Source organism: Schistocerca americana, chromosome 5 (genome assembly GCF_021461395.2).
Source record: "Schistocerca americana isolate TAMUIC-IGC-003095 chromosome 5, iqSchAmer2.1, whole genome shotgun sequence".
Classification (NCBI taxonomy): Eukaryota; Metazoa; Arthropoda; class Insecta; order Orthoptera; family Acrididae; genus Schistocerca; species Schistocerca americana.
This window is the reverse complement of record NC_060123.1, coordinates 333,392,468-333,536,646: the sequence shown is the minus strand read 5'-3', so window position 1 is coordinate 333,536,646 and position 144,179 is coordinate 333,392,468. Positions and strand designations below refer to the sequence as shown.

Below are 144,179 nucleotides of genomic sequence, written 5' to 3'. Positions count from 1 at the left end.
TCACTGTGGGGGCTGTGAATCTAGACGTGAGATAACGGTGGATAGAATTTTTGAAGCAGGTTCGTAAGTTCGCTGACTGCGAACAACAAAAACACAGCTTCCAGTCTTGGTCCGTTACACATTTTTGTTCATCCCATAAGGTGCCTAAAAGCCCGACTGTCTGCACTAGGATATTAACTGAGTCTTGCAGCAATAGTTCATGTAGGAACTCTCTTTCCCTGCAGTTCGTCCATATGCACGTAATCAGTAGCCCAAGTGTCTGTCACGTGAGGGGAGGATCTTAGTTTGACTGCGGTACTGCTACGAATTTTTCCTTGATAGGTCCTTGTGAGATGGGTATACAGTCAACCTCATATAGACATGAGCTCCTTGAACAAGAAGTATTGGCTCCGATTTGGAACAGCCGACATCATTGGCCGAGAGAGTGATGTGTTAGCCATTGCTTCTTCGTACTGACGTTTACTAACATCATATACAGAGGACGACACAGCAACAAGTGGGGATTGTAATCGCAAAAATGCATTAGTTAGCATTTTTATGTGTTATAAAAAAGAGAAGATTATCTTCAAATATCTGCCTACGGACTTTAACAAATTACCAAAGAATATAACTTGCAAATTACAGTACCTAAAACTACAGTAACGGCGTTTCAGGGATAACACCCAGTCTGTTCAAAGGTAATTATCAACAGAAAACCCATAGAACTAATCTCTCGTTTCTGCTATCTAGGAGCAGACATATACTACAATAAAAAGTTAGATATACGAGGAGACACTAAGGTTCAGCGTTTTGAACCGATATGTGGTACTGTAAACATAACGTCGAATAACAAGACAATAAATGACATCGAATCAAAATTTATAATGTAATGCAACACCAGTCTTAACGTACAGGGACGAGTCTCGGGTACCTACACAGAAATACATGGAACAGATCCAAACAGCATAAATGAGATTTCTAAGCAAGGGTAAATGACGCTAAAGATTAGACAGAAGTAATGACCTGGCGTAGCTTTCGCATAACTAACAGTCACTATCTAGGCTGCTGGGCGACTTGTCCGGCGTAGCGGCAATAAACTATACATACAAGCCTTCCTTGTGTATCAGTCTACCTGTTAGTGAAAACAGTCTCGAAATCACAGCAGTAATTCTTGAAATTAGCCATGACAGACAAACAAAATAATGCAGAGGGAACTTGATACACACTGAAGTGACAGAAGTCATGGTATAGCGACGCGCACATATACAGATGGCGGTAGTATCGCGTAAACAAAGTATAAAAGGGCAATGAACAGGCGGAGCTATCATTTGTGCTCAGGTGATTCATGTGAAAAGGTTTCCGAAGTGAGTATGACCGCACAATGGGAATTAACAGATTTTGAACGCGGAATGGTAGTTGGAGTTAGACGCATGGGACATTCCTTTTCGGAAGTCGTTAGGTAATTCAGTATTCCGAGATCCACTGTGTCAAGAGTGTGCCGAGAGTATAAAATTTCAGGCATTACCTCTCAACACGCACAACTCCGTGGCCGACGGCCTTCATTTAACGACACAGAGCAGCGGCGTTCGCGTAAAGTTATCAGTGCTAACAGACATGCAACACTGACTGAAATAACCGCAGAAATCAATGTGGGGCGTACGACGCGCGGCGAAATTTGGTGTTAATGGGCTTTGGCAGCAGACGACGGAAGCGAGTGCCTTTGCTAATGGCACGACATCGCTTGCACCTCCTCTCTTGGACTCGTGACCATTTCTGTTGGAGCCTAGACGACTGAAAAATGAGGTCTGGTCAGATGAATCCCGAGTTCAGTTGGTAAGAGCTGATGGTAGGGTTCGAGTGTGACGCAGACCCCACGAAGCCATGGACCCAAGTTGTCAACTAGGCACTGTGCAAGCTAGTGGTGGCTCCATAATGGTGTGGGCTGTGTTAATATGGAATGGACTGGGTCCTCTGGTACAATGGAACCGAACGTTGACAACTTTTAATCGCTTCATGTTATTTCAAAAAACAATAACTCAGATGACAGCATCGCACTATAACCATAATCTCTGAAAGCTATGTATCTATTGTATTTCTTCATTACTTACGCCTTTTGTATCTATTTTACTATGCAAATGTTTTTCAGAACGTAATATTCTCCACATTTACACAGTAAGTGAACACAGCGGCAGTACCTCATATTTTGTTATATTTGTGTATTTCAATGAACAGTTTACTATTTTGCCAGTAACCTTATTAAAATGCTGACTGGAAGTATTAAAAAACTGTGCTAATTTGTAAGGGGCCAGTTGTATGTGTTCGAGACACCACAATTGAACAGAAAATCAAATGACACTACTGTCAAGGAGGCCTAAATTATTGTTTAACACTATATAAGGACAGCTTGTTGACATTTGCGGTGAGCGCACTGCTGCAAGAAAACTGGCTTGTTTATTTATGGACAAATCTTTATCCATTATTATTGTAAATTAGTGTAACAGAGTTTTTATAACATTTCTTTATTTAAATATTGTTGTAATATATTAATTTAGTCCAGAAAGTGGTCAAGATGAGTCAAATCATATCTTTAGCATGTAAGAACAGTATATTGTTGGTGGGAATGGCCTCCAGCCACTGGAAAAGCAGACAGTAGCAGAGAACTATAGGAGTCAAGTAGAGACTGGGACATTTGGAGAATAGTTTAAGGGAGTAATTCTGGACAGTTTATGTCGAGTGCTGAAAGGAAAGAAGACAGACCTGCCTATGGTAACATGATTGATTCAGTCATATAGGTGATTGATTCTGGGTGGTCAACGGCCCTGCAAATTCTAACTTTTGAAGGGACTCTTGACTCATTAGGGGTCTCAGTGTGCTCCGCTTGCATTATGGAACTGAGGATAGACCGTGTATGAGTATCACTTGTGTTAAATTGTAAATCGTCATATTGAACACTGAACTGTTTTGAGCTGGTGAATATTTTGTGTAATTGTGATGATGAAAGGGACGATATTGACATTGTTTTCGCATATCTTTGAGGACTGTTTAGTTTCTCTTAACGCTCTCAACGTAAATATACTACATTTCACAAGATTATCTTTGTCTGTGTTTTTACTGAATATCGTAGGACCACTTCCCGTTTATATAAAATGTTCTTTCTTGAATAAACATTATTCAACATATTCTGTTGGCTAAATCAATTACTAACGATCAAATAGAACCCCCGTCATTAAATTATTAATTTAACTTTTATTTTGTATTTCTTTGGCTTTTATTAACTCGCAGTTTTAGCTGATGCATGGGCTATTTGACTGCAGGACACAACTGCAGCTCATTATTTGCAGCGTATTAGCTGCGGGGCATGAAAGCAGACGTGCGCGGTTCGACTCTACGATTATATCGAGCTACTCTTTTTAAACAGAACTGTGCCTTGCCCAAGTACCTAAAGTACGAGTAAACACAGGTAAACATACAACTGGTTTGCTTGTATGGGGTGCTGGTTTGAAGAGCAACTACACTTAGCAGTAAGCGTTAAAAACTGTCCCACATTCAGGCTTCCTTGTTTTACCTTTAAAAATGCATACCAGAGGATCAAAGTTGCCTTCAGCATAGTAAAAAGTGATAATTTTTATGGTTTCTCCTTTTCTTCAGAAGTTACTTGACACATTGTAGGAGAACCTGTTCCTGCTATAGCTTTGTCTAGCCTAGGATTCATCTGAAAGCCGGTTTCAACCGTATTGTACAGGCGCCTAAGCTTATTTAATAAAGAATTTGCTGTTAATGCATCCAGAACTAAAAAAAGCTGCAATTGCTTCTCTATTCATTGCCATAGCCCTGTCAATACAGAGGCCTCGCGACTTTCTCGTCGCTTGATTTGAGTAACGTTTCAGAAAGGACTGTATCCAATCCCAACGAGCCATTTGAATTTCTTCAGAAAATCCATAATGAATCTCATTTCTTTCTGCATACTGGAACATCAGCCTGCGCAGAGTTTCTCCAATTGGTGGAAATCCACACATCTGCAACTTCTGTATGTAGGTGGCCAATAGTTTCTCGTTGTCTTCATCAAGGCTACCTTGAAATAACAGTAATAATAACGTGATAAATATTCGATACTGAGAAATGTTTGCAGATATTGGAAATGTGTAGTTGGAGCACCATAGTTAACCTCGAACAACTTAGTCTTTAAATCGTTAATTTTTAATTTAATAACATATTACGGGTAAAAGGTCTACTCATTCTGCCCCCAATCAAGGAAAACATTACAATTAATATAATACTGCTTACTTTGCAGGCTCATAGCATGCTTCTTTTCATCGTTCTTTTCTCAGACGTCGTTTCAGAGTTCTGTCTGGGAGGCCATATTCTTGGAAAGCTCTAAAACAATTCATTCCACCAAACGTTACGTCTCCATTATCACTCGTAGTGGTTATTCAGACCACCTACTCCAATTTGATGTTCTTAGACACGTTCGAGGCATTTGCTATGAAAGTGACGTCTGTAAAAGTGAGCAATAAAATTCGTCAGCATAACCTTAACAAAACGGTGGCATCTCTCTTGAGAATCGGGATGAGATATGACTTTCCGTGATTAGCACAATATGTCCACCGCATGGAAACTGTAGACGGCGTCATAGCCTACACTACAAAGTAGCCACTGTGAGTTAACGAGCATTTCGCTCTTATTTAAGTATATGGCCGAAACACTCAGCCTTCAGGAACTGTGAAACGAACTCTGTCGTCCAGGACCAGGTGCCACAAAGGACTCAGAGCCACCACGAGATGGGGAAACTCACAGACGTCTATTGTCTATGAGACCTAAGCGCTGCAGTGTGCGAGTGAGGCAGACGAGAACCTGCATCATAGGGAAACCCAGCAGAAGCCCTTTGTGGCCAAGGAGCCGTAGCAGAGTTAAATATCGCGGGCCTAAGATCGGCCATAAAGGGAAACATTTATGAAAACTACTTAATTCTGTAGTAATGCAGGAAATGAAGCCACAGAAATTTTAATCTGCCATTCTCCATAAATTTTCATGGTGATCACAATAAAACTTGAATATTGATCATATCTATTATAGTTAAGGATTTATTGTTAAAGTGAAATCAACAAGTTTTGTAACAAAGACCCGAATGCTAAAATCTGAACGCATTGGTCAATCTTAACGATTGAAATTTCGTATAGAAGTGCATAATTAAAATGACAAAAGTTTAAATATCAGATCTGTGACTTTATTTGTTTACAAGATGTAATAAATTTAAATGATTAGTATTTTCAGGTAAACATCAGATCATCATTTCCTCCACACAAAACACAATGAACGATGACAGCATGACACCCTCTTGAAACAATAGGTAATAGAATATTTGTTGTAAAGTTTGGTGCATAATAGTTACTTTTGGTCTTTATTTATATATCATAAAGCACATTGCTGCAAGGGTAATGGGCATGACATTCAAAGTTAAGAAGGAAATTGTATTGGTTTTACCTGAAAGAATTTAACGTTTATTGTGTAATGGATATTATCGTTACTTTATTTAGAACGTGAAAGTGGTCAGGCTTTCATTATTTAAATATGTTAAAATGTAAAATAATGTAGAATAAGCTGTAGCCATTGAAATGGACGGCTTCAGGAAAGGGAACGGCCCTAGTCAGTTGAGCGAGGATACTGGCCGCGCGAAACGCGGTCGGGGAAGGGCAGAGACAGTCCTGGTGGAGATGCGAAAGCGGACGGTTGGTCTTTGGGTAGCTAGGAAGTGAAACGACTTAGAAAATTTCTGGTGTGAACTCTAATTTTTCACGAAGATAACGGGGTGGAATATTAGACTTGTATTTCGCGATGAGATTGTGGATGATCGAACTGTGCCAAATGGATATGCGCTCGAGAGTAATAGTAATTCTAAATACGACCGTTTTGGCTATTAGTTTGCTTTCTGAATAAACAGTATTCTAACCAAAGCGCAACTGTGTGGCCTACATCATTTATGGGTCGTTAATTTAGTTCCCGATATTATTATTACTGTTACTATATGTTACATTAACTTTGTATTTCGCAAACTTGCCATTAGCCATACAATTTATCCAAAGGGTCGTAAGTGTCTAATTTAGGGCGTGTAATGCGACACGTGTGGTTCAACCCCTAGACGAGTTTGAGAGAAGACATTTCGAGGAAGAGGAACCCCATGTGAACCCGAACATATTTGGGATGTTATATAGTGGGAATTAGTGAAGTTCGGTGGCAGGAGGAACAAGACTTTTGATCAGGTGATTACAGGGTTATAAATACAAAATCAAATAAGGGTAATGCAGGAGTAGGTTTAATAATGAATAAAAAATAGGAGTGCGGGTTAGCTACTACAAACAGCATAGTGAACGCATTATTGTGGCCCAGATAGACACAAAGCCCATGCCTACTACAGTAGTACAAGTTTATATGCCAACTAGCTCTGCAGATGATGAAGAAATTGATGAAATGTATGACGAGATAAAAGAAATTATTCAGGTAGTGAAGGGAGACGAAAATTTAATAGTCATGGGTGACTGGAATTCGTCAGTAGGAAAAGGGAGAGAAGGAAACATAGTAGGTGAATATGGATTGGGGGGAAGAAATGAAAGAGGAAGCCGCCTTATAGAATTTTGCACAGAGCATAACTTAATCATAGCTAACACTTGGTTCAAGAATCATGAAAGAAGGTTGTATACCTGGAAGAATCCTGGAAATACTAAAAGGTATCAGATAAATTACATAATGGTAAGACAGAGATTTAGGAACCAGGTTTTATATTGTAAGACATTTCCAGGGGCAGATGTGGACTCTGACCACAATCTATTGGTTATGAACTGCAGATTGAAACTGAAGAAACTGCAAAAAGGCGGGAATTTAAGGAGATGGGACTTGGATAAACTGAAAGAACCAGAGGTTGTAGAGGGGAGAGGGAGAGCATTAGGGAACAATTGACAGGAATGGGCGAAAGAAATACAGTAGAAGATGAATGGGTAGCTCTGAGGGATGAAGTAGTGAAGGCAGCAGAGGATGAAGTAGGTAAAAAGATGAGGGCTAATAGAAATCCTTGGGTAACAGAAGAAATATTGAATTTAATTGATGAAAGGAGAAAATATAAAAAAGCAGTAAATGAAGAAGGCAAAAAGGAATACACACGTCTCAAAAATGAGATTGACAGGAAGTGCAAAATGGCTAAGCAGGGATGGCTAGAGTACAAATGTAAGGATGTAGAGGCTTGTGTCACTAGGGGTAAGATAGATACTGCCTACAGGAAAATTAAAGAGGCCTTTGGAGAGAAGAGAACCACTTGTATGAATATCAAGAGCTCAGATGGCAACCCAGTTCTAAGCAAAGAAAGGAAGGCAGAAAGGTGGAAGGAGTATATAGAGGGTTTATACAAGGGCGATGTACTTGAGGACAATATTATGGAAATGGAAGAGGATGTAGATGAAGATGAAATGGGAGATAAGATACTGCGTGAAGAGTTTGACAGAGCACTGAAAGATCTGAGTCGAAACAAGGCCCCGGGAGTAGACAACATTCCATTAGAACTACTGGTGGCCTTGGGAGAGCCAGTAATGACAAAACTCTACCATCTGGTGAGCAAGATGTATGACACGGCGAAATACCCACAGACTTCAAGAAGAATATAATAATTCCAATCCCAAAGAAAGCAGGTGTTGACAGATGTAAAAATTACAGAACTATCAGTTTAATAAGTCACAGCTGCAAAATACTAACGCGAATTCTTTACAGACGAATGGAAAAACTGGTAGAAGCTGACCTCGGGGAGGATCAGTTTGGATTCCGTAGAAATGTTGGAACACGTGAGGCAATACTAACCTTACGACTTATCTTAGAAGAAAGATTAAGGAAAGGCAAACCTACGTTTCTAGCATTTGTAGACTTAGAGAAAGCTTTTGACAACACTAACTGGAATACTCTCTTTCAAATTCTGAAGGTGGCAGGGGTAAAATACAGGGAGCGAAAGGCTATTTACAATTTGTACAGAAACCAGATGGCAGTTATAAGAGTCGAGGGGCATGAAAGGGAAGCAGTGGTTGGGAAAGGAGTGAGACAGGGTTGTAGCCTCTCCCCGATGTTATTCAATCTGTATATTGAGCAAGCAGTAAAGGAAACAAAAGAAAAATTCTGAGTAGGTATTAAAATTCATGGAGAAGTAGTAAAAACTTTGAGGTTTGCCGATGACATTGTAATTCTGTCAGAGACAGCAAAGGACTTGGAAGAGCAGTTGAACGGAATGGACAGTCTCTTGAAAGGAGGATATAAGATGAACATCAACAAAAGCAAAACGAGGATAATGGAACGTAGTCAAATTAAATCGGGTGATGCTGAGGGGATTAGATTAGGAAATGAGACACTTAAAGTAGCAAAGGAGTTTTGCTATTTAGGGAGTAAAATAACTGATGATGGTCGAAGTAGAGAGGATATAAAATGTAGACTGGCAATGGCAAGGAAATCGTTTCTGAAGAAGAGAAATTTGTTAACATCGAGTATAGATCTAAGTGTCAGGAAGTCGTTTCTGAAAGTATTTGTATGGAGTGTAGCCATGTATGGAAGTGAAACATGGACGATAACCAGTTTGGACAAGAAGAGAATAGAAGCTTTCGAAATGTGGTGCTACAGAAGAATGCTGAAGATAAGGTGGGTAGATCACGTAACTAATGAGGAGGTATTGAATAGGATTGGGGAGAAGAGACGTTTGTGGCACAACTTGACTAGAAGAAGGGATCGTTTGGTAGGACATGTTTTGAGGCATCAAGCGATCACTAATTTAGCATTGGAGGGCAGCGTGGAGGGTAAAAGTCGTAGAGGGAGACCAAGAGATCAATACACTAAGCAGATTCAGATGGATGTAGGTTGCAGTAAGTACTGGGAGATGAAGAAGCTTGCACAGGATAGAGTAGCATGGAGAGCTGCATCAAACCAGTCTCAGGACCGAAGACCACAACAACAACAGCTCGCAATATGATCATCATTTTCTTCTTGTACTTTATACATACGCTCTTAAGCACTTGTAAATATCTGTGCGACGTCCGCTTTAGTTCTTACCTTGTACTTATTGGTTTAAAAGAGGAGGAACAATAAACACAGTGACATACGTAGAGCTGCCCTTCCGTCACCCTATAGTTAGGTCGGTATTAGACTATAATATTTCTGTGAAAAGGAAATATGATCAAATATTCGTCAAATTTCTTTCACAAAGATCTTCGAAGTCGCACTAAAAGGGAGTATTACGCTGTCGTCATATTTTTCGTCAAAATTCAAGATGGCGCATCGACTTGTTGTTATTCGTTGCAGTTACTTGTACCACAGTTGCCAAAAAAAGGGAGCATACTTGGATCAAGCCGTGATTATTATTATGTCGTGATAGTGAAAGCAGTCAGCAAAATTTGTTACGAGAGCTTCAAGTGAAGGACTTGAAGTCTAATACAAATTACTTTCGAACGGATGAGACAGCATTGCAGTATTTACTCAGCAAAGAGGCTTCTCCATCCGGTCTGCCGAGCGTTGTTGGTAAGCGGGGTTCACTCAGTCCTTGTGAGGCAAACTGAGTGGCTACTTGACTGAGAAGTAGCGGCTCCGGTCTCGGAAACTGACATACGGCCGGGAGAGCTGAGTGCTGACCACATGCCCCTCCATATCCGCATCGAGTGACGCCTGTGGTCTGAGGATGACACGGCGGCCGGTCGGTCCCGTTGGGCCTTCATGGTCTGTTCGGGAGGAGTTTAAAGTGGATTTTCATATTACAAAACAAGATACTCACTTGAGAAATGCTGCTTGTACAGAAGACAGGCTCAGCAAATCACTGCGATTTGTAGGTACAGGAGACAGCTACTGTAATTTACAATACGGCACTCGAATATCACAGTGCACAGTAACAAAAATAATTCCAGAAATGTATGAAGCGAATTATAAAGCACTGAAGATAAATAAATGTTTAGTACACTATATGGGCAGTAATACTTATTTTTATTTTTGAATAATTTAATTAATTGAATTAGCGTTCCAACTACTACAAAATTAATAAAAAGTACGAAACGGATGAATCACTTTTAACTTGTGGTATTCAGAGTTAAAATACAGACAAAGTAGAACGTAAAGCTATGAAAAAAATTTTATTTTAGATTGTGATCACCTTCTCTATTCTGGTTTGCTGAAAACTGTCTGGATGTTCCCAGATGTAGAGGTGAATGGCTGTAGCTCCGATTGTGGGTATGAAGGCGCCTGCAGCATATTCCACCTGCTCATCAGCATACAATTAATATTATGCATTGTGCCGATTGCTCACCCCCTACCCCAGTCGAAGAAAACTTATTAAAAAGAATCGAAGGAACACACCAACTTCGAAGTCATGTTTGTAAGCATCGAGGTCTACAGGTTTTGTCCACAGCGAGGCTCTAAATTTATACATATTTCTTTAAGGAAAGGCGAGATTTGTCAGAGTTCTCTATTACACTCTCAAGCTTATTTGACATAAATATTTGACGTATCAACTTTGACAAAGAAATATGATAGTCTAATACCGGCCTTAGCGCGTGTCCTACATAGTGGTGTCACCATCTTTCGGAAATGATAACTTAAGGCAACTCGCTCCGATAGGCATCTCATCCGATCCATTCTATGCAGTGTTAATTTAATGTTCTTCGACGTTTCTAGTTTCGGCATTGTATTGTAGTTTCGCGTCTAACAAATGAATTTAAAAATTCTATAGCACAATTGTCCGTTGAAATAGCTGGCGTATGAGTGTGAAGTCTTCTAGTACCACTTTCACAGAACTCTCGAACAGCCCATTATCAGTTAGCTTATCGCTTCTTAGCCTGAAAATTGCGCATCTAAATCTGTACTCAGCAAGCCATATTACGGTATGTTGTGAATAGTATTTTGGGTGCCACTATCATTTGTCCCCTTCTCTGTTCCAATCACGAATACTGTTGCAGGAAGAGTTGAATGCTCGTTATGAGCTCCAGTTTCTCTGGTTTTACCCTCATCGGCATTCCGCAGTCGTATTTATATGAAGATATAATGTTTTCCGTCTGTTTACCAGACAAATACTCTTTGAGATCTAACTGTACGTGAAACTGAATGTAAAAAATTGGATTCACGAGAAGCTCCTTTTTAATAAACATGCAATGAAGCGCCAGAGAAACTGGTATGGCATGCGTATTCAAATACAGAGATATGTAAAAGGACAGAAGTCAAGTGTCTGGCGCAGTTATCAAATCGGTTACTGCTGCTTCAACGGCAGATTATCAAGATTTAAGTGATTGAACATGGTGTTATAGTAGGCGCATGAGCGATGGGGCACAGCGTTTGCGAGGGAGCGATAAAGTGGGGATTTTCCAGTACGACAACTTCACGAGTGCACCGTAAATATCAGGAATCCAGTAAAACATCGAATCTCCGACATCGGTGCGGCCGGAAAAAGACCCTGCAAAAACGGGAAGAACGACGACGACTGAAGATAATCGTTCAACATTACAGTAGCGCAACCCTACTGCAAATTGCTGCAGATTTCAATACTGGGCCATCAACAAGTGTCAACGTGCGAACTATTGAACGGAACATCGTCGATACGGGATTTCGGAGCCGAAGACAGACTCGTGTACTCTTGATGTCTGTAAGACACAAAGCTTTACGTGTCACCTGGGCCCATCAACAGCGGCATTGGACTGTTGATGACGGAAACATGTTGCCCGGTCGGGCAAGTCTCGTTTCAAATTTTATGTACCATATGGACGTGTACGGGTACGGAGACAACCTCGTGTATCCATGACCCTGCATGTCAGCAGGGACTTTTGAAGCTGGTGGTGGAGGCTCTGTAACGGTGTGGGGTGTGTGCAGTTGGAGTGATATGGGATCCCTGACAGGTGACACGTACGTAAGCATCCAGTCTGATCACCTGCATCTATTCATGTCCATTGTGCATTCAGATGGACTTGGGCAATTCCAGCTGGACGTGCGACACCCCACACGTCCAGAATTGCTACAGAGTGGCTCCAGGAATACTCTTCTGAGTTTGAACACTTCCGCTGACCACCAAACTCTCCCGGTCATGAATGTTATTGAGCATATCTGGGATGCCTTGCAACGTGCTGATCAGAAGGGATCTCCACCTCCTCGTACTCTCACTGATTTATGGATACCCCTGCAGGATTCATGGTGTCAATTCCCTCCAGTGCTACTTCAGACATTAGTCGAATCCATGCCACGTCGTGTTACCGCTTTCTGCGTGCTCGCGGGGGCCCTACACGGTATTAGGCAGGTGTACCAGTTTCTTTGGCACTTCAGTGTATTTTCGTAGTATCGTCAGATATATACTGAGTAAATGTGACAGTCGAAATGAAAAACATTTAGGAACTTCTGCGAAAGTTACGTAGACCGAGAAGTCTAATTATAAATAATGAGGTGACATATTTCAAAAGCCAGGGTTAGCATTGGTCCAATCGGTTCGAAACAAAATAGAGTGTTCCATAGCACTGGTCCCCTCTCATTTCATTGCTCTTCATACTACAGGGATCGCAGGAGGAATGGTCAACATTCAGGGATATGACAGGAGCGCTCATTCGAGGTAAAACTCTCATATGGACATATGTCCTATCCTGAATGGTTAACGAGATAGAACACATTTAATGTATATTTGTTTTGGGTTAGTGGCGAGCACGTACATGTCTTACCTACCCGACCTATGAGACGTTCTATTCTAGCCCAACCGACCTCCTTGTTTCAGCCTCTTTGCTCGGCATGTCTTTCTGCCATTAAACTAGCCCGTTGAATGTGCAGTTGTTCGTGATGTGCTGTGATGAAATACTGCGAGGGATTGAGAGTATAGCAAGAGAGAAGCCTTTATTAACAGTATCTGTACATGGGCTGACTAAAATGCGACACATCTATACTAACGAAGAATATGCAGACAAGATATACACTCCTGAAAATTGAAATAAGAACACCGTGAATTCATTGTCCCAGGAAGGGGAAACTTTATTGACACATTCCTGGGGTCAGATACATCACATGATCACACTGACAGAACCACAGGCACATAGACACAGGCAACAGAGCATGCACAATGTCGGCACTAGTACAGTGTATATCCACCTTTCGCAGCAATGCAGGCTGCTATTCTCCCATGGAGACGATCGTAGAGATGCTGGATGTAGTCCTGTGGAACGGCTTGCCATGCCATTTCCACCTGGCGCCTCAGTTGGACCAGCGTTCGTGCTGGACGTGCAGACCGCGTGAGACGACGCTTCATCTAGTCCCAAACATGCTCAATGGGGGACAGATCCGGTGATCTTGCTGGTCAGGGTAGTTGACTTACACCTTCTAGAGCACGTTGGGTGGCACGGGATACATGCGGACGTGCATTGTCCTGTTGGAACAGCAAGTTCCCTTGCCGGTCTAGGAATGGTAGAACGATGGGTTCGATGACGGTTTGGATGTACCGTGCACTATTCAGTGTCCCCTCGACGATCACCAGTGGTGTACGGCCAGTGTAGAAGATCGCTCCCCACACCATGATGCCGGGTGTTGGCCCTGTGTGCCTCGGTCGTATGCAGTCCTGATTGTGGCGCTCACTTGCACGGCGCCAAACACGCATACGACCATCATTGGCACCAAGGCAGAAGCGACTCTCATCGCTGAAGACGACACGTCTCCATTCGTCCCTCCATTCACGCCTGTCGCGACACCACTGGAGGCGGGCTGCACGATGTTGGGGCGTGAGCGGAAGACGGCCTAACGGTGTGCGGGACCGTAGCCCTGCTTCATGGAGACGGTTGCGAATGGTCCTCGCCGATACCCCAGGAGCAACAGGGTCCCTAATTTGCTGGGAAGTGGCGGTGCGGTCCCCTACGGCACTGCGTAGGATCCTACGGTCTTGGCGTGCATCCGTGCGTCGCTGCGGTCCGGTCCCAGGTCGACGGGCACGTGCACTTTCCGCCGACCACTGGCGACAACATCGATGTACTGTGGAGACCTCACGCCCCACGTGTTGAGCAATTCGGCCGTACGTCCACCCGGCCTCCCGCATGCCCACTATACGCCCTCGCTCAAAGTCCGTCAACTGCACATACGGTTCACGTCCACGCTGCCGCGGCATGCTACCAGTGTTAAAGGCTGCGATGGAGCTCTGTATGCCACGGCAAACTGGCTGACACTGACGGCGGCGGTGCACAAATGCTGCGCAGCTAGCGCCATTCGACGGCCAACACCGCGGTTCCTGGTGTGTCCGCTGTGCCGTGCGTGTGATCATTGCTTGTACAGCCCTCTCGCAGTGTCCGGAGCAAGTATGGTGGGTCTGACACACCGGTGTCAATGTGTTCTTTTTTCCATTTCCAGGAGTGTATGTTTTCGGCTTTGCGATGGCAGCCCTCCTGCTACTGTCGAAGAATACCGTCGACCTTTTCTGACGCGTCTCATTCCTGATTGTAGACTGTTCACCACAATTTTCTGTACATGGCTTGAAACAGGTATTCTTCTAAGTCCTTATTTTTCTTCTGAACGTTGTAATTAATTAAATTATATATATATATATATATATATATATATATATATATATATATATATATATGTGTGTGTGTGTGTGTGTGTGTGTGTGTGTGTGTATATATAATTATTTATATTTTTTATAATTTTTGTTGAACTGAATTGAGATGGATGGAAATATTTAAAAAATCAGTGAATATATTTAAACCATGACAAGGTGGCATCGGACACACACTTTGAGAATTACGTCGCCGTACGAAGGAGGTTCGAGGGCCACGTTATGTCTGAACTAAAATGAGATAAATACTGAAAATACGGTTTACATATAATGTTGAAATTTCAGGATCATGGATTAAACAAATAATGAAATCACAATAGCGTTAATCGTAACTAAAATTACTGAAGTGCACTATGCTACTTACATTGGGAATACAATATTAATCGCTAGTGATATGTTGATTATCCGCACGTCGGTATCTCGTCTGTGCGCAGTGCAAATTTCCTTATATAATTACTAGTATGCGCGAGTAAGCGTCCTGCAGTACGCAACGACTTTTTATAAGATTAAAGAGTTTAAATTAGAGTGGCTAGTCTAACGCGCGAGGCTCTCCCTCGACTCCATTCCAGAACAGATAACAGAAGAAGTAATTAACGAAAGACTAAACATTCTTTCTGTGTCTCACCAGCGATCACATGCGACCGCGCACAAGATAACTTGCATTGGCTTTCATGCTTTATTAAACAGGGTTCTCTGATTAAGAAAGCCGGCCGAATTGGCCGTGCGGTTAAAGGCGCTGCAGTCTGGAACCGCAAGACCGCTACGGTCGCAGGTTCGAATCCCGCCTCGGGCGTGGACGTTTGTGATGTCCTTAGGTTAGTTAGGTTTAACTAGTTCTAAGTTCTAGGGGACTAATGACCTCAGCAGTTGAGTCCCATAGTGCTCAGAGCCATATTTTCTGATTAATAAAAAATAGATTTACATGCTATGGCTAAATATGTGGCTTTAAACCGCCCCCAAAGTTACGAGGCAAAAGATCGCATCTTTAGACAAGAAACTTTCCTAAGTGGGACGACAAAAATAAAAAAAAAACAAATAATAAATACTTACACAATTCCTTAAACATAACAACATATACAGATACATCATGATTGCATTTATTTACATTTTGATAAATCAAGTTCTTAGCCGGTCTTTAAGTTGCCGAATTATGTCCCTTTGTTGACCATAGTCTGTTATTGTAGTCCGGGAGCATGCGCTTCACTGTAGGTTGCTGCCGCGCCGCGATCGTTGCTAGATACTCCGTCTCGCATAGTTGCCGGTTCCAGTCTCTGTTGCCGCGCGTACATTCTCGGATGTATCTCGTCGTGATAACGTTGATATGACTGCATACCAACGTTCCTTGTAGGTAAGTACTTCATTACTTTGAAAAGAAAATATTTTCCATTGGTTTTCAATGTTCATTGTACTGGTATAGTTTATGATTTATTCATTTCTTGTATCCGTTAGGTTCTCGTGCCGTCAATATACGTCAGCGGTCGAAGTCCATTTGTCGGTGTTACTGCAGATGTGATACAGGTTTGTATTGTTCATTAAAGTTCATTACAGTGCACCTTTTCCTCGCTTTTAACGAAGGAAATGGTTCATTTTTGTCGTTTGATTGACTATTTTGTCGTTCACAGATCCGGTCGTACGTAAGAATTGAAGTACGTAACTACAGGTGTGCCACAAGTGTTTAGTCCCGGAGAAGGCATGGAAATCACTTCCGACGTCACACTGATTCGGTTAGCCAATGTTCTAACGTTAGTGTTCGTCATACGTTGAATTATTAGCATTTTGAAGTGATCCATAAGTTGCTCCTCCGGTCGCTTGCATGGCATTACATACACTCCTGAAAATGGAAAAAAGAACACATTGACACCGGTGTGTCAGACCCACCATACTTGCTCCGGACACTGCGAGAGGGCTGTACAAGCAATGATCACACGCACGGCACAGCGGACACACCAGGAACCGCGGTGTTGGCCGTCGAATGGCGCTAGCTGCGCAGTATTTGTGCACCGCCGCCGTCAATGTCAGCCAGTTTGCCGTGGCATACGGAGCTCCATCACAGTCTTTAACACTGGTAGCATGTCACGACAGCGTGGACGTGAACCGTATGTGCAGTTGAAGGACTTTGAGCGAGGGCGTATAGTGGGCATGCGGGAGGCCGGGTGGACGTACCGCCGAATTGCTCAACACGTGGGGCGTGAGGTCTCCACAGTACATCGATGTTGTCGCCAGTGGTCGGCGGAAGGTGCACGTGCCCGTCGACCTGGGACCGGACCGCAGCGACGCACGGATGCACGCCAAGACCGTAGGATCCTACGCAGTGCCGTAGGGGACCGCACCGCCACTTCCCAGCAAATTAGGAACACTGTTGCTCCTGGGGTATCGGCGAGGACTATTCGCAACCGTCTCCATGAAGCTGGGCTATGGTCCCGCACACCGTTAGGCCGTCTTCCGCTCACGCCCCAACATCGTGCAGCCCGCCTCCAGTGGTGTCGCGACAGGCGTGAATGGAGGGACGAATGGAGACGTGTCGTCTTCAGCGATGAGAGTCGCTTCTGCCTTGGTGCCAATGATGGTCGTATGCGTGTTTGGCGCCGTGCAGGTGAGCGCCACAATCAGGACTGCATACGACCGAGGCACACGGGGCCAACACCCGGCATCGTGGTGTGGGGAGCGATCTCCTACACTGGCCGTACACCACTGGTGATCGTCGAGGGGACACTGAATAGTGCACGGTACATCCAAACCGTCATCGAACCCATCGTTCTACCATTCCTAGACCGGCAAGGGAACTTGCTGTTCCAACAGGACAATGCACGTCCGCATGTATCCCGTGCCACCCAACGTGCTCTAGAAGGTGTAAGTCAACTACCCTGGCCAGCAAGATCTCCGGATCTGTCCCCCATGGAGCATGTTTGGGACTGGATGAAGCGTCGTCTCACGCGGTCTGCACGTCCAGCACGAACGCTGGTCCAACTGAGGCGCCAGGTGGAAATGGCATGGCAAGCCGTTCCACAGGACTACATCCAGGATCTCTACGATCGTCTCCATGGGAGAATAGCAGCCTGCATTGCTGCGAAAGGTGGATATACACTGTACTAGTGCCGACATTGTGCATGCTCTGTTGCCTGTGTCTATGTGCCTGTGGTTCTGTCAGTGTGATCATGTGATGTATCTGACCCCAGGAATGTGTCAATAAAGTTTCCCCTTCCTGGGACAATGAATTCACGGTGTTCTTATTTCAATTTCCAGGAGTGTAGTTAGTTTCTCATGTTGATAGTGAGTGCGGGCGCACTCCGACGATAATTGCTCGCGACAGCTTGCGTTCGTCGTCAAACATAATTGGCATAATGTCTTTGTTCGAAGTCGTTTGGACTGCAAATTTCACGGTATCACGTCGTTGTCATTGTGATCTAGTTTTCACAACTAAATAACATAATGAAAAAAAATGGTTCAAATGGCTCTGAGCACTATGGGACTCAACTGCTGTGGTCATAAGTCCCCTAGAACTTAGAACTACTTAAACCTAACTAACCTAAGGACAGCACACAACACCCAGCCATCACGAGGCAGAGAAAATCCCTGACCCCGCCGGGAATCGAACCCGGGAACCCGGGCGTGGGAAGCGAGAACGCTACCGCACGACCACGAGATGCGGGCATAACATAATGAAATAAGTATCGTTGGTCAACAGGGTATGGAAAGAATTGTTTGCAAATCAAAAAGTCAACAAATATATACAAGTTTAAATTCACCTGAAAATTGAGAATATAAGACAAAATACATCATAACTAGAGCACTGGACCCTGAGGCGCTTATTAAACACAAGTGTTACCGCGTAACGAAAAGGAAATTTATTCAGTAAATCTTAATCTAAGGTAACCAAGCAGTTAATAGGCCACTGTGTTTGCGTCACTCAGTGTCGTGTGTCTTTGTCTCAAATCGCTGTGCTCGAGAATTTCTATTTGTTCCGCAGGCGTGCGTGTGAATCGGTGTCACAATCTACACATCGTACTGCAAACTTCTTTAGTAGATGTGCCTTGCGCAATCATATATACTTAATAACAAATAATATCAATTACCTTCTATCTTAATGGCTATAATATTCAGCATCAGCTCTCCGCAATTATGTCTTCTTTCTTCAGTCAGGTACATAAATATTACTTAATTAATATTAGTATCCTCCGCCTGTCATTATTCAGTGCATTCCCTTAAAACTACTAGTTACATACAGTTATTTTGTGTTGCACTTTTTAATGTCTTTATGCGGATATAATTCTACAATCTTGTCATTTCTCCTGTTCTTTAGTAAGTACGCTCCTGGATGCGGTATACCGTGGATTATGTATGGACCGTCGTAGAGAAGTCTCCACTTAGCATTCCTATCCATCAGAGCTGAGGATTTGTGGTGAGTACGCAAAAGTACAAGTTCACCTTGCTTGTAGTTTAGTCTTTTCTTAGTATGTTTACTGTAGTGTCCTTTTGTTATCTTACTTTCACTTACAATGTAATACAGATTTCTCTTAGCTTGTCTTCTAGTGGGATTTCTTCGTGTTTCAACTTCGGTATTGATTACTCCATTCATTTCTTTCTGCTATGTTAAACATGATTTCCATAGGTGTAGAGGTAGTGTCATATATGTTTAGATTATTGTGCACCTCCTCAAATGAGTTCAATTGGCTTACCCATTTGGTTTTGCTTATTTGGTACGTAAGTCCTGATAAACCGATTGAGTTCCCTAAATACTCTTGCTGCTGGGTTACCTTGTGGTGCAAATTTACTAATGAATATGGGTTGTATGTTGTTGTCGGATAAAAATTTCCTCCAACGAAATCCTGTATAGTATGTGACATTGTCTGATAGGATTTTAACAGGTTTTCCTACATGTGGTATGTAATCGTTCTTAAATCTCCTGATAATGGCATTTGCTGTTGCAGATTTCAGTGCAAATAATTTTACATGTTTGCTAAAAACATCATAAAATAAAAGTATGTATTTTGCTCCACCAGATCTTGTAGGATGAGGTCCAGATATGTCAGTACTAATTATTTCCAATGGTTTGGTTGGCAGTATTGAATGTAGTTCTGTTCAATATGACTGGTTACTTGCTTTTGCTTTCTGACATATGGTACAAGTTTTGAGTGTGTTATATACTTTTCTCCTCATGTTTGTGAAGTAACAGCATGAGCTTAATTTAGAAAAACATTTCTTAGATCCATAATGACCAAAGAGAAAATGTGTATGCCAAATAAGATATCCTTCATATTCCTGGGAAATACAAACGCGCCAGTTTTTACTCAAAATGTGTCTTCTGCAAAATAATACTTCTCTATCTAGTTTATATCTACTACACTGTGTGTGCTGAGGCTGATCTGTGATAACTTACCTAATTTTTGACCAGTGAGGGTGTGCCATCTGTAGTGTTTCCATGTTTGTACCCATGTCTTTGTAATACTGAGTATAATTGCTATTCTGCATTAGCAAAATTCTGTAATGATGGAGGAGGTTCTCTGGTTGTGTTGTATCCTTACTTAATCCTTGTGGAAGTCGTGATAGTGTGTCTGCTATGACATTATCTGTACCTTTAATGTGAATTATTTGGAATGAGTATCCTTGAAGGGAAATCGCCCACCTGACTAATCTGAGGTGTAATAATTTACGTGATAGAAGAATTGTCAACGCATGATGATCTGTGTATACCCTTCTGTGCTTGCCAAAAATATAATAGTTAAATTTCTTGAAACCCCAGACTGTGGCTAATGTTTCTAGTTCTGTAGCTGTGTAAGATCTTTCACATTTGGTCAAAGTTCTGCTGGTAAATCCTATAAGTCTAACTTCTTCCTTACTATCTTTATTTACAACTTGGAAAAGACATTCTCCTAATCCATAGGAAGCATCACAAGCTAAACAGAATTCTGAGCCAAAAACTGGGTGGCATAATATGTCTGCATTCATTAGTGCATGTTTAATTTTTTTAAAGCCTTCCTGACACTCCTTACTCCAATGCCAAGTCTGGTTTTTCTTAAGTAGTTTGAGTAGATGTGGGTTGTTTAGAAGTGGGTGAGGTAAATTTTTTCTAAAAAGTGAGGTAAAAACCCAATTAGTGACCTTAGTTGTTTCTTTGTTCTAGGTGCTGGGAGATTCTTCAGTGCATCCAGCTTCATAGGATCTGGCCTTATGCCTTGTGCATTTATTAAATGTCCTAGAAATTTTATTTGTTCACAAGCAAACTTAGACTTAAATAGATTCACTGTAACACAGCATTCCGTAAATCTGTTTAATAGCTTGTTAAGAATGTATGAATGCTCTTCCCATGTGTGGGTGGCTATCAAAAGATCATCCACGTAGTGTGTGACGGAATGTTTTAAGTCTTCATTCAGTACCCTCTCTAAGGCTGAGATGAAAACACCAGAGCTGAAATTCGAGCCAAAAGGCAGTACACAAAATTAATAACTCTTTCCATTAAACGAAAAAGCTGTGTATTTTCTACACTGAGGTTCCAGTCTTGTTTGCCAGAAGGAATTGACCAAATCTAAGGAACTAAAATATCTTGCATCTAGAAATTTCTGCAGTTGCTCTTAAAGGTTCTGAGGCTTAGATCTAACAGGTAGTATAATCTGGTTTATTGCCCTAGCATCTAACACAAGTCTAATGCTACCACTAATAGTGGACTGCAATATGAAGATGTGCTGGGCTCAATAATATTCCACTCCAGAATCTGTTTAACTCTTTCCAGACAACTGCTTTCTGTGAGTGTGGTACACTATATGATTTGTGGTAAAATACTGTATGAGGCTTCACTTCAATGTTACAAGAACTCCTGGTCTATTTGAGAAAACACTGGCGTATCTATGCAATAGTTCTGCTAGTTCACTTCGTTCATCCTCAGATAAGGCCGATGATTGCTGTACCTTACTCTGTATAGTTGTATCTGTCTCAAACAGGTCTTGCTTAGGTACTGTTGTTCATGTCTCTGTATCATCATGTTCATGTATTATCTGTAACTTGTATCCTGGACAGCATTTATCATTGGTTACTTCTCTAGTTTCTAAGTGCATGGTGTACTGATTGCCAAAATCCTTAAAACTACATGTTTGTGCAGAAAAGTCAATTATAGCGTCCTTTTCACACAAGAAATCCAGTCCCAGTATAGCATCACATATTAAATTAGGTACAGCTAAGAATGCCCAATTGATCGATCCATTCTCTACTTGAATTGGTATATAAACTTGCTTCTTAATACTAATAGGCTTGTTACCTACAGCTGTCAGTATGTTGCATCCTTGCACTGGAAACATCCACTTGTTGACGTTCGTGCATTAAACTGTAAGAATTCTCATATAATACGCTTACAGCTGCACAAGTATGTAATGTGAGACTTGTAGTTATACCTCCTAATTTTGGTTTAGTGGAAGCAAGTACTACTATTTTGTGTGATGAACAGCAAATATTGTCATCATTTTCAGTGAGTTCATCTGATAAATGTTGACCATAATTATAACGTAAAAATAACACAGGTTTATGTTTGTAAATACTTCTTACTTTTTCTTGTTCAGTACTTACTGTGTCAGTCTCAAATAATTCTTGCAAATCAAAGTCGCCTCCATAGTATTCCTCAGCCGCAACTTGGGGTCTAGTAATGGCTGTCATTAGTTTAAATGTCTGTCCTGTGTTCCGTCAGTCTGTCTTGGTGGAGGTGGGTTATTGTCTACCTCTATTATGTTTACATTCGGGTACTGTCTATTCCAGTCACCCGCATTCCTTCCTTGTTGCTGTGTAAAAGTTGCATTAGGTGTCTCTTATGTTGTGTTCTGCACTGCATTGCTGTAATTCCTTTGCGGCGGTGGCTGTGATTGAGTTTGATGTTGCCATGCGCCATTGTTTACATTCTGAGGCTGCGGATATGCTGGATATTGTATTCTGTAGTTTGGGTTATTACTGTATCAAACCTGCCCCTGTTGGTTTTGGTTACCGTTGTAATTAAAATTTTGTAAGTTATTTTGCCAGTTTTGGCCATTTTCATAATTGCGGTTTTGTTTGTTCCGCCTGCCCTTGTAGCCATTGTCGCTAGGCGAAAATGTGGGGTTAATGTTCAAGATGGGTGGTTGCATAATAGGTACACTGTTGCCAGCGTAATTTCCATTCGCTGCAGGGCCAAATTGCGGCGCAACATATGCTACAGTAGGTGGTGTGTATTGATGAGGTTGGCTATTCTGCTTGTTTTGGTGGGAATTACGACTGTCATATTGTTTGTTGTCATGTCGGCTGCTGCGCTGATCTTCAGATAACAAATCAACAGTATGTAGAGCCTGGAGAAAATATTCTATGTCGTAATCCCGGATATGTAACAATTTCTCTTTGATATAGAACGGTAAACGTGCCTTCAACGCACGGAGCAGATCTCTAGACGCGACAGGTTCTGACAAGAAATGCATCATATTTATATAGTTCTCAAAGTAACGTCTACGATTTCCGTATTTTGGATTAAATGGTTCGGGTTCTACGATCTGTCTTCTTATTCTTTCCTGCACGGTAAGTGACCAGAATTTTGACAGGAAAGCATTTTCGAATTGCTGAAAAGTTTGGCATGTCTACCTCATTATAGGTCCAAATAGCTGCGTTTCTTTGTATATAAGATATTGCAAAATTAATTTTCCTCCGCTCACTCCACGTGCGAGGCAATGCGTCTTTGTAATCTTTCATGAAAATTACAGGGTGAATGGTTTTCTTGTCTGAAGTAAAAGGTTGAAAGGTTCGGTGTTTTATAAAACTTTCTTGCTGTCTGTCAGACTAATCTATGTTTCCTCTTCTCGTCTTTCGTCTCTGACACATTTCAGGACAAGAAGACTGTGGGTCAGAATAATTTACGAAATTTCGGTTTTGTTCTAGTTTTCTGTATTTACATCTGTCTGAGTTGTCTGAATAAGTTCCTCTCTTATGTCTGTTACGTTTCTACCATTTATGTCGGTTGTGTGTTTAATGTAACCATCACTGTGATCTGAATTGTCTGTACTGTCAACATCGTGTACACGTTTGTTTACACATATTCTTGTGTGTGCGGCATCAGGTACTTTGCTCGCTTTCGTTACAACATATTCATCTACAGTCTGTTTGACTACTGCCGGTAGGTTTGTCCTAATGCATTCGTCAAGATGTTTGTCTTTTCTGTCAATCCACTCACGAAATTCTTCATTAATTTTTGAAAAACGTCTGTCTGTCTCTAATTTGATTGTCTGATCAATTGTCTTTGTCATGGTTTCCAAATCTATCTCTACTTCTGTGACACGCTTCGTAATGTCATCATGAGCAGTGATGCACATTTCTACTTTTGTCGTCACGGTGTCACACGTCCTACTTAACTGTTAGACATTGGTTTTAAGAACATTGATTTTCGTTTCATTATGTTTTGCTAAAACTGTTAGTTTTGAAAACTTCGTGTCCATTTCATCGATCCTTCCATTTAAGTCAGTGCCAATTTTGGTTAATTTAGCGTCATTACCGTCAAGTTTTTTGTTTGTTTCCTGAAATTTTTCCGTAAACTGTTTGTCATTGTTTTGTAAACTTGTATTCATCTGCTGAAATTGTTGCATGGCTACATTGAAAAATTGTGAGAAATTTACTGTTTGAACATTATCTGCCCCCGGTAAATCGTGAGAATTTATTGTTTGTGATTCAGTTTCCATATCATGCGACTCTATGTTACTGTCTGTTGCTACAGCTGGATTGTTTAGGTTCTGTATTTCATTTACTGTTTCGCTTGTTTGAGCATTAGTGTTTTGAGCAAGCGTAATTTTATTCTGTGCTTGTTCATTGGATACGGAACTTGCAGTAGGCGAACTGTTTATGTTATCCAATCTATTTGCCATATTATGAGTCATGACCATATCAATAGCAAAAATTTAATAAATTTTTTTGAAAATTCAGTAAAGTAAATTCGTGAAATATTTTTAACTCGTCACTACAGCAAATGAGTATCTACAATGTTTAGCTTGTATGTAATTGTTATTCAAACAATGCATAGAGTTGATCTATTATTGACGATGTATCTACACGCCATGTTGTCTCTACTAAGCTGTGTATCGGCCATATTGCAATAATTATTGCTGTACTTTGAAAATCTGAATAAAATAGTGAAAAGAAAATCACACTCAGTAGTAAAAATCACTTTTTTTCTTTTTTTTTTTTTAAAAAAACTTTTGCAAAACTTCAATATATATTGCGAGTTAATGAAAGACTGCGCCAGAGTCAAATGCGATAGATCTGATATGTGTGTCCTACCTTCTCTGTTGTGGTCATTGTTGTCACAGTCTGACCAGATTTTCCATTATGCTTTCTGGATTTAATATTCTTTCCATTCCTTCTCGGTGATTTCTCAGAGTAATGTTTGCGATGAAAGATGAAACAAAAAAATATATATATATTAGCTCACAAATAACTTCCTGTCACAGTCGCCAATGTGAATAATTATATATATATATATATATATATATATATATATATATATATATATGTAAATATGATTATTTATATTATTTTGATTTTTTTTTAAATTTTTGTTGAACTGAATTGAGATGGATGGAAATATTTAAAAAATCAGTGAATATATTTAAACCATGACAAGTTGGCATCGGACACACACTTTGAGAATTACGTCGCCGTAAGAAGGAGGTTCGTGGGCCACGTTATTTCTGAGCTAAAATGAGATAAATACTGAAAATACAGTTTAAGTATAATGTTGAAGTTTTAGGATCATGGATTAAACAAATAATGAAATCACAATAGCATTAATCGTAACCAAAATTACTGAAGTGCACTATGCTACTTACATTGGGAATACAATATTAATCACTAGTGATATGTTGATTATACGCACCTCGGTATCTAGTCCGTGTGCAGTGGAAATTTCCTTATATAATTACTAGTATGCGCGAGTATGCGCCCTGCAGTATGCAGTGACTTTTTATAAAACTAAAGAGTTTAAATTAGAGCGACCAGTCTAACGGGCGAGGCTCTCCCTGACTCCATTCCAGGACAGCTAACAGAAGAAGTAATTAACAAAAGGCTACACATACTTTCTGTGTCTCACCAGCGATCACATGCGACCGCGCACAAGATAACTTGCATTGACTTTCATGCTTTATTAAACAGGGTTCTCTGATTACGAAAACATAGATTTACATGCTATGGCAAAAAATGTGCCTTTAAAACGTGTTGTTCAATAACCTGTGCAGAAACAGCAACGCATTGTTGAAGTTACGTCGTGTAGTCCTGCTACCAGCTCTCGGCGACTTTCGAGATATACCAGTGTCCCACGACCACGTGTATGGCGTACACTACATGTGGAAAACCTGTACTCATTTCACATACAGCGTGTCCATAATTTTCACATTGGCGTCAATTCCACACTTCAGTTTTGTCACTGGTTAAATGACAGTGGTCATTTGCTTCCATTGACACGAAGCCACGTTACACGAATCAGATGAACAACGAACTTACATGAATGCAGAAGAATCCACAAGTTATAATAGTAACTAATTTCCAAGTTAGTTTTTCGGTCAATGTTTGGTGCGGAATGATCGATGACGTATTCAAACGTCCAGTCATTTTTGAAGAGCGAAGAATGGACAGAATTACTTGCATTTTTTTGGAAAGTCGTTTACTGGTGACGTTGAACATGCTCCTTTGGTCACTTCGGCTACTTCTAGGATGACGGAGCCCCTCCGCATTTTACCATAGGTGTGAGGGAACAGCCTATCTCAACCACAGTTACTCTAATCGCTAGAAGTGACATGATAGTACAATTTACCGCCAGCCAAGATCGCCAAACGTTACACCACTACATTTTTGTTTATGTGGCTGGATGAAGTCTGAGGTGTAGAAAGGAAAGGTGAATAAGGGAGACGAGTTGCTTGGTCACATCATGGACACAGCTGCCCTCATTAGGGAACTAGCGGAGGCACTCAGAGAAACAACACAATGTTTTCGCAAGAGTGCACAAATGCACTGAAGTTGACGGTGGGATATTCGAACATCTGTTGTGAAAGGTACAACAGCTGTAATGTGACATGTACGATAACGCGTAGAGGAGAGTGCGTTAATATATGTATTTTTCAATTGGTACTTTGTAAAACGCATGTTTACTAGCTGTTGCATATATGTAAATCTGACAAGGTATTGAATAATACAGAAGGTAAATAATAATGCACATTAAACGTGTTCTCTCTAGGAAATCATTCGGAATAGGGCATATGTCCATTTGAAGTTTCTTGCTTCAAATGATCGTTGGTGTCATATCCCTGAATATTGACCGTTCGTCCTGGGGGTTCCTATAGCACCTGCTGAGAGAACCTTTTCCTTATTTTTTTGCTTTTTCTTTTCTTTTCTTTTTTTTAAAGAAAACACAGTTTCAGCCTTTGGACATAAAGTGACAATATTTGAAGCAGAACGCCTAAAAATAATCTGACAGATGCATATCAGTATTATGTAATATGACCTGAGTATGTCATGCAAATGGCGTGAGACTGACAATGAACAGGGAGAAACGTGACAATATTAACTAACGATACTGCAAGAGAAAATTAATATTATGCTCTGTCTCTTGATAACAAATGTGTAAAATTTAAACCAGAGAATGTTTGGCATTTTTGTCACATTAAATAAGACGATTGCTCACCTCAGACAGCAAGATATTTAATAAAACGCGTATGGCCTGTGAGAGTCTTTACTGTACCTACCTGTGAGTCAAGAAACATATATACTTACATGAAAAGTTACGACTAGATTGAAAAAGTCGGTGGAAAAAAGTGCTAATATCCAGATTCGAAACAGCTGGTGTGATTAAACTATTTACTGTGTTTTCAAATGCACTATATGTATCACTGGAAAAAAATGACTGCTAAATATCGTTTTGCCTTTTCAATTGGTATTCTTATATTTTAATTTAACCAACATACAACATGCAACAATTGAAATTGACGCTATCGTGGTTTAGCGCTTTCTGTCGCCGACCCCTTCAATTGTAAGCTGCAGAAAGAAAATTTCTAACGACAAACCACCAAGCACTTTCGATAGCTTAACTGTGTGGCGTATTCTAGGAGATCCAACCCGTTAATGTACGGCAGCTCAGACATATGCATAAATGCCTCTGCCCCATCCCCCAATCACCAGTTTGCGTTATTTTTCCTACAATAAGTTCCATGGGTGAATGTATCCGACAATAGCATTACTTCAACGAAGATACAAAAGGTATCTGCATTATAAATGCGGCACTACCAGTGATCCATCTGTCACACAACAATGCCCAGCAATTCATTACACCCCAGAAATAGTATTAAAAAATCTGTCACACAACAGTCCCCAGCTATTCATTACACCCCAGAAATAGTATTAAAAAAAATAAAGATGTATTTAGGAAATTATTACAGGTCCCTACGTATAGTTCCCTTAGGGACAGCGAGGACAAGCTTAGATTAATTGCAGTGCACACACAGGCGTTTTAGAAAGTCCTAATAACAGATACGAAAGTACCCTCTGCCATGCACTTTATAGTACCACAGTGCTCTGCAAAGTAAGGATGTACAGCGACCGGGAACTTTTAGGTCAGTCCTGCTAGTGGTGCCACCAAGCAGAGCGACGCAGAACTTAAAAGGTACTACGTTCTGCAGCTAGGAAGCGCTGCTGTCACGCAAGGATGTTTACGACTCAGCGTACAGGAATAAACGTCGAAGTTTGCGAAGGACGCGGGCGAAAGGCTCTTAGTTGATACATTATGCCGGCAGAAGCTAGGTGTTATACGTAGTTCAGCCCATCGTCGGGAAAGCCGCAGCGTCCACATAGAGGCGTGGTGCATCGTGACGCATAGGTAACAATGATAAGATTTGCAATGCGTGATTACCATACTGCACATTAAAGGTGGATGATGATACTACGGTACCATTCTACTAATGCACTTTAGCTCTGCGTCCTTTCTCAGTTATGTAATAATCTGTACAGAAAATGTGGATCAGTCAGAGTAATTCTACTTCCACGTACTTATAGCAGTTAGACCGAATTACTGCCACTCTTCTTCGACGCACACATTCCTCTTGCTTTACTTGCCATTATTTAGTGTAAATATTAGAATTACTGCTTTAGTTCTGAAATTACGGTATTACAATTAAATATTTTCGGCCACGCTAAAGAATTGGTGTTTACTTTACGAGCGTGCTCTCCGCATATTGTTTTGACTCTGGTAATCGATTAATGAGAATAGAAACCAGTGTGAGCCGTCTGCTGATTAGCTCGCTGTTAAAGCTGATACCCAGTGGTTGGACTAACATGAGCAAATTGCAGAATAATTTCAATGATTAACTAACCAGTACGATAAAAATAGACTTCGGAATGCATGAACAGTTTTGTTTGCCGCCATTCTGTCAGATACCACGCAGCATTCTGTGACTCAGAGATCATGTTACGTTTGACAGAATGCAATTTTTCAGGCAGCTGGAAAATGGGTTTAATTCCTTCTCTCTATAAGATTCATCCGATTTGACTTGCAATTGCTACATATACCGGAAGCAACGCCGTATGCTCCTTTTTTGTTGATTAATCTCTTGTGCGTCTGGACGAAACAAAAGATGCTTCGCTCTATCAGAGGATAGTCATGGTCTCAGGCATTTAAAATGTTTCACTTGAATGTGATATAGCTACTTGTGACGGACTACTGGAACCATAACCATCTGCGGTTATGAAAAAGTATAGAAATCTAGAAAAATCGTCAGTGGTTGAATGAAGTCTCAAGAAAAAGCACAGGATCTGGTTAGGGCAGACACGGTTTCTAGCTTATGCTTCCAACTACCAGGATTCAGTCACCAGGCTGAGAGAATTATGATGTGAGTCAAGAACTTCAACAGAGGATATGTTTACTCAGAGACTTGGAAATGATAGGTTGGAAGCAACACACTACTGAGGAATATATCAAATATCGTACGCTATGAACGGTACAATGTCACTGCGGGCCATGTATCATCGCTGGCGCTTATATAACCTCTGGTCGCAGGAGACAGTATAGCATTTACCCCAGCAGCATCGCTTCGCCGATTGACAGTCAGATATTCTGCTGACGAAGACAAGCTTTGACTTTGTAACGATCAGACAGAGATTTCTTCAAAATAGTGCTTTTGAATTCACTTCCTATTGTGCCATAAACATTTTGGAACTGATGTTTTATCCACTTTCTTTGATTGTGAAAGCAAGTTGAATCTCTTGATACTATGTGCAATATGTTAACTTCTTTGTTAGCTCATATAAGAATTTCATTGTGAGGGTGAAAGTAGACATGGTTGTTTACCTTTGATTGATATTTTATTAGGCTGTTTCACATTTCTAGTTTGAATTCTTATACAGTTTTTTACATGGATAAATGGAATTACTGTAATTATATGCAGTAATATAGAAACATTTTCAAGGTTTTATTATAAAAAACTGTACTGCATTTTGTCCTACGCTTTTACATACTTTATTCATATAAAATTCGTTGTTAAGTCAAACTATTTGTACTCTTTTTTTACTTATTTGTTTGAAAGTAAAAATATATCTGAGCATGAACTTTTTGAAGCAGCTTTGCTTCCTGACAAATATTCAGTTCCTCCCAATTATCATTACATTTTATTTAGAAAGTTACTATTATATTCTGTACCTGTAATTAAGGGGGAACTTGTTCCTCCACTGAACACCAGGGCTTATTATTCTGCTATATGACGAGTATAACAGTGTCTTTCTGGAAGATAATCATTCTGCTGACATATATTCTTCAAATTGATAAGACTCTCTTCTTATGTTGGTTATTTGCTTACTGCTATATTTCTAGCTTTCATACCTCGTGATAACCATTATTAGTGATTTCTTTTTGTTCTTGTCTTGCAATCCTTATAATCGTTAACATAAGCTTTACTCCAGGCCCATCTTTCTTAATTGCGTAGAACAATTTAAAATAATTTAACTATGTATAGGTTACTGTTTCATAGTATCAAATATCTTGTGACGTTATAAGATTCGTTTTTTTGCTTTGACTTATGTAGATTACGTACAATGTCACTGATGTAGCCTACTGATCATCTGTTACAGTTAATTTTATATTCATCTTTCTTTACTAAAGTTATTTTAATGTTTTCTCCCCAGATTATTAATCTTATTCTGTATATTGTTTGCCCCTCGCATTTGATGGTTGATTACGTTACATACTATTATTACTGTAATTACAATCCACTCTTTGTTTGTGTTGTTAGTTTCACGAATCAGTTGACATTTGTTGTTAAAACTATTTGTCGCAAGTCGTTCTTCGATTGTTTGCCATACATATTCAGATTTTGACACAAAAATCTTCATCTTTTCACATCTGTTACAAGAAAATATTCAACCAGTGTGAAGTTTCTAATGCTTGTCTATGTCTTTTTCTTAAGAAGAACTTGATTTACTGTGATGTGGGACGGTTTTCACGTTAATTTTCATTATCGTTATTGACTGTAGCACATTCTGTGACTTCCCCGTTGTTATACAGGAAGTTTTACCTTCCGTCTGTACTACTTAGATTTGTTGGAAGACTCGGTAACAAGTGTAAGTCATTCACGAAACAGAGTCGTTTATAAAACTGTCCTTTGACCAATTCTTGATTATTATTCTACAGCCTGGAATCCTTACAAACTTGGATTAGTGGAGGAAATAAAGAAAACTTGAAGAAGATTTACGCACTTCTTCAGGGATGCGTATAGTCAGCATGAGAGTATCATAACAATGCCCAACAAAGAGGCATGCTTTAAGGATAGGCGTTGTGCATTACGGAAAATCTTGCAAAATCAGAGGGCTAACGACTCAAACCGCCTGTAAACGCATCAAAATTTCCAACACAAATCTATTGTACGAACTGCAAAGGCAAATTTAGGGCACTGTGGATTTATTAACGAGGTTGTCGACAGGCCTTCTTCACGCTTAACGTATGTGAACGGAGTGGAAAGGGCGAACAGGAATGTGGTACGATAGCTAATGTAGTGTTGGCAGTTAGCCAACACTACGCACACTAATTGAGAGAGGAGGCCGAAATGCACGCGTTAAACTCACGCAGGCTGGCGTGAGGTCTGAAACAGGATACGGAATGAATGCTATAAAGAAAAGTACGTAGCGGCTGGAATACTTAACTTTAATCCATCATTTGTATACATCGTTCTTGACGGTATGGTATAAAGAATATAAACTGTAATGGCACCTTGCTAGGTAGTAGCCATTAACTTAGCTGAAGGCTATTCTAACTATCTTCTCTGCAAATAAGCGAGGCTTCGTCAGTGTTGCATCGCTAGCTAAGTCGTCCGTACAACTGGGGCGAGTACTAGTAAGTCTCTCGAGACGTGCCGTGTGGTGGCGCTCGGTCTGCGATCACTGACAGTGGCGACACGCGGGTCCGACGTGTACTAATGGACCGCGGCCGATTTAAAGCAACCACCTAGCAAGTGTGATGTCTGGCGGTGACACCACATTCCTCCCCCGCAAATCGGCGAACGGTCGTGTTATAAGGCTTCCGCCCGCTGTGGGGAGGACCCCATGTTGGCGTATGCGATGAGGTGGGGAGCCTAACAACAGGCGAGGCTGTGCCACCCGCACCCGGCCATTCGGTCCGAGGGGAGCTAGGAAACGCCTGAAAACCTAGCCCAGGGTGTACGCCAACATGCGGTGTATGCGTCCGTAAAGAGACAGGAGAGGCCGAAGGGTCGACTTCCATCGCGTCGGCGTACCCGACGCGCGAAGACGCCATGTGGTCCGGAGCGGGCAAGAGGTCCATGGCGGAGGACATCTGGTCACGGGAAGCGATCGGTGGCGCGTGACCCAGGGAGGCGCCAGGCGGTTGCAGCGACGCGTCCACTGCGGGCGGCGCCGGCGGGAGAACAGGCGGCGGAAGCGGCGGCGGCGCGTCGGCATGGGGCAAAATGGAAGGCAGCGTCGGTAACACCTGGGGATGAGGCGAGCCAGTAGATGGGTCCCCAGGGCGCTGACCGGACGGCACCATCGCTGAAAGCAGACGGGGAGCGGCAGAACCCGTGCGACGACAGAGGCGCAGCTGATTGAGATGCCGACGCACCTCACCAGAGGCCCCCAAAACCAAATACATCGCGCGGCCGACTCAGCGAAGAATGCACCCTGCGAGCCAACGCCGTGAACCTCGACAGTTGCGATAGAATACAATGTCGCCTGGTGAAAAACAGGAGTCTGCCGCTGCACAGGAACCTGATGCGGCAGATGCAGCAAAGACATCAAGGTTCGATGAGGACGACTGTGGAGCAACTCAGCTGGCCAGCGACCATCTCGGGGCTGAGAGCGATACGAGGACAAAAAGAGCAACAACGCGTCCTCCCGAGAATGCAACTCTTTCAACTTCAACATCTGTGACTTGAAAGTCCGACCAATCGTTCAGCGGCACCGTTTGACTGAGGCGAAAGCGGCGCGGATGTCAGATGTTGAATACCATTGGCCGTGCAGAATGACTGAAATTCTGCGGACATAAATTGTGGGCCATTGTCGGAAAGAATAGTCTGTGGAAGACCTTCAATGCAAAAGATAACAGATAACGCTTGGATGGTGGCAGATGACGTTGTGGAAGATATCCGGACAACAAAGGGAAAATTACTGCAAGAATCGATCACAAACAACCATCGAGCATTCCAGAATGGACCAGCAAAATCTATGTGCAAGCGTTGCCAAGGGGAAGTGGCTTTCGGCCATGCAAAGAATTTCTGTGGCGGTGCGGATTGTTGTTCGGCACACGCCATGCAAGAAGAGCACATATTCGTAATCGTAGCATCGATTCCGAACCAAGTACAGTGCTGACGAGCAAGTTGTTTCGTTCGCACTACACCCCAATGTCCTTGGCGGAGAAGCCGTAAGACAGAGGACTGTAACGAACGTGGGACCACGACTCTGGACTGATCATTATCAGAACGCAACAACAAAACACCACGTCGTACAAAAAGTCTCTCCTTGTGAGCAAAAAATCGGCGAACCAACGGATCCTCGATCCGCGACTTTGACAAAGGCCATTGCGTAGCAACAAAACGCAAAACGGTAGCAAGGACAGGGTCGGCAGCTGTGACTGTAGCTACACGACAAAAATCAATCGGAAACGATTCGACCACGTCATCGGTTTCCGCATCAATGAACATGCAAGCAAGTTCAGAAGAATCGAATGCTCTATCCTCAGCAACAGGCAAACGGGACAACGCATCGGCGTTTCCGTGCTGAGCAGTGGACAGATACAAGATATCTTAGCGGTACTGCGAGAGGAAAATAGACCAGCGAATGAATTTCTGCGCAGTACGTGGAGGTACAGGCTTGTTTGGATGAAAAAGCGATGTCAGAGGTTTGTGGTCTATGATGATGGTAAAATGACGACCATACAAGAAATCATGGAACTTAGTAACACCAAATACGAGAGCCAAAGCTTCTTTCTCGATCTGTGAATAATTTCTTTGCGCAGATGAGAGCAATTTTGACGCAAAGGCAATAGGGCGATCATGTGATCCATCTTTGTGCGCAAGCACAGCACCGATCCCGATATCCGATGCATCTACCATCAACAAAAGGGGGTTCTGGGGATCGAATGGCGTAAGGCAAGTATTTGAAAGCAATGCCGATTTCAACTGGCGAAAGGTGCGTTCGCATTCCGTCGTCCAGACGAACGGAACACCTTTACGGCGTAAGCGATGAAGCGGAGCTGAAATGGAAGAGGCATGCGGAATATGTTTATGGTAATAATTTATTTTTCCCATCACACTCTGTAGCAGCTTCAAATTCTGCGGCGAAGGCAAGTCTTGTATGGCACTGAGGTGCTCTGGACTCGGATGTATGCCTTGGGCATTGATTACATGTCCCAAATATGGTAAGTCACGAGCAAAAAACACACATTTGTCCTTCCGCAAGCGAAGACCATGTTGTCGCAATACCTGAAATAATGTTCTGAGATTGGCTAAATGTTCTTCTTCCGTCTTTCCGGAGATCACAATATCGACCAGATAGTTCGCTGCAGTAGGGACCGATCCACAAACAGTTTGTAAATATTGCTGAAAGAATGCAGGGGCGGATGCACACCCGAATGGGAGTCTTTTGAAGCGATAAAAACCAAGATACGTGTTAACCACCAAGACGCACTGGGATTCGCCGTCCACTGGTATTTGCAAGTACGCATCTGCTAGGTCCAACTTCGAAAAGTATTTACCCGGGCACAGTTTATCAAAATGATCTTCCGAGCAGGGTAAAGGAAAAGTTGCAGTCACTAGTTGTGGATTCACTGTTGTCTTGAAGTCCACGCAAAGTCTCAGTTTTCCGGAAGGTTTTTGCAAAATTACTAAGGGTGATGCCCAGAGAGAAGCCTGCACACGTTCAATCACACCTTGTGATTCCAAATCGTTTAATGTTCTTGCGACCTCATCACGCAATGTGTGGGGAACAATGCGCGCCCTGAAAAATTTCGGTTGCGCGTTTACTTTCAGTTCCAAATGTGCTTCATAGTTCTTAGCGCAACCAAGGTCCGGTGCAAAAATTTCTGCAAATTCTTCACATAGACAAGAAACACTGTCGGAAGGCACAGTCTGGTTCACTGATAGGACCTGATTGACTATTGACAAGTTAAACAACTGAAATAAATCTAAACCAAAAAAGTTCACTGCAGAAGAAGAACGAAGAACGTAAAATGCCACAAGTTTTGTTTGTCCCTTGTATGTTGCAAGAAGGCTGCACTGTCCTAACACATGGATATTCTGACCAGAATAGCTATGTATCTTAATATTCACGGCGCGCAACGGAGGTTCGCCCAGCTGTTTGTACGTGTCGTGATTGGTCAATGAAACTGCAGCTCCGGTATCGAGCTGGTATGGTATCACGTGGCCATGAAAGTCCAAGTCTACAAAAAGTTTATTGTCCTGCTGACGACAAGAGCGACTGTCTCGTGTAATTTGAACTGGCACTGGTACAGAAGCACTCGCGACTTGACGGGATTTCCGGCGACGTCGACGCACACTATTTGTGGGACGAACACAGTCACTGTTAGAGAAAGTGGCACTGGGCGGAGTGGAATTAACTACATGAATGTCCTTGGGCGAAGGTTCACGAGCCTGAGTATTCTTGGTTCGATTCCGGCGCGAAGCAAAGGGCCTGGAATGGTTGTAATTGTCTGATCTGAGCTTTTTCTGGCAAACACTTTGAACATGTCCTTTTTTATTACAGAAAAAGCAAATAGCTTGGCGTGACGGACAATTGTCACGCGAATGTCTAGTTGCACACCGCGGACATGATTTTAGCACTGCATTTGCCTGCTTGCGCGGCACACCAGGTTTAGAGCGTGGCGGCAGCTGCGCGGACGGGCGCGAGAGCTGTTTATCATTCCGTGCAGCGCGCCCGGCGGGCCGGATAATGTGACACACGGCTGGCGAAGTTGCAAAAGATTCCTGAGCAAAGTCAAGTGTGTCTTGCCTATCCAATATGTCTATCACTTGTTGAAGGGAGGGATTAACTAGTTTCAAGCTCTGTTCCCGTATACGAACATCAGAAACGTTCTGTGCAATTGCATCACGCACCATTGTGTCTGAATAAGGGAGTCCACATTCACACTCAAAAGCACAATCCCGAGTAACGCCTTGCAAGGTTGGAACCTACTCCCTATTAGTCTGACTGGCCGTACGTTTTGTACGAAAGAAGGTATACTTTTTTGCAACACCATTGACTGTTTCTTTGAAATATGCATCTAACGCCGACAAAGTTTCTTCGTAGGTCAGAGTTGCTACGTCGCATCGGGGAAACAATTTCACTATCACACGGTAGGTGGACACACCTACACAAGAAAGCAAAAAAGGCTGCCGCTCAATACCTTGAATTCTGTAGGCAGCGAGATGGAATCCAAATTGGCGTGACCACTCTGTCCAGCTTTCCATCGCCGCATCAAATTGCCAAAATGGGGGTGCAACAGCATGTTGTGGCTGCGGTAGCGGTGGAGCTGCGGCTGCCGCATCGTTTTGCATTGCACGTTGACCCTGGACGAGCTGTCCAAGGGCATCCAATAACGCCTGCGTCTGCTGATTCTGCAAGCGATAAAATTCGGACAGTACATCTGGAGATTGTGGCGAAGCCATGACACAACTAAATTAAGCAAAGAGAAAGAAGACCGTTTTTAGCCTCGTCGCCAAATATGTAGTGTTGGCAGTTAGCCAACACTACGCACACTAATTGAGAGAGAGGAGGCCGAAATGCACGCGTTAAACTCACGCAGGCTGGCGTGAGGTCTGAAACAGGATACGGAATGAATGCTATAAAGAAAAGTATGTAGCGGCTGGAATACTTAACTTTAATCCATCATTTGTATACATCGTTCTTGACGGTATGGTATAAAGAATATAAACTGTAATGGCGCCTTGCTAGGTAGTAGCCATTAACTTAGCTGAAGGCTATTCTAACTATCTTCTCTGCAAATAAGCGAGGCTTCGTCAGTGTTGCATCGCTAGCTAAGTCGTCCGTCCAACTTGGGCGAGTGCTAGTTAGTCTCTCGAGACCTGCTATGTGGTGGCGCTCGGTCTGCGATCACTGACAGTGGCGACACGCGCGTCCAACATGTACTAATGGACCGCGGCCGATTTAAAGCTACCACCTAGCAAGTGTGGTGTCTGGCGGTGACACCACAGTTAGCCTCTTTCACACGTCGCACGGGGTTTTTTGACGACTTTTTACGATACTGGACATTTAAAGTTTTCAAGAAAATTTCATCGAATTTATGAATAGTTGCTTGCAACTATCGGAAACATTTCTCAGTATCTGATTTAATGCCTTCTGCTTGTGCAGCAGAGCAGGATATTTTAAAATACACTATGTGATCCAAAGTATCCGGACACCTGGCTGAAAATTCGTGGCGCCCTCCATTGGTAATGCTGGAATTCAATATGGTGTTAGCCCACCCTTACCCTTGATGACATCTTTCATTCTCGCAGGCATACGTTCAATCAGGTGCTGGCAGGTTTCTTGGGGAATGGCAGCCCATTCTTCGCGGAGTGCTGCACTGAGGAGAGGTATCGATGTCGGTCGGTGAGGCTTGGCACGAAGTCGGCGTTCCAAAACGTCCCAAACGCGTTCTTGAGGATTCAGGTCAGGACTCTGGGCAGGCCAGTCCATTACAGGGATGTTATTGTCGTGTAACCGCTCCTCCATAGGCCGTGCATTATGAACAGGTGTTCGAGCGTGTTGAAAGATGCAGTGGCCAACCCCGAATTGCTCTTCAACAGTGGGAAGCAAGAAGGTGTTTAAAACATAGATGTAGACCTGTACTGTGATAGTGCCAGGCAAAACAACAACGGGTGCAAGACCCCTTCATGAAAAACACGACCACACCATAACACCACCGCCTGTTGGCACTACACACGCTGTCACATGACGTTCACTGAGCATTCGCCATACCCACACCCTGCCATCGTATCGCCACATTGTGTACCGTGATTCGTCATTCCACATAAGTTAACGGTTTAACACTGTTCAATCGTCCAATGTTTACTCTCCTTACACCAAGGGAGGCGTCTTTTGGCATTTACCGGCGTGATGTGTGGCTTATGAGCAGCCGATAGACCATGAAATCCAAGTTTTCCCACCTCACGTCTAACTGTCACAGTACTTGCAGTGGATCCTGATTCAGTATGTAATTCCTGTGTGATGGTCTGGATAGACATCTGCCTATTACACGTTACGACCTTCAACTGTCGGCGGCTTCTGTCAGTCAACAGATGAGGTCGGCCTGTACCCTTTTGTGTTATATGTGTCCACGTTTCCACTTCACTATCACATCGGAAACAATGGACCTAAGGACGTTTTTTTTTTTTTTTTTTTCATCAGTCTACTGACTGGTTTGATGCGGCCCGCCACGAATTCCTTTCCTGTGCTAACCTCTTCATCTCAGAGTAGCGCTTGCAACCTACGTCCTCAATTATTTGCTTGACGTATTCCAATCTCTGTCTTCCTCTACAGTTTTTGCCCTCCACAGCTCCCTCTAGTGTCATGGAAGTCATTCCCCCACGTCTTAGCAGATGTCCTATCATCCTGTCCCTTCTCCTTATCAGTGTTTTCCACATATTCCTTTCCTCTCCGATTCTGCGTAGAACCTCCTCATTCCTTACCTTATCAGTCCACCTAATTTTCAACATTCGTCTGTAGCACCACATCTCAAATGCTTCGATTCTCTTCTGTTCCGATTTTCCCACTGTCCACGTTTCACTACCATACAATGCTGTACTCCAGACGTACATCCTCAGAAATTTCTTCCTCAAATTAATGCCGGTATTTGATATTAGTAGACTTCTCTTGGCCAGAAATGCCTTTTTTGCCATAGCGAGTCTGCTTTTGAGATCCTCCTTGCTCCGTCCGTCATTGGTTATTTTACTGCCTAGGTAGCAGAATTCCTTAACTTCGCTGACTTCGTGACCATCAATCCTGATGTTAAGTTTCTCGCTGTTCTCATTTCTACTACTTCTCATTACCTTTGTCTTTCTCCGATTTACTCTCAAACCATACTGTGTACTCATTAGACCGTTCATTCCGTTCAGCAGATTATTTAATTCTTTTTCACTTTCACTCAGGACAGCAATGTCATCATCGAATCGTATCATTGATATCCTTTCAGCAGGATGTTTATGAGTGTGTAAATCTCACGTACAGATGTATACACAAGTGACACACAATCACGTTACCATCATCGAAGTCCGTGAGTTCTGCGGAGCGCCCCATTCTGCTCTCTCACAATGTATAATGACTACTGAGGTCGCTGATATGGAGTACCTGGCAGTAGGTGGCAGCACAATGCTCCTAATATGAAAAACGTATGTATTTGGGGGTTTCCGGATACTTTTGATCATATAGTGTATTTTCTACTAACTTTCAGATCTACGCCTATTAATCTTTCCTTTCCAAAGGTACATGAATGTATTCCATCTTTAGGTGTTTTTCCTGTCATAATACATCATGGATACTGTATTTTGTTGTAAAATTCTGGTTTAAACAATTAAATTGCTGTCAAACTCTTTTTACACTTTGATCACATATATATATACTTTTCCGTCATTTGAGAATGCTGTATTTAGTTTTCTGTTAATATCTCTGCTGTCGATACGAAATGGTCAATCAGGCGTAAGGCTTGCTCGAAGGCTTCTGTGAGTGATCTGTCCCTGTCCTGCGTTGCGCAAGATCAGGGCCACGGTGCAGCTGTCGTCTTTAAGCTAGTCTCAGCTTCTCCTTGCAGGAAGCGTGCTGTTGCTTCTGATCTTTGATTTGCAGTAGCAAACCTCATTTCCCACTTCACAGATTTTCAGTAACTCTGTCTTGAGACGAGCGCCGGGTACTAGGATAAGTTTCCTTAAGGAACCGCTGCTTCCTTCTGATTCTCATTAATCAGTTTTGCTTCCAGATCTTACGTAATGTATTTTAGAAATGCAAACGGCGTTACTTGTCATAACTGATCCATTTACGTAGTAAGTAGGAATATTTAAAATATTTTTCCCTGATGTTTAAGAACCGTGGGCACATTTTTTAGATCACTAATAGTTTAAATTTAGCCTTTATATTTCATTTGCAAGAAATACGGAGTCCTCTTCGAGAGCGGAGCTTCCTTCTTCATACATTTTCAGCCACATGTTGGTACTACGTAATAGACTGGAACTGTAACTTATCTTTCCTTTCTACGTGACTATTACTCTGAACCCTACAGCATATTAATTTGTTATTTGTTATTATGACGTTATGTGAAAATTATTTTATTGTCTGTGAAGACGTAGGATGCGTTATAACACATAACATTCGGTACATTTTTATTTTTAATTGAATTTTGTGTTAAAAAATCCAAAGTGAGCAAAAACGCTATGTCATGCAATGTGGCATTTAGTAGTTTACATTGTTTAAAGTTATCAAACTAATTGAAGAACTAGCACCTGCAAGTGGCAGTCAAATGAAGACCGAGCATCCCCCACGCACGTTAAGACATCTAGCCCACTGGGAGACGAGACGAGCAGTTATTACCTCGTGGAACACTGTCGGCCAGTGGCGGATCCACCCACGCACTTCCTCGTGCGAGTGAAACCGACGTCCACGCATGTCTTTCGGTCGCCAAAGGTGTGAAAATCGCAGCGTGGAAGATGCATGATGTATGAAAGGTATTGCAGTGTTTCCCAATCAAATCGCTGAAACGTAGCGCTCATCCGTTAGTCAGTGTGGGGACGGGCGTTGTGCAACAGTATGCTTCCGTCCGACAGCATTCCCGGGCGTTGCAAATCCTCCAGTGTCTTCATAGCGCTGTACATTGATTGTGGTTCTACGCTCGAGGAAGGCGACGAGCAGAGAGCCCCAGCAGTCGAAGAAGGTCGTCATGCGCTTCTAGGAACTTGTGGGAACAGTTTTGAATGTGGGATAGGTGTGGAAAAAATTAAATGAGAGTGTGGCACTGTTGGCCGGGAGGCCCCATCCGGGGAAGTTCGGCCGCTGAGTGCAAGTCTTATTTCAGTCGACGCCACATTGGGCGACTTGTGTGCCGGTGATGAGGATGAAATGATGATGAGGGCAACACCACACCCAGTCCACGAGCGGTGAAAATCTCCAACCCGGCCGGGAGTCGACCCCGGGCCCACTGCATTGGAGGTAAGCACATTACTAGCTAAGCAGGTGGACATACGTGTGGAATGTTTCCATTGTTGGCTTTGCCTTTATCCTGTGCCTGTCGCAGTGCTGTCGGGTGGAATTATCCTGTATCACTATAACGTACGCCGCCACACTGCCAATCAGACGAATGCTACCAGTCAGTGATATTGGTTTGAAGCACTGCAACATCCGTGTGTTTTCCTCCGTGTGATTTTCAGACATGCGTAGACGCCGGTTTCTGTCGGACGAGGAAGTACATGAGTGGGTAGAGTTGTGGATCCGGCAGCGGCCGACCGCGTTCCACCAAACTGGAACTGGTCGTCTCGTCTCTCAGTGGGCTAAATGTCTCAACGCATGTTGTGATTACTTTTGAATAGAACCATTCCATGGTCCCGTTCGCAGGATGCCAGTTTTCATGTCACTGCCCCTCATAAGTACCTTCTGAGAGGTGTATTTGTACAATGTCTTTGTTGTATTCTGTAAGGAACACTTACTATCTCATGTGTTTCTCGTTGCGACCGTTTCTTTCAATTGTACTCTTTAGTAGCTCCCGCGCATCCGTTGATCGCAGTTTGACACATTTATTGCATTTTTACTCTACAGACGATACATCGCTTCCACTTAAATTTGTTTGTTACACGTTCCACATGCTTTCTCCTGAGTTCCTTTTTCAATTTGTCGGCTGTTGGAACTTCATAGTCGTGAATTATTTGCCTCTTACCAGCTTCCACAGATGAAATCACTTGATGGTTGGTTGGTTGGTTTTGGGGAAGAAGACCAGACAGCGTGGTCATCGGTCTCATCGGATTAGGGAAGGATGGGGAAGGAAGTCGGCCGTGCCCTTTCAGAGGAATCATCCCGGCATTTGCCTGGAGGTATGGCCGGACGCGGGATTGAACCGTCGTACTCCCGAATGCGAGTCCATGAAATCACCTGGGAATATATGTAAGGATGTGTAGTTGTTGACAAAATGTATTATAGACACTGAAAGCTGGCTAAACCCAAAGATACGTTCAGCTGAAATTTTTGTGAAGAACCTAATGGTGTTTCGAAATGAAGGGCTAAACACAGTTGGCGGTGGCGTGATTTTTGCCGTTAGAAGTAGTCTATCTCGTAGCGAAATTGATGCAGACAGTTCCTGTGAGCTGGTATGGGGAGAGGTCATTCTTGGCAACTAAAATAATAATTGGATCCCTTTACCGACCTCCCAACTCAGATGATACAACTGCTGAAATGTTCAAAGAAAACTTGACTTTAATTTCAAACACATACCAGATTCATACAATTATAGTTGGTGCTCAGAGTAAATTACCGTCGATATGTTGGCTGAAACGCTACGGTCGCAGGTTCGAATCCTGCCTCTGACATGGATGTGTGTGATGTCCTTAGGTTAGTTAGGTTTAATTAGTTCTAAGTTCTAGGCGACTGATGCCCTCAGAAATTAAGTCGCGTAGTGCTCAGAGCCTTTTTTTTTTTGTTGGCTAAAATACATGTTTAAACACGGAGGTACGCATAAAACATCAACGGAAATTGTGCTAAACGCATTCTCTGAAAATTATTTCAAGCAATTAGTTCATGAGCCCATGCGAGTAGTAAACGGTTGTGAAAACACACTTGACCTCTTAGCAACAAATAATCCTGAGCTAATAACGAACACCAAAATGGATTCTGGGATTAGTGAACACAGCGTTATCGTAGCGAGACTAAATATTCCAACGCCCAATTCCTCCACAAGTAAACGAAAAACATATCCATTTAAAAAATCAGATGAAAATTCGCTTAACACCTTCCTGAGAGACAATCTTCACTCCTTCCAAATTAAAAATGTAAGCGTAGACCAGGTGTGGTTTGAATTCACAGAAATAGTACCGACAGCAATTGAGTGATTTGTACCAAATAAATTAACAAACGACAGAGCTTATCCCTCTTCGTACACAAAACGGGTCAGAACTTTGTTGCAGGAACAACGAAAAAAAGCATGCCAAATTTATCGAACGCAAAATCTCCAGTGCTGGCAATCTTTTAAAGAAGCTCGAAACTTGGAGCACATATCAATACGAGATATGGTCATATGCAAAGTACGCTAGCGGCAAGACACAGACAGTCGACGCCTTCTCTGCGGGATAGCAATGGAAATACTATCGACGACAATGCTGCGAAAGCAGAGTTACTGAACACAGCCTTTCGAAACGTCTCCACAAAAGAAGAAGAAGTAAGTATCCCAGAATTCGAATCAACAACAGCTGCGAACATGTGCAGCTTTAAACAGATATCCTCGGACTAGCGAGGCAACATGAATCATTCAATAAAGGCAAGTCTTCTGGTCCACACTGTACGAGGCTCCTATCACGGTATGCTGATGCAATGGCTCCATACTTAACAACCATATACAACCGCTCGCTCGACGAAAGATCCGTATCCAAAAGGACAGTAAAGTTGCACAGGTCACACCAATATTCAAGAAAGGTAGTACGAGTAATCTACTAAATTACAAGCCCATACCATTAACGTCGATATGCAGCAGTATTTTGGAACTGATATTGTGTTCGAACATTATGAATTACCTCGAAGAGAACGGTCTATTGACACACAGTCAACACGGATTTAGAGAACATCGTTCTCGTGAAACACAACTAGCTCTTGACACACATGAAGTTTTGAGTGCCATTGATATGGCATTTCATATTGATTCCGTATTTCTAGATTTCCAAAAGGCTCCACAACTGTACCACACAAGCTGCTTGTCGTTAAATTGCGTGCTTATGGAATATCGTCTTAGTTACTTGATTGGGTACTTGATTACCTGTCAGAGAGGTCACAGTTCGCAGTAATCAACGAAAGGTCTCGAGTAAAACAGAAGTGATTTCTGGCGGTCCCCAAGTTACTGTTATAGGCTCTCTGCTGTTCTTTATCTATGTAAATGATTTAGGAGACAATCTGAGCAGCCGTCGTAGGTTGCTTGCGGATAATGCTGTCGTTTATCGTCTAGTAAACTCATCAGAAGTTGAAAAGAAATTAAAACGATTTGGAAAACATATCTGAATGGTACAAAAATTGGCAATTGACCCTAAATAATGAAAAGTGTGAGGTCATCCACATGAATGCTAAAAGGAATCCGTTAAACTTCGGTTACACGATAAATCAGTCTAATCTAAAGGCCATAAATTAAACTAAATACCTAGAAATTACAATTATGAACAAATTAAATTGGAAAGAACATATAAAAAATGTTGTTGGGAAGGCAAACCAAAGACTGCGTTTTACTGGCAGAACACTTAGAAAATGTAACAGATCTACTAAGGAGACTGTCTACACTACGCTTGTCCCTCTTCTGTTGGAGTATTGCTGCACAGTCTGGGATCATTACCAGATAGGATTAAGGGAGAACATCGTGAAAGTTTAAAGTAGAGTACCGCGTTTTTTACTGCCGCGAAGCAGGGGAGAGTGTCACGGACATGACACAGGATTTGGGATAGACACCATTAAAACAAAGCCGTTTTTCGAATATTAGATGATTATTGTAATGGTTTGTCGATGAACCCTCTGCCAGGCACTTAAGTATGATTTGTAGAGCATCCATGTAGATGTAGATGTAGAGCCATAATAGGTTTTATTCCATTGAGAAGCAGTTGTGCCCAGCAACTGTATTTATTTCAGTTAGTATATGGCAGTCTATAGCAATCATTGGCAAATAATGTTTATTGCATATCCCGATTTCGGTCACTGTGTGACCGTATTCAGTACTAGAAGACATATAAAACCAGTAAAAATAAGATAATATGCATGCCTTATTAAATGTACAGTTGTATAAGATTTAAATATGGGTCAGTCATAAACACGTATCAGTAAATATAAGTCAAAACATTAAAACCACATAAATGCATGTCAAAGGTTAAGTTCACACTGTGGCCGCTGTTTACAATTTCAACACGGCTGGCTTCAGTGTACGTCATACCAATCCAAGTGCCGTCTTTACCATCGCGATGCCTTGACATGTGCAGGGTGACCATTATTGAAAGATATGAAAATAAAAAACGTAACTTAGTTACAAACTACGTCGTGCAAACACTTTATTCAAAATGTAATCGTCACTGCAAATATTCAGATCTGGTTTATGACATGTTAAATACGCCTGCCATGATTGGCGATGAAGTGGCGCAGATGAATAGCGAAATTCTGCATGACCCTCTGAAGTATCGGAACATCGATGCTGTCGATGACCTCTTGAATGGCTGTTTTCAGCTCAGCAATGATTTTGAGGTTATTGATGTACACCTTGTCTATATTAAAGACAAGCCCCACAAAATGAAGTTGCATGTGCTCAGATCCGGAGACTATGGCAGCAATCCAGGTCCATGCCAGTGGCCTCTGGGTACCCTAGAGCCAGAATGCGGTCCCCAAAGTGCTTCTCCAGGACATCAAACACTCTCCTGCATCGATGGGGTCGAGCTCCGTCTCGCATGAACCACATCTTGTCGAAATCGGGGTCAGTTTTGATAATGGGGATGAAATCATCTTCCAAAACCTTCACGTACCATTTGGTAGTCACCGCGCCATCAAGGAATGTCGCACCGAATATTTCGTGACTGGACGTTGCACACCACACAGTCACCTGTTGAGGGTGAAGAGACTTCTCGATGGCGAAATGCGCTTTCTCAGTCCCCCAAATGCGCCAGTTTTGCTTTTTGAAGAACACATCCAAATGGAAGTGGGATTCGTGGCAAAACCATACCATATTCACATACTAATTCCCACCATGCCCCGTGACCAACTGCGCAGTTTGAATCTCCTAACGCAAACCGTTCACAAGTTATGACAATTTTATTTCATTTAGTTCAATAACTGTCACCCTGTATTAAACTTCTTTTACAATTCGTATGTTTTATTGTTTGTACTTATGTAAAAAAACAAATACGGTGGCTGTAATTGAAAACAGTAAATAATGTTTTACAGCTGTGTATAATGGTAATTGTGTGAACTATCTAGTGGAAACAGTTGTTACTGCAGGCTTTACATGGACCATAGTTTAAAAAATAAAAAAAGTTAATAAATTTTTTAATATAATCGTGTTACACACTAATCACAGTTGAAGGAATTGGAGCTGACAAGACCGATGTTATAAGTAATCATACCAACAGCGGTATGTCAAAAGGACCAGAGACCTTTATGCTTTAAACTGATTTCTGTCGTAAGCTTAACATAATTATATATTACAATTTACATTGTTTGGCGATAAAACTAATAGACTTTCAACAACAGCATGCAGTAGTATGGGAAATACATCATATTTGTCTCCAGAAGCTTTGTATTCATATGCGATTTACGAGGAGTGTAATCATAACTACGTCGTTATTGTAAGATCCGTGCGTCTGTTGGAATCGGCGCACTATAGTCGAACCCCAGAGGTTTTTAAATAGTTTCTAACATTGGGAGCTCCTCGTGGCCACCTGCTCATTAAGCAGCGTCCCGTGAGACGACGCCCGATGGTAAAAAATTTCAAACTCTACCAACAGGTCCATACGTCTTACTTTCTTGCATGGATGGAGTATCCTCATGTGTGAGAACAAAACACCATGCCCACTTTCAAGAAAGCGGGCAGCGGAGTCGAATCTTTCTGCCGTATTTTTATGATGTAATGCGACATGATCGCTAAATCTAGCTTGCAGCAATGTACCAATACGTCTTACATCTGGATGTGCAATAAACACTATTTGCAGCTTATTGCTATACGCTTTACTACTTATCATCCACATGTTTTGGAATGCATAGTGCCAATCTGACCATTATAATGCTACTGGCCGCTAAGTTGGGCTCGACTTGCATAAAAGTTTTGTAGCCCCATTTCTGCGGCATGTTTTTGATGTTGCCTAAATTTTGTTGCACTTATATGTTCTACCGAAACATATTCCTTAAGTGGTATTGTAGAAATTACTTCTTTAGTGATACTATGACCAGAGGTGTACAAATTCCCCTTGCAGCCTGCTTGCCCCTAGCACCTCTGCAACCATTCATGCAGGTCAGCCTGCCGCGATGTAAACACAAGAGTGCGCGTGTACTGAGGCATAGTGGGCAATGCGGGCGATACGGGCTCCCGCAAGCCCGGGCTACCTGGGTTCCCGCAAGCCTGCCAAGCTTCACGGGACCCGCTCAACTTGCTGCGCTTGACAACAGGTTGCGCTGTCAAGCTACCGTGACTAGAGTAGCCAGGTAGTTAGCCTGCAGTTCATTTATCGCAACGGTGGAGGCAGCACAATGAATAGGTCGAACTTTAGTGAGATTGAAAAAAAATTGACAACTGGCGAATACATGCTGGTAACGAAACAGAGCACAAGTGCCGCATGGGAAACGTTTTCGTGTGTTTATGAGGCCGCTTCAAATAAATCGGTAGGTGTGTCTCAATGCAAACTATGTAAAAAGCTCTTAAGTACTTATTCGGGAACCTCGAGTATGTTACGACATGTGTGCAAATTTGACAAGCAGTTCCCTCACTCCGTAAATATCTTGAAAGAGGACAAAGATTTAGTGGCCGAAAAGTGCGTCGAAATGTGTGCTAAGGACCTGAGACCATTTAGCAGTATAGAGGGAGAAGGATTTCTTAATTTAGGGCAGACACTGATCGACATAGGTAAAAAATATGGCTCAGTTGATATTAAAAATGTTATGCCTTCCCGAGTGACAGTAGCTAGGAAAGTTCAAACCTTAGCTGATAAAGTGCGCAGCAAAATGCTCCCAGATATAGTGCATGCGATTCGTTCTGGTATATGTGCCAGTACAATTGATCTATGGACAGACAATTACAAAGGGGTGCATTACATGTCCGTGACAATGCATTACATAAGTTCAGACTGGCGTTTGAATAAATATGTACTAATGTGCTCTGCGTTTCCTGACTGCCCAAAAACTGGCTCGAATATTCGAAACGAGTTGGAAGATGGCTTAGAAACTATGGGTGTTTCTCGTGAAGACATTGCCAAAATTACGTTTGTCACAGACCAGGGCAGTAACATTGTCAAAGCTCTCGAAGTATATCAGCGTCTTCCATGCATGTCTCATAGTATAAACACAGTCTTGAAACATGTTCTGAGCGAACAGTTTTTGAAAGAAAATGTTCCAAATATATTAGCCATTCTTAATACAGTGCGGGCTACGGTTTCGTACTTCAAGAGAAGAGGTCTCTGTGTGAGACTGAACTCATCTTTAAAGCAGTGGGTTTCAACTCGTTGGAATAGTTATTTTGACATGCTTGTATCAGTCCATTCTCAGATTGATTCAGTGAAGGCTGTTTTACATAATGAAGGTGCCTCTGATAAGATGCTGGGTTATGACCACCATATAACTGGCCAGCTTATAGAATTTCTTAAGCCGTTTAAAGAAGCCACAGTTGATCTAGAGAGTGACAAGGATCCAACCCTACATTTAGTTCTACCGTGGTTTTATGCCTTAAAAACTCACTGTACCGTACGGGATAACGATGAAGAGGTTTGTAATTTTATTCCATCTGAATATTATAGAACCACTTGTGAAATATGTATGTTGAGAAAATGTATTTTCAGGACATGAAACCTTTGAAACAAGCCGCTGATGCCTTCCTAGAACAGAAAATGTGCGTTAGTATGTTGCATAAAATTGCAACGTTTATGGTGGCTAACTACCGCACATTAAGAAAGTTAACCGAGGATGAAAAAATTGAAGTTTACCAAGCAGCACGACAGATGTGTGCTGAAGGTAAGCTCGTAAGATAATGCATATATTCTTCATCTGCATGTACATGGTTACTCTGCAAGACACACGCAAGTGCTTAGTTGAGGGTTCATCGAACCACTTTCAACTTATTTGTCTCCTTTTCTCGAATTTCGCGCGGGATAGAACACCTACAGCTCTCCGTCTGAGCGCAGTTTTTTTGTATTTTATTCTGATGATCATTTCTTCCAATGTATATGGGACTCAACAATATCTCTTCGAATTCGGAGGTGCAAGTTGGTGATCGAAATTTCATATATAGATCGCGCCACGTCAAAAAACGCCATTGTTGAAATGATTACCACCCCAACTCTTGTGTAATTTCCGCGACACTCTTTCCCCTGTTTTACGATAATACCAAACCAGCTGCCCTTATTTAGACTCTTTCGACCTCTTCCGTCAATAGTAAGGCTCTCCAACTTCGTAGCAATGCTCCAAAAGAGTGTTTTGTCATTAAAACGCCTACAGCATTTTCTGTGTGTCCATTCCTATTTCAGTAGGTCGTAATTGTAATCAGAGGTATTAAGTAGAATCTACAGCCTTTAGATTTGACTGGTTGATCTTGTAAACGAAGTTTAACGGACTTAGTTTAGTACACACAGGGATAACCTCGCTCTTGTCATTATTTATTGCCAAGTGCTAATTTTCACACCAAAAATATATACCTTATTTAAATCGTCCTGCAGTTAGTTTTGATCTTCTGGTGACTTTACAGGACGATAAATGATAGCATCATCTAAAACCTATTATAATTTCAACTATGTGTAGTACGATCTTCACATTATTCTGCAAATATTAATTGGAACCTGTACAGTTTCAGTACAAGTGCCCAATCACAGCAACCAAGAAACAAATCCAGGGCCGTACAAAATGGCGAAATTTGAGGACTGGGCAGAAGAGCCTCCTCTCCTACATGATGAAGTCAGCAGATACTTGCAAGAACACTGTGTGAACGAGGGAGATATTCTACAGTGGTGGAAAAATAACTCCCAACGACTTCCTCGACTTGCGTGTGTGGCAAGAAAAATATTAAATATACCAGCCACTAGTGCGTCTAGTGAGAGAATTTTTAGTTGCGCTGGAAACCTAATTAGCGAAAAACGATCACGTCTTAATGCAGACAGACTTAACGATCTCGTCATAATTAATTCAAACACTAATCAGCAGACACATTGAAAATACAGTAGAACATTAAACGGGAAACTATGAGTTTGAGCGCAAATTTACTAATTAAGAGTGCAGATTTCTTTCTTGTGCTTTCTGGGCGTCAATTTCTGAGATAGAAATTTTGTAATGCATACAGTTCATTTTTATTTTAGACTAAACTTTTTGATTTCAGTCCTTCCAAGTGACATTAATTATTGTTTGTAAACCATTTTCTGTTACTTGGGTTTGCAAAAGTAGCCAAATATTTTTAGGAGTATCTGGTTTGGCCTAAATAATACTTTCAGGGGAACTGAAGGAAAATTTGTAAAGATTTTATGTTGAAAAGTGTTCTGCAAAATAAAATATTCATTTGTGGAGTAAGGCAATACACATTATGAGTTTAAATTACAATTTATTTTGTTGAGTTCCACACACATTGCAAAATGTAATTTTATTCTTGTATTTCTATATTAAGGGGAATCCCACATGCAGAGTCAAGATGCTGAAGACCTAGACACTACAAATACTCCTAAAATGAAGAGCGTCTTTTTCCATGAATGTATTGTAGTAGGAATATAATGGAAACTCTGAGCCACTCTCCACAGCGTCTATATCTGCGTCATGAGGATTCAGACTCGTCGTTTAGATCTGTGTTATGAGGGTCTAGAGTCGTCGTTTAGATTTGCATCATGCAAGTAAACACTCGTCGTCTTAGTCTGCATCATGATGGTCCGAAATATGGTCCCTCATGATGCAGACCTAGACTACAAGTGTGGACTCTCATGACGCAAACGTAGGAGCCGCGAAAAATGGCTCAGGGTCGCCATTGTATTCCCAGTACTATAGTTTTTAGACGAACTGGATACGAAACAAGTCCTTCGATTTTGTTAAAATGCATTTTGGCAATTTAGAATGATTTTTCCAACTTCGAATGAATTCACAGAATCAGTAAAATACATCCTGGAAACGTAGTTAAATATTTATATAATTGGTGTCATACTTGGCTGAAACATACTAAAGTTAAAGAATCTAGACTTCCAAAATCTTAATTTGGTTCTCATTGCAATACAGTGGTTAATAGGGGCGTATATAATTTATTCTTCTGGGGAGGTGACCAATCTTCTTTTTGGGGGGTGGAGGTTCACTTCTTTAGTACAAATATCCATCCGTTTCGGTGTTGAAAAGTGCAGCACAGACTGCATTGCGTTGCCTGGGCATTTATTTATTCCATACTCTCGTAGTCCATCTTCCCTCCCGTATTTTCTCTCTATCCATTTAGTCCTCTCCCACTATCTCTTTGATCACCTCCACCCCCCGCCCCCCACTCCCCATCCCTTGGCCAGCCGAAGTTGCCAAGCAGTTCTAGGCGCTACAGTCTGGAACCGCGCGACCGCTACGGTTGCAGGTTCGAATCCTGCCTCGGGCATGGATGTGTGTGATGTCCTTAGGTTAGTTAGGTTTAAGTAGTTCTAAGTTCTAGGGGACTGATGACCTCAGAAGTTAAGTCCCATATTGCTCAGGGCCATTTGAACCATTTTTGAACCCATCCCTTGGCCCATCTCCCCCCCACCCTCTATCCTTCTCATCGTCCTCTCTCTGTTGGATTCCGCCACCTCAATTCATCTCCTCTTCACCTATCTATGAAAACTCATATATATCTGTCAACTTTTGTGGTGGTCAGTGAATCAGTGTCAAAGTTTATTGCTAGGTAGCATTTATTGTAATACTTTTTGATACACAGCATTGATAGTTTTGTTTTCTGGTGCGTAAACAAACGATGTTGAAGGTGTCCCGACAGGGCAATATGCGACATACAAATAGCCATGTGAAAAACATAATTTTCAAGATTGATGCCACAAACATATAACAACTGCCCCTGCGATTTATCTATCGACATGGCAAATGTAAGCTGCACTGGAAATTATAACCTTTTAAAGTCGAATGGCATGTCGGTCGGAATCTTAGTGATATTGGAATCAAACTGTCCTCACCTTTGTACTTTCCTTTTAAAATTGTGGCTTCGATTACGTTGTTCTTCTTCCCCGCAAGCCGGGTGCCATTACAAAGACGTGGCTGGTTTACCTTTCGCAACATGATTGCCGATCAGACTTAATTACAGATTGGGAGGCGGTAATCCGGGGAAATCCAGCGAATTTAAAAATTCCGTAGGATAGTTGACTACATCATCTTGGTTAGTAACGGAATAAACCGACTTGTATGTCAGCAATTCGCCAGGTGTCATATTTTGAATCTGAAAATTCATTTCGTTAACATCAAGGTTTTTTGCAGCCAATATAACACGTTCACTCAACCAAAAATGGTTTGCAACTGTTAAACGACATTTGCTGTGCGCGAATTGTCCAACACGATGACTGTGAATGTGTCAGACAGCTCTCAAATTTCAAAAAGATCATAGACATTTCGTTTAAAAGAAATGTGTATATATATATATATATATATATATATACACACACACATACATTTCTTTTAAACGAAATGTCTATACTCATAGACAAATACATATATATATACATACATATATACATATATATACGCATATACATATACATATACATATATATACATAAACATATATATATATATATATATATATATACATGCACATGTAAATATTCAAAAACCTTCTCCATGGAAACATGCGTACATAGTAAACTTTCATGGTAACCCGCAAACGATGTCAAAATCTATTGTAAGGTACTCTCTTCAATGTACTGTCCGAAATATTATGTAGACAGTGATGTTCCTCTTGATGGTCAAGTGTGCAAAATTTCTTCAAGATCGGAATAAAATTGTAGGTTGGTGTAGAAGTGTGTACGTAAAGTACCCTCCGCCATGCACCATTCAGAATTTTAAGCAGGCAGCGCCCTTCATCCTGCTTTGAATATCAAGTGTGCCAAATTTCATCAAGATCGGAATAAATACGTACAATTTGTCGAGTTCCGTTATGTAAAGGAACCTCTGCCATGCACCATATGAAATTTTATGTCGACTGTGACCTTCCTCTTGGTTTCAAGGTATAGTGTGCAAAATTTCATCAAGATTGTATGCAATACAAACACACGGACACAATGAAAACGCACTTTCAGTTTTTGTCAAATTTTCCAATTTTTCGGTCGATTTTCGAAAAATTTTATTTCATAAAAACCTTGTCCTGAGAATTACGAACACAGCAAAAAAAATTTAGCCGAACTGGTCCAGGCGTTCTCGAGTTTTACGCTTATCAACACATTTGGCAATTAATTTTTATTTATGTAGATAAGAAGCCCGAAATATACGCGTAAAGGAAGAATATACAAATAAAACCAATATTTTTTTTACCTGAAATTAATACAAAAATGGTTCAAATGGCTCTGAGCACTATGGGACTCAACTGCTGAGGTCATAAGTCCCCTAGAACTTAGAACTACGTAAACCTAACTAACCTAAGGACAACATACACATCCATGCCCGAGGCAGGATTCGAACCTGCGACCGTAGCGGTCGCGCGGTTCCAGACTGCAGCGCCAGAACCGCTCGGCCACCAGCGGCCGGCAAATTAATACATATATATATAATGTTGGGGTTTGTCTTTTGGTGCTCAGGTAAAATAAAAACTTTTGATTAACGTTCATAGTACGACAATGACGCGCGCAGACTAAACAGCTGCGTAGCGCAGCTCAGCAGTAATATGGGCAGGCAAGCAAGTTTCCCGCAGCCTGCCAGGGTTGGGTTCTGCTTGGCTTGGCTGGGAGTGAAGCAGCCTGCCCGTTCTGTTGACAACGAGCGGCGGCCTGCCCGCCTGGCCACCGGGCAAGCATGGGCGGGTTAAAAGCGGGACATGTACACCTCTAACTATGACTGAATGAATTATATGTAACCTACCACAGTTCGGACGTGTATGAGGAATTTTCAGGCAGTTATTACCATGATATCGTTTCAGTGGCAACAGATAAACCTACAGCAGGTTCCCATTTCAGCGCCAGTAGTTGATGTACATACAGTTTCAAGCTGACAACGGGTACAAGCTGTTACTGTGATGAAATATCTGTAAATGAGGTCAATCACTTGTACTCTTGGCGGCTGTCTTGATACCATGACTAAATATTTATGGTAAATATTGAGGTGTGTGTGCAATTTTAATGATGTAGGCAGTTGTTGAAAACAGAGATGATACTATTGCAAATATTGTAATTTTTGTTATTTAAGATGGATTCAGGTTGTTTTGTTTGGTGTTTGTATATTTGGAGTGTTTCAAGGGTGTCTAGTTTTCTGCCTTTTGGTTGGATGTGCAGGATGCTGATACTTGTGTTGTTAACATGGTGTTTTGATTCATGCAGGTGAGGGGCTATTGCTGATGTGTAGTATTTGAGATTAAAATTGTTTTTTCATTTAACCTTGAAATTGTTCTTGGTATATTCATCCATTTCAGAGATACAGAGATACACGAAAGATGCGCGAGTAATATCCGGTGCGAGTTGAAAATGTGGTTTATAAAGTGGCGCAGAGGCTTCTAGCTGAAAAGTGGGGTAACAGCTGCCTCATTTACCTTCCTCAGCACCTTTAAAATTCTACCATAATTTTGGCGTCTGAACATATTCGCGCTTTTTTATGTTGAGAGAGAAAGAGACAGTGGCAGTGGGAACAAGATGGAAAAGTAATAAAGATTGTAGACAGTGGTTGTGGTATGCAAAGAGCGAAGGAAGAATGTGAGAGAAAGAGAGGGATACAGTGACTGTGGAACATAGTTGACAGTGACAGAACAGTGCCAGCCGTAGAAGATTAAAGAGAAGGATAAAGTGGAAGTGGGTGAGAGCTATTGATAATGAGAAATAGTGAGGAACAGAGAGATAGTGACAGCGAGAAGAGACAGCAAAAATGACGAGACATGAATGACGTAGTAGCAGTAAGAGAGCGCAAGAGGGAGAAGGAACAATTAGAGTAGACAGTGATAGGCGGACAGAACGAAGGATACTCTCGCTTGGAGACCGGAGACGGCGACAGAGACTTAGAAAGAGATAATGACAATGACTTGGGCTGAATGAGTGTGCGAGAATGAGCAAATGGGTGTGGATGGGCATGAGCGACTTACAGCGATGGACTAGTGGGTGTGAGCGAGGTACAGTTAGGGGAGCTCTTGGGAGTGAGCGATGAGTTATATGTTGAAAAGTGCGTAAATATGTTGACATACCAAAATATTTGGAAAATTTATTAAATATTCTGAGGAAGGTGGAATAACGCAGCTAGTGCCACACTTTACAATCAGTCTTCTAAAACTGGAGCAGATTAGCCTATTTTTTCGCTGGTTCATCTACATCTACGTGATTAGTATGCTATTCGCAATAAAGCGCCTGGCAGAGGGTTCAGTGAACCACCTTCAAGTTGTCTCTCTACCGTTCCACTCCCGAACGGCGCGCGGGAAAACGAGCACTTAAATTTTTCTGTGCGAGCCCTGATTTCTCTTATTTTATAGTGATGATCATTTCTCCCTATGTAGGTGGGTGCCAACAGAATGTTTTCGCAATCGGGGGAGAAAACAGGTGACTGAAATTTCATGAGAGGATCCCGTTTCAACGAAAAACGCCTTTGTTTTAATGATTGCCACTCCAATTCACGTATAAAGTTTCCCCTACTTCGTGATAATACAAAATGAACTGCCCATCTTTGTACTTTCTCGATCTTATCCGTCAGTCCCATCTGATGCGGATCCCACACTGCACAGCAATACTCCAGAATAGGGAGGACAAGCGTAGTGTAAGCAGTCTATTTAGTAGACCTGTTGCACCTTCTAAGTGTTCTGCCAATTAATCCCGATCTTTGGTTGGATCTACCGACAGCATTATCTACGTGATCGTTCCAATTTAAGGTATTTGTAATTATAATCCCAAAGTATTTAGTTTAATTTACAGCCTTCAGATTTGTGTGACTTATCGTCTAATCGAAATTTAGCGGATTTCTTTTAGTAGTCACGTGAATAACTTCACACTTTTCTTTATTCAGGGTCAATTGCCACTTTTCGCACCATACAGATGTCTTAACTAAATCATTTCGCAATTCGTTTTGGTCATCTGATGACTTTACAAGGCGGTAAATAAAAGCATCATCTCCAAACAATTTAAGACGGCTACTCAGATTGTCTCCTTTGTCGTTAATATAGATAAGGAACATAGATGGCCTACAACACTTCCTTGGCGAACGCCGGACATTATTTCTGTTTTACTCGATGACTTTCCTTCTATTACTGCGGACTGTGACCTTTCTGACAGGAAGTCACGAATCCAGTCGCACAACTGAAGCAATATTCTATAGGCACGCAGTTTGGTTAGAAGAGGCTTGTGAGGAATGATGTCGAAAGCCTTCTGGAAATCTAAAAATATGGAGTCAATTTGACATCCCCTGTCGATAGCACTAATTACTTCATGAGTTGTTCTGGTGTAGGCTGTATATGTTTCGTTTTCCATTGGTCCTTTTATTAATTTCCACTGGTAAATTACAGCTGAAGATTCTAAGGAAATAGTAATTAACCAAATGTACTTTTATCCAGGATGAATACTCTGAATTCACACAACTTTTATAAAATACGATTGAAAATGTAGCTGAATTTTAATACCTGCCACGGTCCGTCCAAGAAATCATCTTCAGCAAAGTGGTATGTCTATTGTCAGTTCTGGAGCACGAAAGTTGTAACTTCCTAACTACCTAATCATCGCTGGCGAAATTACGTGGGGGACGATGCAGGATGAAACAGATTTACGAGATGTACACATTAAGTTTTAAGAGAATCACAGTTAAGCACTAGAAGAAGAAGAAGAAAGCAAGACTAACGTTTAGCATCTCGTCAGCAGCAATATCTTTAGATATGGGGCATAAACTCGTGTCGGGAAAGAATGGGGAAGTAATTCAATTGTGTGACATCCCTGCGTTTGTATTAAGTGCTTTAGAGAAATCACGGATAACCTAAATCTGAATGATCGGATAGGGATTTGAGTCTCTGGTCGCTCCACCTACAAGCCGTGCCATATACCGAAACTCATACAGTGATTTGCTAATCGTGCACCTTCAGATGGTTCCAGTAATTTAAACACTAACAACAAAGCAAATGTCCATCGTAAATAAGAAATGACTTATTATGGACAATATAACACATGTGTGTGTAAATCCAAAATGGCTAACGTACGCTATGTAGAGCTAATTTTTTGTCGTTACTGCCTGAGCTCCAAGCCAATACAAAAGGCTACTGAATGACTTACGATAAGCCCTGTGTTCAAAATAATGGGTGGAAGATACTTGCGAGCTTATTTATTAAGGTACTAATCATAGTGCAAAGAGAAAGATGCAAAGTACTATGTTAGTTTTTGCAAACTGTGCCCCATTTTCAACGCACTAATGGATATGCTATGCTTTAGCGTAACACTTGATCGATAGACTTGTGTATTTAATGCGGCGCACGTTACAGTGATTTGATGGAAGCAGCGGGATTACTTAGGAAACACGGAACTAGATTAGCACTCTGCAGTTTTCCAGATAACTCTTGGATACGATAATATTCCTGATAACGACATGCGGGATCGGTACCACTTCAAATGGTAAACGACGCATTATTCACGCTTCAGACAATTAATGGCGATGTGTGCTAACTTACTCGTGAATTATCATAGCGCAACCGAACAAAACTGATTGTACGGGTATCTTTCCGTCATTAATTCTTAAAAGTAAACATCCTTTACGTCTTCCTGTGAATAACCCACTTCATGACGCCGTCTGTTTGACCGCGCATATACTAGTGAATTCATTCACCAGCTTCGTGCTATCTGAATGCCTCCGCGTCATTTCTGGTGGTAGCTCCATGTGTTGTCCTATTCTCTGTTCTTGAGAAGCCAAAAAAGTCATAACATCTAATTCTATTGTTAGCAGTTTATTTCTGACCACCTTGCACTCGCTTTCGTTTGAAAGTGGAACATCTGCAGTAATTACACAGAGCCAGTGAACTTTTTCTGCAAAGGCTAACCCCAACTCCAGTTAGTCAGTTCCACAGTAGCTGATGAAGTTTGGTCGAGAGTTCCAATTTCGTGACATTCACACTATACAGATTAGGGTGGCAACAGCAATAAAATAAGAACTTGTTATTAAGCTGGACCAGTTTCAGGAAATCGAACATCTAACTGAAAACAGCTTGAGCATGAAAAGCTGGCCACTGGTGGCCGAGCGGTTCTAGGCGCTTCAGTCTGGAATCGCGCGACCGCTACGGTCGCGGGTTCGAATCCTGCCTCGGGCATGGATGTGTGTGATGTCCTTAGGTTAGTTACGTTTAAGTAGTTCTAAGTTCTAGGGAACTGATGACCTGAGATGTTAAGTCCTATAGTGCTCAAAGCCATTTGAGCATGAAAATAATTATAGAATTCGGGCTGAGATTGATTAATTTCAGATTTTCATTTAGTTTCATCTACATCTAAAGAGTGTCCTAGGAGGAATGGCCAGTATTCAGGATATGACAAGAAAGCTCAATCGAAGAAACAAAATATGCCATTTTACGAATGGTTTCCTTGATTGCACACATTTAATGTGCATTTCTTTTTGAGCTGGTGGCGTTTACTTATGTTATTCGTTGTTACCAGCAGCATTTTAGCTTCATAAGGTATGTTCTTTCATTTTCAGCAGCCGTCGATTCTAAGCACAGAGGTTTTCGCAAGATGCTCGTATGAAATTAGGCTTTCAGTCGCTTCATTTGCCGAAAAATTTGTTACAGGAATTACTGATTTTTTTGGAAGTACTATCCTACCAATAACAAACGAAGTTAAGCAAACAGTGAACTCAGGTGCTTGAGCACGGACTTACAGATAAAATTTTCAGTTAACGTCTAATTATTAATTCAAACATTGGGATTTTATCGTATGATCTCATCCTGAAAATGAGCTATTTAAACGACATCGTCCAAACAGTACCCCTGATTTCTGTTCCTAGGAAGGATCAATTAATTTACATTCCGTCGTTTCTCGTAGGATTCTTCGTACCCCGTTTATCACTTTCTGTTTGATTGTCACCCCAACTTTTTTGAGGAGTTTGCGTATTGCTGCCTCAGCAGACTCATTCACTCATTTAATTCAGCAATTATGTGTACGTTGCACCTTACATTAGCGACTCCCTCCTTCAGATGAATGTGCTGTTAATTCATTTTCAGGACAGTCATTGTTTCCGTGTAATGATCATACTTTTAAAATTTAGCTAATTATGCTATTTAGGGTTATTGCAAATTTTGCTGATAAACATAACAGGAAATTCGCCTACTAATACCTATTTTCATTCACTGCTTTCATATGGCATCATATTTTGGGGCAATTCGTCATTAAGAGAGAAAGTATTCATTGCACAAAAGCGTTAATCAGAATCATAGTTGGAGCCCACCCAAGATCACCTTGCAGACATTTATTTTAGGAACCCGGTATATTCACAGTACCTTCGCAATACATATATTCACTTATGAAATTTGTCATTACTAATCCATCCCAGTTCAAAAATAACAGCGAAGTGCATAGCTACAACACTAGAAGAAAGGATGATATTCACTATTCTGGATTAAATCTCACTTTGGCACAGAAAGTGGTGAATTATGCTGCCACAAAAATCTTTCGTCATTTGCCAAATAGCATTAAAAGTCTGACAGATAGCCAACTAACATTTAAAAGCATATTAAAAGAATTTCAGAATGACAACTCCTTCTACGCAATAGATGAATTCTTAGATGTGAACTAGTAACTGTAAAAAAATGTTAATTAATTATTTTGTGTAAAGAAAACTTATGTTAAAGTGACACGTTCCACATCATTACGAAATGTTGTATTCATGATCTATGGAACAAGGATTAATGTATGTATGTATGTATGTAGAGAATCCAAAGATATGTCAGAATATATGAATCCTCTCTGGTGCCCCAGGAATAACTCTTGGGGTTCCAGTTTTTGCTGCGATCACTTGCTTTGTTTTTAAATCGTGCTGTGTAGTACTTTGCAGTATTACGCAAGTATTCTGCAATTATGGGTGTTGTTATATGCATTCTTCCATATTTTTAGACCTGTGAGCTGTTTACGAGTAGTTGGTGGTGAGCACTTCTTTAAATTATTTTTGAATGTTTTATAAAAGCCCTTTGACAGAATTAAGGTTAGTTGATATTTTATATGTAGTGCTCTGATATTTTTGAGATCTTTTCATGCAAGCTTCCTGGCATCTATAAAATTTTCCCTGCTCTTACTATTATTTTGTTGCGTTCCAGATATTCTAAGCTTATTATTAACGCATCACAATCATCATTCCACCAGGCATGATTACATTTCTTTTTAAGATAATAGCTTCTTCTGCAGTATAAATGACTTACTTCTGTAGCTGTCCCCAACACTTAGGTAATCTGTTTTCCAAAAGTGTGTTGAAATAATTTTTCTAGAAAACTTTTCTATGTGAAACTCTTTGGGTTGGTATGGTTCCTTTGTCCTAAATATTTGTCTAATCTAGTACTGAATAATAGATATGCAGTGTTCTGAATGAAAACCGACACTTTTAGCATATTTTACATTGAGTACTTCCATTCCAGAGTCTGTGGTTATAGCAATGTGATCGAGTTGTTTTTCACCACAAATCGGATTTAGTGATAGCCACGTAGTTCGTTTTCTGTGAAGTTATTTAAAGAATTTAGATTTTAGAATTCTGTTATGCAGTCTGCACAGACTTAAGTCTTTCTTCGTTTTCGTTGGTTCTTTTACGCGCAAGGAATTTTCCGACTATGGATCTGTAAAGACATTCTTTGGCAATGTGTGCATTAAAGTCTCCAAGTAGTATTCCTGTGTCTTTCGATGGAATGCGATACGCTTTGCCAAAAATTTTCTGGTTGCTCTTTATGCGTTTTATTTTTCTCTTTTGTTGGTGGATATGTATTTAAAATCGTGTAAACTTTGATGATTTAAATGTCAGGGTGTGAAGTCTTTCATTAATTGTTTTAAATTCTGTTATTGAGTTTAATATGTTATTGTATACAATGATACCTTTTCCCGATTAAGGTATATTCTTCATAATTTTTTTGCGGATTTCCCTTCAAATATCCCGAATCTTTCTGAATCCAAGGGATGTACATAATTAATTCTTACATCCTGTAGTGCTACTTTTTCTAGAAAGAGTAATAAATTTTTAATTTTTCCTGTTTTTAAGAGTTAATTTTCAGTGGAAGTGGCTAGGTTATGTATGTTTCTGTGTTTGATTTTATAGGTTTGTTGTCTAAGTCAGGTTTCAGGATTCTTCGGCCCACCCTTTGCTCAGTGTTGTAGGTCCGCAGAAAAAGAATATGTACTTTTCATTTCCTTGGAAATAGTTACTCTCTTGGAGTAAAATATCTTACAAAGTCCATGTCCATTGTTGACTGCTTATTGAGTTAGGGGAGCAAGTCTCCTAGAGATGATACTCGACGTTGTTATCTCTGGGGAAGTTGTTTCCAGCCGCACCTCTGATGAAAAAACGCTGATCGCTTTGCCGATTGTTGCAGTCAGACGGAATGCGGATTTTTTTCTTGAGTTGCTCCGCCGTTCTAAGAACCATTCTTTCCGCTTTGACTGCTGTTGAAGACTTCACTGCAACCCTAGCATGGAGCCCTCACAGGGTGCTGTCACCCTGACCAGACGACCTCCACCTTTTTACGAGGATGTTGCTCATCACCCTCCATCATACTTGCGTGAGGAGGCCCTGGCTTGGGACCGGCATAGCGGAGTTAATAATTGTGTGATAACAAACAATCAACAAATAAACATAATTACCGTTTTCTGTGAGTAAGGAAATCTGGATGTGTTGAATAAGTGCTACATTTTCTACACAGAACTGTGGTGAAATTTTGTGCCAATATGACGTCATTAATACGGAGGAAGGGTGTACGCAACTTTGAGCCAAATTCCGAACTTACGCGTCTCAGTGGGAGACAGTTGAGCGGCTTCGAAACAGGGGTCTCGTAATTGGGTTGTGCAGTGTAAAATCTATAAATGATTTTAAAAAAGTCTTCATTTCATACTGTACCAAAGTGCTACGCTCATATTGTAGTATGTTATGGAATTAACGATCAAAACAAAACATCTATTTACATGTCAATAGATTCACATCTTGTACAAAGAAAAACAAGTTTAAAATTCTTTGTCTTATCCACTTACTTGCAAAATATGCAAACACCAGCAATGCGTTTTCAGCACAATCTTTCCTAATTACAGAACACGTTTGGCAAACATATGAACGAAAATCCGCCCATGAACCATGGACCTCGCCATTGGTGGGGAGGCTTGCGTGCCTCAACGATACAGATAGCCGTACCGTAGGTGCAACCACAATGGAGGGGTATCTTTTCAGAGGCCAGACAAACGTGTGGTGCCTGAAGAGGGGCAGCAGCCTTTTCAGTAGTTGCAGGGGCAACAGTCTGGATGATTGACTGATCTGGCCTTGTAACACTAACCAAAACGGCCTTGCTGTTTTGGTACTGCGAACGGCTGAAAGCAAGGGGAAACTACAGCCGTAATTTTTCCCGAGGGCATGCAGCTTTACTGTATGATTAAATGATGATGGCGTCCTCTTGGGTAAAATATTCCGGAGGTAAAATAGTCCCCCATTCACATCTCCGGGCGGGGACTACTCAAGAGGACGTCGTTACCAGGAGAAAGAAAACTGGCGTTCTACGGATCGGAGAGTGGAATGTCAAATCCCTTAATCGGGCAGCTAGGTTAGAAAATTTAAAAAGGGAAATGGATAGGTTAAGGTTAGATATAGTGGGAATTAGTGAAGTTCGGTGGCAGGAGGAACAAGACTTTTGGTCAGATGAATACAGGATTATAAATACAAAATCAAATAGAGGTAATGCAGGAGTAGGTTTAATAATGAATAAAAAAATAGGAGTGCAGGTAAGCTACTACAAACAGCATAGTGACCGCATTGTTGTGGCCAAGACTGACAGGAAGCCCACGCCTACCACAGTAGTACAGGATTATATGCCAACTAGCTCTGCAGATGATGAAGAAATTGATGAAATGTATGATGAGATAAAAGAAATCATTCAGGTAGTGAAGGGAGATGAAAATTTAATAGTCATTGGTGACTGGAATTCGACAGTAGGAAAAGGTAGAGAAGGAAACATAGACTCCTGGAAATTGAAATAAGAACACCGTGAATTCATTGTCCCAGGAAGGGGAAACTTTATTGACACATTCCTGGGTTCAGATACATCACATGATCACACTGACAGAACCACAGGCACATAGACACAGGCAACAGAGCATGCACAATGTCGGCACTAGTACAGTGTATATCCACCTTTCGCAGCAATGCAGGCAGCTATTCTCCCATGGAGACGATCGTAGAGATGCTGGATGTAGTCCTGTGGAACGGCTTGCCATGCCATTTCCACCTGGCGCCTCAGTTGGACCAGCGTTCGTGCTGGACGTGCAGACCGCTTGAGACGACGCTTCATCCAGTCCCAAACATGCTCAATGGGGGACAGATCCGGAGATCTTGCTGGCCAGGGTAGTTGACTTACACCTTCTAGAGCACGTTGGGTGGCACGGGATACATGCGGACGTGCATTGTCCTGTTGGAACAGCAAGTTACCTTGCCGGTCTAGGAATGGTAGAACGATGGGTTCGATGACGGTTTGGATGTACCGTGCACTATTCAGTGTCCCCTTGACGATCACCAGTGGTGTATGGCCAGTGTAGGAGATCGTTCCCCACACCATGATGCCGGGTGTTGGCCCTGTGTGCCTCGGTCGTATGCAGTCCTGATTGTGGCGCTCACCTGCACGGCGCCAAACACGCATACGACCATCATTGGCACCAAGGCAGAAGCGACTGTCATCGCTGAAGACGACACGTCTCCATTCGTCCCTCCATTCACGCCTGTCGCGACACTACTGGAGGCGGGCTGCACGATGTTGGGGCGTGAGCGGAAGACGGCCTAACAGTGTGCGGGACCGTAGCCCAGCTTCATGGAGACGGTTGCGAATGGTCCTCGCCGATACCCCAGGAGCAACAGTGTCCCTAATTTGCTGGGAAGTGGCGGTGCGGTCCCCTACGTCACTGCGTAGGATCCTACGGTCTTGGCGTGCATCCGTGTGTCGCTGCGGTCCGGTCCCAGGTCGACGGGCACGTGCACCTTCCGCCGACCACTGGCGACAACATCGATGTACTGTGGAGACCTCACGTCCCACGTGTTGAGCAATTCGGCGGTGCGTCCACCCGGCCTCCCGCATGCCCACTATACGCCCTCGCTCAAAGTCCGTCAACTGCACATACGGTTCACGTCCACGCTGTCGCGGCATGCTACCAGTGTTAAAGACTGCGATGGAGCTCCGTATGCCACGGCAAACTGGCTGACACTGACGGCGGCGGTGCACAAATGCTGCGCAGCTAGCGCCATTCGACGACCAACACCGCGGTTCCTGGTGTGTCCGCTGTGCCGTGCGTGTGATCATTGCTTGTACAGCCCTCTCGCAGTGTCCGGAGCAAGTATGGTGGGTCTGACACACCGGTGTCAATGTGTTCTTTTTTCCATTTCCAGGAGTGTAGTAGGTGAATATGGATTGGGCCCAAGAAATGAAAGAGGAAGCCGCCTGGTAGAATTTTGCACAGAGCATAACTTAATCATAGCTAACACTTATTTCAAGAATAATGGAAGAACCCTGGAGATACTAGAAGGTTTCAGATAGATTATATAATGGTAAGACAGAGATTTAGGAACCGGATTTTAAATTGTAAGACATTTCCAGGGGTAGATGTTGACTCTGACCACAATCTATTGGTTATGAACTGTAGATTAAAACTGAAGAAACTGCAAAAGGTGGGAATTTAAGGGGATGGGTCCTGGAAAAACTGACTAAACCAGAGGTTGTACAGAGTTTCAGGGAGAGCATAAGGGAACAATCGACAGGAATGGGGGAAAGAAATACAGTAGAAGAAGAATGGGTAGCTTTGAGGAATGAAATAGTGAAGGCAGCAGAGGATCAAGTAGGTAAAAAGACGAGGGCTAGTAGAAATCCATGGGTAACAGAAGAGATACTGAATTTAATTGATGAAAGTAGAAAATACAAAAATGCAGCAAGTGAAGCAGGCAAAAGGAATACAAACGTCTCAAAAATGAGATCGACAGGAAGTGCAAAATGGCTAAGCAGGGATGGCTAGAGGACAAATGTAGGGATGTGGAGCCTTATCTCATGAGGGGTAAGATAGATACTGCTTACAGGAAAATTAAAGAGACCTTTGGAGAAAAGAGAGTCACTTGCATGAATATCAAGAGCTCAGATGGAAACCCAGTTCTAAGCAAAGAAGGAAAAGCAGAAAGGTGGAAGGAGTATATAGAGGGTCAATGCAGCGGCGATGTTCTTGAGGACAATATTATGAAAATGGAAGAGGATGTAGATGAAGATGAAATGGGAAATATGATACTACGTGAGGATTTTGACAGAGCACTGAAAGACCTAAGTCAAAACAAGGCCCCGGGAGTAGACAAAATTCCATTAGCAATACTGACAGCCTTGGGAGAGCCAGTCCTGGCAAAACTCTACCATCTAGTGAAGAAGAATATAATAATTCCAATCCCAAAGAAAGCAGGTGTTGACAGATGTGAAAATTACCGAACAATCAGTTTAATAAGTCACAGCTGCAAAATACTAACACGAATTCTTTACAGACGAATGAAAAAACTGGTGGAAGCTGACCTCGGGAAAGATCAGTTTGGATTCCGTAGAAATGTTGGAACACGTGAGGCAATACTGACCCTACGACTTATCTTAGAAGAAAGATTAAGGAAAGGCAAACCTACTTTTCTAGCATTTGTAGACTTAGAGAAAGCTTTTGACAATGTTGACTGGAATACTCTCTTTCAAATTCTGAAGGTTACAGAGGTAAAATACAGGGAGCGAAAAGCTATTTACAATTTGTACAGAAACCAGAGGGCAGTTACAAGAGTCGAGGGACATGAAAGGGAAGCAGTGGTTGGGAAAGGAGTGAGACAGGTTTGTAACCTCTCACCGATGCTATTCAATCTCTATCTACATCTACAGTGTCTTGAAATGAGGATATAAGATGAACATAAACAAAAGCAAAACGAGGATAATGGAATGTAGTCGAATTAAGTCGTGTGATGCTGAGGGAATTAGATTAGGAAATGAGACACTTAAAGTAGTAAAGGAGTATTGCTATTTGGGGAGAAAAATAACTGGTAATGGTCGAAGTAGAGAGGATATAAAATATAGAATGGCAATGGCAAGGAGAGCGTTTCTGAAGAAGAGAAATTTGTTAACATCGAGTATAGATTTAAGTGTCAGGAAGTCGTTTCTGAAAGTATTTGTATGCAGTGTAGCCATGTATGGGAGTGAAACATGGACGATAAATACACTCCTGGAAATTGAAATAAGAACACCGTGAATTCATTGTCCCAGGAAGGGGAAACTTTATTGACCCATTCCTGGGGTCAGATACATCACATGACCACACTGACAGAACCACAGGCACATACACACAGGCAACAGAGCATGCACAATGTCGGCACTAGTACAGTGTATATCCACCTTTCGCAGCAATGCAGGCTGCTATTCTCCCATGGAGACGATCGTAGAGATGCTGGATGTAGTCCTGTGGAACGGCTTGCCATGCCATTTCCACCTGGCGCCTCAGCTGGACCAGCGTTCGTGCTGGACGTGCAGACCGCGTGAGACGACGCTTCATCCAGTCCCAAACATGCTCAATGGGGGACAGATCCGGAGATCTTGCTGGCCAGGGTAGTTGACTTACACCTTCTAGAGCATGTTGGGTGGCACGGGATACATGCGGACGTGCATTGTCCTGTTGGAACAGCAAGTTCCCTTGCCGGTCTAGGAATGGTAGAACGATGGGTTCGATGACGGTTTGGATGTACCGTGCACTATTCAGTGTCCCCTCGACGATCACCAGTGGTGTACGGCCAGTGTAGGAGAACGCTCCCCACACCATGATGCCGGGTGTTGGCCCTGTGTGCCTCGGTCGTATGCAGTCCTGATTGTGGCGCTCACCTGCACGGCGCCAAACACGCATACGACCATCATTGGCACCAAGGCAGAAGCGACTGTCATCGCTGAAGACGACACGTCTCCATTCGTCCCTCCATTCACGCCTGTCGCGACACCACTGGAGGCGGGCTGCACGATGTTGGGGCGTGAGCGGAAGACGGCCTAACGGTGTGCGGGACCGTAGCCCAGCTTCATGGAGACGGTTGCGAATGGTCCTCGCCGATACCCCAGGAGCAACAGTGTCCCTAATTTGCTGGGAAGTGGCGGTGCGGTCCCCTACGGCACTGCGTAGGATCCTACGGTCTTGGGGTGCATCCGTGCGTCGCTGCAGTCCGGTCCCAGGTCGACGGGCACGTGCACCTACCGCCGACCATTGGCGACAACATCGATGTCCTGTGGAGACCTCACGCCCCACGTGTTGAGCAATTCGGCGGTACGTCCACCCGGCCTCCCGCATGTCCACTATACGCCCTCGCTCAAAGTCCGTCAACTGCACATACGGTTCACGTCCACGCTGTCGCGGCATGCTACCAGTGTTAAAGACTGCGATGGAGCTCCGTATGCCACGGCAAACTGGCTGACACTGACGGCGGCGGTGCACAAATGCTGCGCAGCTAGCGCCATTCGACGGCCAACACCGCGGTTCCTGGTGTGTCCGCTGTGCCGTGCGTGTGATCATTGCTTGTACAGCCCTCTCGCAGTGTCCGGAGCAAGTATGGTGGGTCTGACACACCGGTGTCAATGTGTCGACCTGGGACCGGACTGCAGCGACGCACGGATGCACGCCAAGACCGTAGGATCCTACGCAGTGACGTAGGGGACCGCACCGCCACTTCCCAGCAAATTAGGGACACTGTTGCTCCTGGGGTATCGGCGAGGACCATTCGCAACCGTCTCCATGAAGCTGGGCTACGGTCCCGCACACCGTTAGGCCGTCTTCCGCTCACGCCCCAACATCGTGCAGCCCGCCTCCAGTTGTGTCGCGACAGGCGTGAATGGAGGGACGAATGGAGACGTGTCGTCTTCAGCGATGAGAGTCGCTTCTGCCTTGGTGCCAATGATGGTCGTATGCGTGTTTGGCGCCGTGCAGGTGAGCGCCACAATCAGGACTGCATACGACCGAGGCACACAGGGACAACACCCGGCATCATGGTGTGGGGAGCGATCTCCTACACTGGCCGTACACCACTGGTGATCGTCGAGGGGACACTGAATAGTGCACGGTACATCCAAACCGTCATCGAACCCATCGTTCTACCATTCGTAGACCGGCAAGGGAACTTGCTGTTCCAACAGGACAATGCACGTCCGCATGTATCCCGTGCCACCCAACGTGCTCTAGAAGGTGTAAGTCAACTACCCTGGCCAGCAAGATCTCCGGATCTGTCCCCCATTGAGCATGTTTGGGACTGGATGAAGCGTCGTCTCACGCGGTCTGCACGTCCAGCACGAACGCTGCTCCAACTGAGGCGCCAGGTGGAAATGGCATGGCAAGCCGTTCCACAGGACTACATCCAGCATCTCTACGATCGTCTCCATGGGAGAATAGCAGCCTGCATTGCTGCGAAAGGTGGATATACACTGTACTAGTGCCGACATTGTGCATGCTCTGTTGCCTGTGTGTATGTGCCTGTGGTTCTGTCAGTGTGATCATGTGATGTATCTGACCCCAGGAATGTGTTAATAAAGTTTCCCCTTCCTGGGACAATGAATTCACGGTGTTCTTATTTCAATTTCCAGGAGTGTATGTTTGTATAGTGAAAGACGGCATCCCTGTGTTACACACTTTTTAATCTGAGCACTGCTTTCTTGATCATACAATATTGTTCTTCCCTGTTGGCTCGTGTACATTACTAACCTTTCCCTAAAACGTACGTAAATTTTTCTAACATCTGGCTCTATTTTGCATCGTGGAACAGTATATATAGGTCGACAACTCCCGTTAATGTGACTTGGTTCTTCTCAGGTCTTCCTTCCATTAAAAAGGCCAAAGTTAGAACTGTCTCTCTGGCGCCTTTATCTTTCTTAAAACCAAATTCGTTATCATCCAACAGCCACTCAGTTTTTTTTTTGCATTCTTATGTATTTCATTCTTAACGGCAACTTAGATGCACAAGTTTTTAAGTCGATTCTGCACTACCTCTAGTACGTACCTGGCTTGCCATGTTCTGGATCGTGTGGATCATACTTTTCCGAAAGTCTGATGGGATGGTCTTCAATCACATACATTCTACACACCGACTTGCTTACTCACTTGACTGCTACTTTCCATAATGATTATAAAAATTCTGAAGAAATGTTATTTATGCGTTCTGCCTTATTTCTTCGCAAGTCTCTCAAAGCTCTGTTTAAGTCTGTTTCTAATACTGTATCCCCTATGTCTTCCCTAATTCATCAAATTTCTTCACCTATCACATCTTCCGACAGTTCCTCCGCTTCGTAGAAACCTTCGATGTACTCTTTCCGCCTATCCGCTCTCTTCTCTGTGGTTGACAAAGGAATTTCTCTTTCATTCTGAATACTGACGCCTTTGTTTTTAATTGCACCGAAGGCTGCCATAATTTTTCTATGCATACGAGGGTTGGAATTGTAATAGTGGCAACTATTTATTTACAGCTCGTACAAAATAGATGCGTATTTCAAAGTTTTACTGACCTTCAAAGAAGTCACCAGCATTGTGTATAACCCGTTGCCAGCGATGTGGAAGTCGTAGGGTATTCGTAGCAGTGCCAGTTGTGTTCACAGTTCGAGCGGCGCGGTCTATTGTCCGACGAATTGGTAGCAGTTCTGAAGCGAATGCCGTGAAGTGTTTCCTTCAGTTCAGAAATAGAGTTGAACTCACTAGGGCTTAAGTCAGCGGAGTGCAGTAAGTATTATAGCTCTTACAGCCCCATTAGTCAAACAAATCAGTAACAGCTTGCCCTGTACGTGTTGAACATTGTCCTGCAAAATGATGGTCAGGTTCTGAAGAAAGTGTCATCACTTCTGTCTCTATGCTGTTCGTTTTTGGATCACAACCTACGACCAGCTTAGAGACAACCTTCTTAGGCTGTTTGCAGATGATGCTGTCGTTTATCATCTAGTAAAGTCATCAGAAGATCAAAACAAATTGTAAACCGATTTAGAAAAGATATCTGTATGTTGCGAAAATTGGCAGTTGACCCCAAATAATGACTAGTGTGAGGTCATCCACATGAGTGCTACAAGGAATCCATCAAACTACACGTTAATTCAGTCATATCCAAAGGCCGTAAATTCAAATAATACCTTGGAATTACAATTACGAACAAACTTAATCTGGTAAGAACACATAGAAAATGTTGTGGGGAAGGCAAACCAAAGACTTCCTTTTATTGGCAGATAATAATGTAACACATCTACTAAGGAGACTGTCTACACTACGCTTGTCCGTCCTCGTTTTGGAGTACTCCTGCGTGGTGTGGGATCCTTACCTGACTAATGGAGCACATTGACAAAGTTCAAAGAAGTGTAGCACGTTCGGTATTGTCGCGAAACACGGGAGAGAGTGTCAGTGACAATAACGGAGTACATCGACAATGTTCAAAGAAGGGCGGCACGTTGTGTATTATCGCGAAACAGGGGAGAGAGTGTCTGTGACATGTTACAGGATTTGGGATGGACTTCATTAAAACAAAGGCGTTTTTGGTTTCGGCGGAATCTTCTCACGAAATTTCAATCACTAACTTTCTCCTCCGAATGCGAAAATATTCTATTGACGCCGACCTACATAGGGAGAAACGATCATACTCGTAATAATAAAATAACGGAAATCAGAGCTCAGGCGGAAAGGTTAGGTGTTTGTTTTTTCCAAGCGCTTTTCGAGAGTGGTATAGTAGAGAACTATTGTGAAGGTGGTTTGATGAAGCCCATGCCAGGCACTTACATGTGATTTGCAGAGTATTAATGTAGATATAGATGTAGGTGCCGCCAAGCTTAATGTCCCCATCAGTAATGTCATATGCCCTCACTTCATGAGACAATGTGGAGAGGTTTGGCCCAAGGTCTGACAATCAGAAATTTTACACCAACGCCTCTCTTCTCCTTGCTGGCAAATAGTGGCAATGAAAACTTTTTCCATCACCAGGATTCGAACCGGCTTTCCCTCTGGTCGAGCAGCACTGCACAAGCGTGCGTTGGTTACCTCAGTAACAGAGGTGGTTTAAACGAAGGTGTATTCACGGACTCAAATAAAATGAATCGTGTAAACTTTATGGAGTATGGCTTTTGTTTTCTATATTATTGTATGGACATGCCACATATGTAATTTCTGCGCCATTTACCTCAGATAGATTTCGTATTACTAAATACGATAAGGAGTTTCCATTTGATGTGTAATTACGGAACAGATCACTTTTGCTGATTTCGAAACTAACATAATCACTCTTGCTAGATATAATGTTTCGTGGGTTACGATAAAGATAATAATAATAATAATGATGTTATTATTATCATTATTATTATTCTTATTATAAAGAAAGTTATTGGGTTAATTGACTGTTTCTTTTGTGAGCGGCACCACATTTCAAGATAGGGAAAGTTAGTTTTGTGCGATACTCTGAGCACAAATTACAGCCAGGTGCAGGCCAGATTGCAGTGGGTTACACATACCAGCAGTTGCCAACGCAAATAGAGGCCACTGGGGCGTAGAACTGCCGCAGAAGGCACACCCAGCAGTTTGCATGGCGAAAGTCACAGGCAGAAGAGGGCTGCTGGCCAACCTAGTGTGGCCCCAGAGGGGCACAGTCCAATACAAATAGGTGCCGTTTTCTAAGGATAGTCATTTCAAGTGTGGCAGCTCTCCTGGATGGCGGGGTGTATCACACCACCTGGCTACATGCAGCAACAGATGGGGCACCAGCGTTCCAGTGTTCCATTCCATGGCGGGTCGTTGGTTCGACCCCCTGAGTCCAACGTAGGATCCGTAGTCAGCCAACCAGCCAGCGGAGGGTCACTCAATGGCTCGCTACCGTGGGCAGTCTTTTCGGTTCCTGATACATGCTGGAGACATCCCGAGGCGAGGGCCACAGATTCGGACGCCGGATCACGGGCGCTTGTTCGTCGCCACGATCTCAGCCATGCTGGCAAGAAGGACGAAGCTGGCTGCCTGCAGCTTACACTAAGTGGCGCTGAGTCGGCAGGGATGCAGATTGCTGAGCCAACTCCTGGCATCCTCATGATGCCACAACTCCACTGGCGTACAAGGCCGACTTGACACAGCATTACATTACATGGGCCGCTGGGGTGCCTCCTCAGCATTGTGGGGCCCTGTGACACAGACCAATAGGAACGAGGGCACTGTAACTAAAAAACAACAAACCACTTGGAAAGTTCTCGCCGAGTTTTAATACGTTACCTCCTGGCTCCCGTCAACTACATCTGGTGTCCTCCTGCTACATTTGGTCATCCTGATACATTTGGTGGCAGAAGTCGCCACTACACTTCGGTTCATTTATGAATATTTTATGTATCATGAATGAAAAACATGCAAACCTTGTGTAATATTCCACAATATTAATCACGCAAGTGACTGGTCTTTGACAGAGAGGCCTTCATCGGTTACAAAGGTAAATATGTGTGGATATGGATTTTGTGAGATTAAAGATTTTAGACAAGATGCATCCAAAGAATCACTCAAAGACTACAGTTATTGGCATTTGATATTATAATAAAGCGAGAAGACTTATTTAGATTAAAATATTACGTAAAATTTGTTTAGCTTGGATTAAACATGTACCCATTGAGTTAATGAAATGCATAACAATAATTGCTACACGCAGAAAAATAAATTGTGCAAAACACAATAAAATGCGTGACTGAATTAATGTAGTCTTAAACAGAGCAAGATATCTAAAGTGAGGCATGAGATGAGACTAAACCGCAGTTACACAACTGTAACTATACAAAGTAAACTTGTATGGCTAGCGAGATCACAGTGAATGAAATAAGTAAAGCATGTAAGTAAGAGGGATAATTTACTAAGTAGCTTATATGGTTTTATTTGCAGTTAGAAGCGGTCGGTAAGGGAACTTTTTCTGATCATTCATTAGTAAGTTTGGGCAAACAAGTTTATTAATTTCCTTTACTTAAAGATCATTCATCTCCTTCCCTTTGTGGGTGTTGTGTTGGACTACATATTCCACCAAATATCCGTGGCCTTTATTAAGAATGTTGTCTGGAAAGATAGAGTCTCAGTTTCTATGTCTCCAGCTTCTATGATGATTCTTCAGATGGGTATACATTGCCCTGCTAAATTGGTTCATGCAGATTTTGCAACAACGGCAACTGTTTTTGTGTATTCCACTCTTTTCCAGATTTGATGTACTATCCTTATCTTTGGACGAAGTGTATTCAATAATGTTGTGCACATAAATTGATGTTTTAATGTTCCTAGATTTGAGCTTTCTGGCAACATTCTAAAAACTTTTCGTAAGTGTGGAATTACGACCCGTTTACTGAGATTATGGGGTGGTGTATCGGGCATGGTGTAAAGAAGTGTGAAGTCACAAAAACCAAAAACAAGAAGCTCAGTGGGTTAGTGATAAGATACTGAACTCGTATCCGGGAGGATTGCAATTCATACCTCCTTCCAACCAACAAACCAGCTGTGTTTTCCCTGCACTCCCCAAATCACTTAAAGCAATTTCCAAGATTGTTCCCCTGAAGAGGACAAGCCACATTTCCTTCAATAATCCGAACCTGTGCTTCGCCTATAAGAAATTCGTCGTCAACGGGACGTGAAATCGTAATTTCCATTCTTCCTTTCTTACAAACCGGTCAGTACTTATTGCAGTGCAATTGCCACAAAGATATGAGCCTCTGATCTCTGGATCAAGTTGTGTACCATATGCATTCTACCTACTGTGGTGGCTACTCTTGCATATACTACGTGTATACAGTTAACACTTGTTAACAATCTTTAAACTGTCTCATTACGTAACACTAAGTCACGTTACAAAAATTATATATAGAACGCGAAAATATTTACCTAACTTCATTCGAACTTTCGACGTTCTACAAAGTGACACTAGCGCACCAAACTGTAGCAACACAATAACTGCTGAGCTACTCTAGTACTTAATCTAAGTTCTTTTCTGGCAACCAACAGACTGAAGTCCGAAGAAATTATTTGCAACCTGCAATGATGTTTGATTTTGGTCTTTAACGAGAATCGGTTGCGAAACGTTAAAAATATTTATATTGATTGTTACTTCGCATCAGCTGATGCTACATACTCTTATCGTATACTTAGCCACCGGACCTTGTTATGATGTCATCGAATCTGAGATCCTGTTATCAGTGAGTAGATTTATGTACATGCTTTATCTGGGAAAGCGCGCGATACTAGTTCTGTGTTTATAAAGCTCTCAGCCTTTCTCAAATATCAGTGTCAGTCCACAGCAGGAGAGCAGGTATGTACAGACGTTCCGTAGTTAACAAATACGTAGGGTACAGGTGTGCACTTGCTTTCTAAACGCTTCCCATGTTGTTTATGTGCGCTTCAAATATTACTGTTTTGTGCGTCGAATGAGTAACCGTGTAACACATGTCAACATGTCAAATACCCGCTGTGGCTTACAACCAGCTGCATTCATTTCCTGTCATTTTATCTCTGTTTCATAATTTAGTTTAGTGAACGGTCGGAAAGGAAACTGATGTTGAATTTGATCCTACCAAAGTCTTGCCTTACCAAGCGAAGGCCAATTAAGTGCAACAGTTAAGCATATTACTGAGCTCTAAGGACGAAATTAATCAGAATAGTAGCTAAATATATAATATATAATATTTCATTTATTTTCTGAGTATAAGCTCTTCATATTCCACTGGGTATTAGATCTTTTGTACTGATACCGGGATAATTGAGGATTAACAAGAACTATGTTAATACCATTCACGAAGGCCGCGCGGAATGGCCGCGCGATTAGAGGCACAATGTTACGTATTGCGCGGCCCCTCCCGCTGGAGGTTCGATTCCTCCCTCGGTCATGGGTGTGTGAGTTGTTCTTAGCATAAGTTAGTTTAAGTAGTGTGTAAGTCTAGCGACCGATGGCCTCAGCAGTTTGGTCCTTTAGAAATTCATACACACACGTTCACGAAGGTTTAGATAAACGGATAATCTCTTCCTCATTTGCGCTGCTGAGATTTGATAATGTGCAGCAGAAAAAAAACTGGTTGAAACTATTGCAAATTCAATTAAAATCATTGTCAGAAAGACTGACTCAACGTACGAAAAAGTGAAAACGACTTTGGCGAAACTGAAGGCAAGGCCGGTACCATTTCAGGTCAAGTGGGAATTCCGCTGTAAAATGCAGAGGACACAGCAGACACGTGGAAGAGTAAACTGGTGGCTTTATGAAAGGGGGGGGGGGGGGTGGAGGACTTGCCTGAAGACGTGATGGAAGAAGAAACAGAAGTCGAAGGGAAGAGATAGGAGATCTAGTGTTAGAACCAGAATTTAAAAGAGCTTTGGATGACTTAAGATGAAATAAAACACAACATTCCATCCGAATTTCTGAAATCTCTGGGGGATTGGCAGCAAAAAGGCTATTCATATTGGTGTGAAGAATGTACAAAAACGGCGATGTACCATCAGACTTTCGGAAATACATAATCCACACAATTGCGAAGACAGCAAGGGCTGTCAAGTGCGACAATTATTGCACAGTCAGCTTTGCAGCTCGTGCATCCAAGTTACTGACAAACTAATATAAAGAAGAATGGAAAAGAAAATTAAGGATCTGTAGGTATCTTCAAGAGGACGCTCAGTTTGGCCTTGGAAAAGGTAAAGGCACCAGGGACGCACTTTTGACGTTACGGTTGATAATGGAAAGAAGACTGAAGAAAAATCAAGTCATGTTCTTACGATTCGTCGACTTGGAAATGCGAAATGTTCGAAATTCTGATAAGAATAGGGGTACGCCATAGGGAAAGAAGAGTAATGTGTTACAATACGATCAGTCTATTGTTCAGTTTATACATCGAAGAAGCAATGAACGAAAATTTAAAAAAAGGTTTGAGAATGAGATTAAAACTCAAGGTGAAGAGATATAAATGATGAGATTCACTGACAACATTACTATTGTCAGTGAAAGTGAAGAATAATTACAAAGCCAGCTAAATAACTTATGGACAGAGCATGGAGGGCGTAGGAAGGAGACTAGCACTGGCCAAAAGGACATTGCTGGACAAGAGTCTATTAGTAACAAGTATAGGTCTTTATTTGAAGAAGAAATTTCTGAGAATTTACGTTTGGAGCACAACATCGCCCGGTAGTGAAACATGGACTGTGGGAAAACCGGAACAGAAGGGAATCGAAGCATTTCAGAAGTGGTACTGCATAAAAATGCTGAAAATTAGGTGGAGTGATAAGGTACGGAATGAGGAGGTTCTCCGCAAAATCAGCGAGGAAAGGAATAAGGGACAGAACGGCAGTACATCCGCTAAGACATAACAGAATTACTTCCATATTAGTAGAGGAAGCTGTAGAGTGTAAAAACTGTAGAGGAAGACAGAGATAGGAATAAATCCAGAAAATAATTCGAGGAAGAAAAAAGAAAAGAACTTCGAAACAAACTGAAATAACATCTGATTGACAACCTTTTCGACTAATTGCGTTTTTAAGGTACAGTGAGAGTGAGCGAAAGGAAAGATTGATCAAAATCAAACATAAATAGCTGCATGTAAAAATAATAGCTTAAGAGAACCATGTAAGTGGTCAGTTTGCTGCCATATTTAACACTGAGAAGATGTGCTGTAGTTGTATGACAGCAAGCGTTCGCAGTTATAAACCACGGAAGATAGAAATACGTATACTAAACTAAGCGAAAGGTCATTCTTTACAGCGCTGAGAATGGTTATGATGTGGGATCTGAGCGGGGAACGGCTAAATGGGGGGTGCCCAGGGATCAGTGGGGCCACTCCTGTTGCTTATTTATATAAATGATATGCCTTCTAGTATCGCAGGTGATTCTAAAATATTAGTTTGCTGATGACACTAGCTTGGTAATACAGGATGTTGTGTGCAACATTGCCACTGTTTCAAATTGTGCAGTCAAGACATAAGTTCAAGACTTGTAGAAAATAAACTAACTCTAAATCGCAGTAAGACTCAGTTTTTACAGTTTCTAACAAACAATTTAACAAAGCCTGACGTTCTAATTGTATGGAATAGGCATATGATTAGTGAAACTGAACAGTTCAAATTTCTAGATGTTCAGATAATTTAACTGTCGTGGAATGCTCATATTCAGGATCTTGTTCAAAAACTTAATGCTGACTTTTTGCTATTAGAACAGTATCTGGAGTAAGTGATAGTCCGGTTTTCATTCCTTCATGACGTAGCGTATCATATTTAGGGGTAACTCTTCCCATTCTCAAAGGATATTTTTGCCTCAGAAACGTGCGGTTCGGCAAATAAGTAGTGTAAGTTTGCGAACCTCTTGTCAACCCTGTTTATGACATTAATCTGGGTTTTCTGACATTGGCCTCTCAATATATATATATTCTGTAACGTCGTTCCTTGTTAGCAATTTCAGCTTATTCACAAGAATTAGCAGCTTTTACTCAGTTAATACTAGGCAGAAATCTAATCTACATTTGGATCGCAACTCCTTGACTGTTATGCAGAAAGGCGTTCAGGATTTGCTGCACCCACTTTCAATAAGCTACCATAAGAATTCAGAAATCTTAGCAGTAATCCACGCGCTTTAAAATCTAAACTGAAGAGCCTCCTCATGGGGCACTCCTAATCTGACGAGCAGTTCCTTGAAAAATTAAGCTAATTCCTGTATTACATTGTTGATCACAATTATTTAAGCTTATAGCGTCTCATGTTTTTAGAATTCATAAACATTTTATTTTATCTACACTCCTGGAAATTGAAATAAGAACACCGTGAATTCATTGTCCCAGGAAGGGGAAGCTTTATTGACACATTCCTGGGGTCAGATACATCACATGATCACACTGACAGAACCACAGGCACATAGACACAGGCAACAGAGCATGCACAATGTCGGCACTAGTACAGTGTATATCCACCTTTCGCAGCAATGCAGGCTGCTATTCTCCCATGGAGACGATCGTAGAGATGCTGGATGTAGTCCTGTGGAACGACTTGCCATGCCATTTCCACCTGGCGCCTCGGTTGGACCAGCGTTCGTGCTGGACGTGCAGACCGCGTGAGACGACGCTTCATCCAGTCCCAAACATGCTCAATGGGGGACAGATCCGGAGATCTTGCTGGCCAGGGTAGTTGACTTACATCTTCTAGAGCACGTTGGGTGGCACGGGATACATGCGGACGTGTATTGTCCTGTTGGAACAGCAAGTTCCCTTGCCGGTCTAGGAATGGTAGAACGATGGGTTCGATGACGGTTTGGATGTACCGTGCACTATTCAGTGTCCCCTCGACGATCACCAGTGGTGTACAGCCAGTGTAGGAGATCGCTCCCCACACCATGATGCCGGGTGTTGGCCCTGTGTGCCTCGGTCGCATGCAGTCCTGATTGTGGCGCTCACCTGCACGGCGCCAAACACGCATACGACCATCATTGGCACCAAGGCAGAAGCGACTCTCATCGCTGAAGACGACACGTCTCCATTCGTCCCTCCATTCACGCCTGTCGCGACACCACTGGAGGCGGGCTGCACGATGTTGGGGCGTGAGCGGAAGACGGCCTAACGGTGTGCGGGACCGTAGCCCAGCTTCATGGAGACGGTTGCGAATGGTCCTCGCCGATACCCCAGGAGCAACAGTGTCCCTAATTTGCTGGGAAGTGGCGGTGCGGTCCCCTACGGCACTGCGTAGGATCCTACGGTCTTGGCGTGCATCCGTGCGTCACTGCGGTCCGGTCCCAGGTCGACGGGCACGTGCACCTACCGCCGACCACTGGCGACAACATCGATGTACTGTGGAGACCTCACGCCCCACGTGTTGAGCAATTCGGCGGTACGTCCACCCGGCCTCCCGCATGCCCACTATACGCCCTTGCTCAAAGTCCGTCAACTGCACATACGGTTCACGTCCACGCTGTCGCGGCATGCTACCAGTGTTAAAGACTGCGATGGAGCTCCGTATGCCACGGCAAACTGCCTGACACTGACGGCGGCGGTGCACAAATGCTGCGCAGCTAGCGCCATTCGACGGCCAACACCGCGGTTCCTGGTGTGTCCGCTGTGCCGTGCGTGTGATCATTGCTTGTACAGCCCTCTCGCAGTGTCCGGAGCAAGTATGGTGGGTCTGACACACCGGTGTCAATGTGTTCTTTTTTCCATTTCCAGGAGTGTATTATTAAATTTCTGTCGCATTTCATGTACTGACATGTTTCATGACTACGAAGATTTGCTCTGTGGTGTCACCGCAAGACACTACACTTGCTAGGTGGTAGCCTTTAAATCGGGCGCGGTCCGTTAGTATACGTTGGACCCGCGTGTCGCCACTATCAGTGACTGCAGACCGAGCGCCGCCACACAGCAGGTCTAGAGAGACTTCCTAGCACTCGCCCCAGTTGTACAACCGACTTTGCTAGCGATGGTTCACTGACAAAATACGCTCTCATTTGCCGAGACGATAGTTTAGCGTAGCCTTCAGCTACGTCATTTGCTATGACCTAGCAATTCGCCACTATCAGTTACTATTGATATTGTGAATCATGTACCGTCCAGACCGACGTTCACCATTAATGGATTAAAGTTAAGTATTCCATCAGCTACGCCTTTTTTTCTAAATTCTAATTTCCTTGTCCTATTCCAGACCTCACACCAGCCTGCATGAGCTAAACCACGTGCCTTTTGGCCTCCTCCTAGTAACATGGTGTTGGCTCTCCTGCCAACCAAAACATTGGCGACGAGGCAAAACCGCGTTCTTATCGATACTGCCCTGATTTACTTGTGTAATGGCTTCGCCACAATCTCCAGATGTACTGTCCGAATTTTATCGCTTACAGAATCAGCAGATGCAGGCCTTACTGTATGCACTTGGACAACTCGTCCAGGGTCAAAGGGCAATGCAAAACGATGCGGCAGCCGCCGCTCCACCGCTAAAGCCGCCACAACACGCTGTTGCACCAACTTTTCGACGTTTTGATGCTGCACTGGAAAGCTGGACGGAGTGGTCACGCCAATTTGGATTCCATATCACCACCTACAGAATTCAAGGTAACGAGCGGCAGCCTTTTTTGTTATCATCAGTCGGGGTGAACACGTACCGTGTGATAGTCAAATTATTTCCCCAACGCGACGTAGCAATTCCGTCCTATGACGAAATTTTGTCTGCATTAGATGCATATTTCAAAGAATCAGCCAATGTAGTTGCGAAAAGGTATACCTTCTTTCGTACAAGTACGGCAGGTCAGACTAATCGGGAGTGGGTTCCAACCTTGCAAGGCCTTACTAGGGATTGTGCTTTTGAGTGTCAATGTGGACTCCCTTATTCAGATAGTATGGTACATGATGCAATTGCAAAGAACGTTTCTGATGTTCGTACAAGGGAACAGATTTTGAAACTGGTCAATCCCTCCCTTCAACAAGTGATGGACATATTGGATCGGCAGGACACACTTGATTTTGCTCAGGAATCATTTGAAACTTCACCAGCCGTGTGTCAGGTTAACCGGCCCGCCGGGTGAGCTGCACAGAGCAATAAACAGCCCTCGCGCCCAGCCGCGCCGCTGCCAACAGGCTCTCAGCCACGTGTGCTGCGCAGGCAAGCAAATGCAGTGCTAAAATCATGCCCGCAGTGTGCTACTAGACATTTGCGTGAGAATTGCCTGTCACGCCCGGCTATTTGCTTTTTCAGTAATAAAAAAGGACATGTTCAGAGTGTTTGCCAGAAAAAGCTCAGATCGGACACTCACAACCATTCCAGGCCCTTTGCTTCACGCCGAATTCGAACCAAGGATACTCAGGCTCGTGAACCTTCGCCCATGGATATTCATGTAGTTCACTCCACTCCGCCCAGTGCCACTCTCTCTAACAGTGACTGAGTTCATCCCACAAATAGTGTGCGTCGACATCGCCGGAAATCCCGTCAAGTCGCAAGTGATTATGTACTAGTGTCAGTTCACGTTGCACGAGACAGTCGCTCTTGTCGTCAGCAGGACAATAAACTTTTTGTAGACTTGGACATTAAAGGCAAAGTGATACAATGCCAGCTCGATACCGGAGCTACAGTCTCACTGATCAATCAAGACAATTACAAACAGTTGGGCACACCTCTGTTGCGTCAAGATATACCCATGTTAGGACAGTGCAGCCTTCTTGCAACATACAAAGGATACACAAAACTTGTATCATTTTACGTCCTTCGTTCTTCTTCTGCAGTGAACTTGTTTGGTTTGGATTTATTTCAGTTGTTTAACTTGTCTATAGTAAATCAGGTCCTATCAGTGAACCAGACTGTGCCTTTAGACAGTGTTTCTCGTCTATGTGAAGAATTTGCAGACATTTTTGCACCAGGCCTTGGTTGCGCTAAGAACTATAAAGCACATTTGGAACTGAAAGTAAATGCGCAACTGAAATTTTACAGAGCGCGCAATGTTCCCCACGCATTGCGTGATGACGTCGCAAAAACATTAAACGATTTGGAATCACAAGGTGTAATTGAACGTGTGCAGGCTTCTCTCTGAGCATCACCCTTAGCAATTTTGCCAAACCCTTCCGGAAAATTGAGACTTTGTGTGGACTTCAAGGCAACAGTGAATCCGCAACTAGTGATTGCAACTTTTCCTTTACCCCGCCCGGAAGGTCTTTTTGACAAACTGTGCCCGGGTAAATATTTTTCGAAGTTAGACCTAGCAGACGCGTACTTGCAAATACCGGTGGACGAAGAATCCCAGCGCGTTTTGGTGGTTAACACGCATCTTGGTTGGTATCAATTCAAACGACTGCCATTCGGGTGTGCATCCGCCCCTGCACTGTTTCAGCAATATCTACAAACTGTTTGTGCGTCGGTCTCTACTGCAGCAAACCATCTGGACGATATTGTGATCTCCGGAAAGATGGAAGAAGAACATTTAGCCAATCTCAGAACGTTATTTCAAGTCTTGCGACAAAATGATCTTCGCTTGCGGAAGGACAAATGTGTGTTTTTTGCTCGTGACTTACCATATTTGGGACACGTACTCAATGCCCAAGGCATACATCCGAGTCCAGAGCACCTCAGTGCCATACAAGACTTGCCTTCGCCGCAGAATTTGAAGCAGCTACAGAGTGTGCTGGGAAAAATAAATTACTACCATAAACATATTCCGCATGCCTCTTCCATTTCAGCTCCGCTTCATCGCTTACGCCGTAAAGGTGTTCCGTTCGTCTGGATGACGGAATGCGAATGCGCCTTTCGCCAGTTGAAATCGGCGGTGCTTTCAAATACTTGCCTTACGCCATTCGATCCCCAGAAACCCCTTTTGTTGATGGTAGATGCATCGGATTTCGGGATCGGTGCTGTGCTTGCACACAAAGATGGATCGCATGATCGCCCTATTGCCTTTGCGTCAAAATTGCTCTCATCTGCGCAAAGAAATTATTCACAAATCGAGAAAGAAGCTTTGGCTCTCGTATTTGGTGTTACTAAGTTCCATGATTTCTTGTATGGTCGTCATTTTACCATCATCACAGACCACAAACCTCTGACATCGCTTTTTCATCCAAACAAGCCTGTACCTCCACGTACAGCGCAGAAATTCATTCGCTGGTCTATTTTCCTCTCGCAGTACCGCGACGATATCTTGTATCGGTCCACTGCTCAGCACGTAAACGCCGATGCGTTGTCCCGTTTGCCTGTTGCTGAGGATAGAGCATTCGACTCTTCCAAACTTGTTTGCATGTTCATTGATTCGGCAACCGATAACGTGGTCGAATCCTTTCCGATTGATTTTCGTCGTGTAGCTACTGCCACAGCTGCCGACCCTGTCCTTGCTACCGTTCAGCGTTTTGTTGCTACGCAAAAGCCCTTGTCAAAGTCACGGATCGGGAATCCGTTGGTTCGCCGATTTTTTACTCACAAGGAGAGACTTTTTGTTCGACGGGGTGTGTTGCTGTTGCGTTCTGATAATGGTCAGTCCAGGGTCGTGGTACCACGTTCGTCCTATGTCTTACAGCTTCTCCACCAAGGACATTGGGGTATAGTGAGAACGAAACAACTTGCTCGTCAGCACTGTACTTGGTTCGGAATATGTGCTCTTCTTGCATGGTGTGTCGAACAACAATCAGCCCCACCGCGGAAATCCTTTGCATGGCCAAAAGCCACTTCCCCTTGGCAACGCTTGCACATAGATTTTGCTGGTCCCTTCTGGAATGCTCGATGGTTGGTTGTGGTAGATTCATTCAGTAATTTTCCTTTTATTGTCCGGGTGTCTTCAACGACGTCATCTGCCACCATCCACGCGTTATCTGCTATCTTTTGCATTGAAGGTCTTCCACAGATACTGTTTCCGACAGTGGCCCACAATTCATGTCCCCAGAATTTCAGTCATTCTGCAAGGCCAATGGTATTCAACATCTGACGTCCGCGCCGTTTTCGCCACAGTCAAACGGTGCCGCTGAACGATGGGTCAGGACTTTCAAGTCACAGATGTTGAAGTTGAAAGAGTCGCATTCTCGGGAGGACGTGTTATTGCTCTTTTAGTCCTCGTATCGCTCTCACCCCTGAGATGGTCGCTCGCCAGCTGAGTTGCTCCACGGTCGTCATAATCGAACCTTGCTGTCTTTGCTACATCCGCCGCATCAGGTTCCTGTGCAGCGGTAGACACCTGCTTTTGCTCCAGGCGACGTTGTCTACTATCGTCACTACCGAGGTTCACGGCGTTGGCTCGAAGGGCGCTTTCTTCGCTGCTTCGGACGCGCTATGTATCTGGTTTCGGGGGCCTCTGGTGAGGTGCGCCGGCATCTCAACCAGCTGTGCCTCATTCGTCGCATGGGATCTGCCGCTCGCCGTGTGCCTTCAGCGACGGTGCCGTCCGGTCAGCGCCCTGGGGATCCATTTACTGGCTCACCTCAGCCCCAGGTGTTACCGACGCTGCCTTCCATTTTGTCACAAGGCGACGCGCCGCCGCCACCGCCGCCGCCGCCTGTTCTCCCGCCGGCGACGCCCGCAGTGGACGCGTCGCTGCAACCGCCGGGCGCCTCCCTGGGTCACGCGCTGCCGATCGCTTCCCGTGACCAATTGTCCTCCGACATGGAACTCTTGCCCACTCCGGACCATATGTCGTCTTCGCCCGTCGGGTGCCCCGGCGCGATGGAGGTCGACCCTTCGGCCCCTCCTGTCTCTGTACGGGCGCATACGCCGCATGTTGACGTTTCCTAGCTCCCCGCGGTCCGAATGGCAGGGTGCGGGTGGCACAGCCTCGCCTGTTCTTAGGCTGCCCACCTCGTCGCATACGTCAACATGGGGTCCTCCCCACGGCGGGCGGAAGCCTTATGCCACAACCGTACGCCGATTTGCGGGGGAGGAATGTTGTGTCACCGTCAGACACCACACTTGCTAGGTGGTAGCCTTTAAATCGGCCGCGGTGCGTTAGAGTACGTCGGACCCGCGTGTCGCCACTATCAGTGATTGCAGACCGAACGCCGCCACACGGCAGGTCTAGAGAGACTTCCTAGCACTCGCCCCAGTTGTACAACCGACTTTGCTAGCGATGGTTCACTGACAAAATACGTTCTCGTTTGCCGAGACGTCGTTTGCTACGACCTAGCAAGGCGCCGTTATCAGTTACTATTGATATTGTGAATCATGTACCTTCCAGTCCGACGTTCACCATTAATGGATTAAAGTTAAGTATTCCACCAGCTACGTCCTTTTTTCTAAATTCTAATTTCCTTGTCCTGTTCTAGACCTCACGCCAGCCTGGGTGAGCTAAAACGCCTGCCTTTCGGCCTCCTTCTAGTAACACGGTGTTGGCTCTCCTGCCAACCAAAACATGCTCCTCAATTTAGTCCTACAAAACGGGACTTGCCAAATAAAATAAAATAAGGTAGGCTTCCTATATTCGAAATTATGCACTGCTGCGTGTGAATGTACAAGGGGTGGCAGAAATTCTTACTTATGAAGACACAAAGGACTTACAGATAGTGGCTGCGAGTTATTTATCACCTTGAAACAGTAAAGTAACGTAATTAATTTTGTGTTTGTATATAGGCACATGTCTGCACTTATTGAAAACATATCACTTCACTACCATAGGAAACCCCTAGACGATACAAAATACACTGGTTCAGCCTACTGACATAGCGGAGTATCGCGCGACAATTCGTTTTGAGCTTTTGAGGGGGAATAATGCAGCAAGAATCCGTGATGGGTTGGTGAAAATGTGCGACAACAACACACCATCTTATGACGCAGTTGTTAGGTGGCCAATATACTTCCAATGTGGTCAAACGAAGTGGCAGACCTTCCCTCTGTAATGAACGGGAATCTCAAGTCGAGTTGAAGTTCTTGTGTTCGAATACCGAGACAACAGTGGAAAAGTGAAAATCAGTCACAGGTTTTACAACGACTTGCACGACATTTTGAACGCTACGCAGTTCTCCGCCCACTGGGTTCCGCGACTACTCACACCCATTTGCAAGAAACCGGTAGCACCGAGGCAGTAGCGGAAATGTTGCAACCGTCTCACACCAATGCATATAATTTCTTTAGCCATCTAAGCATCATGTGGTGGACGTAGCATTATGACCTCGAGACATTACCAATGGGACAACTGTTTTTAACAAACGATTGGTCCGTCGATTGTTTCTGCGTTCAGACGTTTTTTTAAGTCGAATGAAAGAACCGAATGAAACTAGTCTCTGCGGTCATATCATCTGCATGAATGACTTCACTCACTCAGCGGGTTTAAGTGGTTTCACTCAATGCGACACAACTGACCGAAAAATGTCTTTATCGGTTGCGGCCGTTACATGAATGTTTTCACTCACTCACCGGGTTTGAGTGATTTTATTTAAATACTGGTTCAGCCTCTTCGGTTATACATGAGTCATGAATAGGACTGACACTTTTTTGGGACAAATAAAGTATTTTATTTCAAGGACATGTGAATAAAAAATATATTTCTAAGAGTAAAGTATTTTCAAAATGTATATATTTATTTACTCAAAAACGAATTTTCGTTCTTGTGGCATTAAAAATCAAGTTTTGGTCGATATCAAAAGTTTAGCGCCTGGTGCTGCACTGTAAAAGTATTTAAATAAATGAATAATCACTTTGTAACACGTCTTTATTAGGTCGATTTGTTATCTCTCTGTTTCCCCAAAAATTTTGCAGTTAATTTTAAGCTAATTTCCAGATAAGCTTTCAAGTTTCAACATAGCTCCAAATAGATGACAGTGCAATATTAACTCTCGTTATAGTCTGTTGTGTGGCGGAGGTTACTTTGTTTTACGGCCTGTCTACCTGTCTGTCTGTGCGGTACAAATTTTGCAACTAATTTTAAGCTAACTTCCCGGCAGACTAAAAGCCTGAAACTTTCAATTTAGCTCTGAACTAAATGACAATGCAATATGAACTCGCTTTCTTTTCTAGTGTGTGATGGAGAATATTTGGTGTAGCACTGCTATTTGCCAGTTTTTCTGTTCCAGTCGCGAATGTTTTGCAGTTAAAAGCGATTGCCGCTAAGCTTCTGCGTGAGCTGAATTCTCTCTAATTTTTATATTCGCTGTCTTTTAGCGGGATGTACGTAGAAGGAAGCAGTATGTTGGTTGACTCAGCTGAAAAGAAACTGAAATAACCGTGAAATTTACCACATGCCTGCTATGTAATCTTATCAAAATGTTTGAAATCAATTGAAAAATCTCACTCACACAAGGTTAAAAAGCAGAAAATAATTACTTAAATGAATTTTTTTGGTATAACATGTTTCTCACTTGAAAAAAAAAAAAGAAAGAGTAATTCAGTTATATGCAAAACTGCAACAGTGTCGAATGTTCTCATTCAGTTGCTCTCACAAACTGCTTCCATTCGAAAAAATAAAGGAATAATAATGCTATCGACTTACTCGATTGTTTTCATCCGGTTGCTCCTACAGATCGGCTTCAGTCGAAAGAATGAATGGGAACTCCGACCAGCTGGGCAACTGTTTTCATTCGGTCGCTCCCAAAGATTGGTTGCTCTCAACAGAATGAATGAACGATTTTAACAATACCTAAAACTGCATTCGAATGCGTCATTTGTTTTTTAGCAACCGAATGAATCGATTGTGTTCATTCTGTTGTTCCATCACCAAGAGACGGTCCAGCGAAGCAAGTGGTGGAAACATACGGGTTCACTACCGCTGTGAAAGGCGAAGACGCAGGCATCATCGGTCAAGGTCATACTGTGAGTTATTTGGGACTACCGTCGTGTGTACCTAACAGGTTATGCTTGTAAGGGGGCAAACTGTCACAGAAGCATACAACCGAAATCCCCTGAAAACATTACGTTACCCTGTCGAGACACCTTGCTGATTCTACATGTAACACATTCACACCAGCTGCTTCTTTGGGTAAAACGTTTCCTCACCTCCTTCCCCCCCCCCCCCCCTCCATTCTGACATGGCAATCAGTTCAGTGACTCGGAGGAAGAAACCATAGCGTGATCGGTTTCCAGAACGACAGCGAGGTGATTACTGAGGTAGAACACATTTCCTAAAAAGTTAAACTGCGGTCCTTCACAGTAAAGATCTCTGCCAAATCATTCAGCGTGTCGTACTGAAGGGTGTCTAACACCGTCACCAACTTTCATTTATTCCAAGGTGATAATTAAGGTTTTACGACTGCTCCGCATACACGTATATCGTTGCAGTATAAAGGGTGGTCCATTGATAGTGACCGGGTCAAATATCTCACAAAATAAGCATCAAACGAAAAAAACTACAAAAAAACGAAACTCGTATAGCTTGAAAGGGGAAACCAGATGGCGCCATGAATGGCCCGCTACATGGCGCTGTCACAGGTCAAACGGATATCAACTGCGCTTTTTTAAATAGGAACCCCCATTTTTTTATTACATATTCGTGTAGTACGTAAAGAAATATGAATGTTTTAGTTCGGCCACTTTTTTCGCTTTGTGATAGATGGCGCTGTAATAGCCACAAACGTATAAGTACGTGGCATCACGTAACATTCCGCCTGTGCAGACGGTATTTGCTTCGTGATACATTACCCGTGTAAAAATGACCGTTTACCAATTGCGGAAAAGGTCTATATCGTGTTGATGCATGGCTATTGTGATCAAAATGCTATGTATGCTGCTCGGTATCGTGGACGGCATCATCCAAGTGTTCGGGACCGTTCGCCGGATAGTTACGTTATTTAAGAAAACAGGAAGTGTTCAGCCGCATGTGAAACGTCAACCGCGACCTGCAACAAATGATGATGCCCAAGTACGTGTTTTGGCTGCTGTCGAGGCTAATCCACACATCAGTAGCAGACAAACTGCGCGAGAATCGGGAATCTCAAAAACGTCGGTGTTGAGAGAAATGTCGTTACACGTATTACTAAATGCACTGAGGTTGACGGACATCATTTTGAGCATTTATTGCATTAATGTGGTATTTACAGGTAATCACGCTGTAACAGCATGCTTTCTCAGAAATGATAATTTCACGAAGGTACATGTATCACATTGGAACAACCGAAATAAAATGTTCAAAAGTACCTACGTTCTGTGTTTTAATTTAAAAAACCTACCTGTTACCAACTGCTCGTCTAAAATTGTGAGCCATATTTTTGTGACTATTACAGCGCCATCTATCACAAACCGAAAAAAGTGGCCGAACTAAAACATTCGTATTTCTTTACGTACTACACGAATATGTAATAAAAATGGGGGTCCCTATTAAAAATAACGCAGTTGATATCCGTTTGACCTATGGCACGCCATCTAGCGGGCCAACCTAAGCGCCATCTGGTTTCCCCCTTCAAGCTAGACAAGTTTCGTTCTTTGTAGTTTTCTCGTTTGACGCTTATTTCGTGAGATATTTGGCGCGGTCATGATCTATGACCTACCCTGTATACCATGACTGAATATATAAACATACAATTTGATTACATTAGACATTTTATTGTTTGACACCTCCGTGTGTGGCGTTTAATATTGTAAATGAGAATTAGAATGTATAAAGTGTTTATCTTCAGAGTTCTGAGGGGTGACTTTCACATCAGCGCATCTTGCGACAGTCTATGTACGGAGCGGAGCTTTCTCCCTCCCATCGAAACATATAATTTGCAGGTACTCAGTCAACAGTGGGTAATAAACCAAAGTAACAAAAAAAAGTTTAGTCTCAGAGAGTTTATAGATTTTTTAGTTCATTTTCATGAAATGTTCCGTTAAAACAACAGGACTTTGAGGTCATGGTTGATACAAAAATAATTCACAGACGATTTGTTTCTATTTACGTTGGAGATCTTCAGATATCTAGAGTCCTTACTGACACACTACGCTGTTTTGACAGACTTCAAGACAGGAGCCCAAGTGATATTAGTATTGATATAGTTTCCTAATTAATGTTGATTTCTACGAACGAGACTGTTTCACAAGATGTTTTTCTGGTGCAGGTAGGAGCTTGGTCATACTAAATCGTGAATCTCTATTTTTTTCTTTTTCTTCTTCCTGTTCTTTCTTTCTTCCTAGGCTGAAGTCTGTTTCCTTCAGTATACCTGTCTACCCAGAAGTTAACGTTTCATCGTTTCCTTGGACGGCCAATATTTCTTTTACCAGCTGTTGACATATTTCTTAAGATTTTCACAATCTTCCTTTCATTCACCCTGTACAAGCGTTCCTTCCACTCATGCTTTCTCGTATCTATCCATTCATTAATGGAGTCCAATTTACAACCTTTTCTAGTGCTTTCACTTCTCTCTGTCTTTCAGTGTCACCCCTGTAATCTTTCGTAGAATTTTCATTTCCGTGGGTTCCAAAAGTCTCTTCACTTTAGATGTTTCCGGGCTTGTCTCAGCTGTGCATGTCATAACTGGTTGTTTTGTATATTCTTACTTTTGCATATCTTCCTCAATTCTCGTTTTTTCCAAATAGTATCACTTAAACACCACGTTACTTTGTTTACTTCTGTTACTTGCTCTCTAACTTCGTTTTCACCATTTCCACTGCTGAACGGTTAAATACAACGCATTTAGATGTCATTTCCATTTTTCCATCCACTTCCACTTTACGTCTAAATGGTTCCACAGACGTCGCCATACATTTCGTTTTTTGAGTGTTATTGTTGTTGTGGTCTTCAGTCCTGAGACTGGTTTGATGCAGCTCTCCATGCTACTCTATCCTGTGCAAGCTTCATCTCCCAGTACCTACTGCAGCCTACATCCTTCTGAATCTGCTTAGTGTATTCATCTCTTGGTCCCCCTCTACGATTTTTACCCTCAACGCTGCCCTCCAATACTAAATTGGTGATCCCTCGATGTCTCAGAACATGTTCTACTAACCGAACCCTTCTTCTAGTCAAGTGGTGCCACAAGCTCCTCTTCTCCCAATTCTATTCAATACCTCCTCATTAGTTATGTGATCTACCCATCTACTCTTCAGCATTTTTCGTAGCACCACATTTCGAAAGCTTCTATTCTCTTCTTGTCCAAACTATTTATCGTCCACGTTTCACTTCCATACATGGCTACACTCCATACAAATACTTTCAGAAACGACTTCCTGACATTTAAATCTATACTCGATGTTAACAAATTTGTCTTTTTCAGAAACGCTTTCCTTGCCATTGCCAGTCTACATTTTATATCCTCTCTACTTCGACCATCATCAGTTATTTTGCTCCCCAAATAGAAAAACTCCCTTACTACTTTAAGTGTCTCATTTCCTAATCTAATTCCCTCAGCGTCACCCGACTTAATTCGACTGCATTCCATTATCCTCGTTTTGCTTTTGTTGATGTTCATCTTATATCCTCCTTTCAAGACACTGTCCATCCGTTCAACTGCTCTTCCAAGTCCTTTGCTGTCTCTGACAGAATTACAATGTCATCGGCGAATATCAAAGTTTCTATTTCTTCTCCATGGATTTTAATACCTACTCCGAACTTTTCTTTTGTTTCCTTTACTGCTTGCTCAATATACAGATTGAATAATATCGGGGATAGGCTACAACCCTGTCTCACTCCCTTCCCAACCACTGCTTCCCTTTCGTGTCCCTCGACTCTTATAACTGCCATCTGGTTTCTGTGCAAATTGTAAATAGCCTTTCGCTCCCTGTATTTTACCCCTGCCACCTTCAGAATTTGAAAAAGAGTATTCCAATCAACATTGTCAAAAGCTTTCTCTAAGTCTACAAATGCTAGAAATGTAGGTTTGCCTTTCCTTAATCTTTCTTCTAAGATAAGTCGTAAGTTCAGTATTGCCTCACGTGTTCCAACATTTCTACGGAATCCAAACTGATCTTCCCCGAGGTCAGCTTCTATCAGTTTTTCCATTCGCCTGTAAAGAAGTCGCGTTAGTATTTTGCAGCTGTGACTTATTAAACTGATAGTTCGGTAATTTTCACATCTGTCAACACCTCCTTTCTTTGGGATTGGGATTATTACATTCTTCTTGAAGTCTGAGGGTATTTCGCCTGTCTCATACATCTTGCTCACCAGATGGTAGAGTTTTGTCAGGACTGCCTCTCCCAAGGCCGTCAGTAGTTCTAATGGAATGTTGTCTACTCCGGGGGCCTTGTTTCGACTCAGGTCTTTCAGTGCTCTGTCAAACTCTTCACGCAATATCATATCTCCCATTTCAACTTCACCTACATCCTCTTCTGTTTCCATAATATTGTCCTCAAGTACATCACCCTTGTATAGACCCTCTATATACTCCGTCCACCTTTCTGCTTTCCCTTCTTTGCTTAGAAATGGGTTTCCATCAAAGCTCTTGATATTCATGCAAGTGGTTCTCCTTTCTCCAAAGGTCTCTTTAATTTTCCTGTAGGAAGTATCTATGAGATAAGCCTCTACATCCTTACATTTGCCATCTAGCCATCCCTGCTTAGCCATTTTGCACTTCCTGTCGATCTCATTTTTGAGACGTTTGCATTCCTTTTTGCCTGCTTCATTTACTGCATTTTTATATTTTCTCCTTTTATCAATTCAATTCAGTACCTCTTCTGTTATCCAAGGATTTCTAGTAGCCCTCGTCTTTTTACCTATTTGATCCTCTGATGCCTTCACTATCTCATCCCTCAAACCTACCCATTCTTCTTCTACTATATTTCTTTCCCCCATTCCTGTCAGTTGTTCCCATATGCTCTCCCTGAAACTCTGTACAACTTCTGTTTCTTTCAGTTTATCCAGGTCCCATCTCCTTAAATTCCCACCTTTTTGCAGTTTCTTCAGTTTTAATTTACAGGTCATAACCAATAGATTGTGGTCAGAGTCAACATCTGCCTCTGGAAGTATCTTACAATTTAACACCTGCTTCCTAAATCTCTGTCTTACCATTATATAATCTGTCTGATACCTACTAGTATCTCCAGGGTTCTTCCATGTATACAACCTTCTTTCATGATTCTTGAACCAAGTGTTATGATTAAGTTATGCTCTGCGCAAAATTCTACCAGGCGGCTTCCTCTTTCATTTCTTAGCCCCAAGCCATATTCACCTACTATGTTTCCTTCTCTCCCTTTTCCTACTTTTGAATTCCAGTCACCCATGACTATTAAATTTTCGTCTCCCTTCACTACCTGAATAATTTCTTTTATCTCATCATACATTTCATCAATTTCTTCGTCATCTGCAGAGCTAGTTGGCATATAAACTTGTACTACTGTGGTAGGCATGGGCTTCGTGTCTATCTTGGTCACAATATAGCATTCTCTATGCTGTTTTTAGTAGCTTACCCGCACTCCTATTTTTTAATTCATTATTAAACCTACTCCTTCATTACCCCTATTTGATTTTGTATTTATAACCCTGTATTCATCTGACCAAAAGTCTTGTTCCTCCTGCCACCGAACTTCACTAATTCCCACTATATCTAACTGTAACCTATCCATTTCTCTTTTTAAATTTTCTAACCTACCTGCCCGATTAAGGGATTTGACATTCCACGCTCCGATCCGTAGAACGCCAGTTTTCTTTCTCCTGATAACAACGTCCTCTTTATTAGTCCCCGCCCGGAGATCCGAATGGGGGACTCTTTTACCTCCGGAATATTTTACCCAAGAGGACACCATCATCATTTAATCATACAGTAAAGCTGCATGCCCTCGGCAAAAATTACGGCTGTAGTTTCGCCTTGCTTTCAGCCGTTCGCAGTACCAGAACAGCAAGGCCATTTTCGTTAGTGTTACAAGGCCAGATCAGTCAATCATCCAGACTGTTGCCCCTGCAACTACTGAAAAGGCTGCTGCCCCTCTTCAGGAACCACACGTTTGTCTGGCCTCTCAACAGATACCCCTCCATTTTGGCTGCACCTACGGTACGGCTATCTGTATCATTGAGGCATGCAAGCCTCCCCACCAACGGCAAGGTACATGGTTCATGGGGTAGGGGGGGGGGGGGGTTGAGTGTATACGCACATATTTAGGATTTGGCTACCACACTGCATATACGTAAAATTTTCTGCAGGTTATTTTCACTGTTTGCAGTAAAACTGAATCGTCAGTATAACAAATTATTTTAATTTATTCGTCCCCCATTCTATAGCCACTACCTACCAATATCTTCTTTATCACTGGCTCAAAGAGTCATTTTGAGTCACATTGTCTAGTACCACTAATAACTGCTATGCAGCTAGTTAATCTGGAAACAGTTTTTGCCTGGATATAGTTGTTACAATAAATGTTGAAAGGTCTCTGTGGGATTCCTTTCATGTTAATTTCTTAAATCTGTTGTCATTTACGGCATAAATTGTCGTATGACTATTAAAAGATTATAATTAATGATAGTTTGGTTGGGAATTTGGTAAGCTAGATTGGATACCTGGTGAAACAGTTGCTCAATAATGCAAGGTTAACTTCCCCAGACAGCTCACAGCTTTTAACCCGCTTTTATTGGTTAGCAGCACCGCTTTCAAAACAAATTAAAGCAACAACGTTATAATGTCTTCAAGCGAACTTGAAGAGTCACACTGTCTAATACCACTATTAACTGCAACGCAGCCACTCAATTTGGAACCAATTATCGAGTGAATGTAGTCGTTGGAATAAATGTACAGGAAGATAATGTTCAATTTGTGATGAGCCAGTTTGTTTTCGTAAAACTGTTCTGTTTGCATTGGAACTCCTCAATAAGATCGTTGTATTTCTTGTGAATAAGTATCCCTACTGCTGCTAAAGCTCTTATCTGCTTCTGTTCTCCACTATAAATGTGTAAGTACTGGTCATATTGCTTCCAGCCTTTGCCTTTCTTTTTTTGTCTCTTGGGTACTACATACTGAGATTTCACGACGTTTCAATTGTTGTATAAGCTCTTGGTCTTTCACACTAAGGGTTTTATGTTCCATATTTCAATTCTCAGACCATTTTTATTTTTCCATGTCTTAGACCTGTTCCTAACCTTGATCGTCATATTTACGGTCCTTTCTGAGGTCCAGTGCCGGTACTCTGAGCAGTGAAATTACAACACCGGTAGATCACTGGCCTGGCTGTCGGTGGTTCTGTTTTCAAGATTTTCCTTTCCCTCGGCTGGCTGTTTTTACCACAGCTAAGGAGCATAACTTTCCCCACCAGCCGTTATTTCTTAGTTCTGGCATATACTAGCCATTGGTGCTTCCACATCTTTCATCCTGCAAGACAGCAGGTTGCGCTTATTTTTAATTCAGGATTTTCTACCGTTAGCCTTTTGTGATCCAACAACCAAGGCAACATCTTCGAAGGTCTGAATTGAGGACAAGAAAAAGACTCCTTTGGACCTCAAAACCTAACGCCACTGGCGTCGGAAAAATAAGAGTTGGCCGAGAGAGGCCGATAGAAACGAAATAGGAGTTTGCCACCAGTATGAGTAAGTAATGTCAAAACTCAGCTCGGGGCTCCACACTTGCTAACCCACATACTCCCAAAATGGGAGCCCCCTAAGGGGAATCTCTATTTTTAAGTACACAAAATGAATTCCACAAGCGAACTGATGTGGTTGTCATTGGGATTCCTCTTAGTCCACCTATTTCCAATTATTATATGGAGATTGTTGAACAATGAGCTCTTCTGCACCCATTGAAAGATGTCCTTTGTAAGTCGTATCATTATGGGTTTGATGGTTTCATAATAAGGTCATAGGATGAAGACCAGTATTGTAGAAAAATACAGGCATTCTAGCTGTTGAAACGGAAGGGAAGAGATAGTTAAATAAAATGAAATACGGGTGCTGACTTTTTGCAGAGTCTAACTATAACGATAGATTACTTGAAATCGAGGATTATTACGAAAGATTACTTGAAATCAAGGACGATGTTACCTGTCGGAATGTCGGGGACAACTATAAGTATTTGGGATTATGGAGCTAACTGTGGCACCCTCCATACAATCCACAAAGCCCCTCCAGTTCTAAGGGCACTTGATATTTACAAGCGTTTGATAGTTGCCATGCAGATGGGGACGAAGGGTAGGAGTATAATTTCATCCATCGACCACAGAATTCTCAGCTGTTGGTGGAAGCCTTCCTTCCGTTACTGCATATAACCTCGTTACTAGATACATTCCCATAGTCACAATTAATCAGTAGCACACATTTACACTGATCAGCCAGCACATTATGACCACCTGTATAATAGGTAATATGTCCACATTTGGCACAGATAACAATGGCGACGCATCGTGGCATGGAAGCAATGATAATTTGGCAGGTCACTAAAGGGAGTTGGCACCACATCTACACACACGTCACCTAATTCTCGTCAATTGCGGGGAGGGGGCCATGAGCTCTGACACCACGTTCAATCATGTTCCAGATTTCTTCGATGGGGCTCAAATCTGGCGGGTTGGGGGCCAGCACGTCTATTGGAACTCGCCACTGTGTTCCTCGAACCACTCCACCGCACACCTGGCCTTGTGAGAAGGCGTGCTGTCATTCTGAAAGATGCTACTACCATAGTGAAACATACTCGCTGTGAAGGGGGTTACGTAGCCTGAAACCAGTGTATGATATTACTTGCCATCCATGGTGTCTTGCACAAGATTCACTGCGCCCATGGATGCCCACGTGAGTGTTTCCCCGAGCATAGAGAAGCCGCCACCAGCTTGTATCTACCCCACAGTACAGACGTCATGGAGCTGTTCCCCTGGAAGACGGAGGATTTGTGCTCTCTCATCGGCATGACGAAGCTGTCGGGATTCATCAGACAATGTCAAGGCTCTGCCACTGCCCCAACGTCCAGCTGTTGACGTTATGGTGTTGACATTGGCACATGCAAAGGTCGTCGGCTGCAGAGGCTCATCGTAGGGATGTTCGGTGCACTGTGTGTTCAGACACACTTGTACTCTACACAACATTAAAGTCTGATGTTAGCTCCGGCACAGGTCGCCGCCTGTCCTGTTTTACCAGTATGCTCAGCCTACAACGTCCGACATCTGTAATGAGGTGTGGTCGTCCAATCCCTTGACGTCTGGACCAGGTTTCAACTTGGTTTCGCTACGTGCTGAAGAAACATTTCAAAGCTCTCCTCGAACACTCAACAAGTCGTGCAGTTTCCGAAATGTTCGTGCCAAGCCTGCAGGCCATTACAATCTGCCCTCGGTCAAACTCAGGCAGATCGCCCCCCTTTCCATTTCTACACACGGCCAGCGGGCTCACTGATACTACGTGCACCGTGTGTATGTCTGACTAGCAGGGTTGGCAGGTGACGCTGCTATCGCCTGGATGGGTTTGTATCTATAGTAGGTCGGTAGTCATAATATTATGGCTGATCAGCACTGGGCTACTACAGTGACAAGTGAGTATTCATTTCGAAAACTGTTTGTAGAGAGGCGGTGGGCTTGTACTTGGTTTCCGTCGACTTTTAGCTCCGTGACAACACGTTCCCCAAAGCAAGATAGTGATGCGCAATGTGCAATGTGCTGTTGCAGACTCGTCGAGATGCTGCAGCTGTTGGCAGCCCTGGTGGCCGCTTGCGCTGCGGTGGCGCTGTACGCCTACTACTGCTGGAGCTACTGGCCGCGACGGGGAATCCCGTACATCCCGGGGGCGCCCTTCCCATTTGGACACGCGTGGCGCGCCATGCTGTTCCAGCGCTACTTCGGCGACATCTGCTGCGACCTCTACAGTGCGGTGCCGCCCTCCGAACCGATGGTTGGAATCTACATGTTCACCCAGCCTGGAATCGTCGTCAAGGACCCAGAGCTTATCAAGAGCATGCTCGTCAAGGACTTCCAGCACTTCCACGATCGCGGCCTTTACGTCAACGAAGACGTCGACCCACTCACTGGACACTTGGTCTTTATGGCTGGTGAAAGGTGGCGTTTGCTAAGAAACAGGCTGACACCTACGTTCACATCAGGGAAGATGAAGATGATGTTTCCGGTAAGTCTGTTCACATCTTGCTCACAGCTTGCTGCGTAATACTATCTTAGAAATATTCGGAAACTACTGACGGATGGGAAAATTTGTTGTGTAAGTACAATTTTGGAAACCATTACTGTCACTGATTCACTTTATATGTAACAGCTCCGCATTTTTTAACGGCAATAATACACTGAATATGTCGAACAAGTCACAGACCTTACTCTGCATAGACAGACCAAACACACTTATACATGAACTAGTCCATTTTTTGTCTACGACTTAACGTTCCAGAATTGAATAAATATACGCTATCTAACACAAATGTGATGCCCCCTACAGGTGAGGAGGAAACGAAGTTAAACTTCACAGGTTGAGAGCATATGTGATGTTGATAGTTTTCATTTTAGCTGGAGACGCAGTCATGGTAGACTTTTTGAATGATGTTGTCACCATTTGACTTTAACAATTTTTCTTTTATTAGGTTACCTTCCACTCAGAAGGCTGTTGCACGCAGCGACTGTTATATTGACTTGTAAACAACAGATTTCAGCTATCAGTCGTCCTTTTTAAATTTTATTGGGAGATCTAGATTTCAGCTAGCAACTAACCATTCTCAATGCACTATCATTTTTGATCAATGCTTGTAATGGCTGTTGGTTGGCCTTCGTCCACAGTTCATTGAATACTCGACCAACAGGGATTACAAGCATTGATCAAAAATGATAGTGCATTGAGAATGGCTAGTTGCTAGCTGAAATCTAGATCTGCCAATGAAATTTAAAAAGGACGACTGACAGCTGAAATCTATTATTTACAAGTTTTATTTTATTGTTGTACGATCCATATTTCGTCCGTAGCTACCTTGTTCTCTAATACACCACAGATTCCATTGTGCAGACTGTGATGTCTTTCAGGCGACCTTTGGAGCAAACGAAATGAAACGTCATAGGTTGAGAGCGTATGTGATGTTGATTGTTTTTATTTGGGCTGAAGACAGTCATGGTAAATTTTTCGAATGATGCTGTCGCCATTTGACTTAACACTTTTTATTTTATTGTTGTACTATCCAGATTTCGGCCGTAGCTACCTTGTTCCCTAAAACACCACAGACTGCATTGTGCAGACCGTGATGTCTCTCAGGCGATCTTTGGAGAATCGTTTATGTATGTCCATGTCAGTTGTTGTGCCTGAACAAGTGGCGCATACCTATTTATTGGTGAGCGGTTTCATATAACAACTGTGCTGCAGGGTACAGAAATGTTAGTCTATAATATATTTAGGCGTTTTAGAGACATTCTCACGTTTACTATTGACAAATCTGGGCTGTATGACCAGATATGCGTTTTCGACAAGGACTTGTATTTTGTACAAGTCTGACGTCTTTTGATGAATAAATAACGTAAAGAAGCGTGGTATTTATATACTATTTTTAGTGGTTGCCGGCTTTCTTGTTTTTGTGATTTTACTTCTATTGTTTATTCCAGTTTTTGTTCTTGGAAATGGCCAAACACTGAAATTTGAATCGTATAACAGCAAAATAACAATTTTTGCCATCAGTGGCGGCAAGCGTCATTAAAAAAAGCGTGGTGTTGTTCCAGTGTTTGCAAAATGGAGTAAAATTTACTAACAATTGGCAGTAGAACTCCACATATCAGTATGACATTGAACCCCTCTGATTTGGTTCGTAAGTGTGTCGTAAGCTTCTGTGTCCTCTATTGAGGCAATGTCGGCCCACAATCTGATCCTTTATATCCTGGGTACTGGCTCCGAGATAGCGTCGCCATTCTAGCTCGTCTCACACCTGTTCTACTGGAGGCCGATCTGGGGATCTTGCTGGCCACATGAGCACATCAAGATGACGCATACAGTTCACAGAGACACATGCCATGTGTGTACGAGCATTGTACTGTTGAAAAATGTCACCACGATATTCTCGCGTGAGGGACTGCACTTGAGGACTAAAGATGTACGTGACGTACTTTTGTGGCGTCAGAGTTCCTTCAGTCTCTACCAGCCGTGCCTGATGGCTCCCACAGAGAACACTGCTAAGCCTCCCCAAAACATTGGAGGGATGGAGACTTCTCGCCAGCTCGCCTCTGTACTCGCGATTGCAACACCATTCAACAGCAGTCGATGCTTTCCGGCCACGCGGGATTAGCCGAGCGTTGTAGGGCGTTGCAGTCACGGACTGTGCGGCTGGTCCCGGAGGAGGTTCGAGTCCTCCCTCGGGCATGGGTGCGTGTGTTTGTCCTTAGGATAATTTAGGTTAAGTAGTGTGTCAGCTTAGGGACTGATGACCTTAGCAGTTAAGTCCCATAAGATTTCACTCACATTTCAACATTTGATGCTTTCGGGTCACAGCACCACTCCAAATGCAGCCGCTTGTGTTGGCAACGTATGTGTGGAAAGACAATTGCCTCGTCTGGCTGCTGCTAGTCTCCGACCGCTGGTGGAGGTTTAAACGGAATGTTGCTCAGAGTCCATTACTGCAATTCCCATTCTCACACCAGTAAAATTACTACAATATCACGATAAATGTTCCAAGACGCAGCAATACATAGTAACAATAATTTTGAATAATTTTCTCCGTCTCCCTCCCCTCTTTTATCTGTTCACGTTTTCGTTCTGCCTGATGCTATTACACATATATAGTTTCAGTAACACGTAACTCTTTCCGCGATGTTGGGCCAGCACATACTGGCAGATGTATTTTATTGATGAAATTCCGCTCCAGTTGGTTTACTCCACGATCGGCTTTTGCTTTTATACTGAACCCATTTTCTAGTGACATCAGAAACTCATCCTGTAAATGAATCAAACGTTGTACTTACGATCCTTACCGAGGTGGACAAAAATATGGAAACACAACACATTACCATGCCTAACACTGTGTAGAAAATCGTCGTCATTCAAAACAGTTTCCAGTCGTCTCGGAATGGATCAATACAGGTCTTTCATGGTTTTCAAGGGAATATTATACCTTTCGTCCTGCAAAACAGTGGCAAGTTTGATGCAACTATGACGGACGTGGATAGCGATCATGCACCTTTCTCTCGAAATTAGACTACGAAGGCTCAGTGGTACTGACATGTGGTGACTGTGGCGACCAGGGAGATGTAACAACTCATCCTCGTGCTTCCAAAACCAGTCCTCGACTATGCGAGCTGTGTGAACAGGGGACCATCACTGGAAAAACAAACACTGAAATATGGGACGCATCTGATCAACAAAAATTAATGCGAACCTGCAGGGCAGTCGTGGGACCCATGGAATACCACGGTATAGCTGCCCAAATCATCAGCGAACCCCCAACATGTATCACTCCTGGGACGTAAACTCGGCCAAAAGTTGGAAACAGTGAACAAGACTCAACCGACGAAATACACTACTAGCCATTAAAATCGCTACACCAAGAAGAAATGCAGATGATAAACGGGTATTCACTGAACAAATATATTATACTAGAACTGACAAGAGATTACATTTTCACGCAATTTAGGTGAATAGATCCTGAGAAATCAATACCCAGAACAACCACCTCTGACCGTAATAGCGGCCGTGATACGCCTGGGCATTGAGTCAAACAGAGCTTGGATGACATGCACAGGTACAGCTGCCCATGCAGCTTCAACATGATACCACAGTTCATCAAGAATAGTGACTGGTGTATTGTGACGAGACAGTTGTTCGGTCACCATTGCCCAGACGTTTTCGATTGGTGAGAGATCTGGAGAATGTGCTGGCCAGGGCAGCAGTCAAACATTTTCTGTATCCAGATAGGCCCGTACAGGGCCTGAAACATGCAGTCGTGCATTATCCTGCTGAAATGTAGGGTTTCGCAGGGATCGAATGAAGGGTAGAGCCACGGGTAGTAACACGTCTGAAATGTAACGTCCACTGTTCAAAGTGCCATCAATGCGAACAAGAGGTGACCGAGACGTGTAACCAATGACACCTCATACCATCACGCCGGGTGATACGCTAGTAAGGCGATGACGAATACACGCTTCCAATGTGCGTTCACCGCGATGTCGCAAAACACGGATGCGACCATCATGATGCTGTAAACAGAACCTGGATTCATCCGAAAAAATGACGTTTTGCCATTCGTGCACCTAGGTTCGTCGTTGAGTACACCATCGCAGGCGCTTCTGTCTGTGATGCAGCGTCAAAGGTAACCGCAATCATGGTCTCCGAGCTGATAGTCCACGCTGCTGCAAACGTCGTCGAACTGTTCGTAAAGATGGTTGTTGTCTTGCAAACGTCCCCATCAGTTGACTCAGGGATCGAGACGTGGCTGCACGATCCGTTACAGCCATGCTGGAAAGATGCCTGTCATTTCGACTGCTAGTGATACGAGGCCGTTGGGATCCAGCACGGCGTTCCGTATTACCCTCCTGAACCCACCGATTCCATGTTCTACTAACAGTCATTGGATCTCGACCAATTCGAGCAGCAATGTCGCGATACGATAAACCGCAATCGCGATAGGCTACAATCAGACCTTTATCAAAGTCGGAAACGTGATGGTACGCATTTCTCCTCCTTGAGGCATCACAACAACGTTTCACTAGGCAACGCCGGTCAACTGCTGTTTGTGTATGAGAAATCGGTTGGAAACTTTTCTCATGTCAGCACATTGTAGGTGTTGCCACCGGCGCCAACCTTGTGTGAATGCTCTGAAAAGCTAATCATTCGCATATCACAGCATCTTCTTCCTGTCGGTTAAATTTCGCGTCTGTAGCACGTCATTTTCGTGGTGCAGTAATTTTAATAGGCAGTACCGTAATTCTTCCATTGACCCTCAGTCCACGTTTGACGGCTTGTACACCATACTTTCCTAGTACGGGCATTTGTATCGCTGATGAGTGGTTTTGGAATTCCAGCTCGCCTTTCAGTTCCCTAGGTCTGCAGCTCCCTTTATTTTGTTTTTGGTGTTCACAGGGCTCGCGAGTGCGACATTCAGTCCTGCAGTGACTAGCAGCTGCCGTCCTGTTACTTTTCGTCAGAATCCTCTTCAATGATCGTCCGTCACGATCACTCAACTCATACTTTCGTCCGCATTGTGACTTGGCGCATGGTATTTTACCGCTTCACCTGAATGCGGTGTGAATCTTCGACACGGTGCCTCTTGACACACGAAACACTTCGGCTGCCTTGTTTATGAAGCACCAACCATACGAGGTCCAACAATTTACCCACGTCAAAATTTACTTAGTACCGACACAATGCACCCACGACTACGCAGAACACTGTTCTGACCACGGCAGACACTTGCAACGTGTTGAGGACATTACACAGGTGCCACAACTATACCGCTTGTAGGCATGCCCAACATCTGCGTTTATGTTCAAGCATACATTTCTCGTGGTGTTTCAATATTTTTGTCCAACACCCGTATATTTCACATTGCGTGGTGGTGTAGCAAAGTCAACTTGTTAAAAAAGAAAAGGCAGCTCTCTTTAAAAGTGACACATTCAATAATACACTCCTGGAAATTGAAATAAGAACACCGTGAATTCATTGTCCCAGGAAGGGGAAACTTTATTGACACATTCCTGGGGTCAGATACATCACATGATCACACTGACAGAACCACAGGCACATAGACACAGGCAACAGAGCATGCACAATGTCGGCACTAGTACAGTGTATATCCACCTTTCGCAGCAATGCAGGCTGCTATTCTCCCATGGAGACGATCGTAGAGATGCTGGATGTAGTCCTGTGGAACGGCTTGCCATGCCATTTCCACCTGGCGCCTCAGTTGGACCAGCGTTCGTGCTGGACGTGCAGACCGCGTGAGACGACGCTTCATCCAATCCCAAACATGCTCAATGGGGGACAGATCCGGAGATCTTGATGGCCAGGGTAGTTGACTTACACCTTCTAGAGCACGTTGGGTGGCACGGGATACATGCGGACGTGCATTGTCCTGTTGGAACAGCAAGTTCCCTTGCCGGTCTAGGAATGGTAGAACGATGGGTTCGATGACGGTTTGGATGTACCGTGCACTATTCAGTGTCCCCTCGACGATCACCAGTGGTGTACGGCCAGTGTAGGAGATCGCTCCCCACACCATGATGCCGGGTGTTGGCCCTGTGTGCCTCGGTCGCATGCAGTCCTGATTGTGGCGCTCACCTGCACGGCGCCAAACACGCATACGACCATCATTGGCACCAAGGCAGAAGCGACTCTCATCACTGAAGACGACACGTCTCCATTCGTCCCTCCATTCACGCCTGTCGCGACACCACTGGAGGCGGGCTGCACGATGTTGGGGCGTGAGCGGAAGACGGCCTAACGGTGTGCGGGACCGTAGCCCAGCGTCATGGAGACGGTTGCGAATGGTCCTCGCCGATATCCCAGGAGCAACAGTGTCCCTAATTTGCTGGGAAGTGGCGGTGCGGTCCCCTACGGCACTGCGTAGGATCCTACGGTCTTGGCGTGCATCCGTGCGTCGCTGCGGTCCGGTCCCAGGTCGACGGGCACGTGCACCTTCCGCCGACCACTGGCGACAACATCGATGTACTGTGGAGACCTCACGCCCCACGTGTTGAGCAATTCGGCGGTACGTCCACCCGGCCTCCCGCATGCCCACTATACGCCCTTGCTCAAAGTCCGTCAACTGCACATACGGTTCACGTCCACGCTGTCGCGGCATGCTACCAGTGTTAAAGACTGCGATGGAGCTCCGTATGCCACGGCAAACTGGCTGACACTGACGGCGGCGGTGCACAAATGCTGCGCAGCTAGCGCCATTCGACGGCCAACACCGCGGTTCCTGGTGTGTCCGCTGTGCCGTGCGTGTGATCATTGCTTGTACAGCCCTCTCGCAGTGTCCGGAGCAAGTATGGTGGGTCTGACACACCGGTGTCAATGTGTTCTTTTTTCCATTTCCAGGAGTGTATATGAAAAATGGGTACATCAATATTATAAAAACTGTAAATTTTGTCACATTAAAGACACTGGTATGTTTCTGCATAAAAACGGATTTTACTTTAACTTGAGAGAAATTTTAAATTGAAAATTTTATCAACGAAAAACTGAAGGTGGTTATGAATGAAAATACACACGACACTGTTGTAACATTCTATTGTAGAATATTGCATTATCGAATATTACGCCAGTGTCGTGTGTATTTTCATTCATAATGTACAAAATATTCTATCAGGGGTTAACAGAACAGTCATTGCTAAAGGTAGTAGTTTAGATTTAACGAAATTCTGAAACAGTAGCAGTTGGCCCTGCGTCCAGGTGTAGCGGGAAGTTGCGCTTCCTAGCGTGAACGGGCAAAGGCTAGTGTTGTAATTGGCAGAAGAGCCAACACCGTGTTACTAGAGGAGGCCGAAATGCACGCGTTTATCTCACGCAGGCTGGCGTGAAGAGGAAAGAACTACACTGACGTGAGGTCTGAAACATGACAAGGAATGAGGATTCAGAAAGCGGACGTAATTAGTTTGATACTTAACTTTAATCCATTAATGATGAACGTCGCTCTTGACGGTACATGATTCACAATATTATCTGTTCAGAATAGTAACTGAATATGGCGCCTTGCTAGGTCGGAGGGAATGACGTAGCTGATGGCTATGCTAAACTGTCGTCTCGGCAAATGAGAGCGTATGTAGACAGTGAACCATCGCTAGCAAAGTCGGCTGTACAACTGGGGCGAGTGCTAGGGAGTGGCGACACGCGGGTCCGACGTATACTAACGGACCGCGGCCGATTTAAAGGCTACCACCTAGCAAGTGTGGTGTCTGGCGGGGACACCACAGCTAGAACAGAAGGAAATGCCATGAAGGCCAGTGTCTTGTCATGTACGCTGTATGAACTGCTTACAACATAAGTGTTGTGGACTGGCAAGACAGCCAATCCACTAGGAGGAGAAGCCGAAAGGCACGCGTTTAAGCTCACGCAGGCTGGCGTGAGGTCTGGAACAGGACAAGGTAATGAGACTAACAAAAATAGTACGTAGCTGCTGGAATACTCAACTTTAATCCATAATTGGTGAACATCGCTCTTGACGGTACATGTTTTACAGCATCAATAGTAACTGGTAATGGCGCCTTGCTAGGTCGCCGCAAATGACGCAGCTGAAGGCTATGTTAACTATCGTTTCGGCAAATGAGAGCGTAATTTGTCACTGAACCATCGCTAGCAAAGTCGGCTGTACAACTGGGGCGAGTGCTAGGAAGACTCTCTAGACCTGGCGTGTGGCGGCGCTCGGTCTGCAATCACTGATAGTGGCGACATGCGGGTCCGACGTATACTAACGGACCGCGGCCGATTTAAAGGCTACCACCTAGCAAGTGTGGTGTCTGGCGGTGACACCACAATAAGGACAAGTGAACTAACACCCGAACGTAGCTATAAAATTGTTGAGTGCCGGAAACTGGCGTTTCTTTATGTGTACTGTTCGTTGAGTACCTTCTGCCTGGACTTTTGCAATGGCCAGTGACTAAACTGTAATCAGAGCCATCGGAGGAAAATACAAAGAGTATCACTTTGGAGTGGATGAAATCGCAGAAATTATAGGTAAAGGGGCAGAGTCCTTCGTTTTTAATAAAACAAGGCAGTTTCTGTGTTAATAATAATATTCATCCTGGGAATCAAGAATATCAACGGTCTTCGCCTGTTATCGATACTGATACTGTAAAAATATCAAAATTTGTGGTATAAATGGCCTATTTCTGATTGCATTGAAGTAGAATCTTAGATTTTGTACAACGCCTTGGGACTCGGTACGGCAATTCGTTCCTGAGAAAAAGGGCTCTTAGCAGACGGACGAACAGGCAGATAGACGGATAACAAATGAAAACTTTTTTCGTGCGACAGGATTTCAAATGAAAACTATTCGGATTTTTTTCTCTTTAAGTGCACTGTGAAACCTTGCATCTTGCCGAATTTCATGATTCTAGGTTAATGGGAACTAAGTTACATGTTTTTATGAGTGAATATGCGAGGATCGAAATATGTGATATGGATGTCCATATCTTTTGGTTACATTTATTACAACGCTAAGGGGCTACAGATCTTAGTACTGGACATACATTTCAACTTGGTACGTCTGCCTCTTCCTCAGAAAAAAGGTTTTTAACGGTCGGTCAGACAGACAGACAGCCGGCCGGAGTGGCCGAGCAGTTCTAGGCGCTACAGTCTGCAACCGCGCGACCGCTACGGTCGCAGGTTCGAATCCTGCCTCGGGCATGAATGTGTGTGATGTCCTTAGGTTAGTTAGGTTTAAGTAGTACAGTATCTGAAATAAGTTCAACACGAAAAGTACTTCGCATATTTTCATACGCTTATGTCATATGGTATTATTTTTTGGGGTAATTCTTCTGATTCAAAAGGGTATTTTTGGCTCAAAAACAGGCTGTTAGAGCTATGTGTGGTGAAAGTTCGAGAAACTCTTGTCGATCCCTATTCAATAGTCTGGGAATTCTAACATTGCCCTCACAGTATATATTGTCTTTAGTGTCGTTTGTTGTTAGCAATATTAGCTTATTCCCAAGAGTTAGTAGCTTTCACTCAGTTAATACTAGGCAGAAATCAAATCTGCATGTGGAATGCACTTCCTTGACTCTTGTGCAGAAATGAGTACAATATTCTGCTGCATCTATTTTCAATAAGCCACCGCAAGAACTCAAAAATCTTAGCAGTAGCCCAAACACTTTTAAGTCTAAACTGAAGAGTTTCCTCATGGCTCAGTCCTTCTATTCTGTCGAGGAGCTCCTGGATGAGCTGAAAAATTAAGCAAATTCCAGTGTTACATTGTTGATTTTCTTTATTTAAACTTAAGAATTGTCGCCTGAATATGTTTCTTATATTTCATTTTATCTGTTTCTACTATCGTGTTATAATTTCATGTATTGACTCGTTCCATGACCATGAAGACTTCTCCTTAATTTGGTCCCACGGAGCAATAAATAAATAAATAAATAAATAGTTCTAAGTTCTAGGGGACTGATGACCTCCGCTGTTAAGTCCCATAGTGCTCAGAGCCATTTAAACCATTTTTGAGACAGAGAGACAGACGGACAATAGAGTCATCCTGTAAGAATTCCGTTTTTGCAGATTGAGGTACAGAACCCTAAAAATCATATTTGAGAAACAAGAAACAATCCACTGTCTGTTGCAGACGCTGGAGAAGTGCGCCCGCGAGCTGGTGGAGGTGATGGGTGCTGGCTCCAGAGACGTGGAGTTCTTCGACCTGCTGGCTCGCTACGGCACTGACGTCATCGCTTCCTGCGCCTTCGGCCTCGAGACGCACAGCCTGCAGAACCCGGACCAGGAGTTCCGCAAGTGGGCGCGCCGCCTCTTCGTCCCCACGCCCGCCCGAGGCCTCATCGGTACCTTCTGCAACATATTCCCCTCTATTGCCAACACCTTTCGGGTGAGTGGTCGACTGATCGTACCCCGGTGCATTAAGATATTGTTTGCCGAAGGTTGTGCTCTGCTAACCCGAGGAGCTGACACGATTGTCATGTCTCTGGTTCACTAAAAAGTACAGTTATTATTTCCATATTAAACGCAAAACATCATTGACGCCTGCCTCCGTAACTGCCTTCATTGCGGAAGGACCCTGGCTCGATTCCCGGTATCGCCTCAATTTTTTCTGAGTTTCGTAGATCTGGAACGGGGTCCACTCAGCCTCATGGGGCTAGATGAGAAGCTGCTTGAATAAAGGAGCAGCGGCATAATTACGATGCGTCTACTGGCAATAGCGATAACACAGATTGAGGACACGTTGACCGCATTCCTCACGATCGTAGGTCGCTCATCGCACTGCCTTGTAGCCAGCAGTCAGCCATTCGGAACACGCCTGTCCTTGAAAGCTGTCGGTCGGCGAATGTCTTTAGTTGTTAATGACATATTGACAAAACAAGGAGTTATCACTTACACATACTGTGTCGCTTTAGTGTCAGAGGGTATTACGGAATCGTAACCTAATACTATGAGATAAGATACTAATGGTAGGAAATTAAAAAGGCGATGCGCAGCCGACGAAGGCCCAAATGTGCACATGGGAACTGCTGCGATAAACGCGACAGTGATAAAGCGGCCAAAGGTTACCAGCTAACAGCTGAAGAGTACCGCTCAGCCATATTGTGCCGCTGGTCCCCGTGGTCAGGTCACCGTATACAGACGGTGAATGTAAACATGTCTGCCTTGATTAGCTATTTTGATTTTGACGTTTTTTACAGTGGTGACTGTTTTATTCACTGTTTTGTTATGTAATAGCGTAAACTTCACATTTGATGCCACTTTTTTCTTTTGTATGTTTTTATGGTGTCTCTTTAAGAAAAAAGAATCTGCGTACATTGGGAGCACTTTTACTAAAGCTGGCCGAAGATTATGTATATTTAAAGCATAGCTTTGATCTTTTCTCTTAGTACCTGACACACCTACCTCGGAAGTGAGATGACTGTGTGCCAGGCTAAGGAGCTACCTATATAATTTAGAGTTTCTCTCTACTTTTCTATCAAAGAGAAAAAATATTTGTAAATGTTTCTTAGATTATTATTTTAACTATGGACTACGATTTTTTTTGATCGTACGGTGGCCTGAGGATGGTACTGTGCACCTAAATCTGTAGCTACTAAGGAAAATTAGAAATCTTGACTACCGAATAGAACAAATACATTTTTCTGTTGTATTGATCGCTGTTCCAGCCGCCAGTACGTCGGGAAAATGTAAATTAATAACTTGTTTTATTGCCATGAATAACTTATAGCTTACAGCAATAACACAAGCTTATCTCAAATGGTCTACATCTACATACATATCTGCTAACCACTGTGAAGAACATAGAAGAGGGTACTTCCCATTTTACCACATATTACGATTTCTTCCCATATGGCGAGCGAAGGTACATTTTAATTCATCCAATCAAGTCTTCGCGGTCCACCCTGGGAAGCGGCAGTATGTAGCTTGATTCCTCCTTTTATACCGGTTCTTGAACGATTGATGTTTTGTTTTCTCGGAATACTTGGCACCCATCCTCAAGCATCTGCCTGCTCAGGTTTTTCGATATTGCCACCACGATTTCCTAACAAACCTGTGATTAATATGCCCTGTTCTTCTTGGTGTGGGGTTCAACTTGAGCAACTGGCTTTTGCTTTGGTGTTATTGATTTTGCTAGCCAGGAGCTTTCCATTATTTCTCTTTACACCTTTTATGTGTATTTTAAGTATGGATCTAACTCTATATTTTGTATGTTAGTTGGAGTTTTATTGTTAGACGCTCATATTGCCTTGTGAAGTAATTTTAATAAACGACTACTCAAATTGCACTCTAGCTATTAAATTTACGACTTGGTTAGTCATGTTCTCTAGCTGTAGTGCCCTCCGCTAGCCTCAGATATTTCTATAAATACGAGACGTATCCTGCCCGTCACCAGCAGTTTTGATTTGATGTAATTTGATTTTATCAGGGAAGCAAAAACAACATTGGTCAAGCCCTCTGCTGCCCGCACCGAAACAGAGTTTATTGTGCCGTATCATTCCCTGTGTCTCCAGCAAAGCTAACGGATGCCATTGAACAGTTCTAGGAGGCCCTTTACCAGTGCTTTTCCAGACATAATTTCTTCAGGTCTGGTTGATACGAATATTATGTGTCTCTTAATCTCCAATGCCTCGCGTTCGAAGATCAAATGTGATGCGGTTTCCTCGCCCACACCACACATCCTACATTTGGAGTCTTATTCTATTATCCCCATTGTATGTGGTGTTTTTTTGAAATTCCCATGACCTGTCAATAGTCCAATCATGAGTTTCATTTCTCTCCTGTTTAAGCTCAAGATTGAGATAATTCTCTTAGAACATAGCTTCGGCATCAATACCACGCCGTTATTGCTTTTTGGACTTTAGCCTAATATTCTACATGCTGTCTCCTTGTTCAGCCTCGTAGTTTTATTTTGTTCATCGCCTTGGTGATTATCAGGACAGGTTCTGGTTCAATAAATGATGTCATCGTCCCTATCCTGGCAAACCTACAAGTTTACTCATTACTACTAATCCCTGAGTGACCAGGGACCCAAAATAGGTTTACCCTACTGCTTTCCCCAAGAACTACAAGGACTTTGTGGCATTCTGCCACGATCTTTGGTCTTGTTGCAGAGGCTGCCAGTGCTTTCAGGGCTGCTTGACTGTCTGAATAAACCTCTGTAGCATCTCCGCAAATTCTCCTCCACACACACACACACCCTGATGGAAGATATTTCTGCTTGAAACACAGTGGCCATCTTCCCTAGAGAGACTGCACTCTCAAGCCTTGGCTGCACTCCATACATCCCGGCCCCAACATCTTGGTCTGTTTTCGAACCGTCAGTGCTCCAGACTATGTCCCCAGTACGGTGTCGAAATTTATTCTCCCAGAGCTCTCTACTTCCAATTACTACATTGAAAGGCTTACTGAAGCAGATGGGAGTTATTATATAGTCGGCCGGCATTTGACCAACCATACCTAAGTCTGTCTCGCTCTGTATTTTAGTGTGAGAGCCTCCTGGCTATCCCAGTGAGTCCCAGTTTTTTCCAGTCTTTAACCTGTGTGCTCCACCTGCTGCCTCCATCTGTACCCATAGGAGTAATGGGGGCATGTTCAGCATGGTACCCATCCCAGCAGTGGATGTGTCGTTAATTCTGCCTGTAATAGCTAAGCAGGCCAGTCTCTGTACCTTTACAATCTCCTTAGCAGCTACCTGCTGTTCTACCTTTTTCCAACACACTGTAGGCCCATAAGTGATCATAAGTCGTACCACCGCAGAGTATATGCAGTACACACCCTTGGGGCTTAAGGCCCAGGTTTTACCACAAGCTCTCCCATATTCATTAGAGTACCTTTCGCCATGGAATAGGTGCTCCTTACGTGAGGGGTCCACAATAGTTTCTCATCGAAGGTTACTCCAAGATATTTCACTATCCCCTGCATTGGTGGAGTTTCATCGGGAAGCTTGATATTCCAATATGAGTGTTGGATCTGCTTCCTCGTAAATGGTACTATAGCAGTCTTCTTAGGACTGACCCCTAGATCCTGTTTCCTGCACCAATTTTGCATAATGCTGTTGTGTTGGTAGAAGAGCCAACACCGTTTTACTTGAGGAGGCCGAAATGCACGCGTTTTAGCTCACGCAGGCTGGCGTAAGGAGGGAAGAACTATACTGACGTGAGGTCTGGAACATGACAAGGATTTAGAATTCAGAAAGCGGACGTAATTAGTTTGATACTTAACTTTAATCCATTAATGATGAACGTCGCTCTTGACGGTACATGATTCACAATATTATCTGTTCCGGATACATAGTAACGGAATATGCCGCCTTGCTAAGTCGTAGCAAATGACGTAGCTGATGGCTATGCTAAACTGTCGTCTCTGCAAATGAGAGCGTATGTAGTCAGTGAACCATCGCTAGCAAGGTCGGCTGTACAACTGAGGCGATTGCTAGGGAGTCTCTAGGCGAGACCTGCCGTGTGGCGGAGCTCGGTCTGCAATCACTGATATTGGCGACACGCGGGTTCGACGTATAACGAACCGCGGCCGATTTAAAGGCTACCACCTAGCAAGTGTGGTGTCTGGCGCTGACACCACAAATGTAGTGTGTGCCATAGCTCTGACTTTACTTGAAAATTTGCGAAGTACTACTATAACAAGATCGTCTGCGTATCCCGGGCAAAAGTACTGTCTATAATTTAATTCTACAGTGAGTTCATTCACCACAAGGTTCCGCGCAGTAGAGGGAACAGGACCCCTCCTTGTGGACTGCCTCTGGTGGTGCTGATTACCATTTTTTGTTGCATCACGGTGGCTTCTACCTTTCTACCTCTAAGTATGGCTCTAATCCACCTGTAAACGGTGATCTCCAAGCCATGCACCTCTGCTGCCTTAACCATGGATCCAAAGGTCGTGTTGCTAAGACCCCCTTCGATGTCCAAGAACATGCAGAGGGCTATTTCCTGATAGTGTAGAGATTTCTCCACCTTCCCAACAAGATGGTGGAGTGCATTTTCACACGATTTTTCTGGTTGTATGTATCTTGGTTTATGTGTAAACGGACCCCAGTTAACCTCCTCTCCCTAACACGCACGTTGACCAGTTTGTCTAATGTTTTAAGAGAAAAGGAGGACAGACTGATTGGCCTCATAGCCTTGGCCTTGGTATGATCAATTCTCCCTGGCTTTGGAATGAAGACAACCTTCATTGCACCCCAGACGTTAGGAATGATTCCTACTGCTAGGCTAACTCTAAATAACATGCATAGGAATCTTGTGAAGTTCACTCCTGCTTGTTGCAAGAGCTCTGTAAAAATTCCATCTGGGCCAGGTGACTTGAACAGTTGGAATGTTCCCACCACCCACTGAATTTTACTATGGTTAACACATTCTCTGGCAGATTCCCAGTCCTCCCTTCGAATAACTAAAAATGATATCTCACAGAGAACTCTTCCTGGTCTATGTTGTCTCTCAGAGTACATTGAGGAAAATGAGTCCTGAGCTTCATGTGCGTTTCATGTACTTTCCTTGTATACTGCTCATCCTCTTTCCTTAAAGTTCTTCCTGGGTAAGTTGGTATCATACTGAGGATTTTATGAAGTCTGGCCTGAACAACCGTATCCTCTACCTCCCCACAGAATACCTTCCAGGACGCCTGCTTTGCTTGCTAAATTACAAGATTGTATTTGACCTTCTTGCAAGGTTAAACAGTCTTTAGCAGTTTCAACTGTGATTCCAGGTTGTTGTTCCACCAGGATACTTTCCTATTCTTGCACTTCTTGGTGACTGAGCAGTTGTCATGGTATGAGGTCATGATGGCAGAGGTCAGTGCCTCTGATACCTTCTCAAACTCTACCGGATTACTTATCAAAGCATCGAAGTACCGACTTCCGATAGGCTTTAGTTGAGGTCCCTCCTGTACGCCTGCCAGTCAATTTTTCTGGGATTCCTATAGGACATGGTCTGTTTAATGCCCATTTCAACCTCGAGCTCAATATACATATGGTCTGACGAGGATGGCCCTAGAGCCACATCCCATTGTTTGACATAACTACCCCTCAAAGTGGAACTGAAGGTTATGTCAATTACCTCTTCCCTTATTATATTCCTGAATGTAGGTTCTGTGCCCTTATTGAAGATCTCAAAGTTATTAGCTAGAAGAAATTGTAGACTGTACTCACCTCTACTGTTGGTGTCAGTGCTGCCCCACAGTTGTGTGCATTAGAATCGCATCCCACCAGTAGTTGGTCCCTCTGTTGTGCACAGGCTTCCATCAGTCTCCTCACCTCCTGTGAAGGAGGAGCACTGTCCTCGTAAGGAAGGCATTCTGAGGTCATTACAAACTCCCTCGTGATACCTTCCTCACGCTGCCGCATCCTGATGGTCACTAAGTCCCTAGAACAAAAGTCCGCCATCGACATCAAAGGAATTCCATTTTTTTTACGTAAATGCACGTTCTGGAGTTTCTTATATTTCTAGCATAAACCAGATTATCTCTAGTGCCACTGGAACCCGATACATCCCCTTTATATAAATAGTGTTCCTGAATCAAGGCTCTGCCCACTTCTTGTCTTCCCAGAAGACGACTCACGGCAGCAGTGGCCACTTTACTGTGTTGCAGATTTATCTCCAGCACATTCAGGCTCCATCTTGCCGCCATTGTCGCTTCTGATGTCTTTGATTACCCTGATTGCAACCTGTGAGAACCCCAAGAATAGTCTCAGGTACCATTCTCGCATTGCCTTCAAGGACTTCTCTCTGGCTTCCACCACAGGGGTTTCGTTGTTTGATGCAGCCTTCCGGTTGGTTACCTTCCAACCCTCTGTCGAGACTTTCATGTTTTGAGACCCTATTTTCTCAAAGACTCTGGAGAGGTATCATAAGGAGTTTTGGCACCCAGATTAAAATCTTTGCTGTCTCGAAGAGCTCAGTCGCTGTCTTTACCAGCAGATTTGCATCCTCCCACGTTGGTATTAGGGGCACCTTTTGATTAAGCCTGTCCACTGTACCCACCCCCTCACAGACAAAGATAAGAGCACTGTGATCCAGATAGACTCTCCTGAATTTGGGTCCTGGACCAGTGCCCCCCCCCCCCCCCTCCAATCTTCTCAAAGAGGGCCATCTGCACAAGCTCCTCCTGCTGTGAGGTGATCTTGACCAGTGGATAGCCTTGCTGGATAACCACCATGCTAAAAACCGAGACTGCAGTACTATAGGTGTATTTCCCTATTTCTTGCTTCAACTTTTTCTGGATACACTTATCCTGAGAAGTGGAAGTCTTAGATCCCTCCCTTGTTTTCTTACTGCCTGCCCTCGGTGTGGAAGGGGTTTGTACACTCCCTACGCCCTGGGACAGTCTTTCCTCGGAGGTCTTGGGCTCAAGCCCTTTTAGTCCCGTCCACTTTTGTTGAGGAAGCCACTCTTTTCATTCCATTAAATTTTGATCTCTAAGAAGTTTCCTCCTCTGAACCCCACACAAGTCTTTGATCTTAATCTGGTCCAACTTCTTGGTAATCATTTCCATTTCTTGAACAGATCTCTCCTCCTGTTTAGCTGAGGGGATGTTTTCCATCAGTTCCAGCCACGTTGTTTGGGTGTCTGAGGTCTTAACTTGCCCTTCAGTATTGCTATTTTATGTGTCATTTTGGTGCCATGGGAGTTAGGGATCTAACCGGTCCACACCACGGAAACTCCATGCGGTGCAAGGCTAATTATTCAGGGAGGTCGCCTGGATCCCTGAGGCTCCTTTCACGACTCATATTCCCATGTGCCACGCACCCCTCGGACCGCATCACACCTTGGATTGAGTACTGAGGAGTTGGGAAAGGACAAGGAATGGATGTGGGATGAGAGGTCGTTGTGGGCCATACTTAGTCTGGTTCATCGGCGAAGACCTTACTGACCGTCGGTTCCCACAGCTAGCCTAGCCTCAGCTTCACACTAACACACAAGCCTCTCCATGCACACGGACAGTGCTACTTCAAGGTTATGTCCCCCAGAGAGGCACCAGCACTTAATATATCCCCAGGTATAGATTTTGACGTTAATATGTACATCAGAATATTTTATGATGTGTGTGGCTGGTATGCATGACTATTAATCAAATAAATATTTTATTTTTCTGATGTATCACCAGACCTGTTATAGATTTTGCTTCAGTTAGTAGAACTTAGTTGGTTACATGACTGTTTTTTATTTGTAACAGATCTGAAGAGGGCAGTAGCCGAAACCGCTAATAGTGGATTACAAAAAAAAAAAAAAAAAAAAAAAAAAAAAAAAAAAAAAAAAAAAAAAAAGGAGAGAGAGGAAAAAAAGTGTGATCAAGGTAGATCTTATTTTTAAGTGCCACAATATGATCATGGATAATTTACAGACTTTATGTCTGAATTTGATAATATCGAAAGACTTGCGGGTGTTCTGTAAATAATCTACTTAGTGCACTGACTACATTTTATCAGTAGCCTCTCCAAGACTCACAGTCTGCGACCTGCACTAGCTAGCCGGAGCCTAATGGGTTTGTTGCATTTCATATCCTCACAAATTGCTCACCGCCAATGTATGTGTTACATAGGCGCATAATATTTTCACCACTATTTCAAATATGCCTGTTTTGTGTTATACAATGACACAGAAAGCTAGGAACCTACCAACAAGTTTCCTTTCAATTCCTACTAGGCGTTCATACATCAACGTCTTCATGACATTCGGTAGAAGTGAAATACGGTGATCACGCTGTCCGTGGGAAAGGAGTTTCCCTTCCAAATTAACGATTACGGTATCTGCTGTCGCCGTGTCCCACCAGTAGGAGGCGTACTCTATTTTTCAGGGTGTGTGTTTCACGGACAACTAGAAAGCTGGTTATTGGTGAATGATCTCCCAAGCGATTCCCAATCATCTCCTCAAATTTTACTCCCAGAACTATTTCTTTTTGAGAACCTTCATCGTTTCTCTGTGTCATAAGCTATCCAGGTCACGTAAGCTGTTGTCCACGGCGATAAATATCTTCCAGTGAGGACGAATCCTGTTGTCAAGCTTTTATCTTCATATTTGTTCTGCTTTCCGTTTTGTATTCTGCAGCACTAAGCATTAAATGCATGTTTGCAAATTCATGCATCTTCCCCGTGGACAGGTCACAGAAACTGTGTACTGATTTTGAATTAGTTCCTCTAATGTCGATGAGGCAAGTAGTTGTTTGTTATCAAACACAAGCGATTTAAAAATATGTCGAAATTTCATAAACATATAAAATTTCGAAATTTTGATAAAAATATTCGGTTTAGAATTGTCTTCTGTATAGGTTTGCCCCGAAGGCTTTCGGACACTCTGTATCTGTAAAATCATTCCAGTTTTGCAGAGACCATGTACCAAGTATTTTGACCGAGATATTCCGTAATGGCGTAATGTATTCGCCATTGGAAAGACCGTGCACGTTTTTGCTTTCACACGAATAAATGCATAGTTGATACTATGAACCACGTGGCTCGCAGAAAATTGACTAAGAGTATGGTGTGATCAATACTCCGAGAATAGTTCTCTCAGATTTTTATACGTTACATTCAAATTTGCTTGTTACTCTGATTCAACAATTCCCACAAAGACATTCAGTGTTACCACTTTACTTGAGCTAAACACCCAATAGATAAATAAATAAACGCTCAGAAGGGGAGGATGAAACGAAATGCAACTTCGAGAATTGACAGGGTATGTGATGTTATTTCAGTGCCGTCGATGCATGCGTGATTCGGTTGGGAAGCATGTCCTAAAGTCACTGTATCCTCTCGTGAAGTAAGCTGGCCCAGAAATTGTTGATTCTTGATATTCTGGATACTGACAGTGAGAAAATCTGGGGATCATGCTGACCCAGAAATTAACTCATCATCCTGACAGTTCAAAAAGAAACATGTTTAAGTAGTTCTAAGTTCTAGGGGACTGATGACCATAGATGTTAAGTCCCATAGTGCTCAGATCGATTTGAACCTAATGTCGTGTTCTTCCCAGTCACTCTATTTCTTGGCACACTTGACGGATTTTCGCCGTGCATCAAAATCGAAGTAGGAATACACAATCCATATGACGTACAGGAACATCAGTCATGGTGGAAGTGTGATGTTCTGTGTGTGGTGGGCTGGCACACAACGTGGCCCCATCAGACTCTCGCATTTTTGCCGTGGATAGCACTACCCGTGGTAGTGAAGACAGTCTTGTTACTACGCTCATATTTACGGTTATTACATACAGAATGCCACCAAATAGTGCGACATGATAATTGTATAGCAGTCTTCGATTCTTAATCTGAAGTTGACCAGTATGTATCCAGTTTACATGTAGAACTAGGCAGTAAACGACGATTGGTTCGAATATGGAAACAGTGTCGAGTATTAAATACCCCGGAAAAACTTAAAGGCCCACAAAAATATTTAACTTTAGGCCTTATTTTCTGTGCAGATCCATACAATATCTCCCGACGTGGATGAGTACTTCACCACTTTGGTGAAGGACGCCATCGAATACCGAGACTCCCACGGAGTGTCGAGAGCAGACTTCCTGCAGTTGCTCATGAACTTGCGGGACGACCAAAGCACCGACAAAACACCAGGATCAAGTAAGTACTTCTCAAATTTCGCTCTTTGTACATCAAGCGCTTCGATCTCACACACAGATATATCTACAACGCTTATTTGAAACAAAATGAGGGAAAGAAAATAAGAACGAGGAACCAGAAGAAAATGTCGACTCAAAGTGCAGATTATTTGTCGTAAATAATTGGAAATGAAGTTCGCGTAATCTTTATTCAATCAATCCTATAGAAGACATAATGTATCGATTTGGTGGAGAGAAGCGGAAACTTTATTGAATTCAACCAATGCTTTACACCTACTTTCACTCAGTTCAGTCCTAGATGTTTATGCTACTATCTGTCTACACAACCTTACGTTACTCTTATATATGCAGGGTGTTCGAAATTCCCGTTACAAACATTTAGGATTTGTGGTGGTAAGTTCCTATCAGACAAAACTGCTGAGGTCATCGGTCCCTTGGCTTACATACTACTTAATGTAACTTTTAAACTAACTTACGCTAAGGACAACACTCACACCCATGCCCAAGAGAGGACTCGAACTTCCGACGGGGAGAGCCGAGCGAACCGTGGAAAGGCACCCTTAGACCGCGCGGCTAAACCGCGCTGTTGGGATTTGTAGTGGGGTGTGTGTACTTAATATTTTGAATAGGAACCAATGTCCGTTTCCGTTCAACGACGATTTCAGTTCAGATCCTTAACTGTCCACTTCTGCTTCTGGAACTGAAGTAAGCGAAACATTCATTTATCACGTAAGCACATTTGTTTGTGTTAACATTTAAACATTGTGTGTTTTCATTATTCCGAAGCAAAAAAGAACCCAGCGAATTGTATGAACAGAACAGTACTGATGCTTGACGAACTGAATTATGTGCTACGCAATACAGTTGTTATGCAACAGTTCGAAAGGAAACATAACGAAACATCTATGTATCATTTAAGCGCAGTTGTTTGTATTAATATTTATACGTGTTTACATCATTCTAAAATGAAAATGGTTCAAATGGCTCTGAGCACTATGGGACTTAACATCTAAGGTCATCAGTCCCCTAGAACTTAGAACTACTTAAACCTAACTAACCTAAGGACATCACACAACACCCAGCCATCACGAGGCAGAGAAAATCCCTGACCTCGCCGGGAATCGAACCCGGGAACCCGGGCGTGGGAAAAATGAAAAAGAACCCAGCATACTGTACGTACAGAATGATACTAATGCATTACAGCAGCGACTCGATATCACAACCACCAACTTTGTTACAGACAGTGTACCTACGAGCTTGTTCTGGTGCACCCTCTCCATCCCACCTGGTGTATCTTCAATTTCTAGTGCAGCGACCAAAACTCGTGGTAGCAGATCTTCCTCTATCCCTCCAGGAGCCTCGTAAATGGAAATTGCCATGCGACCCCACAAGAAGTAGTCAATAGGAATCAAATCTGGCGATCACGGCAGCCACGCGGCTGGACTACCTCGGTCTATCCATCATTCTGTATATCGTCTACAGAAATCTTTCCGAACCGCACGTGAGAAGTTGAGATGGCTCTGAGCACTATGGGACTTAACTGCTGTGGTCGTTAGTCCCCTAGAACTTAGAACTACTTAAACGTAACTAACCTAAGGACATCACACACATCCATGCCCGAGGCAGGGTTCGAACCTGCGACCGTAGCGGTCGCGCGGTTCCAGACTGTAGCACCTAGAACCGCTGGGCCACTCCGGCCGGCAAGTTGAGATGTTGCACCTTCTTGCTGAAACCACGTTTCCTGACGGACATTCAGTGGCACAATTTCAAAGAACAGGTCCTATAGACCTACGTTTTAGAGGAGGATAAAGCATGCAAGACCAGTTAGCTTGAGCGGAAGCAGGCATGATACATTCACACGGCCGTCCAGGGTACCTGCCTACACGTCAATACCAAACCTGTGCTGAAAACCCTAAACAAACGCGGTACGAGGGTTTTCGTCTGCCCAGACATGGCTGTTTCATGAATTCAGAACACAGTCGCTAGTGAACTTACATTCATCTGTGAACAGAACTCGACGTGGAAACAGGAGTATGTCGATGCAACGGTGCAGGAACCACGTGCAGTAGGCAACGCGTTGTGGAAAATCGGCTGGACCCACAACGTTTACCATTTGTAAGTGATACGAATGTAATTGATGCTAACGCAGAACGTCCCAGACGATACTGTGGCAAACACCAACTGAACGTGCAGTTGTTCGTGTACTAGTTGACGGATTCTCTTCAATGCGATGCAGTACATCTTCTTCGAAGTTGGGCCTGTGATATTTTCGTGGAGCACCACATTCCTCCCTGCTGACGGTGAAGGTACCTGTTTCTCGGAGCTGCTGTGTCACTTCGACAATAAGTTTGTGCGATGGCTTGCTACGTTGTGGAAAACGTTTGTGATACAGCCGACTAGCAGCTCTTGTGATACCTCGAGCTTCGCCATACACAAGGAACATGTCTCCGTATTCCGAAAACGTGTACCGAACGATGTTTTCCGCATTGAACAGGCCTCGCAGGAAGGCATACGCTAAGTGACATCAGCTGATCGCCTGATTTAATACACGTCGTCATGTCTACCGTATTTCATACCACGACAAGCAGCTCTGAAGCTTCCCTCTTTCCCTCAGCGGATGTGGACACGTTGTACATCTGAACTGAAACTGTCGTAGAGCGGAAGCGGTACATTTTCTGCCGCGGGTTCCTATTTAAAATTGTACTCACTCCCCTCTAAAAGCCCTAGAAGTGTGCAAGAGGAATTTTTAAACACCTTGTATTAACAATGGCTCCGATACGTGTTAGTAATGCGAGTCTTAATTTACAGTTACTTGTTCTAGTCAGACCTGCGGAGAAGTACGTACAGTGAGACACCGCTTCACAATATCACTGGAGATTGGTTCTTGTTTCTTAAAAAAATTACAAACTCAAACGACTTGCTGTGGCAGTCTTTACTTATGTTTGTCATCCATAAAAAGTGAATTTTTATCTTTGTTGGCTTCAGCCTTATTCATCTGGAAGAACAGCCACCGAATTCAGTACAGCCCTGGATTGCTTAAAGTTAGCTGTTACAGGCATCGAAAATTACAGTCTTGAAATAAAAAGTGAACTTCAATTGAAACACTGATTTTATTGAAGAAGTAGCTGACAAACTCGGCATTGCCCAGGTAGTCATTTTGCCAATTTTCTATTAGAATCTAAAACAAAAAATGAAGTGTAATATGGAAAAAATTCATTTCCATGTATTCATGTAAAAACCTTTGAAATCATCAAACAGTCGTACAAAGATCCTGGATCGTTTCTGTGCGCAGCTGCTTCGCATGTCTACAACTCGATTTTGTAAACGTATCTATGGCAACACCTCTTCATAAGTCTATAGACAACTACTGATTCCGTCTACAGCCGTTTGCGCTTCACAGTTGAAAGCTGTCAAAAGCGCCGCCAAGTGTCAGAGTTTCTCTTAAGTTGACTCCACTCTAGGATTGTCTTAGTGCTAAAGAATAAATGTAATATAATTTTGTAGCTGCATTTAGCGGCTTATGCGGTTACTGTTAGCGAAATATATTGCGAATAAAGTTATCAGCACAGAAGTAACAAATGTAAACGACATGTATGATGCAGCGATTTTTCACGCAGCTAATTGTGTATGACGTGTATCTCCTGAACTATGATAGGTAGGCGGTGTCACAGGGATTGCTGGCTGACAGTAAGGAATATGTGTACCAAGTTTGGTTGAAAATTGGTCCAGTTCTTTAGGAAAAAATGTGGAACACACACACACACACACACACACACACACACGCACACACACAGACAGAGAGAGAGAGAGAGACACATGGATCATTCATTATGCACATCTTCGCAGACGAACAGCATTAAGGCGCAGTCAAAATTGCATGCCTTTGGAGTACCGTCTCGATTGGGCGGACGGATTTGTGATCCCCTGTCCGAAAGGGGGCAGTTCGTAGTATTTGAGGGTGATATCTGACGTTTCCAAAGGAAGTGTTTGCCGTTCGTACTCTGTATAAACAATTTAGGAGACACTTGAACAACCATCTTATATTGTTTGTTTGCAGATGATGGTATCATTTACCGTTTAGAAAAGTCATCAGAAGATCAAAACCAATTGCAAAATGATTTAGACAAGAACTTCGAAAAGTGTCAATTGACTCTGAGTAACGAAAAGCGTAGGGTCTCCAAATGAGTACTAAGAGGAATCTACTGAATTTCGGTTACACAGTAAATCACAAATCTAAAGGTTACCATTTCAACTAAATACCTAGAGATTCCAATTTTCTAACAACTTAAATTGGAACAGTAACCGTTTTGTTGGCAAAACGCTTAGAAGACGCAGCAGGTCTATTAAAGAGAATGCCTACACTGCACTTGTCAGGCCTCTGCTAGAGTACTGCTGTGCAGTATGGGATCCTTACCAGAATGGATTAGCGGAGGACACTGAAAAAATTCGAAGAACGGCATCTCGCTTTGCGTTATGACAAAGCAGGGGAGAGAATCTCACGGATATCATAAACGAGTTGACAATTATTAAAACAGAGGTATTTTTCGTTGCGGCGAGATCTTTCCACGAAACTTCAATCACCCACATTCTCTACCGAATGCGAAAATGTTTTACCATCACTGACCTAGACTGGAAGAAATGACCATCGTAATAAAATAACAGAAATCAGAGCTCTCACGGAAAAATTTAAGCCTTTATTTTTCCCGCGTGATGTCCCAGACGGGAGCAGAGGAGAAATGGAGTGAAGGTGAGTCGATGCACCCTCTCGCAAGCATTTAAGTGTTAATTGGAAAGTAGTCCCATACATGCAGATGTACTGTCACATTTTTCTACGATTACATTATAATTAAACAAGCAGATTAAATACAGCTGTTCACCAACGTTAACAAATATTGCGGACCTCTTAAGAACCGATGTAAAGGAGCTATCAACTTTCTCATAATATCCTGCAAAGAACTCGGAAGTAGAAATATCTCACCCAGCCCCTTTCCCAGCAGCACAGGCGCTACGTATGGTAATGTAGACATGCGGCAGGTTGTCCAGTTATATTATCCACCACACACAGCACAATACGAAACACAACAAAACTAAACTCGCATTCTGACCCTAAAGGCCACACGATACTGGCTGGCAGCCGTGTCGCATTCTCAGCACAGCCGTATTTAATTTAGTGTATGAGAATTTTGCTTTGTTTTCTTTATATTTCATTCCTAATTAACTTATCTATCACAGTAATTGCTTAGGTTCTGCATTTGTCATCATGTTATTTGGTGGGTAGATACATAAATTCTTTGGGTTTCCCATCCCTAGAGCAAGCTACATCCAACTAACAGAGAGGAAAGCATGATTCTGTGAAATTAATACAAGAACATCATAACTTTTGTCTTTGTGCCTTGCTTATACTGATGCTAAATGCTAATCTTACTGGAAACTGCAGTCTTTTGAATTGAAACTGCAGTTCGGTATATGTGAGCAGAATCCTCAGAATAAATATTGTTCCTCCTCTATATTTTCCTGGTATTATTTTTGATCAAATTATATCGTTTAAGAATTTTTCATGAAGTTTTCTCGTTTTAAATTTTTAAATTAATATAAAAGTTACGAAAATAGAGTTATGAAGTATGTACCCCAATTTGGAACGTGTTTCATTCTAAACGAAACATATTAAACTCAATAATAGAATTATATCAATTAATGAAAAGTTATACACACTAACATTTAAATCATCAAATGAAGTTTACAATATTTTAAATACACAAGCACCAACAAATGAGGAAATCAGATCACAGAGAAAATAAACGAAAAATTTTTGGCAAATTGTGTCAAACACCGTAAATCGCATTCCGTCGAGAAACACAATATTACTACTTGGAGAATTTAATGCACAAATTGACAAAGAACATCGGTTCAATTCCATGGTAGTAAAGTTCCCTGGACATAAAAGAACCAATGTAAACAGAGAAAGACTCTTGAACTTGTGCAGGCAGCATAACATAATATTAAAATATATATTCTTCAACAAACTTTCTAGAAAACAAACTACGTGGGTATCACGAAATTCGATTTGTGGTGAAAAACTCCTCGATCACGTTGCTATAAGTAGACACTCTGCAATGGAGGTACTCAATGTAAAAATTATTAGGAGTCCTGGTTTAGATTCAGAGCACTACATATCTGTCATTAAATTCAAGGTTAGGGTGTTATTTAGAAAAAAGGACCAATACAGACCCAAAACGTTTGACGTACACAAGTTGTCTAGAGAAAATGAGTACAAAATTCATTTGTAAAAAAGAATACTTAAATGTTGAGACAACTTCTAAAAGAATTATTCTGACTGCAGAAGAAACTATTCCTCTTACTACAAATCCGCGTTATTTTCGTTACCCATTATTGTATAACTACTGTATAACAAAGTATATTTGTAAATGTCTCCAATTTTCTGTAATTAATAAGATAAAGAGGGGAATTGAACTAACTGTGTGTTTTTTCTTTTCTTTTTTCAGAGGACATAAAGCTGACCCTTGGACAGCTGACAGCGCAATGTGCGGTGTTTTTGCTGGCGGGATTCGAAACGTCGTCGACCACCATGAGCTTGGCGTTACATGAACTAGCGTTCCATCAAGACATCCAGAAGAAACTGCAACAGGAAATCGACGAGGCACTGCAAAAATCTGGCGGCCAGCTTACATACGACAATGTCATGAACATGCCTTACCTCGACAAAGTTGTTTCAGGTAAGCAAGTCTACTACGTTTTATGTCAAAGCGTCCGAACCAGATCAATTGGGAATATTGCACATTACTGTACCAGTAACACTTTAGTATAGCCAATACGTTCTCAAAACAACAAACGTCAACGTATCACACCTAAAGTATTGTATGGTACTCATTTAGACGTCTTGTTCCTTCTAGATGAAATTTGAATTCATGATGAAACCAATCAACGACAAACGAACGTTAATAGTCTGCAGAGAGGTTCATTGTTTACCCTTTCTAAGAATAAAGTAGGCAAACCTCATGTAGAGACTGCCTTCATGAGAAAAAAATGACATTGTATCACAATTTCGCAACAATATTGTGGTCTTCAAACATTAGTTCGAGTGACTAACGGTATAAAGATAGAGGCGATGTTCAAAGAAATATCCAAAAATGTACTTAAAATTAATTACGTTTAGAAGCAATTTGATCCGTTTTTTCTGAAAACTATTGTCTTAAACGACGACCGAACTGAGCGCCAATCCCATGAAAATAAACTGACTCGCCGATGCGTGTTTTCATGTACTGTGGAATCTAGTTCATCCGGGCTAAGTCATCCGCATAACCAAAAATCCGGAAATTTAGTAAAAAATGAGGGTGACATTGGATAAATACCTCAAATACAGACGCTATATGTATTTTTACATAATCACATAAACTGCACATTATTTTCACTTATTGCTACCAGATATTGAAAGAAACGTTTGAATTTGATGTTCTGAAATAATTAGTACCTTTTTTTGAGACGGATTTCTATTTCGTTTATGTACAGTAAGATTACGCAAGCGTTTCACCGGCATTATTTCGATGGAACTAGTTTCCGCGTGACGTTCGAATAAAACCATTACTTTTTCCTATGTATGTGTCATAATTTCATTAGCCTGATCGAGAAGTTTGTCTGTTAATGCATCATTACTATAGTCATTGTCTTCACATGAAGAAACGGCGATACATTCGCCACCAGAAATCATAAGGAGATTTACGTCACTAATACCTACACTGAAGTACGAAAGAAACTGTTGTAGACACGCATATTCAAATACAGAAATATGCAAATGGACAGAGTACGGCCCTGTGGCCTCTAACGAAAATATAAGGCAACAAACACGTGTCTGGCGCAGTTGTTACTGCTGCTACAATGGCAGGTTATGAAGATTTAAGCGAGTTTGAACGTGGTGTTATAGTCGGCGCACGAACGATGGGACACACCATCTCCGAGGTAGTGATGAAGTGGGGATTTTTCCGTACGACCTTTCCACGAATGTACCGTGTATATCAGGAATCCGGTAAAACATGAAATCTCCGACACCGCTGCGGCCGGAATAAGATCCTGCAAGAACGGGACCAACGACGACTGAAGAGGATTATTCAACATGACAGAAGTGCAACCCATCCGCAAATTGCTGCTGATTTCACGAGTATACCGTAAATATCCAGCAAAACATCAAATCTTCGACATCGCTGCGGCCGGAATAAGATCCTACTAAAACGGGACCAAGGACGACTGAAGAGAATCGTTCAACGTAACAGAGGTGCAATCCTCCCGCATACTGCTACAGATTTCAGTGCTGGGCCATCAACAAGTGTCAGCGTGCGAACAACTCAACAAAACATCATCGATATGGGCTTTCGGAGCCGAAGGCCCATATGTGTACCCTTGATAACTGCATGACACAACGCTTTGCGCCTCGCCTGGGCAAGTCAACACCGACATTTAACTGTTGATGACTGGAAGCATGTTGCGTAGTCGAAGACTCGTTTCAAATTGTATCGAGCGGATGGACGTATACGATCATGGAGACAACCTCATGAATAGATGGACCTTGCATGTCAGCAGGGGATTCTTCAAGCTGGTGGAGGCTCTGTAATGGTGTGGGGCGTGTGCATCTGGAATGATATGGGACTCCTGATACGTTCAGATACGACTCTGACAGGTGACACGTACGTAAGCATCCTGTCTAATCACCTGCATCCGTTCATGTCCATTGCGCATTCTGACTGACTTGGGCAATTCCAGCGGGACAATGCGACACCCCATACGTCCAGAATTGCTACAAAGTGACGCCAGGAACACTCTTCTGAGTTTAAACACTTCTGCTGGCCACTAAACTCCCCAGACATGAACATTAAGCATATCTGGGATGCCTTGCAACGTGCTGTTCAAAAGAAATCTCCACCCCTCCCACCCCAGAATTCATGAATTCCCTCCAGCACTATTTCAGACAATAGTCGAGTCCATGCCACGTCGTGTTGCGGGACTTCTGCATGGTCGCTGGGGTCCTATACGATATTAGGCAGGTGTACCAGTTTCTTTGGGTCATCAGTGTATGACAATGCACCACTGTTGTTGCGCAATGATTTTATTGTGGGCCGAAATCTGTAACTTACGTGCTTGTGCTTTAAGAAGGGAAAGGCGTTTAACATCACATAATTATTTTCAATAGAGTCAGAATACTGGCAGTTGGCAAGAAGGCAGCTAGGAAGAGGAGGTATTCAGACAGTTTTACTTTGCGTATATGCAATAGATTTGACCAACTGTCAGAGCTGAGTGGAGTGCAGCCTTGTGTAGCTCTAGATGTAGGGAACATGCAGCAGTCCTCACCAATTAGGAGGACTAGGTTAGTTACAAAGTCTAGCAGAAAGAAGAAGGTTCTGGTGCTAGTTAGTTCTCACGGTAGAGGTGTGGGCCAGCAGTTGCAGGAAGTGTTGGGGAGTGAGTACCAGGTCACCAGCATTGTGAAGCCTAGTGAAGGGATGGCTCAAGTGACTGACAGCATAGGGGAGTTACGTAAGAATTTTACGAAGGAGGAGCAGGTAGTGGTAGTGGGTGGAGCAGGGAACAGTCTTGATAGGGACGGGGAATATGATGTAGGTGATGACCTGATATAGATAGTTACTCAAACTGGTGGCACTAATGTGCATTTCGTGCAACTGTTTCAGCGTCGTGAACGGCCTCACCGTAATGCGGTTGTTAGGCGCGTTAACATGGGGCTGGGGAGAGCACTGATGGCAGAGGGCATGGGTCACATTTCAGTGATGCCAGTTGGGTCTATCAGTGGATCGGGTTTCACTAGGTATGTCCTGCACCTCAGTAGGTATGGGAAGGGAGGCTGGCTAAGCTTATAGGTAACAGTGTAGTGGGTGGTGGTGGTGGTCAGGTCACTCATGGAAAAATTCCTGTAGCAGTTGGTGTTAGAGCTGCACCTTTTTTAGATTGAAGTCAGCTGATAGGTATACTTGCTTAAAGGAAGTCCCTCTAACTAAGGGCTCACCTTCCGAGGATGTAATGTTTCCTAGTAGAGAAGGAATTAGCATATTTCATCAAAATATAAGAGGTATTAGAGATAAAGTTAGTGAACTGCTTATAGATGTTGACTCTGAAATTATTGGTATATCAGAGCACCACTTAAATAATTTGGCAATTCAGAGGCTTCCTTTACCAGGATACAGATTAGCTAGCTGTTTCTCAAGGAGTTTCTTGTGGGGTGGGGGAGTGGCTATGTACGTAAAATGTATCACGACAATGCACTGAACAGATATTTGAGTGTTGGGCAGGGGCAGTTGAAGTTAGTGAAACGAAACTTCTAATTGTTGTTGTTTATAGGTCTCCTAGCTCCGACTTTAGAGCATTTCTGCTCAAGCTAGAGAGGGTTCTTGATTCACTTTGTAGGAAGTACCAGAAATTACTTATATGTGTTGACTTCAATATTAATTTAATATATGATGGTGCAAGAAAAAGGATGTTGGTAGATCTCCTAAATTCTTATGATCTGATGCAGACTGTGTGTTTTTTCCAACTAGGGTGCAGGGTAACAGTAGCACAGCCATAGACGATATTTTTATTCATTCTTCATTACTAGAAGGGCATTCTGTTAGTAAGAGCGTGAATGGCCTCTCAGACCATGACGCACAAATTTTAGCACTAAAGGGATTATGTACTCTAATCAATGTCATATTTAATTACAAACTATGTGGGAAAGTTAATCCAACAGCAGTAGAAAGATTTTTACCCCTTGTCAAGGAACAATAGTAGCAGGATGTTTATAGTGCCGATAGCATAGATGATTAATACAATGCTTTCCTTAACACATTTCTCATGCTCTTTGAGAGTTGCTTTCCATTAGAACGTTCTAAACGGGGTACTAGCAGTAATAGGCAGCCAAGGTGGCTGTCGAGTGGGATAAGGATATCTTGTAGAACAAAGCGGGAATTATATCAAAATGTTAGAAATAGTCACAATCAAGCTACAGTAGCCCATTACTAACAGTACTGTAAGATGCTTAAAATGTTATTAGGAAGGCAGAGAGTATGTGGTAAGCAAATAGAATAGCTAATTCACTGGATAAAATTAAAACCATGTGGTCAGTTGCGAAGGAAGTGTCTGGTCAGAAGCACAAGGTCCATGATATAAAGTCAGTTTGTAGTAAAAATATTTCTGTTACTGATAAATCAGATATATGTACAGAATTTAACAATCATTTTCTGAGCATTGCTGGTGAAGAAAATAAAAAATTAGTTTCTACAGGAAATCATATAACTCTCGTGGCAAATGCCTTTCCGAAATTGATATCTGAAATACTCCTCTGTGATACAGACAAGAGGGAGACTGAGTCAATAATTAAATCACTGAAGACTAAGGACTCTCATGTTTATATTAAAGTATGGTGCTGTACATGTTAGCCCTGTATTTAGCCATATTTGTAATTTTTCCTTTAGGAATGGTCAGTTTCCTGCACGATGAAAGTACTCAGTAGTAAAGACGCTTAATTAAAAAGTGAGAAAGGTTATTGAAAAATCTGTGTATGTAAGGATAATTGATCATTTCATATCACAGGATTTGCTATCAAATGTCCAGTTCGGCTTTAGAAGTCGTTTAACAACTGAACATGCTATATTCTCTTTTCTCTGTGAGGTACTGGATGGGCTAAACAAAAGGTTTCGAACGCTTGGCATATTTATTGATTTAACAAAGGCATTTGATTCTGTTGATCACAAAATATTGCTACAGAAGGTGAACCATTAGGGAATACAGGGAGTAGCTCACAATTGGCTTACTTTAGCAACAGGCAGCAAAATGTCATTATTCACAATGTTGATAACAGTTGTGAAGGGGGGTTTGAGTGAGGTACTGTCAAGATTGGGGTGCCCCAGGGATCAGTGTTGGGGCCATGCCTGTTCCTTATTCGTAATAATGGTACCCTCTAGTATTATGGGTAACTCTAAAATATTTCTGTTTGCTGATGATACTAGCTTGGTAGTAAAGGATGTTGTGTGAAACATTGGCTCGGTTTCAAATAGTGCAGTACGTGACCTTGTAGAAAATAAACTAACGCTAAATCACAGTAAGACTCAGTTTTTACGTTTTATAACACACAATTCAATAAAATCTGACGTTTTCATTTCACCGAATTGGCGTATGATTAGTGAAACTGAACAGTTCAAGTTTCTAGGTGTTCAGATAGATAGTAAGCTGTCGTAGAATGCCCACATTCAGGATCTTATTCAAAGACTCAATACTGCCTTTTTTTCTATTCGAACGGTATCAGAAGTGAGTGATCATTCGACACGAAAATTAGTCTACTTTTCTTATTTTGATTCGCTTACGTTGTATGGTATTATATTTTGGGGTAACTCTTCCCGTTCTATAAGGATATTTTTGGCTCGGAAACGGGCGGTTCGGCCAATAAGTGGTGTAAGTTCACGAACCTCTTGTCGACCTCTGTTCACGAGTCTGGGTATTTTGAGATTGATCTGTCAATAGATATATTTCTTACTGTCATTTCTTGTTAACAAAATTAGCTTATTCCCAAGAAAAAACAGCTTTCACTCGGTTAACACTCGGCAGATATCAAACCTGCATTTTTATCGGACTTCCTTAAGTCTTGTGCAAATAGGTGTGCAGTATACTGCTGCATCCATTTTCAATAAGCTACCACTCGAATTAAAAAATCTTTGCAGTAATCCATGCGCTTTCAAATCGAAACTGAAGAGTTTCCTCATGGGTCACTCCTTCTATTCTGTCGTAGAGTTCCTTGAAAAATTAAGCTGATTCTTATTGTATTGTTGATTGCGTTTACTTAAACTTATGGACTAACTTTGTTCGTGTGCATAAACATTTATTTTTATCTGTTATTACTTTTATGTTTTAATTTCATGTACTGACTCGTTCCATGACCTTGGAGATTTCCTTCTCAATTTGGTCCTACGGAACTTGACGTGTAAATAAATAAATAAATAAATACTGTTGCTTGAAGTAATTTAGCTCAACAACTCAAATCCTTAATGGGGTTGGTCGAACTATGAATAAATTGGCCATCTCCAGACTTAAGCAGTGCAAAAATTCCTTCCATGTTTTCAGAATTGTTAATCAATATTTACTGCAAGCATTTGAAAATGTCTTAGTAATGGAGGTACGAGATAGGAAGCAGGTACGACTGTTGTGATATTGTGCCACATCCCTCGATACAGAGAAGCCGTTGAAAGGTAACGTTGTATGTTGCTAAGAATCAGTCGGTGGTGGAGATGCAAAATCTGCAGCGGTAAAATAATAGGGAAGGCAATTACCGCGAAGGCAAGAATTCCCGTAACGTACTCATATTTTGGTGTTTTATTTTCAGAAACTCTTCGCAAGTATCCGCCTCTGCCGATGCTGAACCGGGCTGTGACACAGGAGTACACTGTGCCAGACAGGCAGTGGGTGCTGGAAAAGGGCACCATGGTTCTGATACCAGTGATGGCCGTTCACAATGATCCACAGCACTATCCTGATCCCCAGCGATTCGACCCGGAACGCTTCTCAGAAGAGGAGAAGAGCAAGAGGCACCCTTTTGCGTACCTGCCTTTCGGCGATGGACCACGGGTTTGCATTGGTACGTGGCTGTCTTGAATGCTAACACCATCATTACACGTACCACGTAATAATAAACGTGCTTTCTGCATCGTTTTGCCAGAACATTACTGGTGGCGTGTAGGTCTTCGACAAGCACTAACCATAGTCACTAAAAGATGTTTCCTTCTTTTTTGTTCATGCCTTTTACGCCAAACATTCTCGATTGTGATACGTATTGTAATATTTATGCGTCCATAATATTGTCCTCTCTACAGCTGTTTCCAGTAAAAAAAAAAAAAAAAAACTGTTTATGAGTGTCTTAGCTTACTTGGCACGAAATTGTCTGTTAGTCTGGTAGTATTTTCCGTGCGAGTCTTCCACGCTTATTTATTTCCAGTACTTAATTAACTCGTTCTGTATCTAACCATTTATTACGTATGAACGTTCTCTTGTTTTCTCATGTTCCCATTTCCATTTCCACGTACCCCTCTCATGGTTTTGTTTCTTTTCTTTTTTCCAAATTACTCTTTTTTTCAATGAGTGACCTCTTACATGTGTTGCTTTGCTCTTAAAACAGTTGTACTGTTATTTTTTGTAACATGCCTCGAATGAGTAAAGCAGATATGTAGCATTCAAGTAAAGAAACCATCTACAGGAAACTATTTGATGTGACCATTGAACTGTTGATGTGACGGTTAAGCTGTTCAGTTTAACATTTGCAAGTAACGTAATGCCAGTTATCAGAGCGAAGAAAACCTCAATGCAGCTGCCGGCCGCTGTGGCCGAGCAGTTCTAGGCGTTTCAGTCCGGATCCGCGCTGCTGCTACGGTCGCAGGTTAGAATCCTGTCTCGGGCATGGATGCGTGTGAAGTCCTTAGGTTAGTTAGGTTTAAGTAGATCTAAATCTAGGGGACTGATGGCCTCAGATGTTAAGTCACATACTGCTAGAGCCATTTGAACAACCTCAATACAGCACCGGGTGTGAGTGGGGGAAGTGAAGAGTAGAAGAAACGGTGCTGAATGGTAATACTTCAATGGATGGATTTCAGTTGGCGTACATAGACAGATATAAATAATTACAATTATTTAACATCTTGAATCGGTACAGGAAGGAAGCAATGGTGAAAATCGTTGAAGAAGTCGGTTGTCTATTCAGTACAATCAGACAGAATATTAACAAGGGAGATATCAGTGGCGACAAAAATAATTCTGTATTGACATATCTATATATGGAATTGACTTATGACTGCTAATCTTGCAGTGTAAGTGAACGAACAAAAGTCAGATCCAAGTACCAGAAACGAGATCCACTTAGAATACAGAAATCAAGACGAAGGTATTTGGAAGAAAGTAAAGAAAAGCACAAAGCATCAGGGGAAGATTATCCAAGAGCAATGATTGAGTGCCCTAGACATGTACTTTGAATATAGATAATTTGTTTTCCACCTTTAATGGAAGAGGTAACCGGAGAAGAGATCGGTCAAGCAGGATGCTGGAAGAGGCGCTGCAATTGAGAGAGAAAACAGAGGCAAACTCAGGAAAACTCGAAGAACCCTCCCATTCTCACGGCTGTAGATTGTACGAGGAAAGCGCTAAATAAAGAAAAATGTAACTTCTTTACAATTTCCATATCTCATTTAGTTTCATTGATCCAAAATCCTGTTTCTTTTTTCTAATGCAACGGATTCACTAATCGTAGAAAAGATAGGTAAAAATGGAGGGAAGACTTGTGTCATAGTCAGAGAACCAACATGAACAAGACAAGATAGACACTGTTCATGTAGTATTAAAACAATCATTTTAAAGAGCACAGAACAAGGACAATAATAAGTGGAGATAAGAAAGGTAACTGTGTAATAGCAGGCAAGAAGATGGGAACAACACTTGGTGAAACTCCATAGTTGTCTTGAGGACTTGGTATAAGACTGTGGTAGTGGAGGTTCAGTCCTAGCCTCTAAATTTCTAGAAAGCTTTGCACGAATTCAGTACATCTACATATACATGATTACTCTACATTTCACAATTAAGTTCCTGGCAGAGGGTTCATCGAACCACTTTCAAGCTATTTCCCTACCGTTCCACTCTAGAACAGTGTGTGAGAAACACGAACACTTAAATCTTTACGTGTGATCTGTGATTTCGTATATTTTATTATGATTATCGTTTATCTCTGTTTAGGTGAGAGCCAACAAAATATTTTCACTCTCTGAGGAGAAAGTTGGTGATTGAAGCTTCATGAGAACATCCAGCTGCAACTAAAAATGCCTTTGTTTTACTGATTGCCGCCCCGATTCGCATATCCGATCCGTGGCCTCTCTCATCTCTTTCACGGTAATACAAAAAGAGCTGCCATTCTTTGGATTTTTTCGATGTTTTCGTTAGTACTATCTGATGCCGATTCGACGCCGCACAGCAATACTCCAGAAGAGGGCGGACAAGCGTATTGTAAGCAGTCACTTTAGTCGATCTGTTGCATTTTCTAAGTGTTCTGCCAATACACCGCAATCCTTGTACGCTTTTCCAACGACATTATCTATGTAATCGTTTATCTCTGTTTAGGTGAGAGCCAACAAAATATTTTCACTCTCTGAGGAGAAAGTTGGTGATTGAAGCTTCATGAGAACATCCAGCTGCAACTAAAAATGCCTTTGTTTTACTGATTGCCGCCCCGATTCGCATATCCGATCCGTGGCCTCTCTCATCTCTTTCACGGTAATACAAAAAGAGCTGCCATTCTTTGGATTTTTTCGATGTTTTCGTTAGTACTATCTGATGCCGATTCGACGCCGCACAGCAATACTCCAGAAGAGGGCGGACAAGCGTATTGTAAGCAGTCACTTTAGTCGATCTGTTGCATTTTCTAAGTGTTCTGCCAATACACCGCAATCCTTGTACGCTTTTCCAACGACATTATCTATGTAATCGTTCCAATTTAAACAATTCGTGATTGTAGTCCCTAAGTATTTAGTTGAATTTACAGTTAATGTAGGTTGATTCTTACAAAAGAAGAAGATAGCAACCAGCCACTATTAATACTGCTACTTATTTAAGTAAGTAGCGCCGTAACCAGTTTCGAACTGACAAGTTCATCATCAGACAGCTGTTCACACGATTAAAAAGATACACTTTACATAATGGTCAGTTTTCGATTTTTATTCTTCCACTGTGGCGAAATATTCTTGGTGTGTTTGGTGCCCTACGGTAGAAAACAGTGGTAGAAGCGCCCTATGTGAACGTAACTAACCTCCAAACAATGAAATACAAAATAAATATGTGAGGTTAAGTGGTTATGGTACTTACACCGAAAATTCCGCGCGATTTTGTTGCAAAATTGCTGGATTGTATTTTTCAAATATTCCAAAATATATTCAGCACTTATATAATCTGCACATCACCATATTGTGCGAAGCACTGCGCACACACACACACACACACACACACACACACACACACACACACACACACACATCAGAAAGTATTTGCCACATGTGAAGTTGACACAGATTGCAGACTTACAAATATAAGTGTCAGAGACGTCCTCTCTCAGAGATATTACACTACACAGATTGCTTTGATTTCACAGTATGACTGTTTTTAGAAAATAGACATAATGAAAATTAAAAAAATAAAGATAAACCTCACATTATGAGCATATAATGTTACAGATAAAGTTGACAAATGTAGCAACCAGCTTGTGTGAATTCTACTTATATAGTATTATGTAAATACTGTGCTGTATACAGGGAGCAGCATAGGGGTGAGATAAAATGAATAATATTACAGTAACAATTATATTAAAATCATATGGCACACTGAAGTTTTGAATCAAGTATAGTTGCAATAAAGTGTGACTAAGCAGGTAGCTATATTTTGGTGTAAAGCAGTGCCAAAGAAGTTCTTGTATTATAATATACACATTGCTTAAATTTGACAGTGAATGTTTTTCCCAAAGAATCATGGTGGTATTACAAGTATTTATATTACAAAGAATAAGTGTTACATAGTGAGCATACCATATTCAGTGAGCATTAATTACAAATGAATTGGGAAAATGTGGTGGCCATTAGTATGAATGTTACTTATATGATATTGTGTACATACAATGCCACAAACACTCAACAACATATACATGAGATACATTAATAATGTGACAGTAGTAATTATATTAAGATAGTATGGCACCCCAGTTTTTTTAAATCAATTTTACAGTTGCAGTAAAGTGTGACTGAGCAGGCAGCCATATTATGATGCAATACTTTGCTTGGATTATTGATTGTATGTTATTGTTAAAAGGAGCAGTGTTTATTTATGTTTTAAACTGGATAATAGGTGAGTGAAATTTTGTAGAAAGGTTGCATTGGCTAGCTCTGTCTGTTCATTGAGAATATGATGTGGTGATTTGCTTTTATGTGTATATATTTCTATCTCTTCAAGCAGATTCATGAGGCTTCCTTTCTCAGCATGATGCAATATTTGGATGTGGTCTTCAATGTTTTTAATCCATGTTTACTGAGGGTTGTGTGCATTGCAAATGCAGATTTTGAAGGAGTGTTCAAGCGTATCTAAATGTTCTTTGAATCGAATCTCAAAGTTTCTCCCAGTCTATCCAATATAGAAGGAGGGGGAAATTTTGGCATCTGAGTTTATGTATACCTGATCTTTTGTATGGGGGGTTGTTATTATTTATGTTATGAATGATTAGCTGCTGAAGTTTATGGTTTGTGTGGAAGCTTATATTTATGTTTCTGTTTTTGAAAAGATTACTTATTTTATGAGTTATGCTCCCTAGAAAAGGAAGTGTGACATATTTTCTGCTGCTTTCTACAGACTTTTGTGTTGACTGCATAGGTGTCTGGTGTGGAGCTTTGTTGTCTGCTGTTTTTTGGATTTTTTCTGATAATTTATCAATCATGTGAGGGTTATATCCATTATTTAGAGCTATGGCTTTGATCATATTGTTTTCTTTATGTTGTTCAACTGGTTCCAGTAGAATTTTATGCAGGAGATTAATCATGGATCTGAAGTATGCCATCTTATGTTGGTCTGGACGGCAAGATGAGCTTTTGATGCACACATCTGTGGCTGTTTGCTTTCTGTAAATTTCAAAGTAATGTTTCCGGTTTTTGCTTAAAATTTTTAAATATAAGGAACTGATGGTGTTATTGGATTCATGTTCAACAGTGAATTTGATGTTATTGTGCATGCTGCTCAGCTTGGTCGCTAGTATTTCAATTTCTTCATTAGTGTCATCAAAAAGAATGATTGTACCATCTACATACCTTTTATAGTAGATTATTTTGCTGCTGATGTGATTGTTAGTTTTGAAAAATGTGCGCTCTAAGTGCTTAATGTAAATGTCTGCTAACTTCCCAGCTAGGCTGCTACCCATTGCCAACCCATCATTCTGTTTGTAAATATTGTTATTAAACCTGAAGTAATTGTATGACAGCACCAATGTTAGTAACTCAATGAGCTCATAGATTTCTGCCATACTCAGTTTCCTATGTCTAAGCAGATTGTTCTTGATTATATTTATGGTGTCCTGTATAGGGATGTTAATATAGAGATTTACAATGTCGAGCGATGCAAATCTGGTTGTTGGTGGAATGTGCACATTTTTAATTTTGTCAATGAGCTCATATGTGTTCCTAATGGAGTAGTTGGTTTCAAATGTATAATGGGTATTTAGAAGAGCTAGCAGTCTGTAATTTAATCTATATGAAGGGCTGTTCCTAGAGTTAACAATAGGCCTGATTGGACAATGCTTTTTAAGTATCTTAGGCTGTGATTAAATGTGAGGGGCAATGGGGTTTATGAGAAATGCAGTAATGCACTTCCCACTTACTTAGGAGGAAATTACATTTCTTAAGAGTTTTCTTAAGCTTGGCTTAAAATTTAGAAGTGGGATCAAAGCCTAATTCGATTATGTTATTACTACTGAAAAATTCCATGGTTTTGTCAACATATTCATTTTCATACATTATAAATGCACAGTTACCTTCTTCTGTCTTCACTATTAGAGCTTTACAGTTAAAAAGTTTGGAGTTGATACAATTCAGTGTCTTTTGGTCACTGTTCTGGTGTGAAGTACTTTTTAGGTGTCTTGTGATTATTTTATTGGTTTTGAAGGCTATTGCATTGGTTTCACTGGGATTTAATTTTGCAGAATCACATGCAAGCTCAGTGGATGCAATACGGCTTTTAAGGCTATTGCCATTAAGATACAGTTCTATGTTGTGCTTAAGACCTTTGTTTATAATAATCCAAACAAAGTGTTACATCATAATATGGCTGCCTGCCCAGTCACATATTACTGCAACTCTAAAATTGATTTTTTTTAAAAGTGGTGTGCCACACTATATTAATATAATTACTACTGTCACATTATTCATGTACCTCATGTATGTGTTGTTGCCTGTTTATGGCATTGTATTTACAGAATACCATATAAGTAACATTCATACAACTGGCAACCACATTTTCACAATTGCACGGTATCAAAAGCCTTCTGTAAATCTAAAAATATGGAATCAATTCGGCATCCTCTGTCGATAGCACTCATTACTTTGTCAGAATAAAGTGCTTATTGTGTTTCACAAGAACGACATTTCTGAATCCGTTTTCACTGTTTGTCAATATATCGTTTCCTTCGAGTTAAAACATAATGTTCGAACGCAGTATACGTTCAAAGTCCTTTTGCAAATCGGCTTTAACGATATATGCCTGTAAGTCAGCGGATTACTCCTATTTCCTTTGGTGGGTGTTTTTGTGACTCGTGCAACTTTCCAGTCTTTAGGTACGGATCTTTCGTCGAGAAAGCTGTTGTACTCGATTGCTAAATAAGGATCTATTGTATCAACATACTCTGAAAGGAACCTTATTCGTATAAATCTTGACCGGTACTGTTTTAAGCTGCTTCGCTACACCTAGGATATCTCCTTGTAAGTTACTCATGGTGCCAATTGTTCTTGATTCGAATTCTGGAATATTTACTTCGTCTTCTTTGATGAAAGAATTTGAGAAAACTGTTTAGTAACCCTGCTTTAGTGGCGCCGTCATCAATAACATTCCTATTTTTATAGCGCAGCGAAGGTCCTGATTGCGCCTTATCACTAATGAGGTTGGTCTGCCAAATTTAGAGACAGAGTTCCGTTATAGAAACTATTAAAAGTACCTCGCATTGAAGTTCGCTCTAAATTTTGAGCTTCTGTAAAACATCGCCAATCTTCGGGGTTTTGTGTTCTTTTAAAACTGGCATGCTGTTTTCGTTGCTTCTGCAACAGTGCTCTGACATGTTTTGTGTGCCATGGGGAATCGGTACCATCTGTTATTAGCTTATGTGGTACACAGATGTCTCTCAGCTGCCGTCGATACTGTTTCTTTCAATTCAAACCACAACAAGTCCACGCTTACGTTGTTAGATTGGAAGGAGTGGAGACTGCCTCCTAACGTCAAGCCAGTTGTTATCTATTTTTTTAAAATAAATGTATTTTGCTTTTATTTTTGGTGAGTTTGGATGTTATAGTATTCAGTCTTGTTAAACGGCCTTGTACTTGTGAATACATACCCCATTAGTTGAGAATTATTTGTTGCTAAGAGGTGAAGAATATTTTTGCAACCATTTACCCTCTGGGTGGACTCCAGAACTAACAGTTAAAAATTATTTTCTGAGAGCGCAAGTACGGTTTCGGATGATGTGTTATGCCTACCACTGACTTTAAACATTATTTTCGCCAATACATCGACGGTAGCTCTAAGTCGCCACCAACTATAATGGCATGAGTAGGGTATGTATTTGAAATCAGACCCTAGCTTTCTTTGAACTGTTCAACGACCGTATTACCTGAATTGGAGGTCGGTAAAATGAACCAATTTTTTATATTAATTTATTCCTCTTTTGAAGTACACCTATATCCATAGTAATTCACAGGAACTATCTATTCCAATGTCACTACAAGATAAACTGCTTCAGACTGCGATAAACGCTACACCACAAACTGATCAACTGTATTTATTCTGTAGTTTCTGAACACGGTTAGGCTCTTTGTAAAAATTTCGACGGAACTTATTTCTGGCTTAAGCCAGCTTTCTGTACCTATAACGATTTGAGCTTTAGTGCTTTCTATTAGTGCTTGGAGCTCTGGTTTTTTTCCCAACTCAGCTACGACAGTTTACAGTTACAATACCGACTGTTGTAAGCCTACCTTCCTGTGTTTGCCATGCACCCCTTTATACTGACGCCCTTTCTGCCTCTAATCGAAAAAACCGCTCATTCCCCTCCACAAAGTAGGTACTAAAGGTGTTGATTAAATTTTGATGGGTCTCTTATGGACATCATGTCGAAATGTGGAGTAACATGTATAATGAATTTTAAATTTCTAAAACGAGAGAAATTCCATATGATTTTCAAAAAATTATTTCGTTTCAGAAGAAAAGAAGAGTAGACGGATAGGAAACGTACCACATAATAAGCATAGCGTAACACGCCTCAAAATATTCTAGTAATGAAGTACTTGAACGAGGAATGGCAGAGACAGTGGGAAGCAGATTAGGACAGGCCCGTCAGGTTTCAGATTAGTTCACTGGGAATCAATTACAGAACTGCAGCTAGTAACAAGTGACATATTTATGAATGAGAAGGAAGCATACAACATATTAATAGATTTGGAAAAGGTTGTTGATGAAGTTTTAAACAATATGGTACCAATTATAGAGTATTAGAGGCTATAATCACTAACACCCCTTCAAGACCATCATGTTTCCCGACGGCAGTAGCATTTTTCAACAAGATCATGCGCCACATCACAAGGCCAGATGTGTGATGGAGTGGTTCGAGGAACGCAGTTGAGAGTTAAAATTGATGTGCTAGGCCACTCACTTGCCAGACCTGAAGCAAATCGAACACATCGGGGATGTGATTGAGCGTGGCGTCAGAGCTCATCGCCCCCCTCACTGGAATTTACGGGAATTAGACGACTTGTGTGCAGATGTGATGCCAGCTCTCTCCAGCGACCTACCAGACCTCATTGCTTCCATGCCACGATGCGTTGCCTCTGTCATTCGTGTCAAAGGTGGAGATATCGGCGATTAGGTAGGTGGCCGTAACGTTCTGGCAGATCAGTGTATAATGCTGTAGTTATTTTGAAGTGAAGAAGGTAGATGGCAAGGATTACAGAACTTCGCAAACCAATCTGGGAGTGCGCCATCTAAACAAGAACCGTCCATCCTCACTCATTTTATAAAAAAAAAAAAACGATTTATTTATTGGGTTGGTGCATAAATTCGAAGCGTTTTCCCGTAGGTTTTAACATAAGAGAGACTTTAGTTGGCCGGCCGCGGTGGTCTCGTGGTTCTAGGCGCTCAGTCCGGAACTGCGCGACTGCTACGGTCGCAGGTTCGAATCCTGACTCGGGCATGGATATGTGTGATGTCCTTAGGTTAGTTAGGTTTAAGTAGTTCTAAGTTCTATGGGACTGATGACCACAGATGTTAAGTCCCATAGTGCTCAGAGCCAGACTTTAATTGTCAATAATATATTCTCCTTCACTATTTATAACATTCCTCCAACGCTGGGCTTCCTTGAAGGTTATTCGACAGAGGGCGGGAAAGGTAAAGATATGAAGGCGCAAGATCAGGTGAATATGCCGGATGTGCAATGATTTCCCAACACTCCTCCTGTACAGCGTTCAACGATTTTTTGTTTTTGTTTTTTTTGTTTGTCTTGCAGATTGTGGGCGGGCGTTATCGTGGAGTAGCATCAATTAACGCTATTTTTCCTGGTCATTGTTCTTGGAGTACGTCTGCAAGACGTCTCAGTTGTTGACAATAAGTGTGAGCATTGATGGTTACACCTCGGGGAAGCAATTCGTAGTCCACAACACCGTCGCTGTTCCACCAGATGTGTAACATTAACTTTTGTGGATGCGCGAATGTCTTTGCTCGGGGAGTTGCTGCTTTGTTCGGGCTCAACCACTCCTTTCTTTTCTTTATGTACCATAAAAACAACATTTCTCGTTACCGGTGACGATACAAGATAGGAATAGTCGGTATTATTCAGGAGCCAGTTGACGACGAATATGCTGAGGTGCACATGTACATATACCCGCTGATTTTTTTGATTTTGGCTTAGAGTATGCAGTACCCATACACTCGATTTTTGTATTCTCCCCAATGCACGCAAATGTCGCACGATGTTTGAATGATCACATTTCATCGCATTTGCCATTTCCAGAGTACACTGATGTGGATATCGTGCACTAATGCGATTAAACGACCTTCGTCAAACCACAAGTCTTCCTAACGTTAAAATGATTCTCCTTAAAATGAAAAACCATTTTCCTGGCGTGCTCTGTGCAATGGTATTATACCCAAACAAACCACAAATGTTTCTGGCTGCCTCCACTGTTGTCACTCCTCTGTTGAACTCAAACAGGAGAATACGTCTGAAATGTTCCGATTTCTCAACTTAGCACTTCATTTTCTAGCGTTCACAGCTGTACTCACTATCTACAAATGACAATATCACAATATGTAAACTAAGATAGCAACAGTGAACTGCAAATAAAAAAAATGACAATCAACAAATAAACTCATAGCAACCGCTATACCACCATGCAAAACAAAAGTCCTACCAACTTACGCACCAACCTAATATCATGAAAGCAATTCGTGTGTCATGAAGGTTGCTCTTTACAGTGACCATTTTCCCAACTCTTCCTTACTGGTGTCTGTGTGCACCGCATTCTGTTTCCTTTCACTTTCATTTATTTACTTGGTTTTTGAGGAAATATCCAAGAGACTCCAGGCACGAGAAAGGCGATGTGTATTACCGAAAGGTTTACGCTTACTATTCCTAGTCTTCACAATACCTACTCACAATTATATTTCGCATAATGAATGTAATTACACCGTAGACAACAGCGTTTACTGAAAAGTACTGTCCTCCCAGCACATCATTCGTGGATGAGGAAGAGGAGGAAAAATTATAAAGGTACAGCATTTGTTTTTCTCACACACCACAGTTAGGTTTGCTGCGTAAAAATGTTACTGCCTCTTCCGGGATTTTAAACGCAAAGATGGAAAAAATTGCACAATTTTTATAAATTTAGTCCCATTTCAGGCTTCAAATGGCTTTTCAGTCTAAAATCCAGTATAGAATAGTGCGTGTGTGTGTCGGAATGTTAAAGGGGAAAAAACAGTGTGAGGGACGGAAAGACTGCGATGGATGCTGCGAACGTTACGCTAACTGAGACATAAGCGGCTAACATACTGTTTATATATTTTTTCAGGTATGCGGTTTGGCCTCATGCAGACGAAAATGGGCCTAGCCAGTTTGCTCAGTCACTACAGTGTCGAACCCTGTGATCGTACTGTTCGGAAATTGGAGTGGACTAAACGTTCTCTCCTTCTGAATCCTGTCTCAGGAATATGGCTGCGCTACACTTCTAGGGGAAAATAAATGTAAAAGTAATTGTATACATAATTCAATGTTTGCAAATACACAGAAAAATATTTTTTTGCAAAATATTTATTTTACTGCCTCTGAAGACTGCTTTTTTAAAAGTGCTGTTGCTTTTTGTGTTATAAGCTATTTTTTCTCATTTCGTGTTTTAACACTCTATAAATCTCCACAAAGGACATATTACACACATTTTATAAAGACAATAATCAAAGTATTTCATAAATATGACTGCAATTGGTGCTATTTTATATATGGGGAGAGCGATAACTTATTTTACAAGAAACAGATGGAGGAATGTTTTCTTATATATATGTGAGTATTGTGTTGTGGCTGTGTAACATTCAGAATTACTAATGAACACTGTTAGTTCTAGTCATGACATTTTAGGTTGCATTACTTCTTATTGGTGATCAGTAAACCGTTTTTAAATTTTTGTTTTGCCTTTGCTTCTGTTTGGATGTATTCTCACTACATGGCAGCATTATATTTGATCATGATATGTTGTCAACTGGTAGATAATATATTTCAATTAAGATTTTGGTACCTGTGAGCTTTGTATATTTTTTGTTCGTGCTTGTGTCTGGATGTATTCACAATAAATGTCAGCATTACATCTAGACACCAAATGATGTTAATACACATGTGATATTTTTCAGTAATACATTTTGTAACTCTGGGCTTTGCATTATTTCTGTAATAAACATATTTTTATATTCATCTATAGAATTTGATACAATCATTTTTCACAGCAAAATTCATATGAGTTTAGAAATTACTACATTCAGTGTACATTTGCAGCATCATTCTCACTTGTATCAGTATTCTTTTAGTTGTAAACAAAGTGACCAATGTAATACTATTGCTTTGATATAATGATCCCTATAGAAATTTTGTCAACGTGGTTTGATGGCAAGAGAAGTATGTTGCAGAGTAAAGTATGTGTTGAATTACAGTGTTACTACTGTTAGTGCAAAATTGGTTC

The 144,179-nt window shown here is 42.4% G+C and overlaps 1 protein-coding gene across 1 annotated transcript; it reads left to right on the top strand.

The window, feature by feature from the left end:
* Window positions 1-28,332: 28,332 nt before the first annotated feature.
* LOC124616351 (probable cytochrome P450 6a14) lies at window positions 28,333-143,194 on the top strand. Its single transcript, XM_047144660.1, has 7 exons — window positions 28,333-28,394; window positions 97,126-97,579; window positions 107,703-107,957; window positions 117,997-118,153; window positions 124,656-124,886; window positions 131,525-131,776; window positions 143,025-143,194. The coding sequence occupies exons 2-7, from the start codon at window positions 97,136-97,138 to the stop codon at window positions 143,192-143,194; spliced, it is 1,509 nt and encodes a 502-aa protein (XP_047000616.1). The 5' UTR covers window positions 28,333-28,394; window positions 97,126-97,135.
* Window positions 143,195-144,179: the final 985 nt, after the last annotated feature.

Coding starts and splice junctions, on each gene's coding strand:
- LOC124616351 (XM_047144660.1), top strand. CDS start 97,136: ATGCTGCAGCTGTTGGCAGCCCTGGTGGCCGCTTGCGCTGCGGTGGCG. Junction 124,887..131,524: donor CCTCGACAAAGTTGTTTCAG/GTAAGCAAGTCT, acceptor TTTTATTTTCAG/AAACTCTTCGCAAGTATCCG. Junction 131,777..143,024: donor TGGACCACGGGTTTGCATTG/GTACGTGGCTGT, acceptor ATATTTTTTCAG/GTATGCGGTTTGGCCTCATG.